Source organism: Anolis sagrei, chromosome 4, assembly GCF_037176765.1.
Source record: "Anolis sagrei isolate rAnoSag1 chromosome 4, rAnoSag1.mat, whole genome shotgun sequence".
In the NCBI taxonomy this organism is placed as follows: domain Eukaryota; kingdom Metazoa; phylum Chordata; class Lepidosauria; order Squamata; family Dactyloidae; genus Anolis; species Anolis sagrei.
In genome coordinates, this window is record NC_090024.1 from 200292701 (window position 1) to 200436879 (window position 144179).

The 144179-nt window shown below is 40.2% G+C and overlaps 2 long non-coding RNA genes across 6 annotated transcripts; both read right to left on the bottom strand.

Annotated features, from left to right (window-relative positions):
* Window positions 1-23329: 23329 nt before the first annotated feature.
* Window positions 23330-55669, bottom strand: LOC132772623 (uncharacterized). The gene is made up of 5 exons (XR_009631246.2): window positions 55568-55669; window positions 53345-53460; window positions 37207-37259; window positions 35260-35409; window positions 23330-24039 (listed from the first exon to the last, which is right to left on the bottom strand). It is a non-coding gene; the product is annotated as an uncharacterized lncRNA (long non-coding RNA).
* An 11826-nt stretch (window positions 55670-67495) lies between these two features.
* Window positions 67496-96896, bottom strand: LOC132773473 (uncharacterized). 5 transcript variants are annotated; one of them, XR_010909899.1, is made up of 5 exons: window positions 96546-96878; window positions 79321-80834; window positions 78998-79163; window positions 78443-78583; window positions 67496-70227 (listed from the first exon to the last, which is right to left on the bottom strand). It is a non-coding gene; the product is annotated as an uncharacterized lncRNA (long non-coding RNA). The 5 variants fall into 5 exon arrangements; XR_010909902.1 differs by having other exon boundaries at window positions 67497-70227; window positions 78443-79163; window positions 96546-96727; window positions 96826-96896; XR_010909900.1 differs by having other exon boundaries at window positions 67497-70227; window positions 78443-79163; window positions 79321-79390; window positions 80721-80834.
* Window positions 96897-144179: the final 47283 nt, after the last annotated feature.

Sequence of the window (144179 nt, forward strand, 5' to 3'; positions counted from 1 at the left end):
AACTCAAGAACAGAAAACAGAATGTTGGTGGACAGGAAAAGAGATTTAAAGATGGGCTCAAAGCCAACCTTAAAATCTCTGGCATAGACACTGAGAATAGTGTCTATGCATAGACACGGGGAAACGGAGTCACGGTGGTCTATAAGGATTTTATCCCCTTGATCAGGTGCCCCATCCCACAGACATCTTCCTTTGAGTGTATCGGCATGAGGATTGGTGAACGGGACAGGATAGGGATTCTGTTAGTGTACCGACCACCCCGCTGCATGGCAGTCTCCCTACCTGAGCTAGCAGGGGTGGCCTCGGACATGGCTTTGAACTCCCAACAGTTTTTAGTTTTGGGAGATTTCAATGTTCATGCCGAGTCTCCCCCATCAGGTGCGGCTCAGGACTTTATGGCCGCCATGGCAACCATGGACCTGTCCCAATTAGTATCTGGTCCCACCCATAGTGCCGGGCACACATTGGACTTGGTTTTTTGTCAGGGATGGGATGAAGGTGACGGGGTGGAGGAGATGACCATCACTCCATTGCCATGGACTGATCACCACCTGATCAGGTTTAGACTCACTGTGCCTCTTACCCTCCACAAGGGTGATGGACCCATTAGAATGGTCTGCCCCAAGAGACTTATGGATCCAAACGGTTTCTTGATGGCTCTTGGGGAGTTTCCCACCTCCTCGGCTAGTGACTCTATTGATGCTCTGGTCTCTCGCTGGGACAGTGAGATGACTAGGGCAATTGATACAATCACACCAGAGCACCCCCTCTCGAGCAACAGAGCTAAGACGGCTCCTTGGTTCACTGAGGAGGTGGCAGCAATGAAGCGAGAGAAGAGGAGGCTAGAGTGCGTGTGGCATCACAGGCCTACCAAATAAACCCAAACATGTCTGAATACCTTTTTAAGATCCTTCGACATGGCAATAGCGGTGGCACAGAAAGTATTTCTTGCTGCCAATATTGCATCCGCAAAGAATCTATTCCGCGTCATCAGAGGACTATTAAATCCGCCTAAGAGCAAGATCCCTGACGACTCGGTGGCTCGCTGTGAAGCATTTGCTCGTTTCTTTGCGGATAAAGTTGTGTTGATCTGGTCTGACTTCAACGCCATGTTAACAGCAGTCTCTGAGGATGTAACACGAGCACCTGCTTGTCTGGTTTTAATGGATTCATTTCAATTCGTTCAGCTTGAGGATGTGGACAGGATCCTTGGAGAAGTGAGACCTAACACATGCATCCTAGACCCCTGCCCATCCTGGTTGATAAAGGAAGCCAGAGGGGGATTGGCGGAGTGGGTAAAGGTGGTGGTTAATGCCTCCTTACAGGAAGGAAAGTTTCCAGCGAGCTTAAAACAAGCTGTTAGAAAACCGCTGTTGAAAAAGCCATCACTGGACCCCACTCGATTCGACAACTATCGGCCAATCTCCAATCTCCCCTTTTGGGGCAAAGTCGTGGAACATGTGGTGGCAACACAACTCCAGGGATTTCTGGTAGACACTGATTATCTAGATCTGGCACAGTCTGGCTTTAAGCCGGGACATGGAACTGAGACAGCCTTGGTCGCCTTGGTAGATGATTTTCGCCGGGAACTTGACAGGGGGAGTGTGTCCCTGTGAGTTCTACTGGACCTCTCAGCGGCCTTTGATACCGTTGACCACGGTATCCTTCTGGGACGCCTCAAGGATATGGGATTTGGGGGTACTGCCTTGCAGTGGCTCCGGTCCTTTCTTGAGGGATGGTCCCAGAAGGTGTTACTGGGTGACTTCTGTTCGGCCCCTCAACCATTGTCGTGTGGGGTCCCACAGGGATCAGTTCTGTTCCCGATGTTGTTTAACATCTACATGAAGCCGCTGGGAGGGATCATCCCGAGTTTCGGACTAAGATGTTATCTCTACACAGATGATGTCCAAATCTGTCACTCCTTCCCACCTGTTACCAAGGAGGCTATCCAGACCTTGAACCGGTGCTTGGCCACTGTGTCGGACTGGATGAGAGCTAACAAATTGAAATTGAATCCAGACAAGACAGAGGTCCTACTGGTCAGTCGTAAGACCGAACAGGGCATAGGGTTACAGCCTGTGTTAGACGGAGTTACACTCCCCCTGAAGACGCAGGTTCGCAGCTTGGGAGTGATCCTGGACTCATCGCTGAGCCTGGAACCCCAGGTCTCAGCGGTGGCTGGGAGAGCTTTTGCACAATTAAAACTTGTGCACCAGCTGCACCCGTACCTTGGGAAGTCGGATCTGGCCACGGTGGTCCACGCTCTTGTTACATCCCGAATAGATTACTGCAACGCACTCTACGTAGGGTTGCCTTTCAAGACTGTTTGGAAATTTCAATTAGTCCAACGGGCGGCGGCCAGATTACTCACCGGAGCGTCATACAGGGAGCATACCACCCCCCTGCTATGTCAGCTCCACTGGCTGCCAATCCAGTTCCGAGCACAATTCAAAGTGCTGGTTCTGACCTACAAAACCCTTTACGGCTCCGGCCCAGTGTACCTGTCCGAACGTATCTCCTTCTACGTCCCACCTCGGAGTTTAAGATCTGCTGGGGAGGCCCTGCTCTTGGCCCCACCTTTATCACAAGCGAGACTGGTGGGGATGAGAGACAGGGCCTTCTCGGTGGTGGCCCCTCGCCTGTGGAATGCACTCCCGGGGGAGTTTAGGTCATCAACATCCCTCCTTGCTTTCAGAAGGAAGTTAAAAACCTGGATGTGGGACCAGGCCTTTGGGTAAGCTGGCAGATGGACAAAGATAACCAATGACGACCAGAGTAGGAAAGGATAATGACAGTGCTAGGTGGATTACGGATTATGAATTGGCGAACATTGACCACAAGATGATTTTATTGCTGCAAGTATATTGTTTGACTGTTTTAATTAGTTATAATTGTTGACATTATATGGTAAATTTTGTGTATTGTATATTGTACTGTATTTTGTGAATTGTTAGGCATCGAATTTTGCCTTTTTGTAAGCCGCCCTGAGTCCCCCCTAGGGGGTTGAGAAGGGTGGGGTAGAAGCACTCAAAATAAATAAATAAATAAATAAATAAATAACTGGCTCTTGAGCGCTCCAGCTGGAGGTCAGCTGTGACCAGCAGTGCTGCAGAATTTGAAGAGGCATGTATGGAGGGTGAAAGAGAGAAACATGCCAAGAGGAAGGCCAACCCCGACCAAGACTGCCTTCCACCTGGAAACCAATGCCCTCACTGCAGGAGAACATGCAGATCAAGAATAGGGCTCCACAGTCACCTACGGACCCACCAGAACACTGATCCTGGAAGACTATCCTACTTGGCCAACGAGGGATCACCTAAGCAAGCAACCTCATAGGGGATGGTCTCCAGACTTTTGAACATTTTAGTTGCCCTCCTCTGGATACCTCCTTTGAATGTCTATACAATAATTAGCATTCTGTGAAGTCAATCCTGCTAGTTTATACTATAGCATATGGATGCACCTTAAAAACAAAACTTCATTTTAAATTTTTCTCCAGCTTTGCCAGTTGGGGTGAACAGAAAAGCAATCCTCAAATGAAAAAAAAATCTACTCCAATGCTATGTTACACATCCTAGATGCTATGCTGGTTTTGGCAGAATGTTCAGGTTTAAGCTATGTTCAATGGCTTTATAATTATCATTCCTAAAAGAAATAATGGGAGGCTATTCTATCAAATGTTTCCACCTGAAAAATGGCTGACTATCAAAGAGAAAATGGGATGCAATATAGTATATCATTCTGTTTCAAATTGGTATTTGGCCAGAGGCTCCTGGAAAGCTCAAACACAACATTTCCAGTTGTCTGTCCCCAGCAGCATCTGCATATGTTCATGCAGGTACATTCTGTCCTACTTCAGCATCAGTTGGTGATATTTTGGGTGGAGAGTAAAAAAACATGAATGTTGGAGGGGAGCAACTGAGGCATTTTCCCCACAAACATTTAAGTATAAATTTTAGCTGAATTCAGTACATGTTTTTATAAACACATTATGCTAAAATATATACATGGTCTTGTGGGAATAGCCAATTAAATACAAAGGAAAAGAGTTACTTAAAGTAAGCATTGTATATGTATTTTGTTTCTGATGTTTGAGGTACTGCAACATTTGAGAAATGTACAATTAGAATCAAAGATAACCTATATAAGTGCAAGTGCAACCTTTGTTTTAAAAATATGAACAAAAAATACAAATCTATTCTGTTCTATATACAAATTGAAAAGGAATAGAACTTGCAAAGAGAGGAGGGGGGTTGGGGGGAAGTATAGCTCCCTGAACCTTCCAGTCACTATTAGGTGAGGTATTCCAGGATACTATGCTCTGAAACATTTTTTTAAAAAAAATCTAAAGCAAAATAACTATATTAGTCCAATACTTTAGAAACACCAGTCTTCTGTAGAACTTTATCATGTGAGACAAATAATAATATGCATAATGGAAAGCAACCTTTCATGGCATGCACATGTGCATGTGTGCGTGCACACACACTGTGTGAGTACAGATAAACAAAAAATGAGGACTGGTTATAAACTGAGTCCAATCGGTCCCAGAGAACATTATATTCCACTACTGTGGAGAGCAAAAATGAGAGAAAATATGTTGAAAGGATTAAAGATCCAGTTAGAGTGGGTATATTTCATTCTGAATTGTAATGATTTAGGGAAGGAAGAGTAACAACCATGAATACCTAATGATGGGCAATTACTTTCTCCAGGGAGCTATCCATTCCTAGTCTCTACGCAGTTTTCTGCATAGAATTTTTATGGCTAAAACAAAAGGACCTTGGCTATGAAAATTAATTTAAGGGGAGCAGCAAAACAGAATAAAATATTTGGGCCAACTTCAAAGTATAAAACACATTATGCAAGCTTTCAAAACCTCACTGACTTCTTCACCAGGCAAGGATGTTAAAGATCATATAGGAGAAATATGCCTACATTCTGTCATTTAAGATGGTACTGCATGATTCCCATACCTGTGGGCAATACCTTTCATGAAATCGATACCTGAAACAGTGGGTGGTAGTGAAACTCATATTTTGGAACCACGTCATAGAATATTTATTTATTTATTTATTTATTTATTTTATTTGCTATACTTGTATACCGCCGTTTCTCAGCCTAGCCGGCGACTCAACGCGGTTTACAACAACTTATAACAAACAACAGTATACAGTTTAAAAAGCATAAAAACATAATCCACAATACATATATCAATAAACAATCCAATACATCTCTTGACTAAAAACGTGATCCAGTTTCGTCGTCCAAATTGCCAGTCCTTCAATCATTACACTTATTGCACTGGGTTAACCGAACGCCTGCTCGAACATCCAGGTTTTTAGTCTTTTCTGGAATACCATCAATGAGGGGGCTGATCTTACCTCCATGGGAAGGGCGTTCCAAAGCCGCGGGGCCACCACAGAAAAGGCCCAGTCTCTCGTCCCCGCCAGCCGCACCTGTGAAGCAGGCGGGATAGAGAGCAGCCCCCCCCCCCAGAAGATCTTAGGGTCCTGGTGGGCTGATAGGCCGAGATACGTTCGGATAGGTAAGTTGGGCCAGAACCGTTTAGGGCTTTAAAGGCCAACGCCAGCACTTTGAATTGAGCTCGGTAGCAGATCGGCAGCCAGTGGAGCTGGTGCAGCAGAGGAGTTGTATGCTCCCTGCGCTCCGCTCCTGTTAGTATCATGGCTGCCGAGCGTTGGACTAATTGGAGCTTCCGGGCCGTCTTCAAAGGCAACCCCACGTAGAGAGCATTGCAGTAGTCTAAACGGGATGTAACCAGAGCGTGGACTACCATGGCCAAGTCAGACTTCCCAAGGTACGGGCGCAGTTGGCGCACGAGTTTTAACTGTGCGAATGCTCCCCTGGTCACCGCCGAAACCTGGGGTTCCAGGCTCAACGATGAGTCCAGGATCACACCCAAACTGCAAACCTGTGTCTTCAGGGGGAGTGCGACCCCATCCAACACAGGCTGTAACCCTATACCCTGTTCGGCCTTACGACTGACCAGGAGTACCTCTGTCTTGTCTGGATTCAATTTCAATTTGTTCTCCCCCTTCCAGACCGTCACAGTGGCCAAGCACCGGTTCAGGACCTCGACAGCCTCCTTAGTAGCAGGTGGAAAGGAGTGACAGAGTTGGACATCATCCGCGTACAGATGGCATCGCACTCCGAAACTCCGGATGATCTCACCCAGCGGCTTCATGTAGATGTTAAACAACATGGGAGACAGTATTGAACCCTGAGGAACCCCACAAGACAAAGGTTGTGGGGTAGAACAGGAGTCTCAGAATAGCACTGGAGGACCAGAAAGGTTTACAAACACTTCCAGGGGGCAATCTGTTTTTGAATGTGAAACCATGGATAGGGGAATTGTCCTGTATCAAGGGATTTCAGATTTGGTGGAGGCCAGGCCCGTAGCCAGGATTTCATTTCGGGGGGAGGGGGGGCTGAATTTTTTTCAGGGGGGGTTCGGGGGGGGGGGCTGAGTCTGAGTGAAAGAGGGTCTACCCTAGCAAACCTTTTGTATCATTACCCCAATACCCCCTCCATGCATATGGGATATATTGAGTATGGTGATCAGATCATGATAGGAATAAACATAACAGTTTACATAATGCACCAGTAAGGCCTTCTCACAGACCACCATGAGAATTTGGGGGGCGGGGGCTAAAGCCCCCCGAGCCCCCCCCCCCACAGCTACATGCCTAGTGGAGGCCATTCTCCTTACTCATCTTGTGAGGACAGTGATTCCATCTTATAAAGTCTATGCCATGAACAGACCGTTTGTGGAGCTGCTTTTCAGTCTCTTCCCATCTGTTTATCACAACACTGTGCATCTCATTAGCATTCTGCCAAGTCATCAACTAGAAGAGGGTTTTTCCTTATAGAATTTGCTCAGATCTTCAGAGACCTAAGGTACTGCTAAATCTTTTAGAAAGAGGAAAATAATGCTTTAAGTATCTCATAGTCACGCAAAGCATGCATCTGAAAACCCAAACTCAGAATATGGAAAGTGTGCACACCAATTTTTGTAGGTTCTCAGAAAATTTACTTACTTACTTACTTACTTACTTAATTCATATACTGCTTTTCTCGCCCCTGGGGGGAATCAAAGCAGTTTCCAACATATTCACAGAAAAATTCAGTGCTTTACAAAACATGAAAACCTAACATAAAACAACAGTAACATAAAATTATCAATTAAACCATAAAAGTCTGAAACACAGAAATGAGCTGCAGGTTGAAGAAGCAAGCTTTTCTGTCCCATGTTGATTATGAAAAGTGTGTTGAAATTGCAATGCAAAATGGATGTAGAGTATTAATTTCTAATTATATAAAATAAGGCTGGACTTGTTATGCGTAGTGAGAGAGTAAATGACCATAGATGCAAATGACTATAGAACCGATACACATTAAGGGTCAGAGGATGTGTAGATCTTCAATTTTTTTAACTATTTCACAGTGGCACAAACTTGAATAAGAGCCTTTATCACACTGGCAAAGGTAGTGTGAGAGAGGTTTTTGCCACTTCCGCCGCTCAAAAGGCCTGCCCAAAATTAGTCCACAGGGACTACTTTTGGGGGAGGGTGGAGCCTGCAAGTTTGCTGCCCTCTTCACTTCCTTTAAGGACAGCGAAGGTGGAGGACGCTTTCGAATTCCAGCACAGGGTCCTAGAGCACCCTTTAGGTCTGCTAATTTGAAATCTATAATAGCGATGGAGGAGGTAGTTAGGGATAAAATTGGAAAGGAAGTGCGGGAGGGTAGAGTTTTAGGCCCTTTTGCCTCCCCACCTACACCTAATTTTAGAGTGTCACCATTAGGAATAGTGCCCAAGAAGGCCCCCGGTGAATTTCGTCTTATTCACCACTTGTCCTATCCCAGGGGCACGTCGGTGAATGACGCTATTCCCGAGGTAGATTGTACAGTACATTACACATCATTTGATGCAGCTGTGCGCCTGGTACGTTCAAGAGGCACAGCGGCAGAATTGGCTAAATGTGACATCAGGTCAGCATTTAGACTTCTCCCAGTGCATTCATTGGATTTCGAATTGTTAGGTTTTCAATTCGAAGGCGCATTCTACATGGACAGGGCTCTACCAATGGGATGTGCAGTGTCCTGCACTGCATTTGAGAAGTTTAGTACTTTCCTTGAATGGGCTGTAAAGCTGAAGACGAGCCTACGCGATGTGGTGCATTACCTCGATTACTTCCTTTTTCTACGGAGGTCCGGGTCGGGGGAGTGCACCACACTAATGGAGGCATTTGAGGATTTAGCCAGGGAGCTAGGTGTACCACTGGGAGTTGAGAAAACCGAAGGCCCTGTGACAAAGCTGACATTCTTGGGGATAGAGGTAGATACAGTACATCAGTACTCAAGACTGCCTCGTGATAAGATCACAGATCTAACTAGTAGAATATCAGGATTTATGGACAGGAAAAAGGCAATACTGAGAGAGTTCCAGGAACTCATAGGCCATTTAAACTTTGCTTGTAGGGCAATAGCTCCTGGCAGGGCTTTTCTCGGAAGGCTCTGTGATGCCACAGTTGGTGCCACGCGACCTCATCACCATATTAGGATCACCAGGGCTATCAGGAGTGACTTACAAGTATGGCTTAGTTTCCTAACTCACTTCAACGGGATATCATTCTGGAGGCAGGATATTTTGTTTAAAAATGCACTTCAGGTAGCATCGGATGCCTCAGGTTCATGGGGTTTTGGTGTTTACTTCAATAGCCAATGGTGTGCAGAACCCTGGCCTAGTCGCTGGCATGAGGAAGGGATCACAGGGGACTTAACTTTCTTAGAATTCTTCCCCATTCTTGTGGCTGTCATTTCAGAGTGGCACAAACTTGAATAAAACTCCCAAATTGCATTCAGCATACTTGGGCTATGAAACGGCTGGCTTCAGTGGAGCAGTTGGCAAAATCCATCACTGATGTTAGCTCTCTCCATGTCCCAGCTCTCCCAATTGAAAGTTCAATCCCCCCCCCCCAAAAAAAACACCCTCCTAGTTCATATGCAGTAGCCAGATTGGTCACAGGAACATCCAGGAGTGAGCATATTATGCCCATACTGTCTGTCCACTGTCTACCAGTTAGATATTTGAGGTATGTCCACTGCTGCTACTCTGCTTTTCTTAAGCAGAGTAGCAGCATTGATTGTAGCCTTGAGAGGGCAGAAAAGCAGTGTTAGCTCTCACCAACTGCAGCCCATGAACTGCACTGCAGTTATTATTATTATTATTATTATTATTATTATTATATTAATTTATACTCTGCTTTATCTCCCCAAAGGGGACTCAAAGCTGCTTGACCCAAAAACATTAGCACAGAATTTAAAATATATAAATATAAAAATTAAAACAGAATGAAAAACAAACAGCAGTAAAATAAACTGGTTTAGGGTCAGGACAGCTTCCTTGACACTAGGTGGAAAGGAGTAGTAGAGTTGGGTGTCACCTGCATATAGGGGGTACTGTCCTCCAAAACTTTGGATGACATCTCCCAGCTGTTTTATTAAACAGTATGGGGAGGGGGGGATGGAACCCTAAGGAACATAACAGGTCAAAAGCCAGGGGTTCAAATAGGAGTCCCCCAGCACCACCTTCTGGATACAGTCCTCCAGGAAGGATCAGAGCCGCTGTAAAACAGTGCCTCAGTGAGACCACCCAGAAAGATACCATGGTCAATTGTATTGAAAGCCACAGCAAGATCCAGGAGACCAAATAGGGACACACTCCCATCTAGCTCTCTGCATAAGTCATCCACCAAGGTGACCAAAGCTGCCTCTGTTCCACAGCCAAGCCTGAAACCAGATTGAAATGGATCTAGATAATCTGTTTTATCCTTCCAAAACATGAGATTCCTGTGTGAATGTGCACACAACATTCATAGACAGCCCAGGCCTGGGGGGGGGGGGGGTGAGACAGTGATCTTTCAACCTGCCCTTTTCCTTTTGAAGCATGGGTAGCTGTGTGAACCTGGTATAACTGCATCTGAGGTTCCACCATTAAGTTTTGCCCTGCCACTAGATATATTCACAATTTCCTCACTTTCCTCACTTTTATTGGGTTGCTATGCCTCTAACCCAGGCATGGGCAAACTTTGGCCCTCCAGGTGTTTTGGACTTCCACTCCCAAAATTCTTAACAGCCCTCTAACCTACGCCAATGTGGAGGACCAATCATATTTATATTTGCACTTTTCCTAATGTATGCTCTTTTTTGAACATTTTTCAATGTGAATATTTTTCATTTTCCTATTGACTAAAGGGTGTTTGTACTATTTCTCCAATACCCTTATTTTTAAGGGTGTACCTTTACTTGCACAACTTTCAAAAAGGAATCAGATAGTTAATTTTCTTCCTGACAACAGGAAACTGAAAGTTATATGCATGTATTTGCTAGTAGTCTTGCAGATCATTAACTGGACAAATTTGTTTTAAAACTCAGTAAAAACAAATTTCTTTCCCATCTCTAGTTGATAGATGCATAGTTGGAACTCTGACTATGAAGAGTGATGACTGCCAGATGAAATGTTTCCATTTAATAATGTCATATTGCCCATGGCAAGCCAAGATGGAAGAGCTAGAATATTTAGCCATCCATAAATCAGAATACACTGGATCTCAGGTTTCATTTCCAACACTTTACAACAGTAAGTAAGTATCCTGTTTGGTAATATAAGCTAGTTTCTTTTCTTTGTATTAATGAAAAAAAGTATATCACGGAGGACTCTTCAAGAGAACATTACCGTTCCCATTTATGTGATACCAAAGGGAAATAAAATTTCATTTATAAATCACATTATTTTTCCAAATGTACCAGTACTGTGAGCAACCAGCACTGTGAGCTATATGGAGAAATTTTACAGACAACTTTAGCTTTACATAAATGTGATGTATGGCGGTGCAAGTTTTAACACAAATTTATCTCCCTTTGCTCATAGCAATTCTCATGAGCCATTATTATTCATGTGGATTCAATTTCTAGAAGACAACATCAAGAACCATTATACAAAGTCTCACTTCTAAATGGATCAGGAAGAGGGAGAAGGTCAGCTTAAGTGTGGAGAGCACCCTTACAATGGTGAGGTTCAAACTTTGGGTATCAATGATGAATAGCTTTGCAAACCCCACCATACTGTAGTAGATCATTTTGCAAGACTTTTTCTGTGACTGTTCCCTGACTCTTTAAAATAGTTAGCAAATGCCAGATGTTAATTCATGCAAGAGGAGAACCCAGGAAAGGGAAAGAGCAGTGCAAAAACATGTTCTAAAGGGACAGGAAACTTTCCTGATTTTTGGCCACATGCAAGTGGGAGAAGAAGAAAAGGAGGTCCTGTGTCACATTGCAGTGTCCTTCTGCTTTAGCTCAAGGAATCTTTTCTTCTTGAGCCTGTCACATGCTGGAATCACTAATGTTCCTCAAATTGTAGAATGTTTGGAGATTCAGAAGAGAGAGAAAGAGACTTCTTGGTGGCTGCTTCCAAATTGTGGAATGCTCTTCCATGGAAGTATAGATTGTTCCCTTCTATGCAGTTCTATCTAGCAGGGAAAACCCTTCTTATTCACACAGTAATTTAATGATTAATTGGTTTCAATGAGTCTTGTGACCTTATTCAACAAAATCAGCAAACTGGCATAGAAGCAGGGCCATCACCTATGTGATGGTTCCTAATGCACGTCATCATGTGCAACCCATTGCCTTGATTGTGTCACAGTGCAATGGCCCACTTCTGTGCTCTCGTGCTGACACAGAAGTTGATGCCAGGGATAGGATTGTGCTTCTGCCCCCACTCCACTGTAAGTATAGCCATGGATGTGCAAAGTGTTGTAGTAGTGCAATGCTCAGAAATCTGCAATGCTGAGGGAAAATATATGCATAAATGATTTTACCATGGCATTTGATTGAACTCATAGTTTAACTTTTAACTTGTTTATTATCAGGTTCATGCTTCAGTCACATTGAAACCTATTTCGTGAGGGGAGAAAAGTGGGGTAGAAAATCTTTGGAATGATTAGAATGAAATGAAAGAACCAGTTGTCTGGACCCCCCCCCCCCACCACTACCACCACCACCACCGCCCAAAAAAAAGCATAGTGTTTTTCTTGGTGGGGACTGCATTGGGAGTCTTTTCATTACCAGATATACTTTATTTGTTCATCTCAATCCCATAACACATGATTTTTTTAAAGATAATAAAAATATAATATATGTGTTTCAGTTACTATTCTCTGCTCTTGGACATAGTTATTGCTACATCTAAGCTGTCTGAAAGGCAAAGCAGGGCTTTGGGGTATGTTATACCATGAAATGAATCAGTAATTGTTATGTTACTAGAAGGACAGAGGTCAAACATCATGGAGAGGCAAAAAGCATGGCAGGATAAGCAGAGGTCAGCCTCCAGGCATTTGTCTTAGAGCCACCAGAAACGAACATGACTTCCTATTAAATTCAAGCCATCTCATCCATGTCCTGTGTGTCTCCAGTAATACATCTTAGTGTCTAGTTGTGACACTACTATACTGCAAGAATCTCAATGATTAAAAAAGAAAAAGAAAATGTCTGGATAAACATATCACATTGACCTTGGAAGGTAGAAGTGCTTTTACACATTTCCTGCTTTGCAGCTAGATCACAAAGCAACAATTTTTCAACAAGATCTCCTCATATCAATAAACATTCCCTTGGTATTTTCAGTAAGAGAGCATTAGGCCTGGATCTTAGATCCCCAGCAGAATACCAAATTATCCATAAACAATTAGTAAATGGACATGATAGAAAGGAAGAAAGTTATCAAAGGTTTCCATGGCCGGAATCACTGGGTCATGACCTCACAACCTCTGAGGATGCCTGCCATAGATGCAGGTGAAACGGCAGAAGAAAATGCTTCTAAAACATGGCCATACAGCCAAGAAAACCCTGTGACAGGTTCACCTTAGGGTTTCCATAGATCAGAAATCATCTGTTTTTCAGATTCTCCACTTCCAACATCATCACCGCTATAATATATATTTATTTTATTTTATTTATTTAACTTGTATACCGCTACTCCCAATTTGGCTCGGAGTAGTTTACAGAAGCAGATTAAAACAATACAATTAGCTTTAAAAATAACAATAACAAAACAATAGGCGGCGAGAACAGGCATAGTCCGGGTTGTTCACCCATCAAAAGCTTGCCGGAAAAGAAAAGTTTTACAGGCTTTCCGAAAAGCAAGTAGGTCTTGGATGGTTCGAGTTTCAATCAGCAAGGCATTCCATAAATAAGGGGCCACAATCGAGAAAGCTCTATGCCTAGTAGATGACAAATGATAAGTCCGGATGTTGGGGACTGAAAGCAAACTTTGATCTTCAGATCGGAGTAATCTTTGGGGTTTTTTTTTTTTTGTCGTGACAGGAGCAACTTGAGAAACTGCAAGTCACTTCTGGTGTGAGAGAATTGGCCATCTGCAAGGACGTTGCCCAGGGGACGCCCGGATGATTTGATGTTTTATCATCCTAGTGGGAGGCTTCTCTCATGTCCCCGCATGAGGAGCTGGAGCTGATAGAGGGAGCTCATCCGCCTCTCCCCGGATTCGAACCTGTGACCTGTCGGTCTTTAGTCCTGCCGGCACAGGGGTTTAACCCACTGCGCCACCAGGGGCTCCATCTTTGGGGTTGGTAGGGGGATAAGCGGGCCCTCAGGTACGCCGGCCCCAGAACATGTAAGGCCTTAAAGGTTAGTACCAGCACCTTGAAAGTGATCTGGTACTCAATCAGAAGCCAGTGCAGCTATTGGAGGATTGAGGTGATACGACACCTCGCTGGCACTCCGGCGAGAAGATGAGCCGCCGCATTTTGCACCAGCTTCAGTTTCCGGATCACTGACAAAGTAAGGCCAATGTAGAGGGTGTTACAGTAGTCAAGCCTCGAGATGACCGTCACCTGGATCACCATAGCCAGGTCGTTCCTAGATAGGTATCTTCACAAATACTCACAGAATTGTTTCCCAAAAATAGACTTTGCTGAAAACATTTACATTCTATTAAAGCATTGTTTTATAATCAAAAGTGATTCATCCATATATTTTTTTTTAAAAAAAAAAACAACATTTTTCACAAAGTGTAAACCACACCATCTATTTTCCTTTATTAAATGAAAAAAAATCAATTTTGGCTCAACTTTGCATAAGACAAGCCAGCAAAAAAGAAGGGGTCAGTGTTTGGAAGACCCATCATAATGCATCCAACTGTGTCCAAGTGAAATGGATATCATATGGCTTTCCATTAAGGAGAAAAAATGGAGGCGGGGGGACACTTCATAGTTATCTGCTACCTCATGCTATTATTAATGATGGGAAAATAGAAAGTAATCCATCTGAGGTGAATTGTGGTCATTATGATATGCCTTACATAGTCTGTGTGATGGTCATTCTGATAGTTTTATGCAGCACAGATGACTTGTGAATTATTCTTATGGCTTGCTATTTCAGCTCTGCAAAATTCCCAAACATTTCTATAGCTCTTTATCAGGTGATAAATTCTGAACAGGTACTGGGGTTAGGAGTGCAAGGAGATTAAGGGAAAGTATGTGGGTAATATGTTAACATCTTGAATTATGCATGCTCAGAGTATTAAGGAGGAAGAGTCCCAGATTAGGGTTCAAATCCATGCTTGGCAAGAAAAACCAACTCTCAACCTGAGGCCATGGCAACCCCCTTATGAACGATTGATGTCAAGAAAGTCCTGTGATAGATTCACCTTTGGATTCCCATAAATTTGAAATGATGTGAAGGCACGTAACAAAACAAACTGATATTCCAATATAGTCTAGATATAAATCTTAGTTGTATCATGTGATTTCCTTATTATACAGAGAGGAAAGTGGAGAAAATATAGTTTTTTACATTATATAAATATATTTAATAGTTTATAGTTAAGATGATCTAATCAAACAGATCTAATCAAACAGACTACTGGCAAGTCTTTGTGTCTGCCAAATTATTGGGGATGTGGAATAAATGTTAAAAATACATTCCAGAGTTTTCTGTCATGTTAAAAAAGAAGGAAAAAAGCTGGCTCCCCTTTACTTATAATTGGAGGCTTTCCATTCTGTATCCTTGTACTTCTGCACATTTAATTACTTTGTAGAGGAGAATCACACAGCAATGAGTTTTCAGTACACTTCATCTATTGTTGCAAAGGAACAGAACTTTCCGCAGTATGTTCATAAAATATTTGGATTTAGTGATTGGCTCTGGATAGATGATTTGCTACCAGGCAGGGGTTTTTTTTAATCACATGGAAGGAGATTACATTTTATTTTTGGTATAAAGAAATATACATCACCTAGTGCAGAAGCACAGTTGGCTGAGGTGTGAGTTTTCTTTGGCTGTACCTCAAGCATCAATTAAATCTCTTGAACACCTCAAGATGGCCTGAGAATTGCATGCCCACCACCTGATTCAAATTCCTCCTTTCACTTCACTCCTCTTGCCTTGCTTTTTAAAAAATAAACTCTAGGACTGTTTATTGCAGAAAAAAGACGAGCAATCACAAATTAGATTTAAGTGAACATTGTGATGTTCCATTTCCTGGAGCACTTTAGACTATATAGGATCTGTTTAATAAGATATTTGATGGGCCCAAGAGCATTTTAGGTAGCTATCATGCAAGCAGCATGAAATAGTTTGGACAAAACTAGGAAACTTAATCTCTACAAAGCTGCCAAAGTGAAGCTTGGCAATGGCATCAGGATTATTTGGAAGGTTACATGTGCCCAGTGTCTGCTGTCAATCCACCAGAAAAGCAGAAGGAGAAAGATTCTCAGAGGAAATGTATTTTGGCTTAAACAGAGACTCTTGTGGGATAATGATTACAATTACAGTGGTCTTCAAGACCTGAGCAAGATGGTTGATGATATGGTGAATCTATGAATAAGAGACCTCCAGGTTACCTAAGTCAAAATTAATTTGACATCAGTTAACAAGAACATCAAGCAATACTACTCTGTTCAGTGGATTGAATCCAGGGTGGCACTATGTGGACTTCTACTCATTATACACTAAGGGAATGGGAGGTCGTTTTCACAATTCCCCTTACACTATGACCCTTCTGCTTACTGAAAAAATGTTCTGTGAAGTAGCATAACCAGTGACATTGGAAGCTGCAGATGGAAGGAGACACTGATGAGTGAGTCAATAACTCGCGACTACATGGACGGATGGTGATGAACTACGATTTTATTTTGACAACTTGGCCAATGTAATTATATGACTGTATTTTAGTATTTTAATGTTTTAGTGTATTATGGGATGTGATGTTTTTAAACAATTGTTTGTGATACTGTTGTTGTGAACCGGCCTGAGTCCCTCTACGGAGGTGAGAAGACCGGTATATAAAAGTTCTAAATAAAATAAAATAAATAAATAAATAAATTTATGAAAATTGCATCCTTACCCCCAGCCTTGAACATAGATTTCCCCTTGAAACATTGTCCCTTCCATGAATGGGAGAAATCACCATTGTTCATGGAACAGTCAATCAGGAACCCATTCAGAGGCACTTAGGGCTGGTTCAGAAAGGATCTTTATTTCAGGAACTCCCACAATAAAGGAGGGGCTGTCCAGACAACATTCTGGACAGTCCCACATTAATTCCTGCATTAATTCATTAAATCCTGGTTTGTAGCGAATTAATTTGATAGTGCATTTATTCCGCTCCTTCTTGGATAAATGCACTATTTCTAGGTCTGGATTGCAGAATACTGTCTGATAAATAAGCCCAGTAAACTGTGGCAATACCCACCCAACTCCCCCCAAGCCCTTAGAAAACTAAGAAGAACTTATGTGCCCTCCATTAAAAGCCCTGGCGAGCTCTCCCGGTGCATAGAAATGGCGTGCCAGGAGAGTGGGGGTGGAGGGTAGGAGGGAGGAAAATCGCTCCCCCCTCCTGCTCTCCTGGTGAGTCATTTCTATGTGCCAGGAGAGCATCATTTCTACGTGCCGAACAGGTATCAAGGGGCTAAAGGCAACTGGAATACAACAATATCCAGAGGACCATAGCTCTTAAGCCCTGGCTGAAACAGTGCTTTTTACTGCTGAAGGGTGTCTTGCAGGCTTCTCATTCATAGGGTTATCATAAGTAAAGGCTGACTTGATGGTGGATCGGGAAGGCGGATCTGGCCAAGGTGGTTCACGCCTTAGTCACCTCTAGATTGGATTACTGCAATGCACTCTACGTGTGGCTGCCCTTGAAAACAGCCCAGAAATTTCAGATGATCCAATGGGCGGCAGCCAGGTTGTTAACCGGGGCCCCTTACAGAGAGAGGTCATCCCTCCTGTTTAAGGCTGCCTTTCATCTACCGGACCCAATTCAAGGTGCAGGTTCTTACCTACAAAGCCCTGAACGGTTTGGGACCCGCCTACCTGTGTGACCGCATCTCCATTTATGAATCCACACGATCTCTTCGATCATCCGGCGAGGCCCTGCTCTTGATCCCACCAGCATCGCAGGCGTGATTGGTGGGAACGAGAGAGAGGGCCTTTTCGGTGGTGGCCCCTCGACTCTGGAACTCACTCCCTAAAGACATCAGACAGGCTCCAACTTTGGCAGTCTTCAGAAGGAACTTGAAGATGTGGCTGTTCCAGTGTGCCTTCCCGGAATAATGATTCCATAGCACTTTGTCCTCGAAAGCACTTTACATTTTCAAAGTCTGCTCGTATGCCCTTTCACAAATACCAGTATCACCTTCCATTCATGTTCCAGCATATTTCCAATTTTAACCTTACATTTGGCCTCCACTCTGTTTTTAATTGTGTGTTATTTTATTGATAATGTTGTTTATCTTATTGTCTGTGTTGTTTTTTAATTGCTTGTATTGTTGTTCTATTGCTTGTATTGTTGTTGTTTGGGCTCGGCCTCATGTAAGCCGCACTGAGTCCTTTGGGGAGATGGTAGCGGGGTACAAATAAAGTTAATAAATAAATAATAAATAAATTTGCAATAACCACCAAGTATGTGAGTGTCCATAACTGTTGGTGGTTAGTTATTCATACACTGAAATGTTCCTACAGTATATCTTGCTCTATTTTAGTTGATGACTCTGAATTACAGTGTAGCATTTCGGAACACAGATGGAAAGATTACATACTTTTTAACTTACTATATTTAAAATATTAACACTGGTTTAGAGAAGTAGCAGGTTTCAACAGCTTTTGATATACACACTCTCCAAATATTTTCTTTTACTGGACCCTATTAACACTAAGTTCTACTCAGACCTTTGCAAAGTTACTTTTTTGGACTATAGCAGCCACTATGAATTTCAGTACCAATAGTGATCTACAGTAAATTAATATGGTCCCAGAAAGATCTTTCTGAAAGTGGATCTGTTCTGGTCTTACCATACATGTGCTTGCGCCTGTCTGTATGTATACAAACACAGTCACAATTTCCACTGTTACTCACAGCAAATTTCATGAAAGGCCACTTCATAGGAATGATGGAATCAGGTTGACTTTCCCCAAGGAAATAAAGAAAACAATATGTATGGAACCTGGAGATGATGAAATTATTTGTTAATAAATTGAATGAACTGAGGCTGGTTTCTGTGGATATATTTATTACATGTCAGAAAGGTTTGAATATTTAATGAAATCAGAATTCTGTCCATGGGGTGTTTGTGCGCTGTCCCCTTTAAGTAGCCTTACGTGGTTACCCAAGACTTGATAAAAATTGGCAGTGCAGTATTCTCTTTCGAGGCACAATAATTCTATAGAACTTCATCAAAACTTTTCTGTCATAGTACTAGGAGAATGAGTTTTATCCATTTTGTACCTGAAATTACATATTATTAACAGCACATTAGGCAGTTTGTACAAAATTGAACTAATCAGAGAGAAGCATGCAATAGCATTAATTTGGTTTTTTTAATTTTTAATTTTTTTTCTTTTTGCCATTGTGTGGTAATGATTGATGCCAACACTTCCATTAGACGCATAACAGGATGAAAATCTGGAGAGAAAAGATAAATGCACTTGCTTTCTTTTTATGGGTCTCTTCTGAATTGCAAAGCAACTGTAGATTTAGCAGCATTTTTAAAAAAATTATAACGATGCATTAAATCTGTTCATCCAGTAAAGTATTCCTGATAAGGCACAAAAGCTTCAATCCTATTAAGGCAGTTACAGACATTTATAATTATACAGTCTATTAAAGGAACTCCAGTGGGTTCGTTCTGGGCCAGATTAACCATTATGCTAAGTACATTGTCATGCACAACCACATATTCACACACATGCACATAGACCCAGTCATCTCTCTATAGTTAAAAAAAATCATTCCAGCATTTTTGTACCATGCCTGATTCCTTCATCATATGACAGAAGATGTCAGACCAAGTTACCACTATACCTTTCAATTGCACGTTACATTAAAGATCTTTGTCGTATTCCTCTTATTATTAAAATCTCTTCCTTCACTGGTTTTGTGCTTTTTTCAAAATTCCATAATGCTCTGTGAGTTAATTGTGCTTTATCAAATACAATACAACCCCAGCACCCACGAGGCTGGTATCCATGGTTTCCTTTATCCACATCTGGCAAAATATGTTTAAGTCCTCCAGTATGACCCTGTGATATTTTTCATTCAAATGTCCTTGATTTCAGTAGGGTTTGTTGTTATGAGCACTTTTTCCTATCGGCACTAAATCTAGGAAGACTTATGGATACAGTGGTTATACTGTATGTCATATTTTATCATAATGAAATGCACATAAAGAGTATAGTCCCTAAGTCCTGTAAGTAGGTTCATATACACTATTTTTCCCTAAAGTTTATTTTATTCCTTTAATGACATATGGCATCCTAGAAAAAACTTGTTGTTAACCCTGACACCAAATGGATAACATGATGTAGCCAGCAACATGGAATGGAAAGGAGAAAAAACAATGGAATTGGTGTAGGCACCCAAAAAACAAGTCTGAATCCAGGGTGGCACTATGTGGACAAGGCTGAAAAGGGCGAGAGACTTTCTATTCCAGATCCCAACTTATAGAATTCCCTGCCAGGGAAAGGTAGATTGGCTTTCTCTCTGCCTTGTTTCTTGTTCATACAGGTCTTTGAATACTAACGTCCTGTTTCAGAAAGTATTTTAATTGAAGTGAGCTGTATTTGTAGTTTTATCACAATTGCTTTATTTTAACTGTCTTTTAAAATTGTTTTATATCTATATGATATTTATTTATTTATTTATTCATTTATTTATTTAACAATTCTGTACCTTTCATTGTATTTTTGATTAGAATTTAACCTTTGGTCCTGTGTTGGGAGAAAAGCAGGCTGTAAATTAAAGAAATAATCCAGTCCCTGGAATAATAGCAGTGGGATACATTGGCTTGAGTGTTGGGACCAGATGTTTGGAACTCCTAGATTCAAATCCTAATCTAGTTGTAAAGACCAGTCGGTGTCTCCCAAAAAACTAAGAATATATTATTCTTTTTTTCTCGGAAGAAGAAGCTAGAAACATACAATATGGAACATTTTTAACATGGGGATGCATGTGGACCGTGGACTGTGCATTTCCCACTTCTGGATCAAAGCATGTTTGTGTGCTTTTTGTAGTTGTACACATTTTAAGCCTTCTATATATTTTTTAAAAATCATGCCCAATTTAGTTGACTCACCATTGTGTGCCTACCTGGAGCATGGTGCCTTTTGTCTCGTACCAAATCTTGGTAAGTGTGAAATGGATTGTGTTTTTGACAATCTCAAAATCACCAAAATTCTATACATTCTTCCATTGCAATCACTGTATTGTCCAAAAATTAATTTAGCTTCTCTGTCATATTTATCTCTGTAACCACCACACACACACACGCCTTCACTGCTGTTCTGTCGGGAAGTGTCCACAAAAGGAAGAGGAAGTTTCTCCCCTCCTCGGTTTCTCATCCCTACCATTATGTTGCATGCTGGGCACAAGGAACAACTGGGAAATTTAGACTCAGTATAATTATCTTGAAGGATTATTTGTTTTTGTTCTATAATTATTCTAAAAAGGAGGCAGGGAAGAGCTATGTGTTGTTTCCTTCATTTTTCTTCACTGCTGGAACAGTGAGGAGGGTTTTTGTGTAGTTAGTTCACTGAGATATGAAGAAGTGATCAGACTGAGTTCCGCTGCTGCACAAATGATCCAAACTGGAGAGTAGTCCTTTCCCCACAAACTAATTTCTGAATCTGTTATTAGAGTTTTCACCAGCAATTACAAGGGGAGAGAGTTTTTGTTCTTACCCGTAATCATCACTTTGAAGGAAGTTCCTGTGGCAACCCTCAATTACCCTATATATTGTCAAGGTTATGTTCAAAATTGATGTTTGAAGTTCATCTTTGTAATGAAGGGCTCTTAGTCATAACTTTTCCTAGAATTTCAATTAAAACCATTTTGAATGCCCAGAGCAACATGAGCTGGTGTCCTAACATTGCCTCTGGTCTGAGTGGCAGAACATCACCCTAGCAGCCAATTCCACTGACACTCAAAATGAAACTTTTCAAGTGCATATTCATAATTAAGCTGAGGGTGCAGTATATCATAAGTTAATTATATGCCATTAAAAGACATTTATAGAGCTGTAATATGCATATATGAGATCAATCTAATTGTCATGTAGTTAACTTCAGTTATTTAACCAAATAATGTATTGTGGCATTTTAATTATCAATTCCACATAGGAATTTCTTGTTAAAGCCTCTCCTGTTTCAGAACGTCATGTTGAGAACAAATACAGGCATGGTTTAAAATGAGCAGTTGTTGAACATCAGGTGCTTATTCAGCCAGTTTGAACAGAAGAGAAAGCTCTGTTTAAGTACACCCCTGAAAAGACTAAATTATTTAAGAAATCATCCCTTATTGATTGGGCTCTCTCTATTGTTTGACAAATTTCTAAGAAGTGAGAGGAAGCTTGGCTATTTTGCTTAACAGTGTTAGAATGACAATTTGCATGAAAGGTACATGGGGGAAGTGTTGCTCACCTTTGTCCATCTGTTTCTGCCAACAGCAGATGTGTATGTTTACATTTCATTACAGAAGGGACATGTGCTGTAGTGTGATCGTGAAAAGACAAAACAACTTATGAAGAAAGATGTTGGATGACGTCTCAACAACTAGGTGTCTGTAAGGAATGGTAAGAGATGTCAGTGTATTTCACAATCAAAGTTATTAATGTTTGCAAGCAGTAGTTGAGTAGGGGCCAGTTCCAACCCACCACTCCACACAAAGGTTCTAGCAGAGAAATAAGGCAGATTTAGTTTCTTTGTGAAAACTTTATGGTATAAAGCAGCTTTATTAGCACATACTAAAGATTTTATAATATCTCATGGTAAAAGACACTAAAACATGGGCTCTTCAACCATGGAGGATAGAGAGACAACTATAGTCTGCTCTCCGACATGGAGGGCAACACAACTCTAAGTAACCCAAGACTAAATGATGCCAGAAGACAGAATGTGTTGGCAAGACCATTGAACAAGAAATTTATTATATGGCTAAATTCTCCGAGCTGAACAAAAAGATCAGAAATCCTATTCTTTCCAATGTTCTTAGGAAAATCTATACATGTTTTGCTTATCCAAATATATTTTCTTATAAGTTCAGAGACTTTTTATACCAGTTCTTTAGATCAGTTTATTTTAAGCTAGTACAAAGTCAGAAAGAACAAGAATAGTTTGTGTGGGTCCTCATAGACACACTAACTAGAAACTATTGTAGTGAATACAGACACTGCTACTTCGAGTGGTATTTGGGTGTAAATCTTCCACAAAAATCCTAATCTCTAATTTCTCAAGCAGAGGACATACCTTACAGGTAACCCATATACAAACACATGTTAATGTGGAAGAGATAGAAGCAAATGTGAGAAGAGATGTCCTTTCACCTTTTCCTTTTCCCCCTCCTAGATAATTAGTACCCACAAAAGTGTATGAAAGACAGCTTTAATCACCATCTGGGCCTCAAAACCGGTTCTAGGATTCTTGTGTAATTGTCTGACAGTGAAACCACATTCTTCAATGCTGGTTTGAAACTGACTTAACTGGTCAGTGGAGGTGTGCCCATACCCTTTTGACACTGGGATGCAATATGTCTACTGTCTCAATAATACATATACTATGAGATGGGGTGCACGTTAGTGTAGTCTTTCAGACTGAGGTGAAGTCAGGACAAAAAGATAGAAAGAATCTCAGTCTACCTTTGGTCTTACATTAGTTTCTTAAGAGACTTCTACATTAATAGAACCACTGTAGAATGTGATAAAAGGCAAAAGGACTTATCAAGATGGTAGGGGTATGTGTGTGTGTGTGCACATGCGTGCGTAAGAGAGACAGAAAGGTGGTAAATGCCTTTCCACACAGAGACATTTTTCCAGAGAAACACAAACATAAACATAATCCCAGTCAGCAATTGCCATGCACCTGACTGAGCATTGCAAATAATTAATGTAGCTGCTTCGAGTCTCTTTGTGGAGAGAAAAATCAGGGTATTCAACATAATAAACAGAAGAAGAAGAAGAAGAAGAAGAAGAAGAAGAAGAAGAAGAAGAAGAAGAAGAAGAAGAAGAAGAAGAAGAAGAAGAAGAAGAAACAGTAACAACAACAACAGCATGGCCTCCCCTGTCTTTACAGCCTCTTTCCCTCCAAAATAATTAAAAGACTACCTCCAGTACCCGACCCGGGTTGCAGTGCCTGTGTTAGGGACTGAGTAAGGAGAAACAATTAAAAAGTCATTGTTTGGTTTTGGATTGTATGAATGGTCCCATTAGAAATGAGGGCCTAATTCTTGCAGCCCAAGAACAAGCAATCAGAACAAATGCCATCAAACACAGCATTGAAAAGTCGATGACAAATTCCAAGTATAGACTCTGTAAGGAAGCAGATGAAATGATGGATCACATACTCAGCTGCTGAAGAAGGTCATGCAGACGGACTACAAGCAGAGGCATAATACTGTTGCTCAGATGATCCACTGGAACTTGTGCCACAAATACTGATGGGATCACATGCCTGAAAAAGTTACAGAAAATGAACACTTAAAACTATTCTGGGAATTCCAATTCAGACTGACAGAGTTTTGGAACACAATACCCCTAACCTTATGATCGTGGAAAAAAACAAAGTATAGATGTCGATCTTGCAATTTCAAGTGACAACAGAATTTACAAGAAGCAACTGGAAAAGCTTACACGATATGAGGATTCAAAGATCTAACTGGAAAGACTCTGGCACAAACCAGTAAAGGTGGTCCCAGTGGTGATTGGCACACTGGGTGCAGTGCCTCAAGACTTTGGCCTGCACTTCAAAACAATTGGCACTGACAAAATTATCATCTGTTAGCTGCAAAAGGCCACCCTACTCGGATCTGCACACATTGTTCACCGATGCATCACACATAATAAATAATAATAATAATAATAATAATAATAATAATAATAGTGTAGCTTTGTTACCAAGGGAAATAACATGAGCTCACAGCTTGAAACTGTGATTTCCTTTTCTGAAACATGTTTTAAATGAAAAAAGTAGATGTACAATAGGGTTGGGAGGAAATTTTAGATGAATGCCTCTTAAAAGAAATACTTCTTTATATAGTATGTACTTGGCCTCAACCATCAGCTATCCCATTTTTAAAACCCGTATTTTTGCAAGATGAACTGAATTCCCCCTTCTTGGTATTAAATAAAACTTGGCACATTTAAACACAACCCTGTTGCTGAGGAAAAGTATCTTATAAAAAAGATAGAAATAGTGTGGAATTGTTTATGCAGGTAAACTTTAATGGTGAAAATACAGCCGCAGTTATTGCTGCAGTAGTTGTTCTATAATTTTCACAGGTCTACTGTTGCTGAGGTTTGCAAGCAATGCAGTAATGCATTTGAAGAAGACTCATTAGATTTCAGTAATAGCCGGGGCCTAAACATTCTAGCGGAGATCTCTAGAACCAATCAATTTTTATTACCAAAGCACAAAATAAGAAAACTCAATTTTCCTCTGAAGCCTATATATATATATGTATATAATTTTTAATCGAATGAGTGGTTGTTCGTTATGCTTTCATTGCTTTCTTGAAAATGAGAGAAAAACTAATCAAGGAGAGGGGAAAAGATAACAGCTCTGAGGCACTGTGTGGCTGACCAAAATGGCTGCTTGGGAGTATGATATTCATTAGGTTACTAATACAAGACAGGAAACAAGTCTTAATTAAATAGGATGTAAATAACATAGTTCACTTTGAGAAAGGATGAGGATAAAGATCCTTCTGGCAATGTGCCAGCATGATCTTCAGCATTTGAGTATACTCAGTTTCCTTCTGCAAGGTCAGACCAGTTATTACTCTAAATATGGAACAGTGTGGAATTTTGGTTTTGGGGGAATGCTTTGATGAATAAATGGGTTACCCCCATTGGCAGTTGGTAATGCTAGAGTCAGTGGGGCAGTGATAGGTGCTGAGTGGGAAACCCATGCATTATTCTGTAAATGCTAAAAGCCACTGCACCTCCTACATGAATATTTGTGCAAAGAGGTTTGAGAGACCTGATTAAAAGTACAACTACTTGTACAGTTGTCCCTGTAGGATTCTTTTCATAATGAAAGTGTAGGGAGCATTCTAGCCTCCTTTGTCAACTCATGGAAAGAACAGCACTTTCTTCTCTTCTACATTCTAAGGAACTCACTAAGAGATAAACTCTTGCATAGCAGCTTCAAATAATAGGGTTGGAAGAGACCACAGGAGCCATCCAATCCAACCCCCTGTCAAGCAGAAATACATAAACAAAGCACTCTGATAGATGGCCATCTAGCCTCTGTTTAAAAACCTCCAGAGGAGACTCCATCACACACATGATGGGACTCAGTAAGAGGAGAGAACATTTGTTGTTGTTTTTACTCAAGGCTTTTGCAAAGTTGAGCCAATGGCTTTCACACACTTAAAGAAAAGAACAATGAGTACCAGCATGTTCTACCTTCTCCATATGATCGAGGTTCTAGATGATGCTGAGAACCTCAAGCATAGTTGAGACTCTTCTCTTGGCTGCCATTCCCTATGTGAGATCAATGATGGATTGAGAAAGCTGGAATACTCCTCTTTCTCATGATTAGTGCACAATGAACCCCAGAATCTGGTTTACATTGTGAGGATCTCATAATGTGCAGCATTCATGTTAGATTATTTTGAAGCTGGAAAATGGGATGCTTGTCTTATGCTTATATGAACTTTTATTTAGCTTGATATTACTTGCTATTGTTAATATTACTCCTTTAAAAAGTCATATGTACATCATTTCTTGTTCCAATGTTAGTGACCATATTTAGAAAACTTTTTTAAATGGAACAGACGGGTAAAAAAACAGCAGTATAGATAACCCACTGTGGTGGCATTGCTTTCCCTCCTCTTTTCCCTATGTTACGTGGAGATAAAATATTGCACTGTTGGCACTGAATGCAGTTAGGAAGAAAACAATTAGGACATGGAATGGCCCTGCAAATATAAATTAAGATGAGCCAGGGGAAAAATGTTTGCATTAAACTAGAGAAGAAATATGAAACCATTCCTTTATTTTAACAAGTAATATTCATAACCAACAGAATTTTATTTTATTACACTTACAGTTCTTTTAACCATCTAGAACAATTCACAATATGAATATATGACCAGGTCTTCGGCAGAGGAGATTAAAGACTTTGTAAAAACTACAATTCTCATGATTCCATAGCATTATGTCAGGGCAATTGAAGTGGTGACCAACTGCATTATTTCTATAGTATAGATAAATTATTAGCTTAGAACCTTTTCAAAACTGGGTAAATGAATTAAAGGTAATTGTAGCTAATTCATCTGCTACAAATAAATTTGTTGATTTTTAAGCTCATACAGTTGCCATATAATGCTACAGGGCTCTTATTGTTTGCTCAAATTTGTTTGTTTGTTTGTTTGTTTAAAGTATTTCTACCTTGCCCTTGGCCCACAAGGGTTCCCAAAGTGATGAACAAATCAAAACCAATTAAAATAATACAGAGATAAAACATTTTTAAAAACCTCATTGAAACATTCTTTAAATCAAAACAACTAGAAGCAGCATAAAATCAATTGTATTATACAATTGTTTCCTAGGAAACTTCTAACTCCAATTCTACAAGAAGCTAAAAGGAAGGGGGTTTGCGAAACCAATTGCCATGACTCTGTTTTTCTTAAATCGTTGGCATTACAGGAGGAAAAACTAGATATAAATTACTTAAATTCGAAAATAGGCACTACAGCCATTTTAAAATATTTGAAAGGCTGCCATATTTAAGAGGCAGCCAGCTTATTTTCTATTATTCTGGAGCAAGGCTCATCAAACTTTTAAAGCAGGGAGTCAATTCACGGTCCCTCAGACTGCTTGTGGGGTGCAGGGGGGAATACATTTTGGGAACCCCTGCTCCAGAAAATAGAACAAGGAGCAATGGGTGCAAACTACAAGAAAAGAGAGTCCACCTAAACTTTAGGAAGAATTTCTTGATGGTGAGAGCTGTTTTGATGGTGGTATACCCTGCCTCAAAGTATGTGGATTAGCCTTTTGTAGAAGTTTTTAAATAGGCTGGATGGTCATTTGTCAGCAGTGTTTTGATTATATACTCCTGCATAGAAGACTGAATGTTGTTGTTGTTTATTCATTCAGTCTCTCCCGACTCTTTGTGACCTCATGGACAAGCCTACTCCAGAGTTCCCTGTCAGCCGTCACCACCCCCACCATCTTCAGAGTCAAGCCAGTCACTTCAAGGATACCATCCATCCATCTTGCCAATGGTCAGCTCCTCTTTCTTTTTCCTTCCATTTTCCCCAGCAACACTGTCTTCTCTAAGCTCTCCTGTCTTCTCATGATGTGGCCAAAGTACTTCATCTTTGCCTCTAATATCCTTCCCTCCAATGAGCAGTTGGGCTTTATTTCCTGAAGGATGGACTGGTTGGATCTTCTTGTGGTCCATGGCACTTTCAGAATTTTCCTCCAGCACCACAGTTCAAAAGCATCTATCTTCCTTCGCTCTGCCTTCCTTATGGTCTCACATCTATAGGTTAGTACAGGTAATACCATTGTTTTGACTATGTGGATCTTCATTGCCAGTGTTATGTCTCTACTCTTCACTATTTTATTGAGATTGGTCATTGCTCTCCTCCCAAGAAGTAAATGTCTTGTGATTTCCTGGTTGCAGTCTACATCTGCAGTAATCCTTGCACCTAGAAAAGTCTGTTGCTGCCTCCACGTTTTCTCTCTCTTTTAGCCAGTTATCAATCAGTCTTGTTACCATAATCTTGGTTTTTTATGTTTAACTGCAACCCAACTTTTGCACTTTCTTCTTTCACTTTGGTTAGAAAGCTCCTCAGCTCCTCCTCGCTTTTGGCCATCAAAGTGGTATCATCTGCATATCTAAGTTTGTTAATGTTTCATCCAGCAATTTTGGTTTTTTCTAATTTTATGATTCTAAGCACACATGCATAAGCTAAGAAGCCATCCTTTCTCACACAAGTAAAATAAGGAAATTTTATGCACTTAATTTTTTGTGCTAGTTATAGTTGCTGATTAATAAAATAGTTTATGGTAATTGATCAGCCATCAATAACATGTGAACTGTGATAGGCACACTGATACAGAAAGTAATACCTGAATTATCTTGATAACTACCTGAAAACTGTCACAGAACTCAGACTGTCACCTTGTGATCTTCTTTCCATCCCCTTATCTGGCAATAATCTAAGTCTCCAAACAGAGGTTTCTTGTCGGGGTTCTGCCTTGTATTCTTTTTCACTTTCAATTTGTTATGATGTGTGTCCCAAGGCAATGATTTCCCCTTCAAGTTGAAGCAGACTTCCTAGTTATTTTAAACGCATCACCCTTCAACTCATTTGTTTCCTGGATGGGTTTGGCAGAGCTCGCAAAATGTTAGATTTCCAGGAAGTATCTCCTCATTAGGTGGAAGATAACATCACAGAGTGTATTGGCAAGTGGGTTGTCAAGTTGTCTTTGAATGACTGAAACTGAAATGAAACCAGGTTTTGGAAGTTTAAAGCAATAGGAGGCTTAATGTGTAACACAAAGCGGCAAAGAAAATAAAAAGCAGCAAAGTCTGTACTGCTGCAAGTCAACATGTTAAAGATGAACCAGTCCAATAAATTCCAAGATAGTGAAAGTATTTTTCCTCACAAAATAATCTTTCCTAGGAATGCTGGTTTGTCTGTTGTCAGTAGATGGTGATCCACCCCAACTATAAATGAGCTATCCAGAGTGCAGAACTCCATCACTATACTAGTTTGAGAAGCTATCTAAGTTCAGACTACATAAACCCAGAGGCTCCCTGGCTCATCGGCACTGAAGTACCTCCTCCAATTCCTTCAATATCAGATGAGGAAAGCATCTAGTTTTTCAATGAAGAGGGGTTTTTTAATGGAATGGTGCTCCCGTCTGTCCTCTGCTCTGCTATGTTATAGAAGCTCTCTTAAGTTGTACTACAGTCATTTCTTTTTCTGTAAATAATTATCCTACAGCAGGGAGAATATTTAAATAATTCTCCCAATAAATGACTCCAACCTACTTACATGGTTCTTTCCCCATGGAATAGTACTTACTCACTTTACTTAGGCAATCCCTCGTTGGACGAGTAAGATGGTCTTCCATTATGGATTTCTCTGTGGGTCCGTATGTGGCTGTGGAGCCCTATTCTTGCTCTGCATCTTCTTCCGCAGTGAGGGCATTGGTTTCCAGGTGGAAGGCGGTCCCAGTCGGGGTTGGCTTGACGCGCCTTCCACCTGGCACGTTTCTCTCTTTCACCCTCCCCTCGTGCCTCCTCAAATTCTGCAGCACTGCTGGTCACAGCTGTCCTCCAGCTGGAGCGCTCAAGGGCCAGGGCTTCCCAGTTCTCAGTGTCTATGCCAGAATTTTTAAGGTTGGCTTTGAGCCCATCTTTAAATCTCTTTTCCTGTCCACCAACGTTCCGTTTTCCGTTCTTAAGTTCGGAGTAGAGCAACTGCTTTGGGAGACAGTGGTCAGGCATCTGGACAATGTGGCCGGCCCAGCGGAGTTGATGTTGGAGAACCATCGCTTCAATGCTGGTGGTCTTTGCTTCTTCCAGCACACTGACGTTTGTCCGCTTGTCTTCCCAAGAGATTTGCAGGATTTTCCGGAGGCAGCGCTGATGGAAACGTTCCAGGAGCTGCATGTGACGTCTGTAGACAGTCCACGTCTCACAGGCATATAGCAGGGTTGGGAGGACAATAGCTTTATAGACAAGCACCTTGGTCTCCCTACGGATGTCCCGGTCCTCAAACACTCACTGCTTCATTCTGGAAAATGCTGCACTTCCAGAGCTCAGGCGGTGTTGTATTTCGGCGTCGATGTTGACTTTGGTGGAGAGGTGGCTGCCAAGGTAGCGGAAATGGTCCACATTTTCTAATGTTACACCATTAAGCTGTATTACTGGCATTGGAGAGGGATTGGCTGGTGACTGTTGGAACAGCACCTTGATTTTCTCAATGTTCAGTGACAGGCCAAGCTTCTCGTATGCTTCTGCAAAGGTGTTTAGAGTGGCTTGTAGATCTTCTTCTGAATGCGCACAGACGACATTGTCATCAGCATACTGGAGTTCTATAACAGCTGTTGTTGTAACCTTGGTTTTGGCTTTCAGTCTGCTGAGGTTGAATAGCTTGCCATCTGTTCGATAGATTATTTCCAGTCCGGTGGGAAGCTTCCCATCAACAAGGTGAAGTATCATAGCGATGAAGATGGAGAATAGAGTTGGGGCAATAACACATCCCTGTTTGACACCGGATTCCACTTTAAATGGGTCACTTTGGGAGCCATTGCTGTCCAAGACTGTTGCCATCATGTCATCATGGAGGAGCCGCAGGATGTTCACAAATTTGTTAGGACACCCGATTTTGTGGAGGATGGTCCAGAGAGCGCTGCGATTCACTGTGTCGAATGCCTTTGCAAGGTCGATGAATGCCATGTACAGAGGTTGGTTTTGTTCCCTGCATTTTTCCTGGAGCTGTTGTGCAGTGAAGATCATGTCCACTGTTCCTCTGGAGGGGCGGAAGCCATTCTGAGATTCTGGGAGGGTGTCTTCTGAGAGGGGCAGAAGGCAGTTTGCAAGGATTCTTGCGAGGATTTTCCCAGCGGAGGTTAGAAGGGAGATACCTCGATAGTTACCGCAGTCTGTTCTTTCCCCTTTTTTGAAGAGGGTGATGATGGTGGTGTCCTTGAAATCTGCTGGGATTTTCTCGGTCACCCACACTTTTTCTATGAGCTGGTGGAGTTGGTGTGTCAGCTCAGGTCCTCCCTCTTTAAAGATTTCAGCAGGGATCCCATCTGGTCCACTGGCTTTGTTATTCTTCTGTTGGCTGATGGCATTGCTGACTTCTTCCAAACTAGGCAGTGCTGCAACCTCATCCCTGGTTTGTTGTTGTGGGATTTGTGAGAGGACCTCTTTGGCCACATTGGAGCTGCGGTTCAAGAGGCTTTGGTAGTGTTCTTTCCAATGTAGTGCAATTGAGTTTTGGTCCTTCAGGAGTTTGGTTCCATCTGATGAGCGTAGAGGCTATATGCCATGGTTTCTTGGTCCGTAGATGGTCTTTGTGGCTTTAAAAAATCCCTGAGCATTATGGGTATCTGCCAGGTGTTGGATTTCTTCGGCCTTCTTTGTCCACCAGATGTTCTTGAGTTCTCTTGTCCTTCTTTGGACCTCAGCTTTTGCACTGGCATGGATCTTTTTCTTAGCAGCACAGTTGATGTCTCTCTGCCATGCTTGGAAGGCTTTCCTTTTCTTGTCAATTAGCTGTTGGATCTCGATGTCATTTTCATCAAACCAGTCTTGATGTTTCTTGGCTTGGTATCCAATAGTTTCTTCGCAGGCTTGGATGATGGAGGTCTTCAGTTTGTTCCAATGTTCCTCGACATTTTCAGGGTGTACTGTGGGTAGATGGTCCTTGAGTGCTGTTTGGAGATGGGCTCGTCTGGAGGGCTCCTGAAGGGCTTGGGTGTTCATTTTGCGCCAAAAGTTAACTGTGTGTCCAGTAATCTTCTTCCCTGAATCTACAATTTGGTGATGGATCTGTGCATTGTATGTTTTTACCCTGTTTCCCCTTCCGTTCCTTCATCCATATTGTGCTTCAGTAGTTATATTTATATTTTTAATGTACCAAACATACCAAGTTTGTATGAAAATGTGACTTCAATTTCCTGTGCTGGTCAATGACTGAAATAAATGATTTGATACCTCAATTTCAGTTTTAAAATAGATATGTGAAAAATGAAAAATCTGAGTTAAAACTTGGAAAACTTAAGTTTTTATACCACATCTCCTAGAATCTTCCAAACAACATGGCCACTACTTATATTAGCTTTTGGGATTATAGTACAAAGAGTAGCTTTGCCAAGCTCTAAGGCTGGTTAGAATGCTTATTTTTAATACAAATATATAGAATATTTGGAACAAAAGCAACATAACAGACAAGGATCACAAATTCAAATTGCTGCTGGTGTTCCTATGATTTTTCACCTAGTTAAAGACATAACTTAGAATGAATGGATGATGTCACTGTTCTAGCAAATTTTCAAAAACACAGTAAATTGCCCAGCAAGCACTGAAGTTTAAAATACAGTTTAGTGAGTTAGGTCATTAGAATTCATTAGAGTGGATGCCTCTTCTTCCAGTGAAACAGTAAGGTATGTTGCTTTCTTGGGAAAAAATATTAACATTAAAGGAAATGTTTTCTATGATTTCAGTTGTTAAACCAGCCTTGACAAGTAGTAGAATTGAGTAGCTGAAAGGGAGTTTAGGAAAGAATGGAAAAGAAGAAGAAACATGAGTCTTGGGATGGAATGAGGGTTGGATGAGGAATTATTTGTTTTCATAAAAGGAAACCAAGATTTTCAAGCAGCAAAGGCAAAACACAAAGCATTGTGACTCTCTCATACTTATATTCTGGAGTAGTTTTATTATATATTATCATTAAATATATAATCTCGAATAATATTATTAAGATTTGGAGTGAGCTGCAATCAATCCATTTATAATTTTGCTCACACAGTGCTATGCATTTGGATAATGAAGTAAACATGTTTTCTCTTTTTTCCCCTCTCTTTTTCTTCTTCATTAGACTTTCCCTTCCTCTTTCTCTCCCTAACCCTGCTTTATTATCACCTTCCAATTCCTTTTACTCCTTTTTACCCACCATTTTAATCAATAAATGTAGGATGGATTCAAATAAGAGCAAGCATGTTAGATATTTAATCATCAAAATGGAGGATGCTACAGATTGCATTAGGAATCTCTAGATCCTGCATACAAAACATGTCCTCTACCAATGTGCTTTGGAAAGCTCGCTTTTGAAACATTTCTCATTAAGCATCTACTTCTAGATTCACTGACTGCTCTTTGTAGCTATCATTTATTGCTGTACATCTGATCTATCAGTGCCCTCTAACTGAAATCAATTACTGCTTGTGAGCTTCAGCAATGAATACATGAAAAGTGGTTTTTGGAAAATAACATACAGACATACTCAGCTCAACTACAACAAAGCTTCAACTTTTTTTTTTTGTTACATCTGTGTAAACATTGGCTGCATGGCACCAGATTTCGAAATCCATGTCCTCCTTGCCTGCTAGAGAGCATAGGAAATCCAGCTCCCATCTAGGGCCTTTCCAGACAGGCCGCTGTCTCAAGAGCAGCCATGTTTTAAAAAATGTGGATGTTCCTGGGGGCCCATCTATACTCACCCCAGAAAGCACACACTTTCTGCGGTGGTTGTCCAGATGTTGTACTGGGACTTCCCTGTATTCCAGCATTCCTAATGGCCCAGTTGACTGGAATTGTCTGGGAGTTCCATTCCAATAAAATCACTTTCTCAAGTTCTGTGGACAATAACACATGAGTTCTAAAGGCCATTTTAAGTGTATTTATTGCATTTTAAATTTGGTTTTTTTTACCGCACTGTTACTATTTAATTGTTTTTTTAAAAAATGTATTGCACTTTTTATACTTGTCTGGTGTGGGGTTGTTAGCCACCTTGAATTCGCATGGGGAGAAAGGCAGGGTATAAGTTTGTATGCAGGATCCAGGGATTCCTAATGCAATAATAATAGTAGTAATAGTAATAATAGTAATAATAAATAACGTAGTTTCCAGTTTGATGGTAGCATTTATTTTCTATTTCCTATCATGCATTAACGGGTCTGTCAACATTAACCTTTTAAGCAGTGAACAATTGACTTGCCTTGGATGAACCTGGCATGCAGTCCTTTCAATCTCTCTTTATTCAAATGGGAGTTTCACCATATTTAATAATTATAGTCATATTTGCCCTCTCTAGACTCCTTTAATTCTGTGCAATCATTTTAAAATTCTTCAAGCTAGTTAAAAGGCCATTAGGCTGGTGTCTGCAAGAAGAATCTACAAATGCACAGGATCCATGCACTCAGATAAGAGCAATTACGGCTTCTAATCAGATAGATCCATAGTGGTGAAATAGCCTCATCTAAGAGGCTGGTCCCTCGGCGCCTCCATACCCCACTCTTCTTCAATCATTTCTTTTTACAACTACAGTTCTCTGCCTTTCTGAAAAGCTGCCTGGAAATGGAAAATACCAGTTGATCTCTGTTCTGCACTTACAAATAAGCGCCTTTTGTTGACATTGCCATCTTTTTAGTTCCAGGCAAAGACATAGTTATTTTTTTAGGCATCTGAACATTAGTAATGGCCTGCTGGCTGTGCACTGCTTCTGTGCTGTTTATTTCAGGCTGGATTCTGGAGAGAGTGGGGGGGGGGGAGTGTTTTCTGTAGTGTGGGTGGACACTTTTAGTTTTGTATCACTTTGAGATTTTGTTTTTCTGGCCTGTATTTTTATTCATTGGTTTACTGTGGTTTACATTGATTGTACTCATTATCAAAATTGTTGTGCTGTTGCATGTTCTTTCTTAACAACTGTTTTCACCAGTGGGAAGCAATGCATAGATTTAATTAAAATATTAACAACAACAAAACAACAAAGACCAAGATATTGCTGTGCATTTCAGCCAAAAGAGTATTATTAAATAATATATCAGATTTGCATCAAAACATTATCATATGAAAAGCTTGGGTATAGATTTTAATCAAGTTCATTTATTTTCTTTACCACCTATTTTCCCAGGTTTCGATCAGTATCCTACTCCCACTGCTCATTTTCAGTTCTCAGTAGCTGTTGTTTCCACTAACCTCATCACATGGAGGTCCAGAAGCCAGGAAACAGTGGGGGAAACCTTGGGGCAATGCCTACCTTTGCCCCCTTACTGTTGTGGATTGTGGGAAGTCATCTTACTACATTTCTGTGCTGTCCTAGGTTTCCTTGCATGCTGTCCCCGGCTTCTACAATGAGGAGACAAGTAGTCAGTCACTCAACTCCTCAGGGTTCCCTCTTAGTGCACTGCCGGCATGCTACCAGCATGGAGTCTAATAGAGCCCCGCTGGAAGTAACCCTGTGTCATATGATGGGCTCCGGTGGTTTCAGTCCTGGCAATATGCCGGCAGTGCGCTAAGATGGGGAAAACCACCTGTCTGATGAAGTCGTATGTGCAAAATGTGGAGAGAAGTTAGGGACCCTTCCAAGGGATGTATTTATACTTTCATGCACCATAGTGTGTCCCTAACCATGTTGAAATCTCAGATGTATGCATGGCTAGAACCATTTTGCCTACATTAAGGACTGTCTCTTGGTGATCTGTGGCCAGCGGTGACCAAAAACATAATTGCTGCCAATGTCAAATGACAAGATGGTACCCTAACCACTAAGCATGTGTACATACCAACTGCTCAGTCCACTGAATCTTAATTCAGTGGTGACAACACAAAAGTCTTCACTACTACAGCTAAAACAGAAAGCTAGCTTAGGGGTCGCAAGCTGGATTGAATGGCAAATACTGATATTTATTGACAGAAACATTTGCCTGATGACTGCACTGAAGGTAGAGGAGGATCAAATATGCTTGTGAGAAATCCTATGAATACTTTTAAACCCATGCTTAAGCCAGTGCCAGGACATCTCACCAGACTTAAAAGAATGAAGTACAAGATAGAGATTTCTCAAACATGATGCACAGCTTATAAAAGCTATTTTTGGACTAAAGTGGCCATGGTGGCAGGGGGGATGCTGGGGGGGGGGGGGTCCAAAAAATAAAGTTTTTCCAGGTCTAACATGGTACAGGAAACCGAATGTATCCAGCTATGCAGCACTATGATAAACCATAAATTGTTCTCTAGATATGTTCCATATTATTAAATTTTGTGGAGTTTTATGTGCTTTGTTTCCTATCTGAGCCTTCAAAATTTAGTAAGGAAAAAGCATCTAAATGGTACGAATCATAATGCACATTTTCACTTCACTTATTTCATTGCATGAAAATGAATGATCTAATTAAAGAGTCTTCTCCCACACTATTTTAAACCAAGAGAAAATGCCATAGAAAATAAATGACTCATGGATATCTCCCCAGTAAATAATTTCATCATAATTTCCCTATTCCTGAATAGAAATTTGATTATCAATGGGGGAATCAGGAAATGCCACTGGTATTTACTGCAAACATTTTGTAAATCTCATTTTAATGTAATTTTAATCCTATACTTAAGTTGAAAGCATACAAAAGTACTTGATATATCTCCTTTAGTGCATCTGAAATTCATACCACTGATAAATTTAGGCTTCAGGTCTGCAGACTCTGAGGTCTTACACCAGATCATTTAAGGTTAGTTTTTAATTGCGCTTTGCAAGTGTGAAGAGAAATATCTAATAATACAGTAGAAAGATTTAGAGTAAGTATGTATCTACACTGCCGAATTAAAGCAGTTTGATACCATTTTAACTGTAATGGCTCAAGTATGGAAACTTGGGATTTGTAGTTTGATCAAGCTCCAGCACTCTGACAGAAAAGGCAAGAGATCTTGGAAAACTACAACTTCCATGATACCATAGCACTGGGTCGTGGCAATTAAAGGGTTGCACTACACAGACAATAAAACTGAATTAGGCAGTGGATTAAAAGGAACTGGTTCCATGGCAGAATGCCTATAAAATTACCACTCGAACCAATTCAAGGCTGCAACAGTGGCCACAGTATCCACTGACTACAGATCAGAACTAAACCCAGGAATGTTTTTTTTCCTTACCCTGTCCACTGAGATGCGCTGATGTTCATCACCATGTCCATTCAGGAGCAGCACTGGACCATAACAGAACATATGAAATAAGAATAAAGAGGTGAAAAATGAGATTCCCCATGAAATGATGTGATTACACTCTTAGGGGAATACTTTTCAACTTCCAGCTAGCAGTATTTTGGTGGGTTTAAAAAAAAAAAAGCATGTCAGTGCTACCATTGTCTTGATAAGTGCTATGCATTTTCCCATCTTGGTTTCAAGACCTGAATGTGATCACCTGCAGTGCATTCTCTGGATTATTCTGAACTTTCTGGTACTGTTTTGGGCTCAATTCACACTACAGTGTCAATTTGTTGTATTTGTTTTGTGGACACCCCACCATTGAGCTGGCTTTTAACTGGATTATAGTGTCTTTGTAGAATCACCCAAAAGGAATTTTCAAACTGCATTTTGCAGTGTGGACGCATCCTAGGATTCCCCTTCCAGGCCCTTTACAACCCTTACCTGGTATGACATCTTTGTCCAATAGTCATCCCATGTATCTGACCAACCACCACAGCATAAGAAGTTCTACCCCAGCTTTAGAACTCATGCAAATTACTTCTTTTCCATTGGAGAAATTGGAAAAAAGGAATGAAAGGGGAAAGGAGTACATATTTTTAAACCCTTCTGGACAAGTGCAAAGAAGCCAGAATGGATGTCCAAAGAACTTCTAACTGTGTTGAGACACAAAAGAGACATGCACAAGAACTGGAAAAAGGGAGAAATCACCAAAGAAGAATTCAAGCAAATAGCCAACACCTGTAGGAAAAAGGTCCGCAAGGCTAAAGCACAAAATGAGCTCAGGCTTGCCAGGGACATTAAAAACAATAAAAAGGGATTCTTTTCTTATGTCAGTAGAAAAAGGAAAAACAAGGAGGCGATAGGGCCTCTTTGAGGAGAAAATGGGGCAATGCTGACAGGGGATAGGGAAAAGGCAGAACTACTTAATACCTTCTTTGCCTCGGTCTTCTCACAAAAAGAAAGTCATCTTCAACCTCAGCAAGACGGAGTGGATGAGGGATTTGAGGACATCCAACTCCAAATTGGGAAACAAGTCGTACAAGAATACCTGGCCGCTGTAAATGAGTTCAAGTCCCCAGGGCCAGATCAACTACACCCAAGAGTATTGAAGGAACTAGCGGAAGTCATTTCGGAACCATTGGCAACCATCTTTGAGAGTTCTTGGAGAACAGGAGAAGTTCCAGCAGATTGGAGGAGGGCCAATGTGGTCCCAATCTTTAAGAAGGGACAAAAGGATGACCCAAACAACTACCGTCCGGTCAGCCTCACATCAATACCAGGCAAGATTCTGGAAAAAGATTGTTAAGGAAGTAGTCTGCAAACACTTAGAAACAAATGCGGTCATCGCTAATAGTCAACATGGATTTATCAAAAACAAGTCATGCCAGACTAATCTGATCTCTTTTTTCAATAGAGTTACAAGCTGGTAGATGCGGGGAATGCCGTGGATGTAGCGTACCTGGATTTCAGTAAGGCCTTCGACAAGGTCCCCCATGACCTTCTGGCAAGGAAACTAGTCCAATGTGGGCTAGGCAAAACTACGGTGAGGTGGATCTGTAGTTGGTTAAATGGACGAACCCAGAGGGTACTCACCAATGCTTCCCCTTCATCCTGGAAAGAAGTGACGAGCGGAGTGCCGCAGGGTTCTGTCCTGGGCCCGGGTTCAACATCTTTATTAATGACTTAGATGAAGGGTTAGAAGGCAGGATCACCAAGTTTGCAGACGACACCAAATTGGGAGGGATAGCCAATATTCCAGAGGACAGGAGCAGGATTCAAAATGATCTTGACAGATTAGAGAGATGGGCCAAAACTAACAAAATGAAGTTCAACAGTGACAAATGCAAGATACTCCACTTTGGCAGGAAAAACGAAATGCAAAGATACAGAATGGGGGATGCCTGGCTCGAGAACAGTACGTGTGAAAAAGATCTTGGAGTCCTCGTGGACAACAAGTTAAACATGAGCCAACAATGTGATGTGGCAGCAAAAAAAGCCAATGGGATTTTGGCCTGCATCAATAGGAGCATAGTGTCTAGATCTAGGGAAGTAACGCTACCCCTCTATTCTGTTTTGGTTACCCCACATCTGGAATATTGTGTCCAATTCTGGGCACCACAATTCAAGAGAGATATTGACAAGCTGGAATGTGTCCAGAGGAGAGCGACTAAAATGATAAAAGGTCTGGAGAACAAGCCCTATGAGGAGCGGCTTAAGGAGCTGGGCATGTTTAGCCTGAAGAAGAGAAGGCTGAGAGGGGATATGATAGCCATGTATAAATATGTGAGAGGAAGCCACAGGGAGGAGGGAGCAAGCTTGTTTTTTGCTTCCCTGGAGACTAGGATGCGGAACAATGGCTTCAAACTACAAGAGAGGAGATTCCATCTGAACATGAGGAAGAACTTCCTGACTGTGAGAGCCGTTCAGCAGTGGAACTCTCTGCCCCAGAGTGTAGTGGAGGCTCCTTCTTTGGAGGCTTTTAAACAGAGGCTGGATGGCCATCTGTCAGGGGTGATTTGAATGCAATATTCCTGCTTCTTGGCAGGGGGTTGGACTGGATGGCCCATGAAGTCTCTTCCAACTCTTTGATTTTATGATTCTATGATTCTATGATTCTGAGCTCTCAACCAAAACTGAACAGTGCCTTGCATTTTCTAAAGGCCATGACTTGGAAATTCTATGATCCATGAAAAATATAGTATTGTTTTGCCAGTTACATAGTGTAAGTATTTGCAGATCGGAGTTTAAAAAGCTTGGAAAACTGCTCACAATAATCAACGTTTATGACCTGGATATGACATTTTTCATTGCATTCAGAGGATACTGAGCAAGGAATCAAATAGAATTGAGACCTAGTGGACATTAATGAAATGCAGCAAGGACATCCTAGAATCAGCCAGCAAAGACAACCAAGGCATGAAATAAATGATCATGAGCTCATCCTGAGGGGGATGACATATCATGGATTTTTTTTGCTACAACTCACAGAAACGCCTAGCGAGCTTGACCACTGAGATTGTGGAATAAGGAATCCAAATAACAAGTTGGAGGCCTCTCAGTTAAAGGGTCATCATATGTCAAATGACCTCATTAGACAGAGTAAATTTCGGAGGCAACACCAGTTCCTCTTTAGTATTGTGAAGGAGCCTGCCAGCTTCCACACCATGATGTACAGCTACTTCCTGTGGGGCTCCATTGCAAAACTAAAGAGGAACCAGTGTATGCCACTACCACAACAACATGGGAGGCTTTCCATGTTACATTGGGATCAATGAGAGGAAGCCGAGCAGTGGATGCTTCCAGCTGTGGGTGAGGTAGGGGAGAAGCCGAACAATGCGGGTTATGGGGTGAAAGGTTCCCCATGCCATGCACCACCATATTCTCAATGATCAATGGTGATCTCGGTGGCATGTATGATGAAGTAAAAGGCAACATTACAAAACTGCTACTTTTCCAAGCTTTCAATTGGACATACCGTCTTATCTGAGGTCTTTTGCCTTTCACCTTGATTTGCTCTATTTTAAGCATATTTTAGGAATACTCTGGAGTTTGCAGGAAGTATCTGTGAGTTTTGCAGCCAACTGTACAATTGGATCAGGTGCACTGATCAGCACAAGTAAAGGGTATGGCTTGTGTTTGTGTCACCAGCACTAGTGCTTCCCATTGTCTATGGAACTCCCTTTTAGTGACCACCCGGAATGGTCACATCTGCTGATGTCAAAAGGAAGTTCCGACATGATCAGCAAGAAGGAGGAGCTCTCATCAGAAATGACAACCAAGGGGCTCAAGGTGAGCTCTCTGGTTAGTATGGAGTGGTGTTGGTGACAGAAGAACAAGGGGATGAGCCAGAAATGTGATAAGGTGCACTATTTGGATAATGTCCACAGATCCAGCAGGCACATGCTTGATTCAGGGCACTCCTGGGGCAAAAATACCCCAGATTAACCAGACCCATGTAAATGCAGCCCTAAATACTATTCACACTACTCAAAATGCAAAACATAAATAAAGATTAACTCTTCCGCACCCCTTTAGTGTCTGTCCTAAAACAGTAGAAGAACAAGAGGAAAGTGCAGAACCACTATGCGTGTCCTAAGCTTGTTATTGTTTTAAAATGAAATGTGGGTACATAGGGGTCCCACTCCCTGTAGAACTGCAGGCCAATGTAAATCCAGGTTGTATAAGGACAGTGATATTTTGAAGGTGACCAGCAAGATTTCAACATGACAAACACCGAAATGAATAGTAAAATGGATTAGCAAGTAACAGAAATAAAATAGGTAACACAATGGTTTTATAGGGCCAGGTTGCTTAAGCTTTCAAGCTTCAGAGATATGAAATGAATTTCCTCTTCAAATATTGATTGGCATTTAAAGAGAACTTAGAGGGTGGATATGCACTTTGTGAATCTGAAAAAGTTGCAGGATTAGAATCTTTATTTAAATATTCCTTTCATCTCTAAACTACATCTACGGCATGTCAAACCCAGTGGGAGATATTTAGCATATACATTCGGCTCCCCATATCCATGGAATCTGTATCCACAGATTCAATAATTCTGGAACCAGTTTGAAGCCCAGTTGATGATTACACAAACCACATAGCACTGATGTATATTAAGGGCTTTGTTTTGTATACTTCTGTGAGACTTTATTGTCTGTTTGGACACCACAGTTTGTATTAAATGGTCATTGTAAATGGGACCTCAAACTCATTCAGTAAATGCTAGAAACAAACCCACCAACCATTGAATTTTGCTTCCTTTTTTCACTTTAACAAGTTTCTGTTTTGTGTGTCATTTTGTGAACTGTAGGATGTGAGTGCCAGTTAACTCAGCAATTTAAAGCATCTGTAACCAGTGGATTCCCCACTCCTTCCCTATGGCAGATTTGCATTGACATATGATCCTCTGACTCCTCAAAATAGCCTGAAACACAAAATTGTTACTTCAATTTTGTTGTGTTCCTTCTTTATAAGGGGTGGGAGGCATAAGCAGTAAATGCAGTATGCTGGCATATTCAGCCCACCTGCTGTATATGCTGGAATTGTTTTCAGTTTCAGGTGTTTATATCTTGAAGACACTGTAAAGTCTTGGTCGAGCCAATAAGCCCTTATTAAATGCTTTTGGCTTTTCAGTTGCAGTGAGTTACAACACATAGGATGAAAAATAGGTTTTGTGATACTGTCCGTGTAGGAGGGAGAAAGCATATTCTTTCCTGTATTAAAGGATGAATAAGGTTTTACTTTACTATGGTTCTGCCTGTATTACAAAAATAAAATACCACCAAGAAGCTGTGGAACTTTGAGATACGCTATGCATTCTGTTTTCTGAGGCTCGATGTGTAGTGCCCACTTACCAAAGAGCAAGTGTAATTGAACTCAGTGGGATTTCGTGCTGAGTAAACATAAACAGGTTGTACAAATAATAAAAGCCAGTCTAATTTCCTACATGTATTTCAGACGTAAGCCATACTTACAGCTTCTTGGAGGGCATAGTTGATGCTCTTCAATCTCCTTTTTATTGTGCTTGTTGGATTTATAAAAAAACTTGAGAAAAAATGTAAACTCATATAACTGTGGATCAATTAAAATTGATAATCAAAAAGAGGAATGAAAATGAGTGCAATTTTAACAGCATGGTGTTAAAATGAGATTAACTATATTGATCGTTTATACACAAACAAAAGTAAAAAAAATAGTAAAATATCAAATTAAGGATTATCATATTCAGTACAAATAAGTTTGTACTTCAAAGCAATCTCAACTTCTTAGATCTTTGCACCCTCTTTGATGTTGATTTTGACTCTGCTGCAGGAGTTGGCAGATATTTCCACAAATATCTTTGAGAGGTTCCACTTATTCCCAGACACAGAGTTTGAACATATTTTATGTGCAGTTTTATCCCACCTCCTCGGGTTAGAGAGCATCATTCATCTCTACTTTATCCTTCCTTTTGCTCAAGATGTGTAAAACACTCCTTTTCTCCTATTAAGGATGTGGATGAAAGAGGTATGGCTCACTATGGAGTGCCTACACAGGCATCCCAGGAACCAACCTGAAATCTCCCATGGAGCCAACAAAGCTCCAATGATCCGGATCTAGCCAAACACAGGAATGATTTTTTTTTCTTGGCTCCTCTGACAAATGTACTGGTCAAAAACAATGTTTGTCTGCATGAGAGCCAGACAATAGAGAGCAATTTAGCATTCTAATGGAAATGCTGCCATTTTCTTGCAATGGGAGGCATTTGTTTACCTTCCCTCTGAGGTCCCTTCTACATTTCCATATAATCCAGATTATCAAATCAGATAATCCACATTATCTTCTTTGAACTGGATTTCATGAATCTACATTGCCATACAATCCTGTCAAAGCAGATAATATGGATTTTACACGGCAGTGTAGAAGGGGCCAGAGTTATTTATCTGGCTTCCATCTATGACTCCTGCAGCTTGAACAAGTGCTCTGAATACTTCTTCCACTTTGCAGCACTGCATTGTTTTATACGCTGATCAATTGCAGCACATTTTACAGTGTGATGTTGAGAGGTTTTTTTCACACACACTTTTGGGCTAGAGGAAGGTTGGAGGTGGCCTTAGGAGTGTTTGTTTTTAGATGTTACCAATCTTGAACCAGCTTTCAGCTAAATTATAGTGCCAGTTTGAATAGGGCCTGAGATTATACAACACTATGACATTAGGCACCATGAACCTTTAGTCACTGAGGTTGAGCAGCTAGGAAATTATGTTACTTCCTATATAGAATTCAGGCTATGCCACTATGCATATGTGGAAAAAGTCCTATTATGTATCTTCTGAATGAAAATCAATAAGATCAAGTTGTTTGTATTAGAATTGGTGTTTTAGTAGTTGTATTAAATTTCAATTTTAGGGTTAGCAAGCAAACTGATTAAATGTATGAATGAATGACTATGTTCCATTGATTTTTTAAAAGGTCAGTAGGATAGTTTGGATGGAATGGAAAGGTAGAGGAAATCCCTTCCATTTTTCATTCAGTATTATCTAACCAGTCACAGCTGGACTGTTAACGAATCCAATTAACAGGCATACTGTGAATCACTGTTAATTGTAGAATGTTCAGCCTACTGCTATTTAAAAAAATATGTTCAACAAATTCTGGGGTATTCATTGTCTTAATGAGCTCCGTGTCTCTTCTTATACATATTGAAATAAATCAATAGGTCAGAATTACAATTGGCTCCTTGGGTCAATGTCCTCCAGTCTGAAATTCAGGTTTTGAGATGATAGAATTGGTGTATCCAGTATCCACACCATCTAATTATAGCACTTTGGTGCTATTTTAATTGTTTCTTCCTACAAGCTACTGGGAATTGTAGTTTTGTGAGATACTTCAAACTCTCTATTTCCAGCAGTAGCTACCTTAAAAACCTATGAATTCAAGAGTTCCGGCAGTTAAAGTGGTCTCAAACTGCATTAATTCCACAGTGTAGATGTACACTCAGTCTGATTTGACTACTATAGAGATTTTGCAGTGTCAAATACAATATTCAGGACAAAATATATTCCACGAGACTTGCCACATGATCACAAAAATCGAAAGTTTAAGGCAAATAAATTGTAAAAGGGAAACTGCACCAAGTTTGTGTTAACATGGCCAACAAGAAAGCATCTAGGCAACTTGCAGTCAATAACCAAGTGTTTCATGGGCAGTTGCCTCTGTAGCAGCCAATGGGGTTTGAATTAAATTACTTAGCTCAAGCAATTTTGACAGATGCTGGAGGATACTTTCCTGTCAAAGTTTTGCCATTCTTCAGGAAGGGATTTTCAAATGCATTTTGGCTTCTCACTGATAAAGGCATCCCAAACGAAAAATGAGCTGTATAAATATTTAAAGAGCAATAATATGAAGGAAGGAAAGTGCATCATTATCACCAAGGGAAGGGTAAAATAGAGTAAAAACTGCATTGCTAGGAAGTGAGGGGCATCTCACAGGCTGTATGGAGCAATCAGATTTTAAACCTGGCACTTGCAGACTGTTCAAGGCTAAGAGGTGTTACAGACATTAGACTGGGTCTTGAGAGAATTGTGATGGTGATCGGTGCCAGATTGTCTCAGACTTCAATATAACATAAATTTCCATCAGGAAAGTGGATTGATATTTCAAGCTCTCTATAAAAATAAGTGAAACTTGGGCCTAACATTAATAACCTTCACAAAAGGCATAAAGCATGCCTTTAGGAAAACCACTTGGATTGTTATTTTATAGTTCCAGGGCAAATGAACATATAATATTTCCTTGTGAGTTCCCCCTGTGGAGTGATATATTGTATTCCATGGATTCCTGGCATTATAATATTGCCATGCAAAGTATGGAAGGATTAGTTATTCATGCTTTAACTTCCAGTTTTTCCAGATGGGAATTTTGGGAGATGGAGTCTAAAGCATAATTGTTCCAAGTTGTAACTTTGAATTTTTCACAGTTATATCCCCAGAGTTCCTTTCCTGCCTTCAGCATGAGGGCAGGGATGAGCTTTGCTCCCTACAGTGAAGACAGAGGTAAAATAGTCACGGCTGGGACTTGTGGGCGGGGACAGCATACCATTTACTCCAGCTTAATTTATGCATAGCCATAGATGCCACTTTCCTATGGAATGACCCCATGATGCTGGTGAATATATTTTAATACCAATTGCGAGAATATGATATTTCCCTATTTATCATTTGTCATGAAGGAATCAAACTTTTTTTTAAAATGTCACTGCTGCAATGTATATGTGTGACTCACTGGAGCATCTGTTTCTTCATCAATTTTGCCATGCGCCCCAATGTGCATTATGGACTCTGTTTTGGAGTGTCCCCCAATTTTGTTCATCCCCATTTAAAACATTGCCATATATATTACAAGCAAGTAAAGACAACCCTTACTTAATGTAACACAGCTTTACTCTATTTTGATAATCATCATTTTGAATGCAGTACACAATTTAAGGTAAATGGCAATTAATAAGCCTTTCTGCTTAATGAACTTCACTAGCATGTGGTGCACAAAATGTGGGCTTATTTGTGGTGAAGTGCACCAAGTTTAGACTTACAGTTCTGCTAAAATTGATTTTATTTTAATTTTTTACTTAAAATATTAATTCACATATATATCTGTTGAACCATTGAAATAAAATGCAGGAAGGACCTCTCTTAAGCATTAAGGGATGAAAACATAAGGCCCCGAAACTTGCGGATAAATGCAGAAAACATTTGTTGATTCGGACCATTTTTTTCATTGTAATATACTGCAACTCACACAAAGCGCTCAAATTGGAAAAAATTTCCTAAAAATCAGCAAATAACCCAATCTTTCTGAAACTTTGAGGAATGATGCCCTGATTATGTTGTCTCATCATTCAGAAATTCAAGTGAATAGGTCTTATATCTTATTTTTTAAAAAAGAGTAGAAATTTTAAAAATTTCCTAAAAATCAGTGGATAACCAAAACATTCTGAAACTTGGCAGGCTAACAGTTATAAATATAGCCTACAAGGGTGGCAAGTATCATCCTGAAAACCATAAAAATGGTGGAAAAACTGGCCTTGAAAATTTCCCTATTTGCATCCATGGAGCTAATCTTACCAAAATGATAACAGAACTACAGATTTTAAATTAGGAATTAAAATCTACCTCCCTCCCAAAAAAAATCTTCCTGAAATGGAACAGGAGGACCATCTGAATTTCAAAATGAAACAGAAACAGATTTCCACCTTCCACACACCTCTACTTGAGAGTACCAATTGCTTGAGTTCTGGTTAACTGACAACCTACTGTATTCTTTTATGTTGTGACAGATTGATTCAAATTATTTTCAAAATATTGGTCACCCATGGTAACTTGTTACAACCTGGAATGCCACACATAATAACATATTACCCTCCCTTTTCTTGACTTGTAGCCTCTTTCATATTGAACATGACAAAAACTGTCCCTTCTTGCAGTTACTTATGACGGTGGAGGAGAGAAGGAAGATTGCGAAATTAACTAATTGGTACAATATGTCAAATCAAGCTTTAAAACTCCCAGGTGCCAGCTGGTCTGTTTGACATTATGTTTTCATTTTTGTCTTTTTCATCTTTTTAAAAAGCAAATATTCTCCTAAAAGCCATTTTAAAAAATAAGGACTTGTTTCATCTCCTTGGAGGGATGGTGCTTTTGTATATAGATTGTTTTTTAAATGAATGGTTACTCAATAGATAAAAGCCAGACCTAAATGATGATTACAAACAAAACATTGCTTGGTATTTGTTGCTAAGCTACAGGAGAGCAAAGGTGTCCTTGAAAAGGGAGTCATTGTTCCAGAGTCTTTTAAAAAATTGTTCTACTCCTCCCCATCAAGTTTTGTATTTTATTCGCATGTATATTGCCCTTTGATTAAGTATTCTTAATTTGCAGTGTTATTTCAGACCACCCAGCACTGGAAAGGAAGAAACATAAGAAGAGACAAGGAAAACTATACAAAGAAAATATCAGAATGTACCCTTGTTTGGATGTTCTTTGCTTGCTTCAACAATAAATCAAACACTGGAGTAGTGTCTCTCCTTATCGCTTATTTATGGCCTTGTTTAATATGCAGGCCAATTTATGCAGGACAGTTGAAGTGGTGGCCTTTATCTGAATAATGGATAAACCATTAGCACATATATCAGGTCTATGAATGGCTTCACTTCATTTTCCTGAGGAATGAGGTAAATATTTCAGAGGTCATTCTGATAAAAGACACACTTATTAGGATTGTATACCAGCATGACTGAGGGTGCATAGCACTGGAAATTTAATGCAGTTTGAAATTGCTTTAAATGCCATGGCTCAATGTTAGAGAATCCTGGGAACTGTAGTTTTACAAAGTCTTCACCTCTCTGCCAAGTAGCGCTAATAATAGTGCATAAATTCTATAGTATGGCTGCACTCCATTAACAAAGCTTCTGACAAAGAAGCTGCTTTTAACACTTTTTATATGCCTACAAGGTACTAACCTATTTTCTTCCTTTGGCTGGCTGGATTTTTTTTGGCACTATCAGCACTGGAAAGATGTTGAAGGAGGCCTGGAAAAAATAGACTTTTATTGCTTGTTTGTAGCAATATGTCTGTGGATGTGTGCCTACCTACAACAGGCAAAGTTAATTGCAGCTGCTTCAAGACTTCCTCACTGAGCATGTGAACAGCAAATCAGAAAGAAAAATCAGAGAGCAGATATGCCTACCTCAGCAACCACCCCTAACATATTAGTAGATCTATAAATCTGGAAACAAAACTAGATATAAGTAAGGTAGAGACTGGTGAAAGAAAGAAATCATCCTTGGATCTATTTTTCAAACACTCTACAGAAAGTTCAAGCACTCTACAGAACGTTTGTAGGTTTTTTTGTTTAATTGTGGAAGGCTTCCCTGACCTAGTGGTTGTATTTTGTACATAGATGTTATTAATTTGTAATAAAATATTTGCTGAAACATGCTATTTCCCTATCATCACATTATCTTTGACAGAGCATACATACCATTTTGAACACCTTTGATATCTAACCTTTTTTCAGTAGTACAATTGTGCCAACTCACTGATCTATTGTCCCATGATCGTACTTCCATATATCTCTGCCGTCCCATACTACTGAGGATCCTTAATTTTTGAATTTATATTTTTATTTTTAGTGAAATAAAAACATAGAAAGGCAAATACAAAAACAGTCAGCTTGGGAATAGTAGGAGGGAATCCCACACCTGATATCACTTTGCTGCTGGCATGCTAGCAGAGAAGTTCAAAAGACTCGTTGACCAAGGAACATTGCAGGATTAGAAGCAATGTCAGATTCAGGACAAATAATAATAATAATTTTGGGTTGTTGTAGGTTTTTTCGAGCTATATGGCCATGGTCTAGAGCAGGCCCATAGCCAGGATTTTGATTCGGGGGGGGGGGGGCTGAGTTTGATGGGGGGGGGCTGAGTCTGAGTGAAAGAGGGTCTACCCTAGCAAACCTTTTGTATCGTTACCCCAATACTCCCATGCATATGAGATATATTGAGCATGGTATTAAGATCATGATATGAATAAACATAACAGTCTAAATTATGTACCAGTAAGGCCTTTTCACAGACCACAATGAGAATTCCGGGGGGGGGGGGGGGGGGCTGAAGCCCCCAAAGTCCCCCCACTGGCTACATGCCTGGTCTAGAGGCATTCTCTCCTGACGTTTCACCTGCATCTATGACAAGCATCCTCAGAGGTAGTGAGGTCTGTTGGAACTAGGAAAAAGGGTTTATTTATCTGTGGAATGACCAGGGTGAGACAAAGGACTCTTGTCTGCTGGAGCTAGGTGTGAATGTTTCAACTGACCACCTTGATTAGCATATAATGGCCAGTTCTGGGCACCACAATTAAAGAGAGATATTGACATGCTGGATTGTGTCCAGTGGAGGGCGACTAAAATGATCAAGGGTCTGGAGAACAAGCCCTATGAAGAGCGGCTTAAAGAGCTGGACATGTTTAGCCAGAAGAAGAGAAGGCTGATAGTCATGTATAAATATGTGAGAAGTATTAACAGGGAGGAGGGAGCAAGCTTGTTTATTATTGTTATTATTATTAAACTTTATTTGTACCCCGCTAGCATCTCCCGCAGGACTCAATGCGGCTTACAAAGGCCAAGGCCTCAACACAACAACAGCAAAACAAAAACAATACAATTTAAAGCAAATTGAAACACAAGCAATAACAAAACATTACATCATTACGCAATAAAAACCAGGGCCGGGCCAATGATGGGTACAGGTTAAAAAGTGCTGGATGTGGCAGGAGCTATGTTGGATTTCCGGGCAACTGCTTCTGGGACATAGTGCTGGAGATTATCCTATTCCGGAAAGGCACATCGGAATAGCCAGGTCTTCAGATTCTTCCTGAAGACTGCCAATGTGGGTGCCAGTCTGATGCCTTTGGGGAGGGTGTTCCAAAGTCGGGGGGCAACCACAGAGAAGGCCCTGTCCCTCGTCCCCACCAAACGCGCCTGTGACGCAGGTGGGATCGCAAGCAGGGCCTCTCCGGATGAACGAAGGGAGCACGTGGATTCATAAATGGTGGTCATGCAGGTAGGCAGGTCCCAAACCATTTAGAGCTTTGTAGGTAAGCACCTGCACCTTGAATTGGGTTCGGTAGGTAAACGGCAGCCAATGGAGCTCCTTAAACAGAAGGGTTGACCTCTCTCTGTAAGGAGCACCAGTTAACATCCTGGCCGCCGCCCGTTGGACCAGTTGGAATTTCCGAGCTGTTTTCAAGGGTAGCCCCACATAGAGAGCATTACAGTAATCCAATCTAGAGGTGACCAAGGCATGGACCACCCCAGCCAAATCAACCTTTGCGAGGTACGGTCACAGCTGGTGCACGTCTTAGCTGTGCAAAAGCCCTCCCGGACACCGCTGACGCCTGAGCCCCAAGCGTAAGTGATGAATCCAGGAGAACTCCCAAACTGCGGACCTGTGACTTCAGGGGGAGTGTAACCCCGTCTAACACAGATTGCCATCCTATACCCCGATCCGGTTTACGATTGACCAGGAGGACCTCTGTCTTGTCGGGATTGATCTTCAGCTTGTTCCTCCTCATCCAGATAGCCACAGCAGCCAGGCACTCGTCCAGCACTCGAGGAGCCTCCTTGGAATTAGGTGGAAATGAGTAGTAGAGCTGTGTGTCATCTGCATAGAGATGGCACCTAACTCCAAAACTCTGGATGACCTCCCCCAGCGGTTTCATATAGATGTTAAAAAGCATGGGAGACAGAATGCAGCCTTGCAGAACCCCACAGGTCTAAGGCCAGGGGTTCGAGCAGGCATCTCCCAGCTTCACCATCTGGGATCAACCCTCCAGGAAGGACCGAAGCCACGACAGAACCGTGCCCCCGAGACCCATCCCAGAGAGTCGTCCCAGAGGGATACCATGATCGATGGTATCGAAAGCCGCTGAGATGTCCAAGAGAACCAACAGAGTCACACTCCCCCTGTCCAGCTCTCTACGGAGGTCATCCACCAAGTTTTCTGCTTCCCTGGAGACTAGGACATGGAACAATGGCTTCAAACTACAAACTACAAGAAAGGAGATTTTGAACATTAGGAAGAACTTCCTGACTGTGAAAGCTGTTCAGCAGTGGAACTCTCTGCCCCGGAGTGTGGTGGAGGCTCCATCTTTGGAAGCTCTTAAACAGAGGCTGGATGGCCATCTGTCAGGGGAGCTTTGAATGCAATATTCCTGCTCCTAGGCAGGGGGTTGGATTGGATGGCCCATGAGGTCTCTTCCAATTCTATGATTCATGGACCAGTCCATGTTAGAGCTCCCTGTCTGCTGTTACCACTCCCAGCTCCTTCAGAGTCAAGCCAGTCACTTTAAGGATACCATCCATCCATTTTGCCCTTGGTCGCCCCCTCTTCCTTTTTCCTTCAATTTTCCCCAGTATCATTGTATTCACATATATTTCGTAATTACAATTTGTATATGTGTCCAATAATATCTCTTACAAGGGTTTGGTTTGACCTCCAGTTTCCTAGTAAAACTGAATGACTGTGTCATGAAATGGTGCATGTCTAAAAAGTATGTCATCAACATTAAATGTCTGGAAAGCCATGCACTAGAGGGATGCTCTTAAAAGAAAGCTTTTAAATTTTTCTTTTGAAGAGCTAGCACACTATATTATCCTGTTGCTGGAGTGCAACTAGAGACAGAGAGGATGAGAGACAGAAAAATGACTTTCCTCCCACATCCCAGCTGCCAGGTGTCTAAAAAGAGGGGAGATTCTTTCAATGAAGAAAGCCTGAACAGCTTTGTAAACAGAGTGTCCCTCTCTCTGTTCTCCCAAGGGGACAGAGAGAAATCAACAGTGCTTTTGAATCAATAATGCAGACAAGAATCACCTTGAGAAGAAAAACAACAAAGCTAGGCTCAAAACAAATAAACCATGCATCAGATGCTGCTACTACTTTCATCCAAGCAATGGAGTGTGCATGGTGATGTATCATTCTTTCAGTATTTTTAATGTATACTTCTGCCCCTTCAGCAACCCTATGAGGTAGGTTAGATTAAGAAAGAGATTTGCTTATGGCAGATTCTAGAGCCTCATAGCTGAGGAGAGGAAAGAGCTAAGAACAGACAAACATTTCAAACACGCAGGAATATGCTGTGCCCTTTGAATTTAATTCCACTGCAACCATGTGTGCTTATTATTCAGACCTCAGGAAGAAATTACTGATTGGACTGGAAGATTAGGTGCCATTAAATAGGCATGAGGAGAATATTTGAAAATATTTTGTAAAAATGATTTTTAAATGGGTTTCTCAAGTATTGAGAAACTTTAGAATAATGAATCCTACACTGATGAAAATCTTTACTGTTCAGAGCTTGTTCTATGCAAAATTCACAAGTGGTCATGGCTCCTCTCTTTCCTGCCTTGGAACATAAAATTCCCAAGAAAGTTACTGGGGGGCAGGTGCCTTCAGCAGACATCAACAGCAGGAGCTGGAGAGCCATCACAGTGTAGCAGTGTGAAGATTGGATTTTCACTCTGAAGACCAGGGTTCAAATCTCCACTCAGCCATTGAACCCCATTATGTGACCTTAGGCATATCAAACACTTTTAGGCATATCAAACACTAGAGAATGGCAATGGCAAACCTCTTCTGAAGAAATCTTGCTAAAGAAAACCTAAGATAGGGTCACTTTAGGATTGCCATCCCTTGGAAGTGAGTTGAAAGTAACAGTAACAGCAGCAGCAGGAACATCAGGTGCCTTGCAGATCCCATGTCCCTGGGATCCTTGAGTCTGGGGCTCCACCTATATTGCCATATAATGCAGTTTCCAAAACTGCATTATATGGAGGTGTTCTGTTCCCCAAGTAAACCTTTCTATGCTGCCCTGTATGGCTAGAACAGAGTAGAAAACTCACAGGCAAAGGTGTAACAGTATAAACAAAGGAATTCAATTATGCTGAAGAATCAGCACCCTAATTCCTCCCAGGGTCTGACTAACAAAGACTTGTTTTGCTGGAACAGATTGAAGCTTAAAATTTAACTGATTTTTTCTTGGCTACTTACTGGATTCCTTCTGTTTCCTCTATCTGGATTTTGTCTTTGGCGTAATACCTTGCTTTTGAGTCTTTTCCTCAACACTTTAGGCATGAGAGAAAGTGCACCTTCCCAGGACTTTGGCACTATAAGAAAAAAACAACAACAGAGAGGCTATAAGACTCCTCCTCTGGTTGGTTTCTTAGAAGGATAGGGCCTTAGTTTTCCACAGAAAACTATACAAAAGAGAACTAAACCAATTTTAACTAAAGGGACAATTGAAGCTTGACAGAGAAAACAATAAAAACCTCTATGGGGGCATGACAGGAGTTGTGGATGGGATCTTTGGTGCTTGTGGGTTCTTCTAAACTGTAGAATTATTGCGGTTTTACGACACTAAAGCCCCAGCACTCTTTGGCACAGAAGGCTAAAGTCTTTGTAAAACCACAATGTTGTAGTAGAGCCTGTGAGTAACATTACAAACAGTAGTATGGGTGCCAGAAGGGGGGAAAGGGTTACTCGGGAGCAGGAATCTGATGATGAGCAGCAGAGAAAGAGGATCTGGGACATATTTACAGCACCTACAGATGAGGAGTCATTTGAGGGATTCTCTGGGGATGATAGGTCAATAAGTGAAGAAGAAAAAGGAGACACCATGGATTAGACTAAGATAAGAGATGTGTAAGCTATTTGTGAGGAGCCAACAACTAGTGGTACCTTTACGGGGTTCTCTAGGGGGTGAAGACTGGCAATCAGGGGATCCAACTTGGGGGGACCTAAGTCTTGACAGGAGATGGAGGACTTGGAGGGAAGGACAAGGGAATTCACGTGAAGAGCTGGGAGCAGCTGTGGAAGATAATGATGGGGTGGTGGTCAGTTCATCTTCTAATGATGATTTGTAAATAAAAGTGGGTTCAGGGGTGATGGGTCCTTGCAGAAGGTAAGGTGTTGGTGAGCGTTCGTGTGTTGGATGCTGTGTATTGGGAAAGATTCCTGTAGACTTGTTGCTGCCTGTTTCATGTTCGGCGTTGGTTTTGGATCTGCAGTTTGGATCTCCTGATCATTTGCATGTTATTGACCCAGATTGGCTTCTCGTGAATGTGGACTTCTCCCCTCCTGGACCTGGACCGGTTTGACTGAAGACACTGCTTCTGCGGACACTGGAGCAATGCTGTTTCGGATTTCTCCCACTTCAACCCTGGACTTTGGCTGACAACGCTTCTCTTCCTGCGGCCCCTCCTTTTTGTTAACCATTTGTGTACTGTGCTTTTTTGTTTTGCCTCAGAGTGCTTGGTTTGATTCGTTTCTTCTGCATCCAGGTAATCTGGATTATATTTCTATTAACCTTTTTGGACCAGGTCTGGTTTGTTTCTTGAGTTTTGACCAGTGGCACTGCATTTAAGTATCCATTTTTTGCTTTAGTGAGAAGTATATTTCCAGAGAGTATTTATTTAAAATTTGTATGTATCAACAAATCATTATTTTAAGTACCACTTTGGAGCCAACCTTTTCTTTCCCTCACCTTTATTTTTTCATTGATTCCTTGATATCACCACTCCTTTCCCCTGCTTCCTTATATAGATTACGGCATTATAATTCATCATATGTTGCCTTACACCTGTCAGATCAAGGTTTCTCTTGGGCAGCCCAGGCTCATCAGGTTCCTACAGATATAATGTGGAAGGTTGACATTTCTGTCCTCTTTCCTTGAAGGACTGAGTCCTGTGAGTAACCTCTGAAGATGTCTTTACAATTTTCATTAAAATCACAGTTTAGACCAACCTGTGGATTGTGCAGTTCTCTTGTGAGTATATGGCAAGATGTTGGGGAATATTTCAGGTGTGTTTTTGTTTTGTTTTGAATCACAAACAGAAGAAATTTCTGTGAAGTCCAGTGGGGAGAAACATCCTGGGTATTCCAAAGCAAATTTCCATTAAAAACTTAATGAACACTATGCATTTCCCATTTTCTTTCACTCCCCAAATCTCTCCCTTGTTTACTTCTTTCAAAAGTAATGATGGCTATATTAGGAAAAGGAGATTTAATTGCAAGACCCTTTGCAAAGCTGGGAGACTGATTTTCTTGAAATAGAAGGGTTACAATTCCCTACATGGGTACGTTCATCTGAAAAATCAATACGGAACAAACTTGTCTAATTAGTGTAAGATATTCTGTAAAATCAGAAGTCAGATTAGATTTGCTTAAGCATCAAATGGAAACATTAATGTTGGCAAAAATCAATATGTTACCCACATGGTGCAACGAAATTTCACGTCCGTGCTTCATCAGGAACAGGAACATCGTCTTGAATACATTTCTATATAAATTGCTTCCCATTTCCTGCACTAGAGAGATGCAAATATAATTCAATAGGGAAATAATGCATAGCAATTTTTCTTGTTCACTGTTTTGAAGTTAAACAAACGTGAACATTGCCCTTAAATATTTTAATGCTTTAAATATACTCTCAAAAAGAAATTTTAGAACACATTCATTTTCCTAAGAAGATTTAGAGGGATCACTGCTACAAATAAAATAAATGTACCTTGTCTGGGAGGATGACGTCATATTTAACCATAGCGAATGGGATTTTGACAGTAGTCTACGCACTTGCTGGTCGTATTAAGCCAGATGGCACAGAAAGAGAGATGCAAAGGAAACAATGGACATGCACCTAGCTGGGATTGCATGAATTTATATATAATATGATGCAACAAATTTTATTTTATGCAATCATCCAAATGCTTATTTGTTCCTTTGTGCTTAGATGGGCTTTTCTCTGTGGTTCTACACTTAAAAAGATCTGAGACCTGAGAGAAAGAATGCATTTCACCACAGTATTATTTAATCAGGGCCCTTCCACACAGCTCTATATCCCAGAATAGCAAGGCAGAAAATCCCACATTATCTGAGTATGGACTCAAATAACCCAGTTCAAAGCAGATATTGTGGGATTTTCTGCCTTGATATTCTGGGTTATATGGCTGTGTAGGAGGGTCCTCAGCACTCATCAGACCTTCTAGGGCCCTTCCACACAGCCCTATAACCCAGAATATCAAGGCAGAAAATCCCACAATATCTGCTTGAACTGGGTTATCTGAATCCACATGTCATATATTCCTGTTCAAAGCAGAAAATGTGGAATTTAATTCAGCTGTGTGGAAGGGCCCCCTGTCAACCTGCACATTTTTATTCAGAGTCAGGAGCATATTGTCTTTAAAGATGCTTGTTTAAAGATGGAAAGCTTCATCATCATTTCCTTCATAAAGAGAACAAAGCTTCTGTGTCTTTGTTCACTGTAGTATATGTAACAGGGGCCAGCCAGAAAGGAGCATTTCTTCCCTGTAAGAAGGCAGCAAAGATAAGATTGTGTGTTTTCTCCTGTTCTCTTTGTATTTTCTCCCAGAAGTTGGACTGGTTACTTTTTGAGACCTCTGCTTCAAGAATCTTTCAGACAACATTCTCATGGATTAGTACTCCAAAAACCTTTTTATGCTCTGCCCTTTCTCCTATCTTGTCTCATCATCCTATCTACCCACTAGTTGTCCTGTAGGAAGGATGCTTGTTACTCTTAGTGTTGATATTGTTCATGAGAATTGTATTAATATATTTTGTGACTTCAAAACTACCTTTTAAAGGGTTTGTATCCTCAGAGAATGAAATATCAATAATTATAATAAATAAATAGACACATTAATATAATGCCCAAGAATGAAAACACTGAACTGGAGAGGACCTAACAAAAAAAGCAGATATTGTTGGGAAGGTAAAATACATTCGGGGATAGAAAATTGAGTGACTATGCAAAACATGTTTCTGATTATGAAAACATGCAGGCATTGATGGCATCCAATCTTGGCATACCTCACTCCTCTTCTCCCCATCACTTGATTCCATGGCTGCCATTGAACATCTTATACAGTGCAGTTTTCAGCAAATTAAAGAAACCCATCATTTGACATTTCTCAGGAGCCCAGAAGTTGATATTGAAATTTCTGGTTTTTCTTTCCAATGACAATGCTCACACATCATATCCCAGTCATTTCAGGGATAGATCTTAATAAAGGTTTGTCGTAAAACAAAATAATGAGGTATACTAAGGGAAGCTGACATTGAGATAAACATTGAAAACAACAAATACGAATGCATTCAATGGAACTGGTGATTTGTTTCTGTGAGTAGCCTTCTCACTGTAATTTAAGCACATTACCTAGTGATTGCTTTGGCATAATGCTGAATCAGTGCTTAATGGCCAATTCCATGTCATTCTTAAGGGCATCAGATATACTCTTATGGCAGCCATAAGAAAGCTAATTATTATAGTGCTGTGTCCACTCAGGGAGCAACTTGACTTGTTGAAAAATATCCTGCATTTGCAACAGTTAAAGAATGACATTTCAAACAATCAAATGTAAGACTGCACTGCATTTACACTCATATAATCTGGGGTAGAAGAACAGGGCTTAGGAGAGTGAGAAATAATGTGAGTTTTCTTGACTGCTCCCTGCCACCCAAATTTTCTTGCAAGGGGAGGGGGAATTGGGAAGAATTGTCTTCTTAGTGTGGTGTTCAGTGGCCTTCCATTTCCAAAGGAAAAAGAGAATTTAACCATAATTCCCATCCCACCTTGAAATCCAACAGTTCCACTCCACCTTAAAACCCAGCAGTGCCTATCGCACTTTAACATACCTGATTTTAACTGTTTATATGTGCAAGAAATGCAGTAGAGGTGATTCCGCCCCAACTTCACAATCTATACCTTTTAAAGACGAGATCCCATGGCCAACCCTCAGAAGCAGTCCTGCTTTGTTTGATGAGCTCTGTAGGATTCCATCTTTAAAACAAATAGAACCAATAAGAAAACAATTTCCCCACTTTCCCTCCTTTGTGGGATAAGGTCCTTATTCATTTATATTAAAATTATATTAAAATATAGCTATCCGCAATACTGATACTGCATATGATTCTGTCATTTCTTAATACTACAATCTACTGCTGTAAATTACTTATTAATTGGCACAAAGCCTGTAATATCTAGGCTCAGCAGTTTTACAAAGAAAAAGGAGGAACTCAAGTTCCCAGAATGACTTCCACATCTACCTCCATTTACCAACTAAATAATGCAATACAGGGATGGGCAATAATTGACATGCAAATAGGAGAAATGGAAATTTCCTATTCATGCCTTCTTTTAAAATGCCTTTGAAAAATCACTGTATCACTGAGTTTTAGAGATGATATGCTGTTATATGATTTCCATGTAATCCTTGCTGAAGGGGTGAAATAGAATATAACCTAGCATTCAGGAGCTATACCAGAAAAAACAGGCAATTTTCCCCTTAGAAGAGACAATCTTCATAGCAAGAAGATAGTACTGGCCTCATCAGTCATGTCAACTAGTGGGAGGCATTGCAAGCTGAAGAAACATAGCCAAACTCTCCCCAAATTGGTTCAGAATGATCCATGCCCTTTATAATGATAAAAAGTGCAGGAGAAATTGAATCATTTTCTGCACTAATTGGAGTCTTTGAAAATAACCCTACTTCTCCACCACCTTCTCCATCCCTGCATACAGTCCTCTGTTTGCCTGGAGGATTCATAGAATCATAGTGGTGGAGGAAACCATAAGGATCATCTAGTCCAACTCCATTCTGCCATAAAGGAATATACAATCAAAACTTCAAGAGAAGGAAATCACCACACTCTAAAGCAGCATATTCCACGCTCAAGCGATTCTTAGCACCAGAAAGCTTTTCCAAATATTTAGGTGGAATCATTTTAGTTTGAATCCATTTCTATGTGACTTGATCTTTGAAACAGCAAAAAACAAGATTGCTTTCTAACATGGTTATCACATAATTGATTTTTTATAGTTTCAAACTGTTTTATAGTTTCAAACATACCTTGGGAAGTATGACTTGGCCACGGTGGTCCATGCTTTGGTTACATCCCGTTTAGATTACTGCAACGCTCTCTACATGGAGCTGCCTCTGAAGACTGCCCGGAAGCTGCAGCTAGTCCAACGCTTGGCAGCCAGATTTCTAACGGGTGATGGGTACAGGGAGCATACAACCCCTCTGTTATGCCAGCTCCACTGACTACCGATTAGCTTCCGAGCACAATTCAAAGTGCTGGTTGACCTATAAAGCCCTAAACTACTCTGGCCCTGTTTACCTGTCCGAACGGATTCTCCCCTATGAACCATCGAGGTCTTTAAGATCTTCCGGGGGGGGGGGTGCTCTCTCACTGTCACAATCGCGGTTGGTGGGGACGAGAGACAGGGCCTTCTCGATGGTGGCTCCCCGGCTTTGGAACTCCCTCCCACAGGAGATTAGAACTGCTCCCTCCCTCCTGACGTTCAGGAAGCTAACAAAGTCTTGGCTATGGAATGCTGCCTTTGATAACTGAATCAACCTTGGTCCACATGGAAGGAGAATGAATAACTGTGAATTATGACCAGGAATGTTTTGACGACATGGCTATGTAAGTGTGATGATGACGATGTTGTATTGTAATATGTTTTTAATTGTGTAATGATGATGCATTGTGTGGGTTGTATTTTTGTATATGAACACATGTTGTGAACCGGATCTGAGTCCCTCTTGTAGGTGAGAAGATCGGTATAGAAAACTTTTAAATAAATAAATAAATTTTATTATGAATTTTATTATGTGATTTAACCTGTTTTAAATGATGCATTTATGTGTGTTTGGGATCTAATTGTTACCAGTTTGTATGCCACCTGAGTCACCTTCAGGCTGAAAAGGGTGGGATAAAAGTGTAGTAAATAAAATAAATAAATAAATAAATCCCATCTCAACCTTTTCTCCTTCAGGCTAAACATACCCAGCTTTTTGAGCCACTTCTCAAAGGACTTCGCTTCTTGAATCTATATTCCAAAGAAGTAAATTTCCATTTAACAGGAGCAGCAAAAGCAGTATATTCCAAGCAACAGTGCATTAAAAGAAGAGTGCTCCCCCCCCACACACACACACATATTCAAACACACTCTCTTCCAACACCATAGTTATATTATAATAACATATGGTAACATAAAGATCTCTATACACTAGATTTGTGTGCAGAATTTGTTTCTCCCATTTCCTTCATCTTTTGTTGTTTTGGGAGCATAGAACATGTAGGCCCCTCCTGATACAAATATCAGCTCGACAAAAAAGCAAGCAGGAGTGGGTCCCAGCTCCTGGCCTGCTTTTTAGCATCATAGAGTAAGAGGTGCACAGCTGAAAGCACTGGCAGGCATAGGCGCTTTCTGGGCCTGCACACCACACATGCACTCTCCTTGGAAAGAGAGGTGCTCAGCTCCAGGCACTGGCAGGGGTGGGCACTCCTGCATGCCACACATGGTCTCTCCTTGGAAAGATTGAGTGTGTATGGCATGTAAGCCCAGAAAGCACCCATGCCTGTCACTGTCTGCAGCCAAGCGCCTCCTCTAGAGTAGACACAGAAGGTAAGAAGCCTCCTTTAAAAAGTGCCAGGAAGGAGAGCCTGGTTGGAAGGCTCTCCTTCCCCCTCCTCCCATAATGGGCCAATAGAAAACAGATCTTTCAGCACCGAAGAGTGAAAACAGAGGCTCCCAAAACTGGACCAGGGCCTCCCTGAAAACCGGGACATGAAATGCACCAAGGTTTAGCCTAAATGCACAACCATACTATGCATCCTTCCTCCTGGTGTTCTGTTACTCACCACACCATAGTGTACAGGAAGTGAGGAAGGGAAATGTATCTCAGCCCTTGATCCTGCATGCCTTATTATTTTATTTATTTATTTATTTATTTATTTATTTATTTGACTTGTATACCGCTACTCCCAATTTGGCTCAAAGCGGTTTACAGCAGTAGATTAAAACAATACAATTAACTTTAAAATACAATAAAAACAAGAACAGACATAGTCCTGAGTTATTCACCCATCGAAAGCTTGTCGGAAAGGTTTTACAGGCTTTCCGAAAAGCAAGTAGGTCTATACTATTACTATAACCATTAGCATATATGTAAAGATATTTGACAAAGTACAAGAACTGTCAGAATGAATTTGGGGCACAGAATAGGGAGAACTAGTGGGACTGAGAGCAAAGAAGTTTTGAATTCTTGAATTCTTCTCTAGATCAGATAAGCTGTCAGATATCAGATAAGCTAGATATTGAAGACAATGTTGAGCCACAAAGATTTTCTCTCTTTTCAAAGATATATCCCCTAGAAAGCAAGTCTGCAGATTAAGTCATGCATATCTTATATTGATCTATCACTAAACAAAGCTAGCTAAATGCAAGATATTACTGTAAGTGAGGAAAATCATGTGCTATGACACACAGGCATCTTTCATTAATTTGGTGCTTGTAAATCTCATCCTACACTTGAAGAAAGCTTTTAAGAACTCTAACATTTTTCCCTAGCAAATGCAAGACAAGTGTGTCACAATGTGTAGGGCTGAAGCATGCTACAAAGATCCAAATCTAGTAAATGATAATGTGTTTTGGAGAATCCTGGGCCAAAAGAAAAATAAATAAATAAATCTTGTAAATTAAAATAAGAAGCTGCTGGATTGAAATGACATTTGTACTACAGGACCAAACTAAAAGACAAATTTTCATATATTTATTTATGCATTTCTTGATTTATTTCATAAGAAAAAATACCACACCTATTGTTACTTTATTGTGTAAAACTCATGGCAAGTGAGTAAAGCAACCAAAAATACAATTATATCCTGAACTGCAAGAAAAAACCCCACAATAGAACAAATACAGAAACAGGCATAATGGATAAAACACAGCCATCTGTTTTTTAAATCAACAACAACCAAACTTTCATCTATCTCAGTCATGGGCAAACTTTGACCCTTCAGGTGTTTTGGACTTCATCTCTCAAAATTAACAGCCAGTAGGCTGTTAAGAATTGTGGGAGTTGATGTCCAAAACACTTAGAGGGCTGAAGTTTGCCCATTCCTGGTCTATCTTATAAACATCTGGCTGAAATGCAAGATTTTCCCCATCTGTCCAAATGCTACAGGAGAGGGGAGGAACAGAGACCAAGAGAGTAACTGGAGTTTGACCTTCTCGTTCTACCCTGTGCAACTCCAACCATGCCATAGTAAAGGATGGGAGAATTAGGACTGGGTTATATATTAGCACCTTCCTTTATTTCTTCTCCCTTGGTTGGGTCATGTGTTAAATATTCAGCATCACTTTTTGTCCCCTGCTTCAACTCTCATCCAGCCTTCATGCTTCCAGAATTAGAGCAAAAAAGGATGCCAAGGTGACTTATGCCCAGGGCAGTGAGATATATGGTATAAGTAATTGATATCGTGATGCTACATGAATCAAGTTGAAATTCAGTTGTCTCAGATATTGTCTTAAAAGCAGTGGTAACAGTGACAGAGCCCCAAATGCTAGGAAATACACTAAGCCTGAGAACTTTGTGCTGAAAACAAATTACAGCCTTAATTATCCATTATAACTGATTGGTACTATGAGCGTACACATCATTTACACATTGGGCATGAACTACAGCTTCAACCTGAACTTCCTCAGTTTTCTAGAGTTTGACCTCCAAAAAAAGCCACTTTCCCAAGCTTTGGCTTTCGGTTCCTGGGCATTTTTTTAATCTTTGCCTTTTAATTACTTCTTGAATCATTTGAGTGGACTTTTTAAATGAATTTTAAAACAATTCATCTCATAGCATTCCTGATAATTATAACCTGAATCAGGACAGACACATGAAGCCTGTTTTGGGCCTATGTGAATAGAAGCAGGAAAACAAATGTGATGCTTTCAACATTAATAGCCAAATGAACAATGGAGTCCATTTAGTTGTAGTCTGGGGTAGACAGGACAGACAAATAAAGTCTGATTTGAATCTGTGTGAATGGATGCTGAAAAGCAAATATGATGCTTTCAAGAAGATAATGGTAAAGATAGTTCTTGGTGCAGTTCATTTCAAAAGTTGGGTCCAATCTAGCTGGAGAGGAAAAGCTTCTTTCATTTATAGTTTCATATAATCAGGCTGTTTTTCTTGCTGCTCTTCCATGCTGAGGCTGTCATGATAACTTTGGCATGATTTGTGATTTTTGCCCTGGAGTGGTGCGTGACTGATGAGATGCACAAGGAAGACCTTTGGAAATATCCACAAGTTGCCAAGGCAATTGATTGTAAACAGCTTAACAGAAGTCCTCCAACAACACACTTCACTGGCTATTATTCTAATAAGTCTTTGTGACTCAGAGACTTGAATGTATCGCAGCTTCCCATCGCCACCATATTGCCAGTGAGCAGGGCAATTAAATCTGTGTTGAATTCTTGATAGCTTCAATATTTTCTTGCCCTTAGCATAGCCTTGTTCATTCGTTCAGTCGTCTCCGACTCTTCGTGACCTCATGGACCAGCCTACGCCAGAGCTCCCTGTCAGCCGTTACCACCCCCAGCTCCCTCAAGGTCAGTCCAGTCACTTCAGGGATGCCATCCATCCATCTTGCCCTTGGTCGGCCCCTCTTCCTTTTGCCTTCCACTTTCCCCAGCATTATTGTCTTCTCTAGGCTTTGCTGTCTCCTCATGATGTGGCCAAAGTACTTCAACTTTGTCTCTAGTATCTTTCCCTCCAGTGAGAAGTCAGGCTTTATTTCCTGGAGGATGGACTGGTTGGATCTTCTCGCAGTCCAAGGCACTCTCAGCACTTTCCTCCAACACCACAGCTCAAAAGCATCGATCTTCCTTCGCTCAGCCTTCCCTAAGGTCCAGCTCTCACATCCGTAGGTTACTACAGGGAATACCATGGCTTTGACTAGGCGGATCTTTGTTGCCAGTCTGATGTCTCTACTCTTCACTATTTTATCGAGACTGGACATTGCTCTCCTCCCAAGAAGTAAGCGTCTCCTGATTTCCTGACCACAGTCTGCATCTGCAGTAATCTTTGCACCTAGAAATACAAAGTCTGTCACGGCCTCCACGGTTTCTCCCTCTATTTTCCAGTTGTCAATCATTCTTGTTGCCATAATCTTGGTTTTTTTGACGTTTAGCTGCAACCCGGCTTTTGCGCTTTCTTCTTTCACCTTGATTAGAAGGCTCCTCAGCTCCTCCTCGCTTTCGGCCATCAGAGTGGTGTCATCTGCATATCTGAGGTTGTTAATGTTTCTTCCAGCAATTTTCACCCCAGCTTTGCATTCATCCAGCCCCGCACATCGCATGATGTGTTCTGCATACAAGTTAAAGAGGTTGGGTGAGAGTATGCAGCCTTGCCGTACGCCTTTCCCAATCTTGAACCAGTCTGTTGTTCCGTGGTCAGTTCTGACTGTTGCTACTTGGTCCTTGTACAGATTCCTCAGGAGAGAGACAAGGTGGCTTGGGATGCCCATCCCACCAAGAACTTGCCACAATGTATTATGATCCACACAGTCAAAGGCTTTAGAATAGTCAATGAAGCAGAAGTAGATGTTTTTCTGAAACTCCCTGCCTTTCTCCATTATCCAGCGGATATTGGCAATCTGGTCTCTCGTTCCTCTGCCTTTTCTAAACCCAGCTTGAACATCTGGCAACTCTCGCTCCATGTATTGCTGGAGTCTTCCTTGCAGGATCTTGAGCATTACCTTACTGGCATGAGAAATAAGGGCCACTGTACGGAAGTTTGAGCAGTCTTTCGCATTTCCCTTTTTTGGTATGGGGATATAAGTTGATTTTTTCCAGTCTGATGGCCATTCTTGTGTTTTCCATATTTGCTGGCATATGGCATGCATCACCTTGACAGCATCATCTTTTAAGATTTTAAACAGTTCAGCTGGGATCCCATCATCTCCTGCTGCCTTGTTGTTAGCAATGCTTCTTAAGGCCCATTCAACCTCACTCCTCAGGATGTCTGGTTCTAATTCATTCACCACACCGTCAAAGCTATCCTCGATATTGTTATCCTTCCTATACAGATCTTCTGTATAGTCTCGCCACCTTCTCTTGATCTCTTCAGCTTCTGTTAGGTCCCTGCCATCTTTGTTTCTTATCATACCAATTTTTGCCTGAAATTTACCTCCAATGTTTCTAATTTTCTGGAAGAGGTCTCTTGTCCTTCCTATTCTGTTGTCTTCTTCCACTTCCATGCATTGCTTATTTAAAAATAGTTCCTTATCTCTTCTGGCTAACCTCTGGAATTGCGCATTTAACTGGGCATATCTCCCCTTTTCACTGTTTCCTTTTGCTTTCCTCCTTTCTTGGGCTACTTCCAGTTCTCTCAGCAGACAACCATTTTGCCTTCTTGGTTTTCTTTTTCTTTGGAACGTACTTTGTTGCCGCCTCCTGAACAATGTCGCGGACTTCTGTCCATAGTTCTTCTGGGACTCTGTTTACTAAATCTAGTCCTTCAAATCTGTTCTTCACTTCCACTGTATATTCGCTAGGAATGTTAGTGAGATCATATCTAACTGGTCTGTGTATTTTCCCTGATCTCTTTAGTTTTATTCTAAATTGGGCAATAAGAAGTTCGTGATCTGAGCTACAGTCAGCCCCAGGTCTTGTTTTCACCGACTGGATGGATGTCCGCCACCTTTGGCTGCAAAGGATGTAGTCAATCTGATTTCGGTGTTGACCATCTGGTGAGGTCCATGTATAAAGCCGTCTTTTAGGTTGTTGGAAGAGAGTATTCGTTATACACAGCGAGTTTTCCTGGCAGAATTCTATCAGCCTGCGTCCCGCTTCATTTTGTTCTCCCAGACCATGCTTGCCTGTGATCCCAGTTGTCACTTGACTTCCCACCTTGGCATTCCAGTCTCCTGTAATGAAAATAATGTCTCTTTTTGGTGTATTATCCAGTAGGTCCTGCAGATCCTCATAGAACTGATCTACTTCTGCTTCTTCAGCAGCTGTGGTTGGGGCGTATATTTGGATCACTGTGATGTTGAAAGGCTTTCCTTGCACTCGCACTCGAATTGAGATCATTAGCATAGCCTTGATGTCACTCAAATCACTGGGGTGAACACAACAGAATAACCACAAATGCACGCTTACCCCTCTGGCCATCAAAGCTTCCTCCTCCTCCTTCTCTGTCTGTCTGTCTGTTTGTTTGTCTCACACACAATCTACTACTGTAAATTAAAGGAATTAAAATCCAGTATAGATGTATGTAGAAATGCAGAGGTGCAAAGATCTCAAACAGAATTGATTTACAATGTTTACATGCTTTTCTCTTGTGGTTGTACTGTTTATTTGTTCTATTGACTCTCTAAAAGAGGATACCATGAACTATCTATCTCTTTACAAAACAATGGCTCTGCATCATGCCAATGGTTAAGCAGGCCAAGTGAAAAGATTTTTCAAACTACCAAGAGAAATAAGTATGAGAAATTATGACCACTAGATAGAAAAGTGACTATCCCCTCCATTTCCAAAAAAAAAAAAAAATCTGACTGGAATCTGACAGGAAGAAATGAATGAGTGCTTTATTCTGTTTTACAATTTACTGCCCCTATCACTTGGTATCAGAGGGAGTTCAACATTTCTTGGAAATCTGCAAAGCTGCTAACAACCATATTTATATTTCTTGGGTATATATGGATTAGCAAGCACTGTAGCTCTGTTGGTTTTGCATCTCTCTATAAAATCAATGCTGTTAAAAAGATTTAGTTAAATTCTCTGGTCATTTTCAAAGTGTATAATTCGTACTTCTCCCTTACATTCATTTCAAGGAAGTTTGTCATCTCCCATAGCCTATTCCAATTATCATTATTTTTAGAAATCTTTCACCAACGACTGTCTTCCATTATCCTCCTTTAACAGTACAGCTTTACAATTCACCAACAGAAATGCCCAGCAGATCTAGGCTTCATTTTCTTTTAAGCAAACAGAGTACTCTCTATGCACATATGGTTAAGCTGCTTGATGGTTCAACAAATAAAGCACAGGTCTTCATTCTTCAAAGAGGTCACAGCTCAGCAATCCATTTCAGTTTTCAAATGAGCCTTTATTTTCTGTCCTTATTGGCTTCATGAATCAGTCAATGCAAGTCATCATTTGGTAAGTGGGATCCTGGTAACTACAGCATGACCTCTGCAGGAATTGTTGCCTAATGAAGTTCTTGTGCCCATTAACCAAGCTTCTTCCCTTCTGGCCTTCTCAGATGTGAGAAAAGACACATTTCCCAGAAAGACTCCCCCCCCCCCCCCCAAAAAAAAATGCCACTTCTACATTTTCTAAGGGATGAACTAAACGCTTGCCATAAAATCATTTCTATGTATATTTCAGTTTGGTGAGTTTGATTATAATAATTAATTTGTTCCTATTAATGTTTCTGATTTTGTATGAGCAATTGCCCCATGGAAGAATAGTTGTGTGTCTAGAATATACATGTGAGAAAACTAGGCAATAGCAAACTAATGATGCACATAGAGATCATTGTTCTCGGGGTTTTCAAAAGTGCAGAAGCAGCTGATAGTTCCCAGATAAGGGGGCAGTGCAATTTGGGGTTTAGTTCCAACTGAACAGGGTCTTTGAGTTAAACTGAAATGGAGGCACTAATCCACCTTAGTGGAAGCTGCACAATGTGCAGTGTGTCCATGGTTCCAAATACAAAAAAATGCTCAAATTCCTATTTTAAAAGGTGTATGGTGTCAGCAAGCCCCACCAGCTGCCCTTTTCTGTTTCAAAAAGAAGCCTTGCCACCTTGAAAGCAAAACCGTGCAGCCAACATGATCCCCACCATGAGTTCAAATGTACAGAAGTATGCACATTTGAAAAAGTGCTGGGTTGAATCAGCAGGTTCATTATACATATATAATTTGTCTGAAAAAAGCAGCCTATATAAATAGCTATGTAAAAGGACCATTCAGGGTTTGCTGCCTGATGTTCCTACTTTCTCCCTCCCAAGTATGTTCACAACATATCCTTTGGATGTGTAGAAAGAACAGTTTGATGAAGACTCAGAATTTGGCACCAGAGTTCTCCCCTTTGCATTTTTTTAAAGGTGGAACTTGGAACAATGTTTTGAAGGTTCTAGCAGCTATTCTCCCCTCAAGAATACTCTCTTCCTTTCTTTTATTTTCTCTTCTCTGCTCAAGTTAGTATTCAGTGGATACTGAACACACTCAGAACTTTAAAGATTTTTTTCTCCCTTGCAATTTTTTCCCTGAGGAGTTTTTTTAATGCAAATCTTAGACATTCTCTGCAAGTCTCCAAATTTCATGAAAGTCTTCAAATGAGCATGTCTGCAAGACAAGGCTTTCTTTCTGGACATGTTTATAACAACATGCACATTTCTGCAGGGAGTTATTGAAAAGTGATAAATCCTGAAATACACTTGCTAATTACAGCAGTTGCTAAGATGAGTGAAAAGAACAGGTTAGCTTTCTACATCCATGTTTTTATCTCCACTGGAAGCAGGATTTTTGTTTCGTCTTGGTAACTGCTGTTGGACATTAATTACCCATTGAAGACCAAGCCATGCTTTGGATAGCATGAAAACAGATGTTTCCCAAAACTGTTGCTTGAAAAAAAATCTTCCCATCAGTTACTGTGGAGTTCAGAGGTATTCTATGAGTATAAAGAGACAAGGCAGTTGAAAAATGGTGAGAGATAGTGTTAATATCCCTGCTACTTCTTCAATCTTGTGAGCCTAAACACCACTTTGCTACTGGAGTGTATGTTCTTGCAGATCAAGAGATCTGTTGTAGTTCATCAAATATCTGTAAGTTCAAACATATTACAAGCAGAATTTGGAAGTAACTAATTGGTATTATTATGTGTCTTCAAGCCACTTCTGACTTGGTAATCCAAATATGAACCTTTTTTCCCCCTATAAGATGGGCTTTCTCAATGAGTATTCTATGAATGGTGGCACAATCAATTAGAGATATAATGAAACCTCTTAGCAGGTTTTATTCAAAAGAGGCTTCCTTTTGCTTTTTTTTTTTTTTTTGAGAGAGAGAGAGAGAGAGAGATAAAGAGAGATAGTGTGACTTGATCAAGGTTATCCAGTGAGTTTCCACGGTCAAATGGAGACTCAAACATTGGTCTCAAGAGCTCTAATCTGATACTAAAAGCACTACACCACGTTGGCTCTCATGTAGCCTGCAGATAACACTGTTCCCAGCCATTCAAACTAATCACACTACTTTCTCTCTTCCTCTCTCTCCCTTATACACATATAGACAAAATTATATACCACATTCCTTTCAGAAAGCCATGGCCTGTTTAAAACTGCTATTTTCCTATCAGTAATGTACATATTTCCCTGCAACAACAAAGATCACAGCCTCTCCTTTAAATCACTGCCATATCAATTTGTTCTATTCATCAACCAAAACATAGTATGCCAAAATTTAGCTAATTTCACAAGGCAATTTGTGCATTTTTTGTCAGCTCCATTCATTTTAAACTAATGTTGAACCTTCAATTAGAATGCATTTGGGATCAAATGAATTGCATGGAAACACAGTGCCATTATATATTTCAATTGCCTTTAATTACATTTTAGAAGTTCTTGCCTTTCTTTTAGACATACTTTTTACTGTTTATAGCTTGGGAAAAATAAAGACCCAAGTCTCAAATAGTTTGCAAAGGAAAGGCCAAAATTCAAGATATGTATCATCCAAAGTTGAAGCTAAAATATAAGTTTCTGTCTTCACCATCTGCTTGTTCATTGATGTTTTTCCCCCCTCTATAAGATGGGCTTTCTCAACTAGTATTCTATGAATGGTGGAGTGAACAATTCGAGATATAATGAAACCTCTCTAAAGATGCCATCTAGTGGTGTGTTATCACACTTGCAAGGCTGAATTTTTCATTCAGCAAACCCGCAGTTGCTGGACATTCTCAATGATAGCAGTACATGTCCCATTCAGAATTGCACGTAGCTATCTACTGCACAGAGTGTGGTGGATTCATTCAGCTTTACACAGAGCTATTTCAAGGAGGTGCAAAATATCTGTGGAAAAAGAGAAAAGGTTGTGTAAACACAAAGCAGTATGATGATTTCAGAAACATTAATGCAGGCAACAGCACTATTGACATTACATTGTAAAATTTCATTAAATCCAGTCTTTGATCGGCATACTTGTGTATTTGGTTTAAGAGGATGTTTGGGCTGTGGTTTCATCTCCCTACTGTGAAATGCAGGAAACTTTAATAGTTATGCTTCAGCACAACGTCCTATTGGTCACCTGCTAAAATGTTGTTGTTGATGATGATGTAATTCATGATAATAATATTGATTATTGAAATATATCTATGCTTTCAGAAGTAACTGAATTCTATTGCAAAGAAAGGACTGAAAGGTAAGAACTCTAAGAGACACACATGTCAAAATTCTATTGTTAGTTCCTGCTACACTTAATGGGATTTATCAACTATATTTATTCACTATATAATAATTGGTTCATTAGGTCTACAGTACCTTAGACTAACCAATGGGGTTTAGGGCAGAGTCTTTACTTGAAAACAATAACAGATTTCCCCATTAATTTGAAGTCCCCAGGTGTTTTGGCCTCCAACTTTCAGAAATCCCAGCGAGTTTACCAGCTGTTAGGATTACTGCGCAACACATTGAAGGCCAAAACATCTGGGGACCCATAGGTTGAGAGCCACTGCTGTATGTAGACAACACCTTGATGGAAAATTGCCCAAGAAGCTCAACTATTTCCATGATTAGAAAATACATGATATTAATGTAGTGATTTCAGGTGAAACTAGACTCTACTACAAAGGATTACAGTGTTATGTAATGGTTTCAGTTTAGGGAGATTATAGTTCAAATCCCCAATTAGCCATATAAACCAACTGAATGGTTTTAGATTCTCTCTTAGGGTTCATCTAAATGTGCCTAATAACAATACAATACTGGCTGTCCCCATGATGTTCTGAAATTTCTGCTGAGTATTATGAGGTCAGTCAGGTTAATCTGGTTTAGCATGCATTGAGAAAAGTCAGAAAATGTTCTGGAGTTTGTCTGAAACTCTGGAGTGACTCCATCACTTCAGAGCAGTGGGAACAGCAAATTAGGTCCAATTCTGACTGGTCCGCTGTGCACTTAGTGCACTACTGGCATCCCCATTTCCCTACATTCATCATCATAGGAAAAAGGTAACTAATGTAGGGGAATGGGAATTCTAGGTTTGTGTTCCTGCTGTTGCCACTCCCAACAACTGCAGCACCTTCTATGAGCTTCTGGCTATTGCAAGCACCCTGTACTGACATCATGATCAGGCAGGAGGAAGGGGCTTGCCCTTGTTCTTCTTCGCATGGGTACCTATGATATTGTTGCCATAAATTAGAGCTGACATGAAGACACATCAAAGCAACAATGAAGGGGACTCATGTCAGAATCAATTATCACTGCAGCTTAATTTAACCACTGATATATGTGTGTGAGATAAGCCAGAAACAAAAGTACACCCAACTGAAGGAAATGATCATTACAACGGATGTTTCCAGTGGAAAATCAGTAGGATGGATTCTTCTCCTGTATATCATCCTATCTAGTAAATGTGGGCTTATAAATAATACTTTTCATAAGATAATATCTGTTCCCGTTACACCAAACATCAATTTCAATATTACCATTGTCATTATTTTCTATAAGCATGATACATATTGAAAAACTTATTTTCAGACTCCAACTCCCTCAAACTCGCAGCCATTCTGACTATGGACTGTTATAGCTGGGGGAATTTTGTGAGCTATAACCTACAACTTTTCTAGGCTCTGGTAGAATTTAGTTTTTACACCAATTATGATTAGCAATGGTGGAGGCTACAGTCCAACAACTTCCAGATAAATTGCAAATGCACACAGTCTAATGGATTGTTGTGATTGTGACGAAGCACTGGGAGGTAGAAATATGGTGGTGGTGATCATGCATGCTGTTATATGAATTTATGTTCAAATACAAAAGTTGATTCTCTATTTGTCTTTAAACAATTCTGCATTATCTGGTGGAAAATTACAGCCAGTAAATAAGAGCTAATGAGAATTGACTTGTAATACAGACTGCATTGTCTCAGTCACTCATGAATGGATATAGTTTCTTTTTGGTTGCAGCAGTATAAATCATGAGCTTTCACCACTTTTCTGTCCAATAGTCATCTAAACAGTTAATATGTTATAAACTTTGGATTTGTTCATCTGAACTAAGGGTAACATTACTCTTTCCAGAGGCATTCGCCTGATAATGAAATTGCAAAAACCTATTTTGATCCATCCAAAAATATATCTCACAGCTGAAACAATAATACCTTGTGCTTCTCTTGAATTCTAGTTGGTTCATAGAATCAGCCTTCTATCAAATCAAGGAAGTTCCCTATAGGGCATTCTTTTCTCTCTTGCTTTCTTTAGTCTTCAAGATGTGCATAATAACATTTTCCGTTTCTTTGCCTTTCAAAGGTTTTTTGTCCAAGTCTATCATGGCTAGAAGGTATTTCTCATCTCTCCCCCTATTTTAAAAATCTAATCATTGCTTTGTGATTATAGACAAATTAGGGCAGGTCAGAGAAGAGCCAAATCAAAAAAGGATTAGAACTTAGATGAGAAGCACCTAGCTGTAGAGAGATAAAATAAAATTGTCTATTGCGCACAATAGGACCTACTTATCCACAGGGGAAACACTTAGTCACATGTATACATGAATGTGGATAATAATGAACATTATTATTATCAATAGAGCAGACAACAGAAGTACTGAGAAGAGGATGTGAGTGAATGGAACCATGGATAAGTGAAACCATGCATATGGGTTATGCAGATACAATAGTTGTGCTGTACTGAAGGTAATTTCAGACCCTAAGGCAAACCTATTTATTTATTTATTTATTTATTTATTTATTTATTTATTTATTTCCTACATTTATATACCACCCCTCTCAGCCCGCAGGCAACCTAAAACCATATTTTATTGGAAGAAATTGTTCAGAGGAGCCTATAGTTCTGAGGCTGAAAGGGTATGACTTGCCCAAGATCACCCAGTGGGTTTCAAATGGTTGAGTGGGAATTCAAGCCTTGATCTCCAGAGTTGTAGTCCAGCACTCAAACCACTACACCACAGTAAGTGATAAATGCCCTGAGACATGTTTTATGCACTTACGTGCAGCATTTTGTTCCCATCCTGATTTTATCTCAAAACAAAACCTCTTTCTTTTCTTTTTTTTATTGCAAACCTCCTCTTTAGAAGCAGGAAAAGTTTGTCAGGTTTCACTAGAACATTTCTAATTTTGAAGATGTATACTAGACAGGATGGGCATCAGGGGGTTGCTTGATTTGGCATTTGAAGTAGAAACTGGAGAGTAGCCAATGGAACCCATTGGAGAACTGGAGACACATCTCAAGATGCTGAAGGAGATGGTTGATTTATTAGTACAAAAACATTACCCATTTGGATGTCTGTATATTCTTAATTGTCTTCTTCAGGATCCATTTACAATCATATTTTAGATCAGAAATTCTCAAACAATTTACTGGACAGAAAATAGTTTTTTGGAGAAACAAAACTAACTCTGAACATTTTGAGATGTGTCTCCAATTTCTACGCAAGTGTTGACAGGTTTTTAACACAGCAGTAAGAGACCCATTCGTGGCATATAAGAAGCAATTTACAAGTTTGTGTTCCACTAAAGTACAGAATGAAAGCGCAGGTTGCGTCTCCCCTATCCAAAATGCTTAGGATCAAAAGTTTTTTGGGGATTTTGGAGGGAAATGGTATAAGGAAAACGAAAGCTGGTTACATGTTCAAAACTTGCTGGGCTTTTACTCAAGGGCTATCAGCACACTTAGCACTTTTCAGCAAAGTAGCCAGGAAGGGAGGGGAAAATCCTTCTTCATCCTACCCTGCAAGTCTTTTTCATTCTGTCTGATCTGGTTGTGTACTATAGGCAGTGGGGTTGCTCCATGCTCAACTGAAACATCTGTTTTATTTACAGGGGTCTCATGTAAGCAGAGTCCTTCACTTCCTCCATCATGACTCCTTTAGGAAAAACTCAGTGGGTATTCATTAGGCCACTAGCCCCTTTCCCTAAAGGCAAAAGTGAGTGGCTGGGGGCAAATGTTTCGAGTTTTGGAATATTTTGAAAGACTTTAGATTTTCAGATAAGGGGAACTCAAGCTGTATTGAGTTCAATAAGCTTACCCATATGATATTAGGTAAAATTACCATATTGTTCACATTCAGAAATTATATGATATGTGCATTTTTATAGTTATGAAAGACCCACATCCCTAAATACAGGTTTGATTACTTTTTTGTGGGAGGATCTTGTTCAGTCTTTATAAGCTTTCTTGCTTATATAGGGGAAGTTCCTTCTTGTATAGGGTACCTTCTAGTAAACTGTTGGTGCATCAAAGACCTTTACTGATGTCTCCCCTTCAATAGTTGAGTAAGACTCTAACCTCTATGTTTGTAGATCATTTGCAGAAATATCATGGAGGACTTTGTCAAAGGCATTACCAATATCAAGAGATACTACATCCACAGACTCCTTCCTTAATGCTCTGTTCCAAAATCCTTTCTGGTATCAATGTCAGGCTGACTGGGTGGTCATTGTTTGGGCTTCCTTTTTCCCTTTTTTGAAGATGGGGTCAATATGTATTCTATTTCAGTCTACTAGGATTTCTGCTGTTTTCCATGAATTCTCAAAGATGATTGTCAGTTGTTCTGAAATTATTTCTTTCAGTTCTTTTAGTATTTGTGGATCCAATTTATTTAAAGAGTGTCTTTGTAGTTTCCCAGTAAAATGTTATGCAGCCCATAATGATAGCCAAATTAATAATGCAAAATAGATGTTGACAACATCATTTATCAAGTTGAAGTAAAACATTTTTATCCTTCCTTAACAATTGAAATACTTTTATTTGTTTTATTTGCATTGCTTTTAATTCTTTTAAGAATAGAAAAAGAATTTATAAAGCTTTGTATGTGTTGTGTTACCATGGTTACTTTTGTCTCTTCACAATGTACTTTGTGATGAGACTGAGATTAAATTTAAGGGAAAGGTTTGGCTCCTTGCATCCGTTGTGACCTTGGACAGAAGTTACAGCTTTCTAGTGCATTTCAAATAGATCTAAACATATTCAGGTTATTTCATAAAAATAATAACCACATTCATTAAGTATTATAGTGTAAACAAAGAGGCATAGTTTAATGTTTTCATTACAATGCACATGCTTTTTGTTTTACTTTTGTTTTGTTTCATATCGCTCTTTGTCTACTTTTCTTTGTTGTTGCATTTTTTATCAAATGAACATTTTTTTCATAGTTCAGAGTATTTCCCATGTTTTATCAAGAGAATTCACATAATGGCTATGCCACTTTAAAGCTTTTTATTATGCTGCAGCACTGAAAGATGCAGAAAAAAGTGCAACAAGGTGAGCAGGAAAAGAATGTCTTAATGGTGATAGCAAGCATATTGTACCATAGAAGATTCACCAAAAAACCTAGTTTTCACATTTGTTCTTAAATCTTTTGATCAGTTAACCCATATACTAGCAGAAGTCATCTAGAACACACACATCGCCCAAACACAAATCAAGGAACATGAAAGGCAATGCAGACTAACTTAACCAGAGAAATCAGCCATAGCAAAGCACCTGATGAACCAACCTGGAAATAGCATATTATTTGAGAACATAGAAATGCTGGACCACTCTAACAACCACCATGTCAGACGACACAGAGAAGCCATTGAAATCCACAAGCATGTGAAGAATTTCAACAGAAAGGAAGAAACCATGAAAATAAACAAAAACTGGTTACCAGTATTTTTAAAAAAACTCTAAAATTATAACAGCAAATAAAGAACAACACTCAAACATGGGGAAACTCCAGAAAAGAAACAATCAGGGCCAGTTAATCATCTCCCAACAAAAGATTCCCCCAGGTACTAACAAGCCACACCTAAAAACTGTCAGGACATCAAATGCTAATCAAGATGGTCAATCGAAACATTCACATCTACTTCCAACAGACAAGAGTTTTTCTCCCACCTTGGACATTCCACAGATATATAAACCTAATTTTCCTAGTTTCCAACAGACCTCACAACCTCTGAGGATGCCTGCCATAGATGCAGGCAAAACATCAGGAGAGAATGCTTCTAGAACATGGCCATATAGCCTTAAAAACCTACAACAACCTGTCTAGGACACTGCTTCTTAGATTGTGGGTTCTGACCCCACATGTGGGCCTCTTAGAACAGACCTGCAAAATCTGTGGCACTCCAGTTTGGGACTGTAACTCCCAGAAGTCCTAGCCAGCTTGTCCAATGGTCAGGAATTCTGGGAGCTGAAGTTCAAAAGACCTGGAACGCGAGGAGCTGTGCAGGCCTGCCTTAGCTCAATATCAGAGTCAGAAAATGGTAACAATGAAAGGTTTCTGAATGCCACCCATTTATAGAAATCTATTAGCAGCACTGTGCAGTGTTTACAGAAAATGCTTCAGCTGTACTCAACAACAAAAGGGAAATCAGCCTGTTTAGCAAGCCTTGCATATGCTGATCTATTTTCAGTACTTATATACCTGGGATCATATAAAAATTTCTCAGGAGGAACAGGGTTGTGAGTGCAAAAATTTAAGGAGCCCTGATCTAGGATGCAGACCTGAGTATCTGCATAGGATGATGTTGTCCAGCAACAAATGGAGGCCCACTGGATAAAGTAGGGTCCTGATTATTCAGTGCTGTGTAGTTGTGTTTGTCTGTGCATCCTTGTGTCTTCATAATTAAGTCAATCACCAGTTCTTAAGTTTAGGATTCAGTCATTCAGAAATCTTCCTAACTGGTGAAGAAAAATCTTTGCTCACCAAAATAAACATTGGCCTTGAAGTTGCCCATCCACACATCACCTGAACAGCAAAAACAGTAGAATCTTAGAAGTATACAGTTGGAAATGCCAGCCAGTCCAACACTCCACCATGCAGTAATGCACCATAAAAGCACTCCCAACAGTATTCCACACCGTATTACATTTCTGTTTTAATAATGGTAATTATCTTTGCTTCATTTGCTATCAATTCATTGCCAGGCACATTTTGAAGTGCCAGTTTGGATCTATAAAGTCATATACTGCTTAGGTCCAGGTAATCTGAAGAACTCTGTATGAATCTAGCCAACTCCATATCCCTTTCTCTTTATCTCTCTTTTGGAAGACGCACTTCTTGATGATGATGATGATGATGATGATGATGATGATGATGCTTAAGTAGATGATGTCCACAATGCATCATAAACCAATGCTTATTTCAAAAGCAAGTGGCAGTTTAACTTTAATTGTGACTTCCGAAAAAGGAGGTGTTTGCCAAGAGATTTCACCTCTTTCCAAAGACGTATGAGCCAATTATTCTATGCCTTTAAAGGCTGTATTAACATTTGGCAATCCTAGTTATTGACTTTGTACTATTCTCTGCAAGACCTAGCTTTTTATGCGGACCTTTAAATAACTGTCCTTACACAGAGGAAATTGCTTTTGTTTATTTTTTTATTCATTTACCTTTACCATAGTTCTGGGATGATTGCAAAGGTGCCTGGCCAATTCTTCAAGAAACATACCTTGTAAATTCTATACACTTCACCAGTGGAAGGTGTGCATTATTTACAGATGGATTGAATCATAAATGTGTATGGGCAGCATGATATTTCACCCAAGTGAAGATAAAAAGTTATTGAATTATCCCACCCCTTTCTTTCTTTGGCTCTTCCAGATGAGGTATAAGGGTTCAGAGGTTCTGAGATCTGTGCTCAGGGCTTTTCTTAAAATATCCAAGTGATGGTTCTGTTGTCCTGGACTATTTACTGGCAATTCTCAGCACCAATAGCACAGCTGGATTAGTTTTTTTTAAAAAAAATTGTGATATTGGAACAATCTCTTCTGTTTTTTCATTTTTTTCCAATTATAATTGTAGTACATGAGTGATTTGGGGGATGACGCTTTTGCTAATATAGGACCATAATTCTAAAAGAAAGAAAGAAGTAAAATTGATCTTCACACCATAGAATCACTTCAGCAAAACACAATGTCTAGGTTGTGTGTGATTTTTTTTTTTTGAAAAAGAAACTTTGAAGGAGCCTACGGGATGACCCAATAAATTGCTACAAACAGCAATTTATTGGGTTATCAGAGGTGACAAATGGCAAAACACAATGAATAATGTTGTGATAACTCACACTGGCTGGTGAATCCATAGATGATACAGACATGATCCAGATTGACACTGGAGGTGGCCACATGCATTCTGTCAAACTTGCTGCAATGCCATGTTGGCATTCACATGATCCAACCTTAGATTCACCTCAGCAAATGACAACCTGTGTGGGATTTAAAAAAAAAAAAAACATCGAAAGAGCTTAAGTGATAACCCCACATTGGCCCTGCAGGACTATCATCACATCTACCATATCACTGCCACTATTCTTAACTGTCCATGAGAAGAAGAGGAAATCGGCCAAATAAGAAGGACAGATTTGGTGAGTACTGGGTAAATAGGTATAGTTACATCATTTTAACTGAGGAATAGTTCGTGACAATGTTGCAATTAGTGCACATTGAATTGGGGGAAAGCTCCACTAAATCTACTATGTCACTGTTGCTGTTTCTGCTATTGTAGTAATAATTTCTGCTATGTCATTTGGTCTATGTGCCAGCAGGACTAAAGACCGACAGGTCGTAGGTCCGAATCTGGGAACAGTGCGGATGAGCTCCCTCTGTCAGATCCAGCTCACCATGCAAGGACAAGAGAGAAGCCTCCCACAAGGATGGTAAAACATCAAAACATCCAGCTGTCCCTGGGCAATGTCCTTACAGTCAGCCAATTCTCTCTCACCAGAAGCAACTTGCAGTTTCTCAAGTGCCTCCTGACACCAAAAAATGGTCTATTAAGAGTCTTGCCTAAAAAAAGAAATTCAATGATTAAATGATAATAAAAGCAAACAAAACTTGAGTATCTTAATTATTAAATTAAAAATCCCTAAAATAGGTAAATCATATCAAACAGCAAAGAAAAATTGCAGCAGTCTTACAATCCAAAGTCACAATAACAACTGACCACTAGCAAATAGGTCTTCCTTCTCCTTCTCTCCCCAGTCCCTCAAAACCAGCCAGGTGGGATAGCAGTTCTGAAGAATGGATATGAAAGATAGAAGGAAGAATGAATAGGAATATTGTGATAAATAATAAAGGAATAAAGGGTAAAGCAGTAAGTCTTGTATTTTGAGTTCTCAAAACATCTACAAATATCTACAAATAATTAATAGATGGAAATTCCTGATTTGAGGAATCTGTACATTTTTGTTTTCCCTAAACCACATTGTTCCAGTTAGATAATATCAGGGGTATCTTGATCCCCCACCTCAATTCACAGAAACTACATCACTGCTCTTCCCCTGTTAAATTTCTCTATTCACATGATAATGATATATTTTTAAAAATGAAGATAACTAGAATTCTAAAGAGGAGAAAAGGACTCAGAGCATCTAGTTCAAAGGAATTCTATTTTTTTAATTTGTTTCTTTTTCCAGAATGGAGAGAATACACATTTAGACCAGAATAATAGGTGTTAAAATACTATGGAATCACAATTGCTAAGGTCAGAACCAGGACCCCAATTTATAGCCCAATTTGTGTGGCATGTTTGCGGTACTTGAGCATCTTCAAGCTTTTAACATAATCCTTGAAACATTATTGCAACCTTGAGAAATGCTATTAACCCCATTTTTGATGGTTCACCGAAAGACACAATCAGTTAGAAAATTTGTCCAGGGTTATCATACTCTAGCAGAATGTGGACCTGAACTCCAGTGTGATAAATGCAAGCCAGCAGCCTAATCAATTTTCTTTTACCATCCAATTTTTCTGGTGACTGTTGTTCCTTTTAGCTGTATGGACATAATGTTTACTTCTAACCACTATGCATCATATACATTCAGGGACAATCATAAGCAGTGAGCCAATTTTGGGACTTTAAAGCTTATCATTACAGTTCTAGGTGAAACCATCCATACTCAGAAATGAGCAAATATTGTTCAGTAAATTGCTTGATTTTATAAGCACAGAAGATCAAGGTGTTTTGCTATAGGATTTGAGATTTGGAGCAAAGAAAGTGATCTTAATTTCTATCTTCCTGAAGTTAAAACTATCTTCCTGAAATTGTGGACAAAGAAGACATCACAAACTGGCTTTAGAAGAAAACTAACTTCTGGAACTGGTAGCTAAAATCTAGAAGTATATATAAAACTAGGAATAATTATTAAATGGGATGATAGCTAAAATATCACAAGAAAAACACCCACTTATTGCAATGGGTGTGTGAACATCCATTCAAATGCACTTGAAACATGCTCAGAAGATGTCCTGTTTATTAGCCTAATAAATTTCAACATCTTAATCTCTTCTTCACAGGAACATGTAGAAACACTGGTTTAGATTATTATATTATGGAATACCTACCTTGCTAGGTTTCGTTCTGTGTGAATTCTGTTAAGGATATCCATTCTACCTGGGTGCACACAGTTTCTTCTGGTCTCAAACATATTGTGTTATTAACATATTGCATCCCAGCTACTGTAGGTAGGAATGAGAATTCGAATTGCTTTTTGGCAACAATTTACTAACATTTCAGAACCAGGAATCCAAAACCATTTGGAAAACCCTAGTAAATTGTTTTGGAGTTCTTTACCTAGAAATTAACAAAATTTTGCTTCTTGACCTTCCTAATGTCTGACCCCTCAATACAGTTCCTCATATTGTGGTGATGCCCAACCATAACATTATTTTCATTGCTACTTCATAACTATAATTTTGCTACTGTTATGAATTGTAATGTAAATATTTGATATTTCATTCACTGGACCAAATTTGGCACAAATACCCGATACACTCAAATTTGAATACTTGCCAAGAAAATCCCATGATAGGTTCACCATAAATCAGAAACACCTGAACACAAACAAGAACACACCATGACACAGTAATGAAACAGTGTTGTACTCTGGCTGTCAATATATTGACTCTCTTCAGGGGGACATTTTGATTGACATTGAAGTCAGAAAATACTAGAAGTGTTCATTGTACCTTGACCCCAAGTCCACAACTTTCTCAATATACATTGGGATTCTCATTGGGGGGGCAGAAAATGTCTCATAACCCTTTTGTCCCCAAAAATGAGGGTTAAGAATGCAGCAAGGAATTCTTACAGATGGATGTATCTTACATGGATCAGATTCATAGAGCTGAGTTCACTGTTGAAGTTTTTATTTGACTGATTTCTTTTATAATAAAAGATTAAAGGGAAGGGAAGGAACATCTGAGTTGGGGAAGTTATAAAGCAGCAGAACCTTGCCTTCTTGGGAACTATGCAAGCCAGATCATCAGTTCAAAACTGCAACCAGTTTTCTCTGAAAGGAGGGGGTAATCTGGCATAGAGTAGTTAACAAAGGATCTTGTCAGCACTGAGGGCAAGATTGTCTTAAGTGCCAGATGAAGGGAGAGGATGGAGGAGTTAGCAATGACAAAGATGACAGAAGCTAATAAATAAATGATCTGACTCATGTAACGTGTATGCAACTATTAGTAATCTCAGAAGGCACTAAACCTATGACTCACTCTCATACCCACACCTTGAGCATTGACTTCATAGAAGCATAATTACGAGCACAGAATTACTTGTGAAAGCCTTTGTAATGTAATGCACATTAAATAATTCCTGGAGCTTTCAGATTCTCCCATGCAATAATTTTGTCAATCCTTTTCTAGCACCATCTCTTCTGTTTGATAAGCCGTTGCCATAGGTCTCACAAAAAGGAACTTCAGCAATATATTCTAGTCTTTACTCTTGTCAAAGGCACACTTTTGACTGCACCTCAATGCAACGCTACACTGGTACAACCCTGCTGACCCTTTGAGGAATCTCAACTGTTGTTTGATACTTGTTGTTAGATGTTGGTAATATGGTGTTGATGCCCCCACAGTATTGTCCCACCCAACACCATGCCCCCTACCCCCCCTACCGACCCTTCCCCCCCTCGCCCACTCCCCCCTTTCCCTACCCCCCCCCTGTAACTTTCTGTCAGTATGTGGCCAATGTACAATGTCTATTTGTTTATAGCTGTATGTCATAAAAAACAAAATTATTGAATAAACACTATTAAACAAAAAAAAATGCAACGCTACACTGGTTAAAATCATTTGAGATACAAGGAGGAGTACGCTTCTGTTATTATAACAATGACTAAACAATGAAATCAGCCAGTGTACCCCAAGATTGAAGTAGGTCAGAGTGATACCCATGATATTCAGTTTTAGGATGCAAATTAACTGCATTGAACTGGATTATATGCAAGTGTAGGCTTATATAATCCAGTTCAAGGAAGTTAATTTGCATTCTGAAAGTGCAGTTATTCAAAGTTATTCAAACTCACAATTTCAAAATATTTTTGAAAATCAATAAGCAAACGGGAAATATTTCTGCATTTTGAACATCAGGATTTCGTATACAAGAAAATGTTCATCCTAGAATTCAAGTGATCCTTGTCACACAACAGTTTCCCCAAGAGGTGTTGTGAGGGCTAGAAGTGTTTATCAGAGAGCTAGTGTACTCTGGCTCAGCCCATTTCATTTGCCACACTGCTGCAAAACAACCTGCCTTGTCAATATTCCTAGCAAATGTCACCAGTGGGATATGACAGTTTATTTATAGCCAGTTCACTTTCATTCTCTTCATTCCAAGGATGAGATCCTACATACAGATTGTGTTCCTTGGGGAACCTTGTCTCATTTTCACTGCAGGAAAACCTGACATCGTCTTGTAAATGAAGAGGAGCTCAGTCTCCACTGGGGATTGTATGGCTTCAGACTTTCTGTGCAACTTCTACTTAATATTCAGTACACAGGAGGGTTCCAGGTGTGGGCAATGTGACAAATAAGAAGGCTTTTTCTTGCCAGCTCCTCAGAGAAGATTTGAATCAGCAAAATTGGACAACTACAGAAAGTAGAATCCTCATTCAGTATTCTACCCTATGACCTCCGGCCAAGCTGGACTAGACACAGCTTTCTGCTTTGTTGGTTTGTCATGAGTTGTTTAATGCCAGTGGTGCCTAGGGCTACAGACTTGTTAAAGGCTAACGTGTTGTGCCAATGGTATTTAAAGGTGAATGCTCACACTTGACTGCATTAGAAATACTCTTGAGCTGGATGCAAGAAATTTAAAGTTATCTCTTTGCTGTACCTAAAGGCAGGTCTCAAAACATTTGGGCAAGCAGAGAATTCAAGGCCCAAAATTAATACCTCGTTAATTTGATGAATAGCAATTCCAAATAAGAGTTAGGCATAGGTTGTTGTGCCATACTTTTTTATAAGTGACAGTTAAATTTGTGAGACTGAGCCCAAGACAAAACAAGCAATTCCATCTTAAAGATGATGCCACCTCCTTTTTATTCCTTTTTCTTCCCCAACCTGAAATGAAATTGGATCTGTTTGTAACTGTCCCATGCAAACAATAATAGATTACAGCAGTATCCAAGAAAGTTACTTATCTGCATGCTCTGGACTGGCTCTGCTAATCCAGTCTGCCTATTTGATCTTTGTGAACATAAAGAGGATTTTCTATTTCAGTTAAGATTTACCTAAGCAACATGGTTTTATCAAGCTTTCATATTTTTTCTGCCATATCCTTTGGCTACTCTTCAGCTCTATCTCTTTATTTGTATTTTAATTCTAACTTCACATGCAATCTTAAATGACCAAATTGACTAAACATTATTCAAACCATTTTGAACCTTCATAAATGATGATGGGAGAGCATTCTTCACTGCACACAAAGGTAGCAGTTTGTTTAGGACAGGTTGTGCAATACACACCGTTCTGTCTATCTCTAGGAACAACCAGAAGAACCCAGGAAGATGGGCAGCAAGATCTGGTGTACATACATCCTTTTAAAACATGTTTAGGATTGCACAATGAGGACGTTCATGCTAAGAACATCTGTCTCTAAATAAGACTAGGCTACAACTAAAATCACTATCTTTGCCAGGAGGCTCGGAGTTCCTAAGTGGAAGATTAATTATATTAATATCGACCAGACTAAGAACTTTAAATATTTGGCCACTCCATTGCATAAAAAAGGGGGGAAAGGAAGGCACTCAGCACAATGAATCACATTTTAAACTTTGTAGAGCCAATAAGGTGAAGGCTGTTTGCTTTCTGACTTTATAAATGGTTGAAGAGAAGACTGTTTTCCAATTACTTTGTGGAGTTGAAATATGGTCCATAGAGGGACTGATGAAGTGGTGCAACACTCTTCTTTAAGGAACTCTTTAAATCAGAAGGAAACTGTTGCAGGTTAGGGGGATGGGTTGACCTCCTGATGCCCACTCTTGAAAATAAAATGAGAAAATAGCCCCCAAATAGCCCCTTAGAGAAGGGGGCAATTTCTCACACTTTTGACTCTCTCTGGAGTAGATTAGTGCTACTGGTTTTGTTCTTGCTTTTCAATCTTATAATCAGATAACATGCACAACTAACTCAATAGGACATACTGATGGAACTTGCCAGTATTGTGTAGTTGAGGTCTGGAATAAAATTCTGGAAACCAGATTTCAAATTCCTGCTCAGCCATGGAAACTGCTGAGTGACCTTAAGTGAGTCTCACTCTCTCAACTTCAGGCGAAGGCAAAGGCTGATCCTCTCAGAACAAATCTTGCCCAGAAAAACCAGTAATAGGTTCACCCAAGAGTTGCCATAAATCAGAAACAGCTCAAAGGCACAGAACAAAAAGAAAATAGGAGATGATATTGCAATAAGACAGAAGTGTTGGCACTGAAATAGCAGTCATCTTATTGTATCTATATAATAAAATTTAATATAGTTCCATATGTGACAGTATGTCTGTCTGTCTATTTTTTATCATGGCTCCAGTACTTTGTGATGTTTCTGAAACATCACAAAGTCTTTAAAATGGATTATTAAATTTAGTTCATTACAATCTGTCTATAACTTACAGTACCTTTACTCAACAAACAGCAGACTTACTAAAGCTTCCCAAACAGCAAGAGAGAATTCAAGATATCTGAACAATCTAGTAGGGTTGTGCCTTAAAAAACGGTTTTCAGTTTATTTGGACTCTTGTAACGGCAAGAGCTCCGCAGCCATTTTTTTTTTCAGTTGCAACAGAACAGTGGCTACTGACAAATGGCTACTTTTGGTTTCTTTCAGCTACACATGGAGTGCAGTGAGGGAGGCAGCCGCTAGAAGAAAGAGGTTCCCAGAAGGGGTGTTTTCTTAATTCCTTACCTTAAATCTAGATCTCCTTGAAAGACGGAAGGTAAAGAATCCCAAGAAGGGATGTTTTCTTAAGACTTTGCCTTAAATCCCAGAAAGAGTGGTATTTTAACTCTGGTGCTTTTAATCAAGTTCTTAATGAAGGATATAAGCACAAACAATCCCAGAAAGAGTGATATCTTAACTCTGGTGCTTTATTAAGTCCTTTAAGAATTAGATTAAAAGGATGAAAGAACAAACAATGCCTAAACTAATTGGAAGGGGAGCCTAGGAAGTCTCCCCCATTGCCGCCAATGGGCCGGATCAAAAACAAATCTTTTGACTTTTTTGGATCAAAAATGGATTTCTGTCCTCCCGTAATTGGGAGGCTCCCAAAAAACAGATCGGGGGCCCCACCAAAATTCGGGACACCAAAACAGATCACGGTTTACCCGAATTCCACAACCCTACAACCTAGTTCAGCTTTTTATTCATTAAGAATATTGTCTCTTCTTTTGAGGAACTATATATCTCTAAACATGTATCTGTGAACACAACAAGCATCCAAAGTTTAAACTCCTTGAGATTGGTTTTATCTATACACTGTTGTTACATGGTTATATCTATTTGAGCATAGCCTAATTGGTTCTAACTAGCATCAACATGTCTTCAGTTTATTAGCTATCAGGAATAGCATGGCTTGGGGCTACAGTATAGCCCTCTCTTCATACTATAAACCAGTGGTCACTGAGGGCCACATCAGCCTTATGGTTGCCTTCAAAGGGGCATTTGTGATTGTATGACTGTATAAATTTATGTTGCCCTGGCCTTGAAAGTCTCATGGGTCACATAAAATGATGTGACAGGCCAGATTTGCCCCACGGGTCTTGCATTTGATAATTGTGCTATAGAGAATGCAAGTAGTCTAATTGCTAGCTCCTCTTGTCGTTTCCTTTACTCTTTCTCTAGCCTCACTCAACTTAGCAGCCTTCCAATCAAAACAAAAAAAGTACAAAGATGCTGTTTTTTATGCCTTGTTTATGATATTCAGTCAATCTTAAATATGATATCACTTTGGCTCTAGTTGGCATATTTGGCTGACTGCCATTCTGATTGTTAGGAAGGTTATTAGCAAACAAATGAGCTCATATCTTATTGTTAATAGACATGCAGGCATTTTTAATTTCTAATCTTTGGAGTAGGTTCTCCAAAAATACACATGCACATTATTATTATTATTATTATTATAACTTTATTTGTACCCTGCTAGCATCTCCCGAAGGACTCGATGCGGCTTACATAGGCCAAGACCTCAAAACACAACACAATACAACACCTAAAGCAAATTAAAAACAGTTAAGCAGTATAAACAACAAGCAATAAACAATACATCAAGACACTATAAAAACTGGGCCGGGCCAGAGTAATGGGTACAATATTAAAAGTGCTGATGTGGCAGGAGGTATGTAGGATTGGTTCTACTAAAGTGCTTCTGGGACTTGGTATTGGAGATTCCTAACCTGGGAAGGCACATCGGAACAGCCAAGTCTTCAAGTTTTTTCTGAAGACTGCCAATGTAGGAGCCTGTCTAAGATCTTTTGGGAGGGTGTTCCAGAGTCGGGGGGCCACCACAGAAAAGGCCCTGTCTCGAGTCCCTAACAAGCGCGATTGCAACGCAGGCGGAATCACGAGCAGGGCCTCTCCGGATGAGCGAAGTGAACGTGTGGGTTCATAGACGGAGATGCGGTCACGCAGGTAGGATGGTCCCAAACCGTTTAGAGCTTTGAAGGTAAGCAACTGCGCCTTAAATTGGGCTCGGAAGATAAACGGCAGCCAGTGGAGCTCCTTGAATAGGAGGGTTGACCTCTCTCTGTAAGGAGCCCCGGTTAACATCCTGGCTGCTGCTCATTGGACCAGTTGAAATTTCCGAGCCGTTTTCAAAGGCAGCCCCACGTAGAGCGCATCGCAGTAATCCAATCTAGAGGTGACCAAGGCATGGACCACCCCGGCCAGATCAGCCTTCGCAAGGTATAGTCGTAGCTGGCGCACGAGTCTCAATTATGCAAAAGCCCTCCCGGACACCGCCGACGCCTGAGCCTCAAGCGCGAGCGATGAATCCAAGAGGACTCCCAAACTGCGGACCTGTGGCTTCAGGGGGAGTGTAACCCCGTCCAACACAGGTTGCCACCCTATACCCCGATCCGGTTTGCGATCGACCAGGAGGACCTCTGTCTTGTCGGGATTGATCTTCAGCTTGTTCCTCCTCATCCAGATAGTTGATGTCATCCAAAAAGCCCTGGAGCTGGGAGGCGACCACCCGCTCCAGCACCTTACCCAAAAAAGGGAGGTTGGAGATCGGTCTGTAATTGTTCAGTACCGTGGAGTCAAGGGAAGCCTTTTTGAGGAGTGGACGAACCACAGACTGTTTCAAATTAGGTGGAAAAATCCCTTGCTCCTATGATGCATTAATCATCAACACAAACCAATCAACCAACCCCTCCCTGGCTGATTTAATTAGCCAAGATGGGCAAGGGTCTAGAGCCAAAGTGGTCACCCTCACTGCTCCAAGGACCTCTTCCACAGTCTCAGGAAGAACAAGCCTAAAAGAACCCCACAAAATTGGACAAGCAGATGCTTCAGTCACCTCATCTGGTACTGTGATGAAATTGGAGTTGAGCTCAAGGCGTATCTGAGCAACTTTGCCGGCAAAATGGTGTGCGAACTCACAACACCGAGTTGCTGGGTCGTCAAAGGTTTCCTCCACCACAGGTGGGTGAAAGAGTTCCCCGACAACCCAAAACAGCTCTGATGATCTATTTGCTGCAGACACTATACGGGTGGTCGTGAAAGATTCCCTGGCCACCTGTATAGCCACGGAATATGCCTTAAGAGAGGCTTTAGCCCGTGCTTGGTCAGACACGTCCCGAGATCTCCTCCAAATGTGCTCTAGCCCCCTCCTCATGTGCTGCATCACAGCCAGTTCCCCAGTAAACCAAGGAGACGGCCTGTCACAACGCAACGTGATGGGGCGTTCGGGAGCGATTGTATCTATCGCCCTGGACATCTCCCTATTTTAGAGATCCACCAAGGCGTCGACAGAATTGCCAGGCTCCATGGCAGGAAGAACCCCATGATTCCTCAGGAATCCATCCGGATTCATCAGTCTCCTGGGGCGGACCATCTTAATCTTTCCTCCTCCCCTGCGAAGGTTGAGGGTCGCAGAAAGTCTAAAACTGATCAGATAGTGATCAGACCATGACACCGGAAGGATGTTTTGTTCTTCCACTCTGATCGTTCCACTGTCCGCCACAAAAACTAGGTCGAGTGTATGTCCATCTTGATGGGTGGGTAGATATGATTTGTGACAGTCCTATGGTCGTCATGGTTGCCATAAAGTCCTGAGCTGCGCTGGACAAGGAGGTCTTGGCATGGATGTTAAAGTCTCCCAGCACCACCAAGCGCTGGGAAGCTAGGGCTGAATTGGAGACCACCTCTGCTAGCTCAGACAGGGAAACTGCTGGGTCGCGGGGTGAGCGGTACACCAGCAGAAACCCCACACTGTCACGGTCCCCCACCTTCAGGTGGACACACTCAAACCCAGGTGCTTGCGGACCAGCACATCTGACCATGGCGATGGATTGCCGAAAGACTACTGTGACCCCACCTCCCCGCCCCCCCCCCCCCCCGTCTGACCTGCTGCACTCCGAAACCCGGTGGACATAGCTGAGTGAGATTTACTCCCCCCAGCTCATCCAACCAGGTCTCAGTAATGCAAGCCATATCTGCCCTCTCATCCAGGATCAAGTCCTGAATGGCAGCGGTCTTACCATTGACAGATCTAGCATTAATCAGCAGGACCTTAAGACCAAGGGGACTGCCATGGGGCCTACCACTTCCTACCTTCTCCAGGGTCGCAAGAACTCTGTTGCGCTTCTCCCTGGGGTGTTGGTGACCAGCAAATCTCCTCCCACACACAACCCGAATGGCGCCCCCCTCCTCCGGTCCCCCTCCCCCCCCCCCGACATGCTTGGAATCTGTGGTTAGTCAGCTCTCAGAAGAAGTAAGGCTGGAGTATAGTCTCCCTTGGGTTTCAGGTAGGGATGCTTCCGATTTTAAAGTGGACAGAGAGCCAGCGAGGGAACTGAGTGTTCTTGGGCGGGAAAGTGTGGCTGATTGTGTGGGGACAACTGGAGCAGATGGGGTCTCTATCTGTGGATTTATCACGGGGACCTGATGGAACAAGGCAGGAAGGTACCCCTGTGTCAACGAAGGGGCAAATATGGGGGTCCACAACTACCCTTCTGATGGTGATGCCCCATGCACACATTCTATTGCATCTAGTTTTCTGTATTACATCATATTCTATATGTTTCGCCCTATAGGTTACACTCTGTACTTCATTGGTATATTTCCTGACCACTGAGTTGGCAATCAAGTTAGCCAGCCTTTATGAATGTATTGTATTTTATGTATGGATGTTTTCTTCTGAAATAAATTTTAAGAGGTAAAATAAAAGTAAAAATAGTTTGTACAACAATATTTAGTGGCAACATTTGGCAAACAAGTGACCTAAGAACATTGAATTTTTGTTGTTTTCGTAATTTTAGAATTAGTGGTTTATGGGCTGATTCTAACAAGGACTTTATCTGCACTGCTCAATTACAGCAGTTTGACACAACATTAACTGGCATGGTTAAATGCTAAGGAATTATGGGATTTGTAGTTTTATGTTGTATTTACCCTTTCGCTGTCAGAGAGCTCTGTTGCCACAACAAACTACAAATCCCAGGATTACATAGGATGCCACTAGAGGAGCCAAATTGATGTCAAACTGCTATAATTCTGTAATCTGTGGATTATATCTGGACTTTCACTGTGTGATCACTTGCTATTATGAACAAATAAATTACTGTTCATTCAAGAAATAGAAATATAACAATACTCATACTATCAAGTACTAATCAAGATGTACAGGGGTGATTTGTCAGATAGGAATGAATGAAAATAAAAATAGCCATCTAATGGAAGAAAATATGTGACCACAAAAATGAGTGACTTGCTTTCTTTATTACTACTTAATGCTGACTAGTAATTTACATCCTTCCACTGCTGTGAATATTGGTATTTCAGTCCTAGTGTCATGTTGAGTTATCACCCCTAGTTTCTCCTACCCTGCAATTAAGTTAACTGGAGCAAAGAGAGAGGTGAAGTTGAGAATGATTGATGGGAAAGCTGATCTGATTTTTCATTCTAATAATCCTAAACCCATTCTCCACTGTTAAAGGTTAGTTTCCTGAATGGTGTCAAGATTTTTACAAAGCAAATGTCCTAAAATGGCCTGTTTGAATGGTAGAAGTGCAATAACACAGTGTTCAGCAACTAACACAGAGTTTGGCACAAAGTTTATGTTCATACAAAAATTCCCCCATCAAACTGAAGCCCATGCTATAAAATAGCAGGTTGTACTACATATTGTCATCCAATATATCAAGGGCACATCTACACTAACCATTTAAACCAGTTTCAAACTAGTATTGAAAAATTGGTTTCACTATACAAATGATTACATAGAACAGTGGTTCTCAACCTGTGGGTCCCCAGATGTTTTGGCCTTCAATTCCAAGAAATTCTAACAGCTGGTAAATTGCCTGGGATTTCTGGGAGTTGTAGGCCAAAACACCTGGGGACCCACAGGTTGAAAATCACTGACACAGAAAATCCTGGAACCAGTGTGAGGCCCAAATGGTGATTACAAAAGCCAAAGGCACTAGTGCACATTAAGGACTTACTTTCACATGCTTTCATGGGAATCTGTTGTCCAGACACCACAGTTTGACATTAGCTTCAAACCGCATGAAACGGTTAGTATAGATGGAGCCCAAGTATTTATTTATTTATTTATTTACTGCATTTGTTGACCGCCGTTCTCAGCCCTAGGGCGACTCACGGTGGTATACAACATATAAAAACAGTTTACAATAAGGGAATATCACAACAATAATACCAACATAACTATCAACAATACAATTACACTAAATCATCCGCGCCATCTCATCGTAGAATCATAAACCAATCTCGTTATCCAAATTCCGTTCCAGTCATCATTGCCAATTGTTGTAGCACTTAGTCAAACGCCTTCTCAAATAACCATGTCTTTAGTCTTTTGCGGAATGTCATAAGGGAGGGCGCCTGTCTGATGTCTACAGGGAGGGTGTTCCACAGCCGGGGGGCCACCACCGAGAAGGCCCTATCCCTCGTCCCCGCCAGGCGTGCCTGTGAGGCAGGCGGGATCGAGAGAAGGGCCTCCCCAGACGATCTCAAGGTCCTCATGGGCTCATAGGCCGAGATGCGGTCAGAAAGGTATTTTGGGCCGGAACCGTTTAGGGTTTTGTAGGCCAACACCAGCACCTTAAATTGGGCCCGGTAGCAGATCGGCAGCCAGTGGAGCTGGAACAACAAGGGCGTTGTGTGCTCCCTGCGTCCCGCTCCTGTTAGTAACATGGTTGCCGCGCGCTGGACTAGCTGAAGCTTCCGGGCCGTCTTCAAGGGCAGCCCCACGTAGAGAGCGTTGCAGTAGTCAAGGCGGGATGTGACCAGAGCGTGTACTACCGTGGCCAAGTCAGACTTCCCGAGGTACGGGCGCAGCTGGCGCACGAGCCTGAGCTGTGCAAATGCTCCCCTGGTCACCGCTGAAACCTGGGGATCCAGGCTCAACGATGAATCCAGGATCACACCCACGCTGCGAACCTGCGCCTTCAAGGGGAGTGCGACCCCATCCAGCACAGGCTGTAACCCTATACCCTGTTCGGCCTTGCGACTGACCAGGAGTACCTCTGTCTTGTCTGGATTTAATTCCAATTTGTTCGCCCTCATCCAGACCATTACAGCGGCCAGGCACCCGTTCAGGACCTCGACAGCCTCCTTAGTAGCAGGTGGAAAGGAGTGACAGAGTTGGACATCATCTGCGTACAGATGACACCGCACCCCGAAACTCCGGATGATCTCACCCAGCAGCTTCATGTAGATGTTAAACAGCATGGGGGATAGTATAGAGCCCTGTGGAACCCCACAAGTCAAAGGCTGTGGTGTTGAACAGGTGTCCCCCAATAACACCTTCTGGGTGCGGCCCTCCAGAAATGACCGGAGCCACTGCAGAACAGTGGCCCCGAGGCCCATTTCCGCAAGGCGCCCCAGAAGGATACCGTGGTCGACGGTATCGAAGGCCCCTGAGAGGTCCAAGAGCACCAACAGGGACACACTCCCCCTGTCTAGCTCCCGGCGCAGATCATCCACTAAGGCGACCAAGACCGTCTCAGTTCCATGTCCCGGTCTGAAACCAGACTGTGCCAAATCCAGATAATCCGTGTCTCTCAAGAATACCTGGAGTTGTGAGGCCACCACGCTTTCCATGACTTTGCCCAAAAAGGGGAGACTGGAAACAGGCCGAAAGTTGTCAAATTTAGATGGTTTCTTCAACAGCGGTTTTATAATAGCTTGTTTTAAGCTCGCTGGAATCTTGCCTTCCCGAAGGGAGGCGTTAACCACCACCATTACCCACTAAGCCAATCCCCTTCTGGCCTCCTTCAGAAGCCAGGATGGGCAGGGGTCTAGGATGGACGTGGTGGGCCTCATTCCTCCAAGTATCTTGTTCACATCCTCGGGCTTCACAAATTGAAAAGAATCCATCAAAATAGGACAAGCAGGTGCTCGTGTCACATCCTCAGAGACTGCATTTAACGTGGTGTCCAGACCAGAACGGATCAAAGCGACTTTGTCTGCAAAGAACCGAGCAAATGCTTCGCAGCGCGTGGCCGAATTGTCAGGGCTCCCACCTGAGGTGGCGGGATTTAAAAGACCTCTGACAATCCGGAACAACTCCGCCGGACAGTTCCTTGCAGACGCAATAGTGGCCGCAAAGAAAGTTTTCTTTGCGGCTTTTATTGCCGCGGCATATGCCCTTAGAAAGGACACAAACCGTGTTCGATTTGACTCGCTCGGATCCGACCGCCACACACTCTCTAGTTCCCTCTTCCTTCGCTTCATCACTGCCAGCTCCTCAGTAAACCAAGGAGCTGGTTTAGCTCGGCTACTTGAGAGGGGACGTTCCGGAGCGATCATGTCAATTGCCCTGGCCATCTCTCCATTCCAGAGAGCAACCAAGGCCTCGACATGGTCACCTACCGAGGTGGCGGGAAAATCCCCAAGAGCCGTCAGGAATCCGTTCAGATCCATAAGCCTCCTGGGGCGGACCAACTTAATGGGTCCTCCACCTTTGCAGAGGTTAGGGGGCGCAGTGAGCCTAAATCTGATCAGGAAGTGGTCAGTCCATGGCAACGGAGAGATGGACAACTCCTCCACACCGCCACCCTGCTCCCATCCCTGGCAGAAAACCAAGTCCAATGTATGTCCAGCACAGTGGGTGGGGCCAGATATTTGTTGGGACAGCCCCATGGTTGCCATGGCAGACATGAAGTCCTGAGCCACTCCTGTGAGGGTCGCCTCAGCATGGATATTGAAGTCTCCCAGCACGAGAAGCCGTTCAGACTCCAACGCCAGGCTCGAGACTACCCCCGCTAGCTCAGATAGGGAGACTGTAGTGCAGCGAGGTGGACGGTACACTAGCAGAATCCCTATTCTGTCCCGGTCACCCACCCTCAGGTGGACGCATTCAAAATTTGTTGACTGCGGGATGGGACTCCTGGTCAGATGGATGGAATCTCTATAGACCACTGCGACCCCACCTCCCCGCCCTCCGGATCTTGGTTGGTGCTGCACGGAGAAGCCTGGAGGACAAAGCTGGGTTAGATTCACGCCTCCAGCTTCATCCAACCAGGTCTCTGTGATGCACGCCAGATCTGCCCACTCATCCAGGATTAGATCCTGGATAAAGGTCATTTTTCCGTTGACAGATCTGGCGTTCAACAGCACCACCTTCAGTCCGGAGGGCCCACCAACCTGGTTACACCAATTTACCATAGGAGACCGGTTTGGAATTACTAGTGTGGATAAGCGGTCCGAATTAGGCCGAATTTGATAAAAGGATAATTAGGCCATAAACTTAGATAAAAGGGAGGGAGGAATGAAATGAGTCTCAGTTAAAGCTAACTGGTTTTCATGGACATAAACTCATTCTTCAGATCCAGTACAAACTTACATTAAGACCCATTGCATTATATTCTACTTCTACAACTGTATAAATATGCTTTATTCCTAAAATCTTAACACTGCATTGAAAATTCTCAAAGGCTCTCCAGCTTTATCATTGCTCACTAGAGGTCTGAGTTAGGAACTGAGAACAAAGTACTGCAATATGATAGTCCCTATATCAGCAAAGCTAGATATCAGATTTAGCTGACACACAGTTATGTTTTTTTTTTTAAAAAAAAAAAACTATTAATAAGCTCAAGTCAAGTTGTAAATGTCACAGAATACCATGAATATATTCCCTTTCCCCCCTTATTTGGAGTTTGGCGCCTCTCCATCAGCTGCCATTGTGGTGTTAACTCATTGTTTCAAATTAGTAGCGGGTCAATTTTCTGGGTATGACCTTTCTGTTCAGTGGACATCTTCCCTTTGCCTAGTCTGCAGTGTTCATCTTGAAGCTACAGAAATACAGGATGGATTCACATTACATAAAAGGAAAATCCAATTTAAAAGCTTTTTTAAAAATCCTGATGGTATTTTGAGCTGTTTGAGATTGGAATGGCTTGCTTGGATGATGGTAAACCCTTCAGGCTTGGAGATTTTAAACAGAGGTTACTTGGCACCCCTCAGAAATGCTTGAATTGGAGAAGGATTCAAATTTAGATCCTGAAATTCTGTGAATGATCTGGGCTAGGTTTTTCCCAAATCCCTATCCCCTATATCTTTTTCCACCTGCCTGATAAAGAGTTCCTAAGACCATGATATTTTATGTGTGTATTTTATTTATACTTCTTTGTGTTTCTCAGAGTTGTTTCTCGAACTCTTTTTGACCAAAGGAAAAAATGGATGAGAAAAGTATTCAAAACCTCTAGCTGCAAAAAATGCCTGCTTCTTCCTATAGTCTAAAAAACATAGAACTGGATAAATAATCATCTTACTCCTCAGATATCCATGTCATAGTTTCTAGAGTGTGAGAGGGCACAGGATTAAAATGCATTATAAGAAAGAGGATGTAAGAAATGGTAAAGCCAGATAAACATCCATGTATGGTGATGATATCTTTTGTTCTCAACTTAGAATAACTTTGTTTCTTTTTCTTTTTCCCTACAGCTGACTAAATTCATGACCTACTTTTGGAAAAGTAGAAAGCATTGTTCTGGTGATGGGATTTCATGTACACCGAAAAAGTTGGTACTGGAAAATAATATTTGATCTGTCAAAGTTGCATTCTCTAAGCAACAGACACCATAAAAGAAGGGGAAAAGGAGGAGAAACAATATGCAAATTTAGTTTTTTCCAGAGAATTACTTACAAGCATTCAATATACATTACCTATGAGAGCAGCTGCAAACTGAATAGAACCGCTGCATATTTATAATTATTGGGTTTTAAAATCTGTTTTTATTCTGCTCCTGTTGAAAAACCTTGAAAGTGAAGACATTATTCATCTTATAATAAACAGGCTAGTGATTAGAGAAACTTATATTTCTAGAGAATGGGCAGGTTATCTAAAATATTTGACTTTTGACTTTCAGAAGGAAAATGGCAATGCAATAATAACCTTTAGCAATAATAACCTTTCGTGAGTGTTGGTTGTCTCAGAACCTGCCTTTGCTTTCACTTTATATAAAATCAAAATGTTATCTGAAGAAATAAGCTAACGTAAAAGACAAAAAAAAAAAAGACAAGCTGAAAGATATGCCGGGAGTACATACTCACTTGAGAGAAACAAAGAGGTATGAGGGAACAGGATTAGTAGGAAAAGCTATCAAGTGTGGAAGGCAAGCTGACTAGTAATAGCAAACAAACAACAGTGCTCGGTTCATAGTATCTAACAATGTTATCGATGACCAAAGAACATATATGTGTACTTACTTGATGTTATTTGATGACAAGGAAAGTTCAAGGTATTAAACAATTATAGGAATGGTACTTCTTTCAGCTTTCTTTTCAGCACCTGATGACTTCAGAGACATGGCTGAGTTTCTATGTAAGTGCCATTCTTGCTTCTGTATTCCATTCCAGAGCACTGGTGGAGGAACCAATATTCATTTACCCTGTAAAACATTTTAGATCAAAAAATGCTCATCCCCTAGATCTTTCCATCCCAATGTTATCTTGGTAGATTTCTAATTTTGATTGTCATGCAACGCACAATTCCCTGGAGTCACCCAATGACCCTCATTCGCCAGAGAGCTTTTTCTGCTTGCTTACTCAGTCAATGTGGAAAAACACACTCAAATATGAAGCAATCCCAGAAAGAACCAGGAGTCCAGAAATGTGACCCTGAAGCTATTCCCCAGATCTAACTGGTGCCTTCTGCTTCCTAGTTATCCTCTGGTGTGAAGCAGAGTTGGGAACTTAAGGATGGGACTCGAGGGAATAAGAAATCTATCCTCGCTTACATTTCAAGAGTGCTAGAAATACTGAGGATAATAATAGAGGCATTGTGCCAGACTGACTTAAAGCACACAGTAGGGCTGAGAATAAGAGTGTCTCCCTGATGGGATAACAGAGCTTGCTGTTGACAAAGGTCCCAGTGAGAGAACAAACAAATCAGCCCCATATAATTACCAGGCATGTGTGAATAGAAAATGGCCATAGTTGATTCAATTACCACTCTCTATTTTCATGACTGGAAATGTTTGAAACAAACTGGTATCATAAGACCTTTTTCTGATGCCAAATTTACATTTCCTTGGGTCAGAGCCATTCCAATTTAACATCAGCAAGGCTGGCAGGGAAGTGTTAATTAGCAGCAGAAGCTGGTTGTCCCTAAGGAAATCATTCCCTGTTTTGGTACCATAGCCACCTCCACTGCCAGAATTGCATGCACATAGATAAACTATTCATGCAAATACCCCATTCATAGCGGAACACATACTCTGACAAATCTAAATAGTTGCTTATATAGTTTGGTTTTTTTCTCTCATTTGGGTTGCCTGTAGTTGCATTCTGTATTTTTCTCTAGGCTAAACTGTGCTTGGATTAGTTTCATAACAGCCCAAGAGTACATCATGCTGTTCACTGCTGAATAGGATTGACATGGGACATCATAAAGAACAAAAAACATAAAAACTGTGATAATTAATGCATCCAACATAAAGAAATTCTGTATCACTTCTGACAGTGAGAAGTAGTTTCTAACATGAGCCAGTTTGTTTTGGGGTACAATTTAAAGTGCTGGTTATGATCTATAAAGACAGCTTATGTCCAGGCTATTTGACTGACCGCATCTCCTTGTACAAACCTGCCAAGGCCCTGAGTTCTTCATGAGGGACCCTTCTCTCAGTTCCACCTCCATCTCAAGCTTGGTTGGGGGGAATGAGAGAGAGTTTTCTCTGTGGCCGCCCATCGACCCCAGAAGGAGCCTCCGGTGGTGCAATGGGTTAAATCCTTTTGTCAGCAGGACTGCTGACCAAAAGATTGATGGTTTGAATCCAGGGAGCAGGGTGAGCTGCTGTCTGTCAGCTCCAGCTTCCCATATGGGGACATGAAAGAAGCCTCCCACAGGATGGTAAAACATCCAGGCATCATCTGGGCAATGTCCTTGCAGGTATCCAGTGCTCTCACACCAGAAGCGACTTGCAATCTCTCAAGTTGCTCCTGACGTGAAAAAAAATGACCCTAGAACTCCCTGCTCAGGGAAGCTAGAATGGCCCTCTCTGTGAAGTGCTTCTGGTGGCCAGCTAAAACTTTTTTGTTCAGGCAGGCTTTTAAAGAAGGTTTCTAAGATCAAGTCAGGGGGGTGCTATGGTTTTTATGGATTTTAACTGTGATTTTTTTATTACCATTGATATTTAATTCTGTTTTAATGTTTATAGATGTGTAAGTTTAAAATTATATTCAAATGCTTTTAATTTGGCTAAGCCACTTTGAGTTTCCTTGTGGAGAAAAAAGGAAGGGTATTAAATAAATATAAATAATAATAATAATAATAATAATAATAATAATAATAATAAGCCTGTTGGATTCTACTTCTTCAAATGTATGAATCAGAAAAAGTGAGCTACATAAGCCTATGCTAGAAACTTCTTTCATTCAGACAGCCTCAAAGATGTTACAGGTATTCTTTATATCTCTTTATGCTGAAACAGACTAAAATGACGTTGATTTAATAAAAACAATAGTTTTAACTTTAGATCTGTCATAGGCTTTGGACTTGCATAGGACAAGAAGTCTAAAAGAAATTAACGATCAACTTGTGCATAGTTTATAGGAAATTAAAGTTCAAACTTGATTAGAATGGGAGGTCTAAAAGTAATCAAGGTTCAAATTGCAGCACATTTTTATATCTTGATTTTTGAAGTACAAAATGAAATAACAGTCTTTCAGCATTAGTGCAATTGATACATCACACTTGAGAGGTTCAGTGGTTTAAGCACTGGAGAACAATTGTAGAGACAAGAGTTCAAATCCTCACTTGGCAATGGAAATACACAAGGTGACATTGAGCAAGTCACATTCTCTTAGCTTCAAAGGAAGGCATAAGCAAAACCTCCTCTGAACAAATCTTTCCAAGAAAACATCTTGATATGTTCACCTTAGGTTCTCCATAAGTCAGAAGTGACTTGAAGGCATACAACAACAAAAACAACAAAAACAACATCAATACAGCATTCTTGGATTTTCCAAGTCAAGAAGAGCTGTCTAGGCCAGTAGTAAATCATCCAAGACACTGATAGTTTCCAAGCAAGATGTGAGTCTGAATACCAATTTTTCTCCTAGGTACAGATCTGGGCCTGACCGTGAAGTTAGTAATGTTTTTTGTTCTTCTTCCTGATGAAAGCAATGATATGCATCCAAAGGAGTGGTACGCCATTGGAGCAGAATTCTAGCACAGGCCTGCAGACAAACATTGCTCAGATTGCCAGGAAATCTAGGACCGGGGAAAAACTGTTAGGATAATTTGCAGGTTTCCAAGGTGCAATGTTACCAAGATAATATGTCAAGAAATGTAATCTCTAAGGACCTTATAACATTAACCTATGGATTCACCACACACCATGGCGAATCCATGCAGGAGGCACAGGGGACCCATCACCCCACACCCCACATCACCTGGCTTACACTTGGCCCCATACCACAGGGGGAAGCGTCTGCATTGTTCATAAGTTGAAGATTGCTGGTATCTCTATTCCCCTGTTATAAATTTTAATTCTGAAATTAAAAGAGTAAGGGTTGCAGAACGGATATTGTTCTTGGAAAAAGGAGAAGTTATCAGTAATGCTCAATCCAGCAGTATGAAGGTGCTAGTTCCCTTTCAATGTTCAAATCTCAACTGTCTGCCAAAACCATCTCCTCACAACATAGCTATTAGCTTGCTGATGGGCAGAGTGAATGGGTACAGCGGAGCTCCTAGCTCTGTTCTTGTTTTTGGATTTGTGTGTGTCTGGAAATAAGAACAGAACTATATAAATGTTCCTCCTCCAACCCCTCAGATATCTCCATTCGTGAAGCAAAGGCCATGTTGGCAGGGGACAGTTGTGCCTGAAAGCTGGGTTTTGGAAAGTGACGGAGAACAGGTTTCTTCATCTCCTTTGATGGAGCTTTCTAGTACTCCTTGTTCTGCTCCAAGATCTGTTAAGGATAAAATTTGCAAAAGCTCCATCCCATATACAACCTGGCAGTCCTAAATCAGGAATAGATTTTTTGTATGGAAGAATTCTGAGGTCCACTCAATTGTACTCAAAACAAATTCTTGCATCCAGGATAATTTATACTGAGTGTATATCTTTTATGCCAGTTCTAACTAATGAATTTTAGGTTGCATTTCTTTAAAAGTGAAATAGTTCTTGCAAGCCTGAGGTCTACATGCTTCTAATTTAAACTGTCAGTTTTCTCTATCAGTGATCTGACAGGTATAGCTAGGAAAGCCACAACTAGGATATGAAAGTAACAGTTCACCTGGCTTGTTCTTTATGCCCAGAATATATTATTCAAATCACTATTTGAATATAAAGTTGCTGATTTCCATTCAAGTCTCCCATGCATCCAAACAAATTGATATCCTGATCAAAATCACTGAAGCAACATTGGCTTTTATTCTCTGTCCTTTAGTAAACAAAGAGGTGGATATTACTGAACATGATTTGTCTTTTATACATAAAGATGTCAATTTTAAATGCTGAAGCAGCTTGTGCAGGAAATTGAAAAGCAGCAAACTGAAGAGTCTCGCCAAGTGTAACTTCAATATCATGTGTATCAGATAAAGGATACAATTCTGCCCTCTGCTCATGACTTCTTGGGCATAATATCAGACGTTCAGGAGCTGTTGGTACACAGCCTTAAAAGCTGTGGCATAGATACTGAAAAATGGGAAGCCCTGGCCCTTGAGCGCTTTAACTGGAGGTCAGTTGTGACCAACAGTGCTGTGGAATTCAAAGAGGCATGAATGGAGGACAAAAGGAAGAAATGTGCCAAGAGGAAAGTGCATCAAGCCAACCCTGGCCAGGACCACCTTCCACCTGGAAACCAATGCCCTCGCTGCACCTTATGGCATTGAATGTTTGCCAGTGCCTATTGTAAACTGCCCTGAATCCTCATGGGGAAATAGGATGGGATATAAATAAATAAAGATTATTATTTTTCAAGGTGACTTAGGACCTCATCACATTGAGGTCCTCAAGCCAGGTGATAGTGGGGGGGGGGGGGGGATTTGCCGGGCAGCATGGCAAATCCATGGGGCAGTGGGGGAAACCATCACCCTGTGTCCTGCATCACCTGAATTACTGCTTTCCCCATCACATGAAGGAAAGCATCACCGCCTGGCTTCCCCTTATGCTGGCCCTGTTCTAACTAATGAGAACACGGGAAGCCTCCCATGTTCTCTAGGACACTTCAGAACAGAGTCTCACCAGAAGTAGCCTTGCATCATGTGATAGGCTCTGGTGGGCTCAGTCCTTGCAGCATCCTGGCAGCATCCTAGGATGCTGCAAAAATAAATGTGATGAGGTCCATAGTTACATGCATTCTGCATTATGTGGTGTCTTTTTGTCATTTTCACTGCTCTGTTTCATATTGCTTATGGAGCTGTTTGTGCTTTGTCACTGATATATATTGTGCACATAATGTGTCATCAACAAAGAATTATAATTTTCAACTGATGTTCTTCCTCTTTTTTATTGCACTTCTTGGCATCATATTTTAATGGCTAGTTTTTAATAATGTTTGTTGTTGCTATGAGCTATCAGGCTTCAGGTTATGGCAACACTATGAAAGACCTCCACGAGACCATGTTATTAATAGCACTGCTCAGGTTTTGCAGACTGAGTGCACTGTCTTCCTTGATTTAGTCAACCCACATGTGATGCAGTCTTCCTCTTTTCCTTCTACATTCTACTACTTATCCTCTTTCCCAATGAGCCATTTCAACTCACAGTATATCCAATGAATGATAGCTTCACTGTATTCATTTTGGCTTCTGGTGAAAGTTTAGGCTTGCTCTTGAACCCATGTATTTGCTTTTTGGTAGTCCATGGTACACATAGAACTCTTTCTGCCATTGGCTATTTGCATTGTCTATCTTTTATAGCCATACAGAAAACCATGAAATGCTATGGGATAAAGGATTACAAATTTGATATTTTTAGTTGTCCCTCTAAGTCTTTATCTTGTTCTGATTTTAAAAAAGAAAAAGAAATGGCTAAGCCAAGTTACAAAAAATCTTATTGGTTTTGATATCTTCATCACCCTTTTAAAGTTATGCAAATTTCCTGAAATCATTATTTTTGCTTTCTCAATACTCAACTGTAACCTTGCTTTAAAAATGTGTACTCCACCTTTATGATAAAAAAAGTACCAAGAGCATCTTGAAAAATAAAATGAAAGACATTTTTTTTACAAAGGACAATCTCTTTTTAGATTTTGTCATCTGAAATAAACAGTAGTAATGGAAAAGTAAAAGAGCATGGAAAAGGAAAAGAAGAAAACTGATGTACCAATTCTGAATGTTATGAAGTTCCTATGCAGTTTGAAATAAATATTTATTCCGCTTTTCAGATGCAGGTATATTCTCAGCTCCACATGCCCTGATAGTAGAATAGATAGAATAACTTTAGAACAGAATAACTTTATTGTCCTTGTACACTGTCCAACAAAACGAAATGCTTTCCACAGCACACATCCCACCACCATTACATGCCCCCAATGCCAGTTATTCCAGAATTGATATTTTTGTTTTTAAATGACAACCAATAATGTCAACCCAATCCGATGCCTTATGTAGTGTGAAACATTGCATATTGTATGGGTATAAAGTATGACCCCATATTCATGGGGGATATTAGGCTTGTGCACCGATTCGGAGGTACTGGTTTCCTTCAACTAATCTGGCTGGTCCAGCTTATTCTGTTGGCTGTAAACAGCCTCCATTTTTCCAGTCTTAACAGAACACTGGCTATCAAAAAACTGGATGCCTTTGGTTACAAGTGGAGCGTGGGAGGGAGACAGCTACTAGAAGGAAACGCATGAAGGGGGGGGGGGAGACAAGGCACTATTCCACAGCCTACAAATCAAGAGAAAATGGGATTTATTTAATGAACCCCCGTGTAGGATAGATCACACTTCCTTCCATGCCCTAGGAAGTGGGAATTCAAGCCTCCTTAAAATGCCTTGGAAGCATTCTGTACAGGTAGGGAAGGACCAGCATTGCACCTGTCTCCTCTAGAGTAGAATTAAACCTGACATTAATGTCTTAATAAAGGATATAAGGACAAACAATGCGTAGAATGATGGGAAGAGGAGCCTGGGAAGGTCAACCCCCCCCCCCCCACCATAATGGGCCTGATAGAAAACAAATATTTTGGTTTCCCTGATCAAAAACTGATTTCTGTCCTCCCGAATCTAGGAGGCTTCTGAAAAACAGATCGGGGACCCCTACTGAAATCCAGGATACCAAAACAGATCAAAGTTTATTCAGATTGCACAAGCCTAGGGGACATGTTCCAAAACACACACATACCATGGATACCTGAAACCACAGATTAACCCGATACTTCAGCCAGAACCATTTCATAGAATAGCACTAGAAAGATCCACAGATACTTGCAGGGGAGAATATTTTTGAGAAGTGTGGGTAAGTAAAAACTAGGGATATGAAAGCTATGAATAAGGGGAGCATATTATAATTCTATATTTCTGAATTGTGAAGAATGCCTGATTGTCCAAGTTTTTACTTCACTCTTTTCTCCCATATTACCCATAAGAACCAAACTAGAAGCTGGAGAGTGGGGAAAGATCTTCCAACAGACAACAGTATGGATCCTGTAAATTATCCCTCCCGGCAACTTTAGGGAGAAGAGGCTCAATTTTTAATTATTTTATATTTCATAATCAAATATATTTAAATACTAGATTCTGATGATTGGGCAGGCTTACACTGTATCCAGTTAAAACCTGAACTCACAAACAAAACTAAACAATGAAGTACATTTGAACCAAATGTATGCACTCTAAATCTGTTGTAAATATTAGGATCAAAGTTGTGAGAAAGAAAAAGAATAAGTTGGCTTGTCTTTTGATCTCAGCCAGAAATCCTCTCTGTGTACGTACATTGCCCTCTTGGCCCAGCCTCTGTCAGAATTCTGTTTTCCTACTTTGTGTAGCACAATATTGATTTTCTGTAGTGTGCAATGTTAAAAAGGGTTGAAAGAGGGGGAAAGAACAGTCAATGTTTGGCTAGTCACTGTGATCCTACTTACAGAAGTCTAGCTTTGGGCCTATATTAGAATTAGTCTCAGTAAAGTTACTGGTAGTGTCTGTGATCATCCTAAGCTGTACATATGAAAAGAGAAGGTTAAAGGAACACACTAAAAATTCCGTGGGAAGATGAAACAGATATTTCAAAAGGGAGATATTAGGGGCAATAATACAGATACTTTTCCTCAAAATGGACACAATACAATGTAACAGTTTATTAATCTTGGTGGGTTTCCACTGAACAGACTTAGCTCAGTGTCCTTTGTTTTCCTTTTTTCTATACTACAAAGTGTTCCACCTGGAATATGGAAATCATACAGAAAATTAAAGTTTGCAAACCTTCTTATTGGGTCTGCAACTCACAGAATCCTTAGCCACCAGTCATGCAGTTTTGCAGATTTTATTTATTTATATGATTCGTGTGACCTATACTTATGACTTTCTCACAGTATGGGACCCAAAGCCATTACAATTTAAAATATAATAGCTAACACAATGTGGGTTAAAAAAAAGCTTTAAAAAGCAATAAATGACCAATCCAATTAAAATATTAATTTTAAACAATGAAAACATTTTAAGCACATTACAGATTTTTAAAAAGAAGATTCTCCCTGAAAAAGTCATATAATATAATATAATATAACCTTTCCCATAATAAAAGTGTGATACATTCTTTGTGTTGTAGTAGGGGAAAAACTTTTATATATTCTGAATGGTGTATTTTTCACTAAGAATTCAAATCCACACTCTGAACTCCCAATCTAGGTAGCATTGATTTAAGTCACTCAGATTTTCAGAAATGAGAAAACAGGCTAGCCCCATCCTATACTATCATCGTCGATCCACTCCTTTGAGCTTCATGTAAATCTACCATTTGCCAAAATATAAGAAATATATTAACCATAAGAAATATAGTAACAAAGAAATTTTAATGCAAAAAAAAAGTTGGATTTTTTTTTAAAAAAAAAATGATCCCTAAGTACTAAGAAGCAGTGACGGCACTGAGTTAGAACCCACGGAGGTAGCTAGCACAATCTCTCTCTATCAAGTGCCAGGACACCACAGAAAAATGGCAGAGCTCGCCCTGTTATATATAGACCAGTTTCACAAAAAGACACATGATCTGCTTTCTACTTCTGATTGGCTCTGGCAAGGCTGGGGGGGGGGGCACAAAAATCCACACACATTACTTCTCTTCTCACATGGCAGCCAGATACAGTCGAAGATCAGGCGCCACGTGTCCCATTATTGCTGCCTCCAGTTGCCTCTATGGCCCATTCCGTTTTCAGGGATCCGGCTGACAGATCACCCAAATCCCCTAAATATGATATATGAAAACAGTATTGTGCACACCTCTGCAATTTTCATCCTTCTGAATGTAAATAATCAATTGACTAATTAGAATGGGGAGCAAAAGAAGGGGGAAGGACCAAGAAAACACACTGTTAGTTCCTTGTTTCCAGCTTCTTGCTGTTTATTTATTATTTATTTGTACCCCACCTTCCTCAACCCCCCTGGGGGGGGGGGGGCTCAGGATGGCTTCCAGCTGGAAACAATTTGATGCCTCCATGTACACATAATAAATACATAATAAAAACCAATAATTACATACAGTTAAAACATTAAGTCAATTCAATTAAAATATGCTTAAATATAACAGCCTTGCGGCTGGAGATTCCATCAAGCTTGTCCATAGTCCATTATCATAGCAATTGTCATAATTGTCATTGTCATTATCAGCATAATTATCAGAAGGCCTGGCCCCACATCCACATTTTCAACTTCTTTCTGAAGAAGAGGAGGGAAGACGATTACCTAATTTTCCTGGGGAGTGAGTTCCACCACCGAGAAGACCCTGTCTCTCATCTCCGCCAAGCACGTTTGTGATAAAGGCCAAGAGCAGCGCCTCCCCAGAAGATCTTAAACTCTGAGGTGGGACGTAGGAGGAGTTACGTTTGGACAGATACCCTGGGCCAGAACCGTATAGGGTTTTATAGGTCAAGACCAGCACTTTGAATTCTGCTCAGAACTGGGTCAGCAGCCAGTGAAGCTGACATAGCAGGGGGGTGGTATGCTCCACCCCCCTGCTATGGTGCTCTTCACAGAGATTCTGCTGGTTCATCTGTAGACTCAGTCTGATAGCTACAGCCTTAGTTTTCTTATTGTTTTAACATGAGTGTACCAGATGTTAATGTATTCAAAGAATGCTACGTGCAAAGAAGCTGAATGTCATCTATGAGTGCATTTCTAGCTTCAAAATTTAGGTTCTCTAAAATCTTGAAAAAAATCACATTTTGATTGATCAGTCCAGACTCCAAAGCCAAGGTGTCTTCAAATAATGTTGTGGAACAAGAGCTTGGAAAGAGTTTTCTTCATGACCACTGGCTGGGAAGTTCAGAAAACTGTAATCCACAAAGTAGCTTTTCCAAGTTTTGTCACTGCAGCAGCGATGAAGCCCTCTCCATGAGTACATTCATGGACAACAAATTGTCTGCCATTCAACTGCTATGGAGAAGAACTGAAGACAACTTACTAGAGCTGGTGAGGCAGGTGAAATAGGCTACTGGGTGATTAAAGAGAGGATGTTGAGATGCACTCTCACTACTGTAGAACAACCACATATACTGTCTCCAGAAGCAGGCTTCCTTGGAAAGATGACTGGTTTCCTTCTTCAATCTCTTAGTGACTATGAATGTCAGAATTCTGGTGCCAAATATCTAGATTGTTCAGATGTCAGTGACACATTTGGATGAAATGTGCTGCAATGAGAAAAGCTCTACATGCCTTTAAAACACATTTTCTAGTCATTTCTTTCTGTTTGCTGCTTTTCCATCCAGGTGAAATCATGCTGAACTAAAAGTCAAAACTCAAGCATAGATTTCCCTAGGGAATTATCCAGCTTCAAAGACACATTGTAAAGAGGACAACTAAGCCAAGGAGCAGTCAGGTAGCAAATGGAAGCTTGGCTTCAATGTGATTTGTCTCAGCACGGAGGAAGCCTGTGATTAAACTGCAAATGTGGCAAAAGCAATTCATTTAAACACAATCACTGCTGCATCTCATCCAGTTCATTTAGGAGCAGGTTCTCCAGTATGCTAAGAGCTGCCAATCAATGACCACTAATTAATAAGGAGATAGCTGTTGCCTTCTCCTTAGACTAGACATGTAAAGCTTACCAAAACAGTCCAATTGCACAATTGCTTAAAATCATTAGAGATAATCAGTGTCTCTTAATCATCTAGCAAGCTCTTCATAATTAATTAATTCTGTCAGGGGAGGTCTATGAAGACAAGACAAGAAGGCTATCAGAGGTTTCTGTTACTAGTGCTGCTACCTTTCTGCTCCGAAATTCTTCATGAAAAGTATCAGCATACTTTGAAACACAGGCTACATATAACAGCAGCTTAGACAGTTCTAATCTTTATGTTTTCTAAAACTCCAATTATGACTAATATATTATTTACCATTATTTATTTGTCATGATTTTTGCATATATTAGGGCTAGTAGTTTGTTTATCTTTCTTCCTAGATGTTGGGGATAGTTTCGTATTCATATTTTAAACTCAAAAATCATGGATGAATGTCTTCAAATAAATGATTTTGAAAGTACAATTTTTAATGGAAAGAAACTGTGGGGGCAGCGGGGAAGATCCATTATTTTTGAGTACAACATTCCTTGTTTCTCAGACCTTCTCAGTGGTTACAAAGAATTTCATTAATTTCTGTTTGGTTAAGTGCCAAATATTTGAAAGTAGTATAGATTTTGGCAGCCACACTATTATGATTATTGTTATAGCTACTGTAATTGCTATCTATTTCTCTCTCTACAAGAACACTCAAAGTGGTTTACATTAAAAGCATTTCAATACTCGTATCACTGAATTTACCAATCTTCACAGGGACAAATATTTCTCCATGATGTTAGTTTCAAGGATACAAATTTAATTATCATCACACAAAGTAATAGAAAGGGCATGGGAAATTGCTCCAGTAATGGTTCCTTGATGAATGAAAAAAAGTAAAACATCCCAAAGAATGAATGGACTGCAACATGAAAAATAGGTTTGGCAACTTTTAAAATGGCTCTAGTACCTTTTGTTTCAAGGTTTGATCTGCTAATATTAACAAGTTGTCTTATCTAACTTATCTAAACCTTCATTTGCTGATGTCTGCATATAAAACCTCTTTTTAAGATAGAAATACAAGGTAAACTAATGTTTTAACTAACTGGCAGCCCAGAAGAAATTAATCTAACTTTGCACAACCAAAGATAACACAAAACATCTCTTGCTTGTACCAGTTAGGATAACATAATGTTGGATTCATTAAAATATTATTTACTTTATATTTTTAGAAGCCTGATTAACAGTAAAATAAGTTTTAGCACGTTATTGTACAAAGACCAGCCATTTTTCATCCATGAAGTTTATCACCTATTAGATTTACTAGTAGGGAGTAGTAGTTCTGTCACTGTATCAGATGTCCAAGACTTCAGTGTGTCAAACCCAGGCCTAAATCAAATTGTTGGTCCCAACTAGACAATAATAATGAATTTGGTTAGATCAACAGTTAGTTAAGTCTGAGTTATTGTTCAGTCTAGCCATTGGGTCCACCCTTGGGTCCACTAACAGATTTAGGCCTGGTTTTATAGCAGCATCATTGATTAGAAGCCAGAGTGGTGTGATGTTTTAGATGATGGATTGAGACTCTGGAGACCAGGGTTCAGATCCCCATTTAACATGGACGCTCACTGGGAGACCTTGAACAAGAAATACTCTACCAGTATCAGGGGAAAATAAGGACACATCTGAACAAATCGTGGCAAGAAAATCCTATGATAGGTTCACATTAGGTTCCCATAAATTCGAAATGGCTTGAACGTACACAACAATAACAACAAGTGAGTGAAAGGAAAAAAGAGTACTATATTCTATTGGATATGGTTGTATGATCACATCTTGAAAAAGATTATTTGATGGATTATAACTCCTAAGATCCTTCAGTCAGCACGTTGGCAACACATGAACATATGCAAATGTGTGCATACTAAAGATTTTTTTGCTCCACTCTGTTTATTTCTTTTCTCCTCAACATCATTTATTTTTGGTGCATGTTAGAAATTTTTTAGTTCAGTATGTGATGCAATGTTATTTCAGGAGTTCCTGGGATAATCAATAACAACAATCTATTTCCTCGGAGTGCTATCTGTTTGCTTTTAAAAAGCAATATGCAGCTACAGTTTGGATTCTAGTTGCTTTTCCCTCTGAAACATAAACTATTACAGCAGGTATCAGCTTAGTTCAAAACAGGATTCAGACATTACTTTCACATGAGACTCATTCTGAGCTCAGCAGGATCAGTTGTGTGCCTCATTAGCTGCCTTTCTGAAAACAGAGTCTCTGGATTCTTCTTTAGATGCCAATGTTAAAAAGGATATTGAAATTTCAATTCCATCACTCCACAAATGCCACCAAGGTATGAGCCTTTGCATTGGACAGGCACCATGTTGGTTTTCTGGCTGAAAAGAAAAGGAAAGTGAAGAGCTGGAATGTACGGCCAGCTGATTTTTTTTTCTTCCAGGTAGTTATGTGAACAAAAATTCAAATGGATCAGAAAGTTAAATATTCATGTGACATTATTCATTAAGATTCATCTTGCCAAGTGGGTGAAATGAGGCAAGGGAAGAAATTAGCTTGCTTGAGAGTGTCAAAGTGATTATGTGATTAAATTGCAATTTATCATTTCTCTTTCCAAAAAAAAAATGTTACTTCTTGATTTGTGTTTTTCCTCACCTTCCCAGTAATGAGAAACATGGAGAAAAATACTGCATGTAATTCTGATGGGAAAGAAAGAAAAAGAAAGAAGCCTGAGGCTTAGTCTCTGTCAAAACAGCAGGCATTTTATATCCAGTAAAAATAGCGTTGAGATATATTTCAGAGCTAGAGCCCTGATGCCTTAAAGAATACATTTTCATTCAGTTAAATGTACTTATACATTAACTGTTCAGCTCTAGCTTTATTGATCCTTTAATGGAAAAATGTAAGATCCTACTGATTTTATAGCACTGGAAGAGAAGCATATTTTAAGCCCCTTGAGATTGTAATTTAAAGAAAACAAAGGTTAATGCAGAAAGAGTTTATATAAAATGTAATGGTACTTTGCTTCTCTGTTCTCTAATCCTGCTAGGGTTCTATAATAGATACTGCTTGGTTTGCATTCACAAATCCTACCTGCTTTAGCGTATTTGTTTTACTAGCCAATCAACAAGCCAACAAATCTACTGCAGTATAGGACCACATGAACGGGCAAATACTTCTCTTTAATTTAAAATCAGCTTCCCTCTTTAACACTTCCAGACAAAGATTTAGCAGCATCAGTTGGCAGCCAAAAATGCAATATTATTTTTGGACATTTTAATGAACAACATAATACTTGTCCTGCTTAATTACACATTGCAGGCTTTCCTTCAGGTGAATGAATGGGTCTGAATATAAATAAATAAATATATCTGTCACCTGGTTTGTTTGTACATTTTCTGTTTTATTTGAGAATACATTTATATAACAAGGCGTAAAATCAACCACGACAAGGCTTATGTTGGTAGCTTACCATTTAAACCCTGCCAAGGTAATAATCCATGCAATATTCAGAGTTATCTGTCTTGGCAGGAGGTGGATGTCTCTTTAAAACCCTGGAACAGGTGGTAAGGTGAGATAGTGAATCTGTACAAGTCCACAATGAAGCTCGGGGTGAAGGATAAAAAGAAAAGGTGCAAGAAAGCCTGTGGAAGTAATATAAGAAAAACAAATCACTGACCAGTGTATGCTATGCACAAAGGGGACTTTCTGCCAGAGCAAAATCATTCACTTCTATCAATTGCTTGCAGCACTGCCTCTTAAACCACAGTTCTCAAAGGAATAAGACATAACCTGTTCCCTAAGGAATCAGGTGATTGTTATAGAAGAAGACTGAGTTTACAACACAGAACCACAATGTTAACAGTACAGTCGAATACTTTATTTCATTAGCTGGATTCATCTCTGGGATTCAGGTTGGAAGGGAAGGAAATTCTTGAAACTGTCAAAACATCATTGATGTTTCTCTATTCTTCATTAACCAATCATTTAAGTATCAAAGCATTAACTGTAATGCCTCCCAAAAAATCCCAGTCCTAAACTTGAATGAAATATAAGAGGTTGTTTCATTCCAAAGTGAGTATAAGATATTTTTCTTACTGAGACAAACAAGATAGCAACCTCTTTTCCCATTCCATGTGAAGAAGCTAACTCTGTTGTTGTTGTGTTACTGTTATTAACAGTATTTCCATCCCACATTCCTCCCCAAAAGGACTCAGGGTAGCTTACAATAACATGATACAAACCAATAAATTTAAAAACACAGTTAATACAAAAAAATAAAAAAATGTTTGTGTCATGAATACAAGTGGAAATACAATTAAAATTGCATTTAAAACTAAATATCCCCACATAATCCTATCCATAACATCCCCAATAGCATGCCCTTCCTTACCCCCCTTACCCCAAATGTCTGGTAAACTTGTTGGGATTTCTGGGAGTTGTAGGCCAAAACACCAGGGGACTCACAGGTTGAGATCCACTATCATAGAAAAAGAGATGGCCTTTCAAATAATCTGGCCATCACTCTACTGGCACTTCGATCTTATTTAACACTACCTTCCACCTCAAGGTGCCAGGCTGGTTTGGGGACTCTGAACAGATCATATGGGATACATAGTTCTCACTCCCTGTCTTCCAGTATCTGGTAGTTGAGGAAACTGCTTCACCTTGGGTTAGAACATTGCTTTTTCTCACTCAGGCAATGATTCTTCATAGCTTTAGATGGAAAACTTAACTTAGAAATATCTGAAACAGAAATCTGCACACACACTTCCATTATGGTTCTTCACCAATATAAAATTTCCTGGGTTAAGGCTCCACAATTGATCCCTGGTATCTTAAGATAGACAGAACATAGTGAGAAAATGCTTTAAGGTCCTTTAAATTTCTTGAGAGAATACTGGTTCTGATCTGGCATAGTAACTGAGAACCTATCACTGACTTTTACTGTCTTCTTATATTTTCTGTCTTTGTTTGGGCCAGATATGAAAGATATGAGGAAAATTCCCCAAAATAATAGACTACAGTATTTAAAAATACAAAACAAGATAGTTAACTGAGCAATAAAGAATTCTTGCTTAAGGAGGCAATAATGCAGAGTTCAGTCTTTAAATTTCCAAAAGGTTTATTTAAAATATAAGAATAAGAATTATATTTCTTCACAGAAAAGACTGAGGGCCTTTCCACACAGCCCTATATCCCAGAATATCAAGGCAGAAAATCCCATAATATCTGCTTTGAACTGGGTTATCTGAGTCCACCCTCAGAAAATGAGAGGTTTTCAGATTGAAGTCATTGTCTTAGATCTGACAGATGTTCTTAATATATTAATATATTGCTTGATATTTTTCACCATGAATGGTCAACAATAAATATTGAATTTATATTATGTTTATTTTCAAAATTGTATTTGGATAAGCCAACAGACCTTCACAACATAGCTAGAATATTTCACTTGTAAAAATTTCTCTGCCAGCTGATTAAACATTATTAGAGAGTTGATGGACCACATTACTCCCAAATGTTAATATGTTCAGTCTTGTGTTCAGTATGAGAAGAAAAAAATATTTAGAAATCAATGTCATTGTAGTCCCAGAGAATTTTCAAAATTCTGTAATGTGTCTTTAACTGTAAGCCACCCATGATTGTTTTAAATTCATCACTATGATGCCAAAAATTAGAGGTTTTTCAAGGAGCGTGGCTATCGAGGGATGCCTGGCAAGCTTCACTAACTGTGAATGTTTCAATGCAGACATCAGGAATCTCACCAGGTTGAAGGCAAAAGACATAAGCATTTATTCAATCTGCGCAGAAGGGACACTTGTAGAGCAACGGATGCTCAAAAGGTATTAGTGCAAAACATAAGCAGAAAGCAGACTTTTTTATACGTAAGAATTTTCATGCAAATATTTCAAACTTCCCTCCCATCTCCCCAACTGGCCAATGCCAAAAAGCCAGCTGGCCTTTCCTAGGCCTCTGATTAGTCAAGAGGCAGGATTAACCAGTGCACACATTGGTTGGTGGAGGAGCCAGGGATCTTCTACCAGTCAATAAGATCATAAGTAATCATTGCTTTTAAGAACACACTTGGTTTCCTGTATCCAGTTTTAACCAGTATCAGGCAGTTAATGGCAAATGAATAAGCCCTGAGTATAAGAAAAGCTATAATGAATCAGAACAACATGCGGGCTAACTTGACATTTTTCTCAAATAATGACTAAGCAATATGGGAAATCCAAACAGCATTCCTTCCCTGCCTCCCTCTTCTGCTTCTATACAGCACTATTATTTATTTATTTATTTATTTATTTGTATACCGCTCTATCTCCCCTAGGGGCAGTTTCCACATAAGCAAAGCAACATGAAAATATACACAGTAGCTATTTAAAACACAGACATAAAACTATTAACACAATCCTATACTTTAAAAAACCCAATTCCAACACTATTCTATCATGCAAAATAAGCTACCAGTGGCCAGAATTTCAAGTGGGCCTAGAAAGTTTGAAAGGGCTGGGGCTAGTGTAGATGTAATATAGAGCCAGGGAATGGGTAAAGTGCAAAGAGCGTTCCTAACTAATGGCCAGAGTGGGGCCTAGAGCTACTCATTTCCATGTCCCAACAGTTTTAAAGCCATCCATGTTAGCAGCCATCACTACTTCTTGAAGCTGTGAAATCCAGTTTAATTATGAGCTTTGTAAAGAAGCCATGTACACTTGATGGTGCTATATAAATAAATGATAACAGCAATGAATATTGTGTGAATCTTTCACCATTCTGCTTCAGTGGATGCCCATGGTTTATAACATTGAAAGTAGTGGTGGTGTCCAAAATTGCTCGTATTATTGTAGTTATGGTTGCACCATGAATTCCTATATGGGCAGTATGATTTTGGGCAGTATTATTTTCGAGTGCTTTTCTAATTATTTCCAACATAAAAAATGTTTTATACATACATAAATACATATTAGTCACCCATCTAGTCAACATTTTTATCTTGTCCATGTCAGTTTCAGTATACAGTCTTCACCTTCCAATTTCTTCACTATTCATCATTCTCACACACACATGAACACTTGAAACTGCTCCTGGCATTCCCATTGTGCACACAATGTTACTTAAAATATTCAATTTGTATACTGTTCTCTTAATATGTGGACTTTTGTGTGCAATTCTTGCTAATATTATTTTGTATCAAAAATGGTAATGGCATTTTATATCCATTTTTAAGCTGAGAATGACAATGCATTCCTGTGCTGTCACGCCGGGAGGCTATTATTCTTAATAAAGGAGGGATGGACATGGCATCTTTCCCCCAGGGGATTGCTTCTTGCCCTCCAATAGGAAACTGGAACTCTCAAAAACCCAAAACGTTGTAAATAACTCAAAATAAGTTTTATTGATCACAGAGAGTCATTTCTTTAAAGCAATAAGCTGGAAACTTCAGAGGGGTGAAGGAAAATATACGTTACAGTCTCAATTAGTCCTGGGTCCAAGGTGTTTGAAGCTGAGAAGCCTCACCAAGTTTCCTCTTTACTCAATGGCTGTGAATACCGGAGCAAACCACAATCCCAGTTCAGATGGCCTATGTTTTGAAGACTCAGGATCTTCCTTTGGTGCTAAAAGAACCGGTTTGAAGGCGCTTGAGACTTCCAACGTAATTCAGGTTGGTCTGAACATGAAGCACAAGTCTCAAGGGTAAAAAACCTCAGAACTGGTGCTAAGAGGTAACTTAAATCAGGGTCTTTAGAGTCAAGTCTCTTACTCACGTCCATATGGTAAGAACTCTGATGGCAGAATGAAAAGAAAGGAAGAACTCCCCTCCTGCAGGAAGAGGTGGAGCCAAACAGTACTGATTGACAGCTATAAGTAACCAATCCATACAACTATACATAAGCAGGGTAAAAGGGACAGGATTAAGCATGATACAACAGTTTAAATCTTGCAACTAACAGTTCTATACATAGGTGGCGCCACTCATGCCGTCACAATTCCCCTCCACTCCCACAACTGTGTAAATATTCCTTATACCTGAGCATTTATTATCACTCTGTACTATATCAGAAAAGTGGGTTAATATCCCAGAAAGTACATATGAAAAGAAAATCCAGTTAGTCTTAAAGCTACACTTCTTTTTCATTGATACTTTTTAAGTCTTCTTTTTATGCTGCAAGAGACTAATGCAGCTACTCCTCTGAAAACTATGCAAAATTTGCAGAACTTTAGAGTCAAAGAACTGCATATTTATTTGGAAGACAACTGAGTTGAGTGTGCTTACACATGCAAATAAAATTAATTTCTTCCCCATTCCTAACCGTTAAGCCAATGTCCATATCAGAAAAATGCAGCCAATAAAACATGAAACAGCCTAGTCACCCACCAATAGCAATAAATATCATTTGCAAAGAAGTGATAAAACAATGCTGGTCAGCCTGAATTTTTCTCTTTTTTGTATCACAGCAATCCTGCAGGAGCCTAATCTAGTTTAAGGCTACAGTAAATAGGAAAAGCATTTTCTGATTCCACAAGGCTCTCTTCTCTCCTTCATATATAAATGGTCTTTGAATATAGCTAAGTGGTCCATTAACTCTGATAAGTATTTAACCTTTCCCTCATGATCCTCCCATATTGCTGTTCAGGTCTGTTAAAAGCAGTTGGAGGTTATTGCCAGGGCACTGTCAACATGACATAGTGAATCTTGGCCTTGCATGCAAATTCAGTCTAACTTGAATTTCATCTGGAATTTCAAATGGGGGAATCATAGAATCCTTGAGTTAGAAGAGACCTCGTGGAGCAGGGTATTTAATTTTCACTATATATAATCTGGCCATAAAAAGACAAAAATAGAAAGAAGAATAGACCTTGGTTAATGTATTAAATATTCTAGAAAGTAGTGTAGTCTTCATGAAGGTATATAATTACTCTAAGCCAATCTAGAATGTGCCTATAATTGCTTTACTGGCATCCTCTAATGCTTTGAATAGATTAAAAAATCTCACTCACAATGACCTGATTTTCCACGTGAACTAAATTTCAAAGCTTATTAAAAGTTCTTGTTAGCATATCACTTATCTACCTCATACTAAAAGTACTAAAATATACTTCTGGTAATTTTCAAGTCATTCCTCTGATGACTTCTTTGTGTCCTTAGTATGAGTATCATACTAAGGACACATCTACACTGACCATTTAATGTGGAAGACGAGCTTCATGGCAGCCAAACACCTTGATATGTGTTAACTAAAGTTGGCAGATACTACAAATTCTGGCCCAGAGTATTCCATTCTTTAGAGCCATTTTAACATCCGGGTCATTTCTGAGATGGAACTGGCCACAACTGTTTACATTGCCATCCTATGTGTCTTTGACTCCATAATAAGTTCAATAGCACCTTTAATCACAGTACCTGCCATGTGTGAAACAGGAATATACCGGTGGCACAGTGGGTTAAACCACTGAGCTGCTTCGAATCTGGGGAGCGGCGTAAGCTTCCGCTGTGAGCCCCAGCTTCTGCCATGTTCGAAAACATGCACATGTTCAAAAACATGCACTGCTCTGGTGGGAAGGTAACAGCGCTCCATGCAGTCATGCTGGCCACATGACCTTGGAGGTGTCTATGGACAGCGCCAGATCTTCAGCTTAGAAATGGAGATGTGCACCAATCTCCAGAGTCGGACATGACTGGACTTAATGTCAGGGGAAAGCCTTGACCTTACCTTTATGACAATATTAAAATGTAACATATTGATACCACCATACTCCCAAAGGAAAAGGATAATGTGTATGGTATTATCACCTTCCACTCCTCACAAAAATTTTGCAAGTTTTATTAAGGAGTGATTGATGGTGACCAAGAGGACTTGACAGTTGACCTGGGGATATAACTTTGAAAATTTGTTGAGCAAATCATATGAAGCTGGAAATGCTACCAGTTCTCCTTTCCCCATACCTTCCTTCTCTTTCTCCTACTCCTTCTGCCCCCAATCCAGACCTTTCCAGCCTTCCACCTGAGAGCTGATCTACACAAACAGAAGGAGGGGTTTATTTGGTGAGGATAACAGATGCATGCTGATGGATGGACGGCTTTCTCTTCTCTCTTCCTTCTTTCCTGCCATCCTTTACTGATGGATGGCTTTCTCCTTTGTCTACCTTTTTTTTCCCTCCCTCCCTCCCTCCCTCTCTCCCTTCCATCCTTCCTTCCTTCCTTCCTTTCCATTTCTGTAAAAGCCCAAAATTTTCCCCATGCTTCTTTAGATTCCACGAGGGCATTGCACATCCCCAGGGGTCCACAAACTATAGCTTAAGAATTCTTGCTTTAGACTACAAATTTCTCAGTTTCTCCTCAAATCTAGGACCCATATCAAAGTGAACTAACTTGTGATCACTTCAGGCAGAAACACTGGGAGTTGGATTTAATTTTGGGATTAGTGACTACTTCAAAGAAACTGGGAAATATCTTTAAAATGTTTGGGTTGCAAAGTCCAGGGAACCATTGAAGTTTCAACAGATGTAGTATATTACTAGTCTTTGGTTTTCTCCTATGTCTGCAAAAATTAGCCTGTTAGAAGGATATTGTGAATACAGGATTGTAAATACCTATATTTAAGAGGCATTACTTTGAAGGGAAAACCTTATAACTACACAGAGTATAGGTATGCATAATATATAAGGCCAGATTCTGAAGGCTGGTGTTTATAATTCCACCAGAAGAAAGATAACAAAAATAAATAATCACAAAAAGTCTGTGTGCTACACAGTAAGGCAAGTTTATCCACCAATAAATCAGTAGCTAATCCCACTCCTGTTTATAGCTAAGAGCCTGTGATGTTAGGAAGCCAACGAAGAAAATGTCTGTAGTTCAAAGATATTCAGCCTGTCAAGCCTTGTATACCTCTTAATTTGTCTCCTTTGCTTGTAAGACACTTAGCATTACTTGAAGTTGGCTTTGAAAGTCTCTGAGCCTGGATAGCAAAGGACATGATTCTTTTGCTTGTCTCAAAGAATTAATGAATACTATTGATTACTTTGGTACAGGATAATCCCACATGTCTTTATTTGATTCAATGTATTTGGAAGATAGGACATGACATTGGCTTGATTTTAGGAATTCATTTTTTTATTCATGTATCAAATGGAAGAGCTTATGCAGAATACTGGGGTAGATTGCAATTTTGAGATATAATCTGCATTTGAGATGATACTCAGCAAACTGCTTAGAGCTTCTGTATATATCTGTTGTAAATAAATGAATGATAAGCAATTTGCAATAGCTATGTGATCTTATCTATTCTTTGGGTAGTTCAGGGAAGCATAAATTGCTTTTTTTTTCATTTGTCCTCATGATGATCTTGTGATATACATTAGGCTACAATGTAGTGTGATGAAGCTGAATCACTTCTCGATTTTGAGCAGAATCAAATTAAGACATTGCCACAAGCCAAAGAATCAGGCCAAGGAGTCAGATCCAGAGACCAAGCTGAGAACCAAAGTTAGTACATTTATACAAAGTTTTCACTGGAAGAAAAACACTTAGTAGCAGAGCATAAGTCCAAGGAGTATTTTTTTTTTCTATCCTGACTCTAGGCATAGAAAGAATATTCAAAAACATTCCAAGGGACCTCTTTTTTAAAATCTCTATTATCTAGAAACCCAAAAGAGAGGGATCCTAGATGGGTGATAATCTCCACAATTCAAGATTTATTACAGGAAAGAAATGTACTTTTCTTTGCAGAAAATACAATTTTCTGTTTAGGAAACTAGATATATGTGCAGAAATGCAATTTTCTGTGTAGGAACATAACTTTATGTTCGGAAAATGCAACTTTCTGTACAAATAAAGCCACATGCTGTTTTTGTGCACAGACCAAGATGAAAACTGCAAATGTTATTTGATAGCTGGAAGGTTTTCAGTTATTTTCTTGCAGCAAAGAAAAAAAGTACACGTTTGCCAATGGAAATGAAATTTGTCAAGATTTGCATCCTCCTTCACATTCAGTGTTTTTAAGTCCACCATTGTAACCCATTTCATTGGGTTTTCTCTCTTTCCTGTCTCAAGAATATGAAACTCTCAATCAATGATAGGTGGAGTCCTTTATCAACAGAATAGTTCAGGTGCATCTAGCTGTCTCAACTACTGACCCAGCCAAACACTACAGAGGCTTCATTAGCACCATAATATCATGCAGTAGCAATAACAACTCATTATCACAATATAAAACAAGGAATGAAGCAAGCAAGGAAGGGAGGTTGGACTGATGGCTAACTGACTGAATGAATGTGAATAGTGAAATACTCTGCCTGTTTTTTAAAGCAGCAAATGGTCCACAACAGCCAGCTGCATCTTCTTTCACTTTTTTCATTGGATCATCTGGAGCTGGGTGGGTGTGTATGGGGGGGGGGGGGGTATGTTCCATTTTTAAACTATTGGTTGAATGTCCTATTCCTTTTTGAGAAGGATTCCTGTGGCACTTATACCAGGATGTGGAAATATAAAAACATCTATTTAATAACCATGGCAGTCCTGCTCTCCACCCTCTTCAAGTTGCTCTCAAAGGATGTTATGTGTGGCTGATGAACAAGGCAAGGAAAATTCATCTTGAGCATTCAATATCTGGCAAGAGGAAATCAAACATTCTCACTGGAGCTATAAATAGTATCACAGTATGTCTTTCCGAATACATTCAAAATAAGCTCCTTGTGCCGAAGTCACATTGGCTTTTTGCCAAGTGACAAATGCAAAAAAGAAAACAGATCCTTCACTGGAATAAAGAGATGATAGCTGCCTTCCCTCCATAGTTTGTTATTGTCCTGTGCTTTCAAGCCATTTCTGACTTATGGGAATTCTATCATGGAGTTTTCATAGCAACATTTGTCCAGAGAGGTTTTGTCATGACTGAGAAAATGTGACTTGTCCAAGGCCTCCCAGGTGGGTTCTATGGCAAGGCAGGGGGATGACTCCTAATCTCTAAAGTCATAGGCCAACATCCAATTTTCAGGAGCAAATCAGTGTTTCTGACTTGGTCCACAAAACCGGACAGTTAACTATCTATCCAGAATGGCAGGTGCAAAGACACCAGTGTTACACATTCATTTCCAAGGGGACATATTGTCTTTGTCACTCACAAAAAAATGGGAAATCCATGAGGCCATTTTAATTAGGCTATACTGACATGGCACTAATCGATAGGGTAGCCTAGTGGGAATACATGTCATACAAAGTGACAAAACAGCTATAAACTGTGATCACCACATGAATCATCACAGCTCCCAGGTAAAGCAGTAGAACTCAGACTGCAAATTGTATCTCCTCATATTCTGCTGATTATTCATTGAATTTGTTGAAAAATTGAGACTATCCATTTTTCTGGAGCCCTCACATGCTTCACTAAAAGATCATGATTTAAAGTTTGTTCTAACCCAAAAATGAATCTCATGGTGTCTCTTTGGTAGCCTCTGCTTCAGTCAGAACTTCAAAAATTATTTTTTTAAGAAAACAAAGCTGCTCAGATACTTCCAGCCAGCATGAAAAGTTGACATGTCAGCTGCAAGATTCTGGGAGTTGTAATTTAAAAAGTGCATGCACTCTAGAGATGGAAAAATATTTGAAAATATTCCACCAATAGTCAAAAAGCATATTTTGTGAATGTCAGAAAATCCTGACAAGAAGAAAGCTGCATGAGTGAGACTCCTCCTTGTTCAGGGCTTTTACAAAAATCACACATGGGGATTTGTGTGTGTGTGTAGAAAGTTGCCTCTGTTGCTAATATTTGTGCACTCATACAAAAGACACATATGAAGTGTAAGTTTTCAATTACAGTATTTTCTGTACACAAAATAGCAGAAATGTTTGAACACATCCTACATTACAAGATATATATGCATCTCTGTAGCTACTTCTGTGTACCTGCATTTCCCAATGCTACCATTCCCCCTGTAAGCAACCCACCCCATACACATAGAAATATCTGTGTTTCAGAGACTGGTGGAATGAGCAGGGATGCATCAAGCTATTTTCTTGTAGTTAGACATTCTACAAGGCTGTCACCTGCAAAGAGCTAACCTGGACTTCCCTGAGGGTATCTGAAGTTGACATCCTTGCAATGTGTCCAACTACAAGAAAGTAACTAGATGCATTCACACCTCACCACCACCACCCCACCCTGTAAATACACTCAGCAACAACAGCAGCATAGAAATTGCTATGTTGAGGAACTGAGCTGCTTACAAGGTGAGTTAAGAGTGAGACACAGAGGAAGGGGGTTCTTCTTTGGAGTCCCTGCTCAATGGTGCTGAACCCTATAGGACCACTAAGCACACTCAATCAAGTGTCTAAGTCAGTTGTCAGTGCAGAACTGCCCTTGAAAGTTGCAGGGAGAGCAAGAATCCATTCCACCAGAAGTGTCCCTTCCTTTTTATGTACAAAATGTGCATGAAAAGAGTGCTATTAGTATAATCCTGTCAAATTTTAACATATTTGTACCCACCAATAAGGTACAGTAATGCTGTCCTGCAAATGCTTCCAAATAAAATTTGAGTATGCTTGAATAGCAAAATTTGAGTCTACTTGGATAGAAAAAGTCTGCATGTATTTGTTAAGTCCATATGAATGCCAGATCCCTGCATTTCACAGTGCTGCTGTTATACCTTAACATATCTCTCCTCCTTCTCAATTGCTCAGTCTATGGAAGGTTTCCCTGACATTTTAGCACCACAACCTGCTTCTGGATTTTCTATCTATGACTTATAGCCAATCTGGATGTAAATCCTCATAATATCTCAGTGCAGTTCATTACACAGGAGAAATGTCTTGTAAAAACAGCTGTATATTAGAATGACATGCGAGCCAAAGGCTTTGAATGCTAGAATATCACTCAGGATTTAGATTTGAATCCCTGCTCAGCTATGGAAAGAAACCTAATTGGATGAAGCTAGGAGATTGCATTCTCTTAGCCTAAGAGAAAGGTAATGGCAAACCTCTTCAAAATAAATATTTCCAAGAATTGATTGGATAAGAGTTTGTAATGTTTCTGGTCAAATTCATGTTTTTGTTATCATTAAAAATGCCCACGGTAATAAGGAGGACATTTCTCCTGCTTCATATGTTGTAGGGGGTGGGATGGCAAACCCAATGAAAGGCATCCCTATTTCATTTGGAACAGCCCACAGCCAATGTTTTGGTGTGAGGTTAATCTGTATGCAGAACAGAATACCCTAAAATGACAAGCATTGCTTTAGTTGCGACTCTTAGAAAGAAGTATACTTACCCAGAATTAATAAAGGTAGCCACACACATTACTGAACAGAATGAGCAATTTTCTTCAGTAAAGAATATTGCAGTAAAAAGGGATTCCTGGCTAATTAAAAACCCAGCTGAGATTTCTCAGCAGACTGTATAAAATGGTGACTGATTGGCTGACCTCTAAAGCAGCATCACAGCAGGATTCCTCTGGAGAGTCTAGACAATGTCTTGGCACAATCATGCATTTTAAACTGTATTTCCCAAGGTCCTGTGCACAAAATGGATCTCAGATCTATTATGTACAGCAGTTATTGTATCTTCCATAGAAGGAAGAATTAGAAAGATTTGGAAAAACTACAATCTATTTAGATCATATCATTACCAAGCACTACTTCTCAAAAATGTAGCTGCCAATACCATTAAAATAAATGAGAAAGGACAAGTCTTTTTTCCCATGATACATTACACATAAGGTTCTGGAATGTGTTCCATGTGCTTAAATAAATCTATACTCAATGGTAAAGAATTCTGGGAGTTGCAGCTCTGGAGCACCACACAATGGTCGCTGCCATCAGAGTTGTACCATATATCTCAATCAAAATAGTCTCAAAATATAAACAAAGTGTCCTTAAATAATGGTCTTGTAATTTGAAGAGTGAACTCAGTAAATGTTCAGATACCACCTTATATTAGGGTTGCCAGATCAGAATGATTCCAGGTTTTCAGGGCCCTGAAATACAGCAACCTGAGATCTTAGAATGATATACAGTAAAAGTAAAGCTAAACAACTTAGAATTTAAAATAATTTAGAATTTATAATAATAATTTAACAAACATAAAATATATTAACAATTAAACAAGTTTAAAAAGCTGAAATTGTTAAAAGTCACTGTGTTTACAAGTACACTGAAATCAGAAAGTATGGCCTTAGAATCATTTTTTTCAGTCTGCTTAATTGATAATGCTGCCTCTAATGACTCCTCCCTGTTTATTCCACCCTCATATACCAAGAAATCTCTGTCTTTCCATTTCCTTTGGGTTTTTTTTTTCTTCTCACTGGCATATTAGCTAAGCAGATAATTCACGGAATCTCAATAGAGTACCTTTGGGTGAAAATAAAAGGAGGACAAGAAAGAGATTGGTGCCCTATTCTTACATATCGGAACATGAAACTGGTTGTTTTACTTGGAGACTGAGTGTGAAAATAATTCATATGAATAGTTTGCCTTTCAGAAACCCTGCTGGGGCATGTGCATTAACAACTATTCATTTTAAATTGGTTCAGCAGTCACCGTCACCTGGGATGATCTCAAGAGAAAGACCACAACTACAGGTGGCAGAATACTCCCTTTCTCCCAATCGTCTGTCTAGGCAGATACTAGCCCATTACAGCACGGTCATTGCAAAAGAATGAACAACAAGGGTAATGTTACATGCTTTTTCCTTAGAAAAACTCACCAGGTAAAAAGACAACTTTGGTGAATGTGCTCAGTGATTTGTTGCTTCGTTAAGAAACCAAAGACATCAGTAATAAGTGATACCTAATTATTTGCTCATTAAGTACAATCCTGATAACTGGGCCTTCTGCAGGTGTTACTGTGGAAAATTCCGCTACACAGAGATGAAGAAGCTCCCTCCCATCCTGTGCATCCCTCTTTCCCCTAGCACCATCTTCACTTTTTTAAAATTTTCTTTCAGAAAATACTGATCCTTTTTTACCAGGATTTTGTTCTTGTTCTCACAGAAAGCAAAAGTCTGAGCAGGTGCTGTGTCTGCCCCGAATGTTCTGCAGCTGCATACCACCATCTGCTGGACTCTTCTCTAACATTAAGACTCCAGTTCATTCTGAAGGCCTCTGAAAGGATTTTGTTAATGTTGGATTGTGAATTCAAGATTTTCATTTAGTGGAGCCTCACATTCAACGAAGCAATGAGAACATCCAAAGGCAGATATTTTAGTCTCCAGGCAGGGCAGAATTTTGGGGGGGAAATGTTTTGTTTTCAACATTGCTCAATACATATGTAAAATACTTTCTAGGAAATTGTGCCCCATATGTACCTGAATGAAAACAAGAAGCAATACATTCTGACTGTCCCTTAAACAAAATGTTTGGGTTTTTTTCCAGGGTTTGGAGTACTTGCAGGGGCTAGTTACACATCCTGCACCCACATCGTTTTTCTCAAGGAGTTCTTCCTTTACCACTCTTAAAATTTGTCAGGGGAAAGAGATGTGAGATGACTCCAATTGACCTGGTCAATGGCAATGCATGGCAGGGTGAACACCCTGGAAATGCAACTCTCCTTTTACTATCCTAACTATACTCTCTACAGCATTGGATGGAAGGGGGGGGGGGGTTCAATTCCTGGGAAGCTCCAGGGACTGAACAGATGGCAAATAGGCCTTTCCAACCAGAAATATCTGAAAATCCACTTCTGGTTTTGAAAAAAATGACATTTTGGTTTGTTCAATTTCAAAGGTCCCTGGGAATGGCAATTCAGGCTTTATGTCCCGGTTTAGTAGCAAGCTGAGGCTGAGGTTATAACATAGTCCTGAAGGCTACCTCCACCTCCAGGTTTGCACCAAGCCAACCTTGGTCAATAGATGACTCTGTAGCTCTGGTTCCTATAGGGCTATTCGCTGACCAAAAGTGGCTCAGTTTCTGTCCTTTGACATGGGACCTCAACAGATGGGTGGTTTTCTCAGTCTCTGCATGTTGCCAGGATGGAGTTCACCAGAGCCCATCAAATTACGCAGGACTTCTTCTGGCAGGGCTCTGTGCCAGCAGCATACTGACAGTGAGCAGAGTCTGAACCCAGGAGAGTCAAGTGACTACCCAACTCTTCATAGAAGAAGTCAGGTACAGCACAAAAGGAAGGTGGAACCAGCAGGGAGATGTCATGGGATGGCAGCCCATGACCCACAATTGTAAGGGGACAAATCAGAATGCTGCCTTATGATTTCCCCAACAATCCCCTGCTGTCTTCCGGCTTCTGGGCCTCCACGTGATGAGTCCCATGCACATTTACAGTTCTTGCAGACTGAACATGCAGATGTTTTAAATAAAATCCACAATTTTAAAGCCTTAGATCCACATGTTTGACACCATAGCAAAAACAGTACAGTGTAAGCAACTTTACAAACTACTGTGTGATTCTACTTTCTCAAGTTGCTGTTCCTTGAAAGTATTTTTAGTTTTCTCCTCTGTTTGAGACACAGTGGCTTCAAATGGTACATTGTTTTCCCACTTCCTCATTCTTTCATCAGACTTCTGAGCAAAATGATGTTAAGGAGAGACAAGGTCAATCTTACATCAGCTTGTGTGGTGAATCAGGAAACAAAACAATCTCTGGCTCTTAATTTCCCATCTGTGCTACTGTAAGTTTGAGACACACTAACTCTCTATGCTGCTCTAATAGCTCCTCCAACTGCTCCAGCAGAGCACAGCATGTTCATTTCAGAGGGAAATGGTGGGACTCTGTGGCAGCCTTTAAAATGGACCAGCAGGGCCTGGGGAAAATCAAATATAAAAATGACTAAATAGGGAATAGCTTTTTATTTGGCTTCACAAAAGCTGGTCCAAGAGCAATGAGATTTGAATGTACCTGGGTTTCTACTAAGTAGAAAATGAAAGAACCAATTTTGACATGATAGTAAGCTTAAGTACTGGAGGTTCAAAGAAAAGGGCATTTCATCCTACAGTGTGGGATGATGCCCTTCTTTTGCTCTAACCACAGGTAGCTGGTACTTCCATGTCTTGCAAGCTATTTGTTTATTTAAATTGCAAATCTTTTACTTTTCAAGTGTTTTCAAACTCTATAGATGCAGATCCTGGGATTAATTTAGAATCATGAAGTTTGAAGAGACCACAAGAGCCATCCAGTTCGATCCCCTGCCATGCAGGAATACACAATTAAAGCACACCCAAGGGTGGTCATCTAATATCTCTTTAAAGACTTCTAAAAAAGGTAAGTCCACCAATCCCCAAAGCAATCTATTCTATAGCTCTTGGTACATGCTCTAGTATCTGGAGATGCACAAAACAAGGTTGATTCATCTTCTACGTGACATACCCTCAGTTTTGGGATGGCTCTCACAATTCTGCATCCCAAACCCCAGGCACTGAACCCCAGACACTCAGCACCTGATTGTCCAATGGCACAGAATCCGGTTTTGCACTGTCAGGCCTACACCCCTACCACCCTCTCCCATTCTCTGTGTTACAGTGGTCTCTAGCCATTACATGGATCCTTCGGGTCAGTTGCCACCTGCAGTGACATCAGATGGGGCTATGAAGGAGGAAGGAGAGGAGGATTTCCCCTTTTTCTCCCCTCTCACTCACCGCCATATCACCCTACCCAATGCCAGCTAAGATAATGATCAATCAATGTCGCAAATAGAATGAAGCCTAAAAAATTGTGGAAATTATTCATCTGCACGTGTGAGGTTGAAATATTCTACTTAAAACCCCTTTCAGGCAAAAATGGAACTGATTCTGAAAGGCATCAGTATTCATTGATTGCCTTATGCCATGTCTCAGACATGCATGACTCATTCATTAACACTATGTATGTGTGTTAGCATTCCTCTGACCATTTTTTACTCATTTTTGCCTTGAATTAGGTTCTTCATATACCTGGTAATACATGCATTTTATATAATATTTAATATACCATGTTCTTCATATACCTGGTAATACATGCATTTTATGAAGTCATCACTGCATGCCTATACTCTGCAGCTTTCCAATGCAACAGAGATAATTTTAGCCTATATCTCATCAGAGAAAGTCCCAACAGAAAAATATTCCTGGAGAACTAATAGAGCTCTTTCAAACTGAATGGTGAGATAACCTATTAGAAAATCGCATGGATTCTAGAAAATTATTTTAATTTCATAAACCATAAATACTGAAATCATTAGTGTTGCTCCTTAAACTCCATAACCTGTTAGCAGGTTTTAAAGCAAAGTGGAGTGGAACATATCCATAGCATTATTCCCAAAATCATTATACAAAGTTATTTGTGCTGCATAGTAATGACTACATGATTAATGAGTATCAAAGATCAACAATCCAATGTTCCAGTTGGATAAGCTCTCGATTCCTTGGAATCCCAGTTGGTTTAGGATGGGTCAGATGTTCATTTGTTCTAGACCATTAAGCAAAGATTTTTCTTTCAATATTAACTTTGAACTTAACCACAGATTGATTCTATTTGTTTGTAAGAGGAAACAAAGTAAGAGTCTGACTTTACGAGTTGTTTCTTAAAATACTGGCCAGTATTATGTATCAGCTACTTAGTTAAGTGTACTTAACAAAGTGATTGGAACATTTATAAATAAATAAATCTAGATAACTATTCTGTATCCATGATCGCAACTTAAGTCACAATTGTCACAATCATGATTTCATACCCCACCTACTTTATCAAGTGTCCTGAGGAGGAGGACCAGCGAATGGATCATGGGTGAATAGTATTCTCATCAGGTCAAGAGAGAGAGGTTATTTTGTTAGATATGCTATCTAAGCAGCAGATATAGAATACAGGGAGTCTTTCTGAGGAAGAATGCATAATATGATGTTATCAGACATCTCGTAGCCAGAGGCCTATAAGTATAGTGATCTGGCCAGATGGCTTTCATCTCAATAAGTCTCTTTTGAATCTGTGGTTACTAAAACTATTCCTCTGTTCCATAGAAGAGAGATATAGTTAGCCTAACTCAGTGTTGATGAATCACAGTTCCCAGTATTCATCTCCATTGGTTATGCTGGTTAGACTGATGGGAAGTAAAGTCCAACAACATTTGAAGGGTGACTGATTCCTACCTCCATCCAATTTATATGATTAATAGCTCCAAAATGAGTGATGGAAAAAATAAAGCTAGCGAATACTCCCTGAATTACCTCTGTCTTGTTCTTACGATTGTTGAGAAACATCCATAGCATAGGTTATTTATGAGTATGTAGATTGCAAAGGTGAAGAGCAGGAGAAGCATTTATGCCATATTAAGGGTAATACATTACTCAAAGGTTTGCCCTGTTCATTTGTAAAAACAAAAACAATACAGTCTTTTGGCCTAAAAGACTAGCAGGTTTTTATGTCACATGAGCTGTTGTAGACTCCAGCCCACTTTATCATTTTCATCTGACAATATGGGCTGCAGTCTTTGTTATAAGCAAACAATCAGCATTTGAGGAGTTGGATTAATATTCAAAAAAGCTGATACTAAAACATAAATCAATTAATGTGGCTAGATCTCCCCCACCCCTTTTTTTTAAAGAAACAGCTGCATTAAAGTGAGGTCTTACAGATTTCAAAATTAAATTTCACTGAACAGAGACAAAGAAATGTTTTGCAAGATTGTAAGCTCTCGTACTTTTCTTGCATTTTTGGATATCTGAATCCAAAGATGCAAGAAAAGGGAGTTTAAACAGCTCTGGTGGCTTCTTCAGGTGTGCTGCAACACTTTTATATCTCCATAAATGTTTTGGTAATTTAAATTAAAAGCCAAAATAGTAGTGATGCTGAATGTGTATTTTAACTTGCAGAGTTTTTATTGTTGTTTTTGTTGTTGCCTGCAACCCAGCGGTTTGGGCAGTTTCATTAAATTCCTATTTTATGTTTGCCTTTCATAGTGCCTAACACTCAACCCATGTCTTTAAGTGAGAGGAATTACACATTTTAATCTATTTCAAAATACATGTTGATAACTTGACACTCAGCTCACTTTGTAGCTGCACAATACAAAACCCAAGTGTTTTCCTCCAACAAGAGATATTTCTGTTATTAAAGAGGAGTTGGCAAAAGATAAATCACTGATTACAACATCAAGTGCAGTTTGTACAACTATCTATCCAATAAAAAATGAAAAAGAGGAAAGGAAGTTTGAAAAAAGGCTGTTGCTTGAAGATTTTAATTAAAATGTCACAAAGTTGCAGGACTAGCAGCAATTCCATTTGTCTGCTTTGGCAAAGAGAAGATGCAGGCTCAACAAACATAGACATATTGTAGTAGTACTTTCTAATCCTGAGAATGCTTGGGATATGCTGCAGAGCACTTTCCCACTGGAAAACAGATGGACAGGAGGACGATAAATTACAAACTAGGAAAAATAATTGATATCTCACACCCTATATGGTTTTCCTATGGGAAAACCAATCACAGACCAGTGTAAGAAACCACAAGTGTGCAGTCCTGATCAAGAAGTTAGAGCAACCAGCGACTAGACATTTCCAGCTGAGAATGTCACAGCCTCTGAAATTTGCCCTGTTGGCACTGAAGTGCCATCACTTTTAGGTATTTTGGACTAAAGAAAGAATTTTTGGAGTAAGATCCTAACACCCTATGGGATCTCATCAGACGGAGGTCTATAAGTCAGGGGACAGAGAGGGAATCCATGGGGCAGCAGGGAGAATCTGTGGGACAGTGGGGGGAAATATCAGGTAGCCCTCTGCATCACCCCCTTACCATTACATGATGTTTCCCATCTGCCCCCGGCTCTATCCCACACTGTCCCTGGCTTCTTGAATGGGAACATGGGTAGTCACCCATATTCTCAGGGCAGCCTCTGAACATGTCTCATGTGATGGGTTCCATCTTGATCGCATTTTGGCAGCTTCATAGGGGAAAACTGTTGTGTGATGAGGTCAATGGTCCCCCCCCCCTCTCTACTGAAGATTGCTGAAAACAGACTGTAATATTGAATGCAGCTCACTTTTATCTTTAGCAACTAAAGAACACAGAAGTTGTTGTATATTTCTTTTTAGTTCTATTTTAATCACCCCTCTATCTATCTCCCTCTCTCTCTCTCTCTCTCTCTCTATATATATATATATATAGAGAGAGAGAGAGAGAGGGAGGGAGAGAGAGAGAAATACACACACGCACACATACATACATAGTGAGTAAGTAAACTTTATTACGGCCGATGATCAAATTACAACAGTCCCACACATTCACATCAAATCCAAGGCATTATATACTTCAAACTTCCACAAATATTAGAATCCAACTCAACCCACAAGATTATGCAATGGCAGTCTAATGAGAGATAGTGGAGATGGCACCGGGGAGAGGGGGGATATCCAACACTATAAATATCAGTCTATATCTGATTCCACATCTATAGTCCAGAGGTGGTGCTTAGGTCTTTTGAGTCTCAATCATTGTCCGCTGGATTTTAATTGCAGCCATGCAGAACTTAGTGATGTTATATGTCACAGCCAAGTTTGTGTCTGAGAGCAGCAGGGCTATATAGAATTGTCCAGAGCATCCTGGGTATTTAATAGTCCATAGCAAGATGAGACAAGATCAAATGTCTCTATAAAACAGACACTGCAGAAGCACATGTTCCGTTGTTTCTATGTGATCGGAGTCACAGGGACATAACCTCTCAGAGTATGGGGTCTTCTGGTAACAACCTTCCAGTATGGCAGAAGGAAGTGCCATGCACTTCCTACATATATACATACATACATACATACATACATACATACATATACTCTCTGTTCCAGGTCAGTTGCTCCCATAAACAAAGAATTTAAAAATATAAATAAATAAAGGTTGGGTATTGAAGTAACAGACTTCCTAGCATGGACTTAGATCATGTCTGATCTGGCTCTGGGTCAACCCTTTCAGTGAAAAAGTCTACAAGTAACATCTGCAGAAAAGAAGAAAATCCACAGTAATCAGAATGAGAAAAAAAAACCTGAAGATTAATATTCAGAGTCCACAGCCAGCTATGCAAACAGTATTTGATGACACCTGGAATTATTTTTTAAAGGAAAAGAAAGAAAGCTATCTTTTTCTCAAGGTAAAATAATGACATTCAGATTTGAATAATGTTCAAATGCAGTCTGTGCCCTCCAGGAATTTGCTGGAGCTAATAAATCCCCTGCTTTAGGTAATGAGACTAACTTCAGCAATGTAAGCAGGGAAGGGGACATGGATTTAAATAATTCAGATAGGAGAAGCAAAAGAGGTGCAGAAATCAAATGTATGCCATGTAGAAAAGAAGTCAAAATGATGAAAGCTGGTTGTATCCAAGCATTGTGAAGTACATATATTGAACTGAAATGCAACGGAACAACTTAACTGAATGCCTACCCATCACGACAGCTCTTCCTTGTAGAAATCACTGCATGAAATGCAAACAGCATTTTGACTTCTTCACATGATGGTTACTGACTTCTTTATGGAGGATTTAAAATCCTCCCATTCCATACCACTCTGTTTTCATATTACAAATGACCTACTAGTACCTAGAAACTTCGGCTACAGCATTTTGTTTATCTGTTTTATTTCATGTTGGGAAATCTAGAGATTGGAGACTTGGCAAGAAAATTGGCTGTTCTTCATTGATTTATCTACTGAAATGTTTTTCCTTACTATCTGGCACAACCTATGGTGCAATCAACTATAAAATTTCCATTTGTTTGAAAATCTAAAATGCAGTCAAACCAATGGACAATAAATTGTGAAGAGCAATTAATAAAAGACACAGAAAAATAAAAAAAAAATAAAAAGACAAGAGAGAACTGTAACTACATAAATCGAGGATTTCTGGACTATCATCATTTATACTTCCAAAAGACCAGTCACCACTTTTCTGGTATCTTTTTAAAAAATTAACCACCTAAAACTGAGGAGATATCTATTTTAGTTGGACATTAACTACCAGGCTCAATGTTATGAAATCATGGGAACTGTAGTTTTACAAGCCTTCTCTATCAACTAATACTGGTGCCTCACCAAACTACAAACCACAGAATTCCATAGCTTTGAGCCACAGATGTCATCGAATCATATAATTGGAAGAGACCACATGGGCCATCTAGTCCAATCCCCTGCCATACAGGAAAAGCACAGTCAAAGTACCCTCAACAGATGGTCATCCAGCCTTTGTTTAAAAGCCTCCAAAGAGCTTCAGCCAGCCTCCAAGACAGTGAGTTCCATGGTTGAACAGCTCGTATGATCAGGAAGTTCTTCCTAATGTTCAGTGTTTCCTCTCCTGTAAATTGAACCCATTGCTCTGAGTCCTAGTCTCCAGGGCAACAGAAAACATGGTGATCATGCCTTCTCTCAGCCTTCTCTTCTGCAAGCTATAAATCTCCAGCTCTTTAAGCCACTCCTCATAGGAACACATCACACTGAGGTCCTGAAGCCAGGTGATAGTGAGGAAATCCGTGGGGCAGCAGAGAAAAGCATTGCTCTGTACCCTGTTTTACCCCTTCCCATCACACTAGCCACCGCTGCCTCATTTCCCCATGCGCAGTCTCCAGCTTAGTCAGTCAGAACACGTGCAGTCTCCCATGTTCTGAAACCTTCCTTCCAGCATATTTTCAACACAGAGCCAGCACGAGCTCAGAAAAAAGAATCATTTTTATTTCTGAGTAGAGTGGTGAAATGTAATCGCTTAGTCCATCCTGGGAGAACCTTAATGAGCACTGACTCCTTCTACTCTCTCTGCTGTGGTTCTGCTTCTGTCTTTTTTGAATGCCTGGGTGGGAAATGGAGTCAATGACAAGAGGAGACTGGTCCCTAAGGCTACATTGGTGCTTTCTCCTTGCAACAAAATGACTTTCAACTTCCCATTGGTCATATCAACATCGGTAATTTTTCCCCAAGACCTGTTCTCAACTTATACATGAGTATATATGGTAATTATCAGTGTCATAACAATACAAGCAGGTTCTGAAACAGACAGGCCCTAAAACTTGAGTTAAAGCCAGTACCTTGAACTGAACCCTAAAAACAAATGGCAGCCAGTTCACAAGTGCATCCACACTATACAATTGGAGAGCTCTAATAAACTGCCCACAGCTACTGTCTTTCTTGTTGCTACTGCTACTGTTATGGTGTTGTTAGTCTTCAAGTAAAAGTAAAAAAGCATATTTGCTGTTGCACTGTCTGTCTTTTGGATTCTCATTCTTTTGTGAACCCTGTTGTAAAAAATAACCTTCAAGCAAGTGACAAGCCCATTTTCCTGAAATGATGTTATCTGATTTTTCTGGCATCCAGGTTATTAGAAAACAACTACCTCTTCCAGCCCATATTTGTTGATAACTGAAAAGTTATTCATTGCTTTAAGATTGTCCTGTATATTTTTCATGCACTGGAAGCAAATTGTAGGCTTTTTCTCAGCGTGTTATTACAGCTGAAACTCTGCATGGCTATTGAATAGGTAGATCTTTGCTTACTGCATGTTAAATATATAAAATAGCCTACAAGTATGACCTGGGAAACTGAAAGGACTTTAATCCAAGTACATGATCAGTTTCCAGGTAACAAAATGGGTTACAAGGCTTCTTAAAATACATTTGTTTCCAGGGCTGCAGCCAAAGGGGGGGGGGGGGGTTACCGACTCAAACCCTCCCCTCCAAAAAAATTCAGATTAAAAAAACCTGGCTTACTAATGAGTTTTAACTGGTTAACCAAATCTGTGAGAAGCAAAAATTAAATGAGTCCCTCCAGAACTGCAAGCACTATCTCAATCAAATGCTGACAATTTATTCACACTGTCATTATTTGTAGAAATAGCCAGTATAGTGGAAGCAACCAAGTTGGTCTACACATAACTAGCAGGCAAAGCCTAAGAGATGGGAGGGGGATTTGAAGACCCCCGTGAAGTAGACCAAACTTGGTGGGGGGCAATTAACAGGGACAGAGCTGCAGGCTATTTAAGGCTGCTCCGCCTCCCTGCTATGCTGTTTGCTTTAGCGTAAGGTAGCAGACAGGTTCCTAATGGGGAATTAGGCCTTTCCCTCCTTGCTCCCTCCCTTCCCCTCTTCCAGATAGTAGGGCTTCCATTGCTGAATCCAAATAATTGGATTTTATCTCCAAAATGGTTTAAGCCCCATAGATCAGAGCATATAACAAACCCTAGGGCAGAATTTCAACACCCCTGGCCTGGAAGAAACAGGGTTTATTATATGCTCTGATCCATGCGCATCTGATCCATGCTCCCACCAGATCCAGCTCATCTGATTGTATAATTCAGTTAGAGAGAACTGGCAGAGACTAAAATCCCTACATCATATTTAAATGTAGGGTCATATAGAAGTCCAGGAGGGTAAAGATGGCCAGGCAAAAGGCAGCATGGGATGGCTTTTTCACCACACCCTCAAAACCAATTAGGAAGCTCCAAGTAGTCAAATGGGCAGCAGCCAGGTTCTTTACTGGAGTGGCATATGGGAAGCACACAAGCCTCCTCTTGCGTCAGCTCCACTAGCTGCCAGTCTGCTACTGAGCACAATTCAAAGTGCTAGCTTTGGCCTATAAATCCCTAAATGGTTCTGTTCCAGCTTACCTGTCCAGTCGTATCTCCCTTTATGAACCTGCTTGAATGTTAAGATCGGCTGGGGAGGTCCTGCTATCAGTCCTACCACCATTGCAAGCATGATTGGTGGGGATAAGAGACAGGGCCTTTTCAGTGCTGGCCCCTTGACTGTGGAACTCCCTCCCTAGCACGATTAGATTGCCCCCTCCCTCCTGATGTTCAGAAAACAACTCAAAACTATGCAAGCAGGCATTTGGCGAGTGATCGTATTATTGAAGCAGCTAAATGACAACCATGGGATTGGTGCAATGTTCAATATATTTAATGTTTTATTTTCATGTTGATGTGTTTTGTTTGGTTTTTAATTGTTTTAATTCATAGGTATATGTGTTGTTTTAGATATGTATTGCTTTTGTATTCATGTCTCACATTGATTTTTTCCCCATTTATTACGTTGTACACAGCTTTGTGTCCCCCCAGGGGTGATAAAAGCAGTATAGAAATGCAATAAATAAATAAAAACATTTTGAGTTATGGTGAAGCTGCATCCATTAACATTTAGCACAATCCCTGATTTCACCTGAATGTGTCACCAAGAAGATTCTGGCTAAAGATGGTCATGTTTAAGAATACTGTCTTAATGAGTTAATGCTGTCATTGTTTGAGGAAGACACTGAAAACTGAATTTGCTTGTTGTGAGATCATCAAAAAGAGAAAAACCATCCAGGATCTCCTGTTTCATCAAAATGTGTATGTGTGAATATGATAAAATGTAAAATACATCCAGTGTACCTCTGGATAGCTATCAGGTGGAGCATTACATGCAACCAATGTCAGATATCTTGCCAACTCTCACTGCTGCACACATGGTGGTCCGACAACATTTGGAAGCTTTCTCTTCATTGCAGTAAATGAATTAGCAGAGTGTGGCAAATAGCACCATTTGTAACACTCAGTGTCAAATGACATGATAATGTCTATATATTATTCAGAAGCATGTTGGTTTTTCAAATTAAAAGGTGGGAATCTAATCTTTCCCTACCTAGCTGTGATCACAGTGAAAATTGTTCACCATTCATGTGCCAGTTATTAATAAATTTTGAAACAACATTTAGCATCACTGTGAGGTTTGACTCCAGGACGCAAAAGACAACATGATGAAAATGATTTTAAAGTATTATGTTGGCATGAATGCAATTTTTCGTTGTTATTTAGATATTTTAACTACTTTCTGTTTATGTGTACAGACTCGTCTTTTCTTTTCTTTTTTTGCATGTTAAGTTATAGTTAATAATGTCTCTTCTGCCTTTACACCTTCTTCCTTTATTATAAATAGAAAATGTGGGCATAATATTTCACACAAGTGAAATTTGGAAGAGATGGCCAAAGACAAAGTTACATTATAAATTTTATGACTAACTCTGTGTGCTGCATCTGAAATGATGGGTCATCAGCTGGCCGTTACAGACTTAATGCATACATTCACAAACTAGAATTGGTCTGAATTGGCTGAAAGTATTCAAAAATAAATCTGCTCAGAGTAGCTGGATGCTGTTTGAAAGATCAATGCAGACAGAAGGAAATGAGTTTCCAAAGAGGCTTGGAGATAACAATAATGTGCATACACATTTTTATGCTCTTTCCATTGAAAATGTACAGGCAAAACAATGTTATAATTGCTTAGCACTCTATCTGGGCCTGAATATTATGTTCACAGCTTAGCTTTAATAGTACAACATGCCTTTCCAAGTTGAAGTGTGTGCGTGTGTGTCCCTCACATTTTTTCACCTTTTTAGTACATAGGTGCAGCTTTTAAAGAGGGTAGAATAAAAGGAGTGGATGCAACAAGCCCATCTTCAATATTTCAGATCTTTCCTCCAGATGTTTCATCTTATTATATCCATCCTAGACTTGGTCCTGGCTTGGCATGTCAAAGGATAAGAGACAGCCCAAGACCCTATGCCAAAAACTGATGGTATCAGATGAATATCAGGGCAATCCAGAAACAAAGGCATTGACAATGCTGCAGTACCAAAGGTAGGGAGGACTCAATAGCAGTCTCATTTCATGAAGCTAGGTTGCTGTCCAAAATTTTGTATGATGCAAAAATAGATTGTTATCTGGAATCCATAAATGAGCCACACAAGAGGCCAGCCAGGGAAGTAAACAAGATAAAGGAGTCAGATTGCCCAAAGCTTGTTCCAGAAACCTCAGCAGGAAGTTTATGTAGCTTAGTCTGCCAGATCACACCAAAGACCAACTGGAACTACTGCAGTTAACCAGACTTCAAGTTATCTACTTCCAAGGAATCATTACTTCTAAAAACGACCCCTTATGCCCTAGGAGTTTGCTTCTTCTGGACTGTGAAATGCATACTCTGAGTGAATCTACACATCAGAATTAGTGCAGTGACACCACTTTAATTGCCATGGTTCACTGCTATGAAATTATGAGATTTGCAGTTTAACAAGGCCTTGAGCCTTTTGTGCCAAAAAGTGCTGGTGCCTCACCAAACTACAACTCTCATGATTCCATAGCATAGAGCCATGGCAGTTAAAGTAGTATCAAACTGCATTTTAAATACTTTGAATCTATAAATGTAATCTTAAAATGGCAGGGCCAAAGTATTGTTTTCTTGACTTGTTCAGTGACTTGACTGGGGCATCTATTTGGATAGGAATATGAAAAAAATAGTTTTTGAATTATATAGGTCCCAGAATCTCCCAGCCAGCATGCTACTGGGTATGCTAGCAGGAAATCCTGCATGTTCTGGTCCTAAAAGGGAATGTATCAAGCCCTGAGTTAGCCACTGGAGGACACAGAATGCTGGACTACCTGGACCTTTGATCTAATCTGATAGACTTTTTCTTATTTCTATTGGGCACATAGCCACATTAGTAAAACACTCATGTTTCAAATCCCAAGGCTTTCTGAAATTTCCTTGAGAAATTTTACCAGTCCAAGCAGATCTTTCTCTAGCTTCCTCCCCAGAATCTTCATTTCCTTCCCTGACCCAACAAAACCATCAGATTTATCTTCAAAGTTTATTTGATAGCAACTATAGTGGAGCCTCCTTCTTTGGATGTTTTTAAACAGAGGCTGGATGGCCATCTGTCAGGGGTGCTTTGAATGCAATTTTCCTGCTTCATAACAGGAGATTGGAGGTCTCTTCCAACTGTATGATTCTATGATACCATCAAGCTTGCTTTTTGTTTTTCATTTCACACCTCAGTTTCTTATTCTCACTGTTTCTTCTCTGTGCTTTTTTAAAAGGAAACCTTCACTTTTTACTGCAGTAATAATGACTCTAAATGTTTGCCGATTCTTTTAAAAAAACTCATACTAACTCATTTTCAATTGCAGTATGCCCCTGGGAAGAAATGTTCAGCTTTATGCTACAATAAAACCTCTTGCATACAAATGAGAAAGGGCTGGCTTTTTTTCTTAAATCATTCTATCTACTCATTCAAATCTAAACAGTTTGATTACTGGAAAATAGAATAGCTAGGCATAATTTATTTGTTAATTTCTCTTTTTAAACTTATTAGAATTATTAAATTTAATAGGTGGAGTCTTGTATTTCCACATCTTTCATTATATAAACACTGCACTGCTTCCTTCCATGTTGTGGCCAAATGTTTTGCTGCCTTAAGCAAAGCAGACGATGGTGCCTTCATCAATGTACTAGTGATTCAGATGGGCAGCTGAATTATGCTTCCAGACTGGTAATGAAACAAAATCTTTGGTTGAATCCAAGGATTTCATGGCACAGAGCAGACTGCATGATACCATCATCAACTTTGTATTCTATAAATAATACATCATAATACATCGTAATACAATGATGTAGCCCCACAGCATCTTCTGTTTGAAAATGCTACTTTAGTTTGGTAACACTCCAGCACTCTTTGGCAGAAAAGGCTAAAGACCTTATAAAACTACTACTTCTATATTTTATTTATCATGTCAGAAGCAAACTGGGGGTACAGTTGCAATGTAGTTAAAAACACAAACAAAGTTTAAAAACTTGGAATTATACTGAATGTCCTTTGATCAGTAGCTGGCCACTTGGAGTGCCTCTGGTATTGCAATAAGGAGGTCCTCCATAGTACATGTGGCAGGGCTCAGACTGCATTGTAATAGGTGGTCTGTGGTTTGCTCTTCTCCAAATTCACATGTTGTGGACTCCACTTTGTGGCCCCATTTCTTAAGGTTGGCTCTGCATCTTGTTGTGCCAGAGCACGGTCTGTTCAGCATTTTCCAAGTTACCCAATCTTCTGTGTGCCCAGGAGGGGGGTCTCTTATTCGGTATCAGCCATGTCTTAAGGTTCTGGATTTTAGCCTGCCACTTTTGGACTCTTGCTTGCTGAGGTGTTCCTGCAAGTATCTCTGTAGATCTTACTACTTCCATAATTCTGTAGCATTGCGCCATAGCAGTTAAAGTGGTGTCAGACTGCAATAATTGATATACCCATCAAATTAGCCATTTTTAAGAGATGCACAACTATGTGCAAACAACCTTGGGTTGTGTTGATTTGTGAAGATGTATGAAATCCACAGTTCTGGCAGATTCCAAATCCTTTACACATGTGAAGAAAACCAGAGCAGAGAGAGAGAGAGAGAGAGAGAGATCAAATCAAGTTACTAGAAGGAGGACTGTCCATAATTGGAGTCTGAAAATGCCTCCATTGTGACCAGAGGAGCAAGACCCAACAGGGAGGATTGATGTTTTACAATATTTAACGAGAAGAGGCTATCCCTCACAGGAGTTTCTCCTGGACGCTTTCCAAACTCCTTTATATTTATTTATTTGTTGCTATGGAGGTCTTGAAGATGAGTTATTTTCTAATACATTTGGAACCATCTTTCTTTCCTTCTCTGGGAAGGAGGCGAGACGGCACAGGTAGTTTCTTTGATGCCATTTTTCTTATTCCTTTTGTCCTTTCTGTTTTGACACCTGATATATTGTGCTTGTTTCTTCAGGATAACAGCAATATCAAAAACATTTGTGGACCTCTTCCACATTTCACATTCCCATGTAGCAGTGAGCACAAAAAAAAATCCCCTTCTGCTAGATGTGGCAGTGCTAAAATAAATAAATATAGAAGGCATAGAAAGCAAAAAAGAACCTCAAAGTTTAGCCAAGCACATAGCAAGCGGTTGTTCCTAGTATGTTATATGCAGTTTGAAACAGCTGAGCAAATAGCAAGCTGAGCATTCATCCCCATAAAAAGAATGGGTTGTCTTGGGCTGCATCAAAAGGAGAATAGTGTAGATCAAGGAAAGTAATTGTGCCTCTCTATTCTGCTTTAGTTAGACCTCACTTGGAATTCTGTGTCCAATTCTGTGCATCACAATTCAAGAGAGATATTGACAAACTGGAAGCTGTCCAGAAGAGGGCAACTAAAATGATCAAAGGTCTGGAGACCATGCCCTATGAGGAGCAGCTTAAAGAGTTGTGTTTAGCCTGCAGAAGAGAAGTTTGAGAGGAGACCTGATAACCATGTATAAATATTTGAAAAGATGTCATAAGGAGCAGGCTTGTTTCTGCTGTCCTGGAGACAGCAGAGCAATGGGTTTGAATTACAGGAAAGCAGATTACAATTGAACATGAGAAAGAACTTCCTGACTGTAAGAGCTGCTCAACAGTGGAACTCCCTGCCTTGGAATGTGGTGGAAGCTCCTTCTTTGGAGGTTTTTAAACAGAGGCTGGATGTGGTACTTTGATGGTGCTTTTTCTCCATGACAGGGGTTGGACTAGATGAACCATGTGGTCTCTTCCAACTCTATGATTCTATTATTCTATCTATGATTCTTTTAATAGAGACAAGGAAACCAAGGCAAATCCCTATGATGTGCATGGGAGCCCCCGGTGGTGCAGTGAGTTAAACCAATGAGCTGCTGAGCTTGTTGACCGAAAGGTCACAGGTTCAAATCTGGGGAGCGGTGTGAGCTTCCACTGTCAGCCCCAGCTTCTGCCAACCTAGCAGTTTAAAAACATGCAAAAGGGAGAAGATCAATAGGTACCACTCCGGCAGGAAGGTAATGGTGCTCCATGAAGTCATGGCAGCCACATGACCTTGGAGGTGTCTATGGACAATGCCAGCTCTTCGGCTTAGAAATGGAGATGAGCACCAAGCCCCAGAGTTGGACACAATTGGACTTAATGTCAGGAGACAACCTTTACCTTTACTTTTATGTGCATAGTCTTACATAAAATTTTTCAGAAATGATTTTAAGGCAGTAAATGTATGAAATGTGGAACTATCAAGGCATAAATTAACTTACAGTATATATATAAAAATAAAGTAATATTCAGAACTCCGGTTTTCAACATGCAGCATGCTCGAACTGAAGGCCAAACCATTCCAGTTTCTTCACTTCTTCCCCTTTTTCGCCTTTGCGATTCTAGACACTTATTGTCCACGTGCAACCCTTTATTCCAAATTCCAGGACAGAGAAGTCTGTGGTGCAAGATGTTCTATAATGAAATTAATTCATATTAGGAGATATTCTCAGAACCTGATAAATCACCAGAAATCCAGTATGTGCAGTGCTTCCTCCCCCCCTCCCCCCCCCCCTTTTCATTTGTAAGAAAACAAGCTGCAAAGGAAAATTTGCAGCATTAAAAGAAAAAAGAGGGGAGGAACAACCAACAGCCAGCTGGAATTGCAGCACAGGAAACATCTGTTGATTGATTCTGGGAAATAGTGACTTGATGTCTCTTGGAGATAAAGATGCTCAACGTTTGACAATTGCAATGCAGCTGGAAAGGGGGGAACCCTGCCAATTATGGTAATAGTATCCTCTTATAGGAAGATAGGAGCTCCATCAGCCACATGACGTGACTTGCCATTGCAAGAACAGCATTCTTTGGAGCAAAGTATTCCAGAACTCAATGTAAAGCTCCAGTGGAAATCTTTCCAAGGGTGAGCTGAATGCTAGGATTACTTCTTCAAAGTTGGAAGTTATGCTTTTGTTCAATTGAACTAAAATAGCATTTGGGTTCTCTGCCACAGGACTGAATCACATTTGGTCTGACATCCTTTGAAACACTTTAATTTTTCTCAGAAGTGCTACGCAAGGCTACCGAGGGAGGGGCAATTTTGTTGGACTGCAACTCCCAGAATTTTTCACCATTGCTTACACTTACTACAGTGACTGGATGTTGTCATCCAACAATACAGGCTGAGATTGCTGTGAGTTTTCTGAGCTGTTTGGCCATGCTCCGGAAGCATTCTCTGCTGACAATTCGCCCACATCTATGCCAGGCATAGTTGTGAGGTCTGTTGAAAGCTAGGCATGTTGTGAGGTTTATAGATCAATGGAATGTCCAAGGTGGGAGAAAGAACTCTTGTCTGTTTGAAGCAAGTGTGAATGTTGCAATTAGCCACCTTGATTAGCATTTAATGGTCCTGCAGCTTCAAAGCATAGCTGGTTGCTCCTTTGTTGGGAGGTATTAAACAGGCAGATTCCAGAGAAGAATCAATCAGGGTCAGCTAACACCTCTCAACAATGAATTCCCTCAGACAGGAAGCAGCTTCCGAGGATGCCTGCCATAGATGATGGCAAAGTATCAGGAGGGAATGTTTCTGGAACATGGTCATGCAGCCTGAAAAACTCACAGCAACCCAGCAATTCTGACCATGAAAGCCTTCAACAACACATTGAACACAGGCTGACTCAATAAAGTACTACAACTAAGTCATATGGCTATAAAACTGGCAAAGTCGTTTTTCCAGTTTTATAGCCATATGCTCACAGCACCGAACCACAATGTATAAACATCAAATATTGCTACAAATAGAATCTCACATATTCTAATTTTATTCATTTTGGAGGGCAAAGTAGTGTTGGATGTTTTTCCAGTGACTTAGAATGCCAGCAACACCATCAAAAATCAAAGACATGAAAAAATCTGTATAAGCAAATGATTTTACTAAAATAAAGACAGCTGTTATCATTCAAACAAACAAAAACAAGCATCTTTCACAATCAGAAAATCATCCAAATGCATCTTGCTAAGTATGTGATGTTGGCTTTCTGCTTAGGTGGGCTTTGAGCATAAGGTGGGCTTTGAGCATTCAATTGTTATTTGAAAATTCTGTGGTGCACCTACTCTGCTGAATTAATAAAATTTGTCACCACTTTAACTGCCATGGCTCAATGTTCTGGGATTGGAGGAATTGTAGTTTTATATGGTCTTTCACAATCTGCCAAAAAGTATTATCCAAATGACAGTGTGAAAAAGATCTTGGAGTCCTCGTGGACAACAAGTTAAACATGAGCCAACAATGTGATGTGGCAGCAAAAAAAGCCAATGGGATTCTGGCCTGCATCAATAGGAGCATTGTGTCTAGGTCCAGAGAAGTAATGCTACCCCTGCTTTAGTTAGACCACACCTGGAATATTGTGTCCAATTCTGGGCACCACAATTCAAGAGAGATATTGACAAGCTGGAATGTGTCCAGAGGAGAGCGACTGAAATGATCAATGGTCTGGAGAACAAGCCCTATGAGGAGCGGCTTAAGGAGCTGGGCATGTTTAGCCTGAAGAAGAGAAGGCTGAGAGGGGATATGATAGCCATGTATAAATATGTGAGAGGAAGCCACAGGAAGGAGGGAGCAAGCTTGTTTTCTGCTTCCCTGGAGACTAGGACGCGGAACAATGGCTTCAAACTACAAGAGAGGAGATTCCATCTGAACATGAGGAAGAACTTCCTGACTGTGAGAGCTGTTCAGCAGTGGAACTCTTTGCCCCGAAGTGTGGTGGAGGCTCCTTCTTTGGAAGCTTTTAAACAGAGGCTGGATGGCCATCTGTCAGGGGTGATTTGAATGCAATATTCCTGCTTCTTGGCAGGGGGTTGGACTGGACGGCCCATGAGGTCTCTTCCAACTCTTTGATTCTATGATTAGTTCATCACTAAACAAGAAATCCCAGGATTCCATAGCATTAATTCCATGGGAGTTAAAATAGTATCTAACTGCAACGGTGTACATGCACCCTGTATCTCCAAACACTGAGAAGCAGGGCTCAAAGTGGGGTGGGATTGAAAGGGAAGATATTCCACTTCTTTTCAGGTGGATCTAATGAAGCTTATTTGGGAATTCACATTCTTACAACATCATAATATATGGAGAAAATGGTGAGACCAAAGGT